Source organism: Excalfactoria chinensis, chromosome 3, assembly GCF_039878825.1.
Source record: "Excalfactoria chinensis isolate bCotChi1 chromosome 3, bCotChi1.hap2, whole genome shotgun sequence".
NCBI lineage: Eukaryota > Metazoa > Chordata > Aves > Galliformes > Phasianidae > Excalfactoria > Excalfactoria chinensis.
This window is the reverse complement of record NC_092827.1, coordinates 44900725-45022620: the sequence shown is the minus strand read 5'-3', so window position 1 is coordinate 45022620 and position 121896 is coordinate 44900725. Positions and strand designations below refer to the sequence as shown.

General features: G+C 39.6%; 2 protein-coding genes and 2 pseudogenes across 3 annotated transcripts; 1 reads left to right on the top strand and 3 right to left on the bottom strand.

Annotated features, from left to right (window-relative positions):
• The first annotated feature begins 361 nt into the window (after window positions 1-361).
• ROS1 (ROS proto-oncogene 1, receptor tyrosine kinase) lies at window positions 362-73252 on the top strand. The gene is made up of 44 exons (XM_072332666.1): window positions 362-475; window positions 2226-2279; window positions 3382-3441; window positions 4016-4042; window positions 7091-7151; window positions 7827-7975; window positions 9289-9427; window positions 11027-11228; window positions 11937-12013; window positions 14035-14157; window positions 15163-15347; window positions 16620-16717; window positions 17250-17761; window positions 18761-18973; window positions 19832-19942; window positions 20426-20607; window positions 21552-21743; window positions 26373-26473; window positions 28104-28318; window positions 28650-28813; window positions 29380-29542; window positions 31167-31429; window positions 32143-32206; window positions 33196-33398; window positions 34718-34929; window positions 35424-35710; window positions 36096-36272; window positions 38635-38852; window positions 39417-39558; window positions 42431-42663; window positions 43519-43695; window positions 44737-44911; window positions 45343-45460; window positions 48011-48198; window positions 48781-48870; window positions 49589-49724; window positions 50123-50285; window positions 50539-50603; window positions 52755-52884; window positions 53839-53936; window positions 54382-54585; window positions 56046-56180; window positions 61018-61181; window positions 73101-73252. The coding sequence occupies exons 1-44, from the start codon at window positions 362-364 to the stop codon at window positions 73250-73252; spliced, it is 6936 nt and encodes a 2311-aa protein (XP_072188767.1).
• Window positions 63476-64106, bottom strand: LOC140249400 (E3 ubiquitin-protein ligase TRIP12-like; annotated as a pseudogene).
• Window positions 64121-66360, bottom strand: LOC140249399 (E3 ubiquitin-protein ligase TRIP12-like; annotated as a pseudogene).
• Window positions 73253-84900: 11648 nt separating the features above from the next.
• VGLL2 (vestigial like family member 2) lies at window positions 84901-89429 on the bottom strand. 2 transcript variants are annotated; one of them, XM_072333165.1, is made up of 4 exons: window positions 89349-89429; window positions 87460-87751; window positions 85949-86446; window positions 84901-84941 (listed from the first exon to the last, which is right to left on the bottom strand). In XM_072333165.1, exons 1-4 carry the CDS (start codon window positions 89427-89429, stop codon window positions 84901-84903), a joined length of 912 nt encoding a protein of 303 aa, XP_072189266.1. The 2 variants fall into 2 exon arrangements, with proteins under 2 accessions (XP_072189266.1, XP_072189267.1); XM_072333166.1 differs by lacking the exon at window positions 85949-86446.
• Window positions 89430-121896: the final 32467 nt, after the last annotated feature.

The following is a 121896-nucleotide window of genomic DNA, read 5'->3' as shown; positions in this document are numbered from 1 at the left end:
TAAGATTTCTCCATCTTTCCATTTCCGTGTTGTTTGCAGCACCTGACTGAAAGCATTGTGCTTAGTTTCCTCTTGACGTTAATGATATTTATGTAAGGAGATACGCTGACTTTCATTGGTCACCCCTTTTGTTTCAGCGGTTTAATAAGAAACTATGAAATAGATGTTGTGCAATTTCAAGGCAGCTGCTCCAGGAAGCAGAAAGGTCGTACAAGGAATGGATTGTAAACAAAGAATTAAAGATATTTAATAAATTGTAAAGTAGAAATTTCACAGTGGTGTCTCTGCCACCTAGACGTGAAAGAGTTTGTATGGCCAAGTCAAGGAAGGAATCAGACTGCCAGATGAAATTGCTCACGTTATGAGGAACGTTTGCCTGCTGCTGAGCAGATTTGGTATTTTTTACTTCGTTTGGATTTCTGCTGCATATTGTTCTTTCTTAAAAAATTGTCCAGACCTATGTACGAGTAACCTGGTAAGTTCTGAAAAACTCTACTTAATCTTTTGAAACGCATCTGGTTTTTAGCACTGTAAGAATTTTCAGTTACCTATTAAGTTTTTAATTTTTAATAGTATATTTGAGTAAAAGCAGAGTTTGAGAACTATTTTACAAATGAACTTGTAAAACCTGGTAAAGAAAATATCCCATTAGCCAGATTGCATGAGTTTTCATTTTATGCTTTTGTTTCAGCAGATCCCAAGATTACTATAAATTCCAAAGGCCCTGAAGTGTGGAGGAGAGAAACATTTTTTGTTCAGTTTATTCACTTTACTTAATGGTTTCTGTCTAGTCTGTGATTTTTCTTATATAACAGTGGAAAAACTGTAAACACCCAGCTGCTTCCACAACTATCCTGAATTTGTTTCAGTTGCCTTTTTGAATCTCTTAAATTATAGGTATATCTTTAAGAAGTTAAGCAGGTGGCTAGGTCCTCTCTTAGTATTCCTTTGAGTCGAAGAGAATTTAGTATTTTTCCTTCTACTGATGCACAACAAAGATAAGCAGAAGCTCACAAATCCAAACAATAATTGTACCTCAGGCTCTCAGGAGTTACCTACTTGTTTCTATTTGCTTGAAACGTTGATGTGCTTAGAAGACCATGTACCTTTGCTCTGTAAAAAGTACATTTTGTGCCTCTGGGCTAATTGGCTGTGTAAACCCACTGCAGGAGGTTATTACCTGCTCCATTTTGTTTCATACATTTGCCTGATGGTTCCTTTAGAACTACTTCTTAACTCTAGCACCAATGAAAGAGTTAATTATTTTCCCTGATGGAAGCCTAGCATGCAATGATAACTTTAATGGAGATCCTTTGATTTAAGCTTAAATTAGCTCAGAATAAGAAATGAGTTGCTCTTCCTATCAGCTTTGAAAGACAGGAAAATCATATTCATGCTCATGTTCGGTGAATATATTGTGTTAGGGATTCAGATGAGTCTGCCAGCTGTAAATCTTATTTTTCTTCTTCGGTATACTTGTTGTGTTCACATTTACATTGTGACAGCTTTACGTGGGCCTGGGGTTCTACTTACTGTCATGTTACCTGTGTCCCAGTGTGCTGAGAATCTCTTTCTGAGGGCTGTTTTGTTAAGAATGATCTTACTTGCTGACAGGACCAAATCTAAGATCTAGCATTCAGCTTTACAAAGGCTCTTAGATATACCCCCACATCATTTGTACTTCACAACAGGTGACTGGTTTTGCACACTTGGAGTGACATGGAAATATAGGCTTTGGTTCTTCTGGCCAAAGAGGAAGGCTGGTCACCATTTGGCTACACAAAGTCTGTCAAAAGGAGGCCGGATAGAAGGCAATTAGCTTGAAGGAAGGTCTTTCTGCTCTCCAGAGGTCAAATACACTTGGCTTTGTCATTTATGCCCTATTTACTTATGAAGCAGTTGCTACTGACTCAGTGAACCAGAATGAGGGAATGAGGGCCAAATTCTTACCTGAGATAATAATTTTGTGCTATTTGATTCTGCCACATCTTCTTTCTTTCAGTGCCCTGAAATTGGTCTCAAATGGGAAGCTATCTGTGTGTCAGCAATAGATCTATTCATATGACTAAACATGAGTCAAATAAATTTTTTTTTACAAGAAACCAGTGTTTTATTTTAATAAAATAACTGGGAAGGGGGGGTGGGGGGCGGGTGAGAGGGGTAGGAAGGAAGGGGGGGAACACATCTTGACTCTGTAAAAATTTATGTATTTTTTCCTCTTGTAGGAAGGAGAACTTGGAATTGCTAACCTTTGTAATGTTAGTGACATCAATGTGGCAGTGAGTAATGGTTTGCTTTATTAATTACTGACAGTTTGCATTACTGATATTTGAATAACATGAGTACAATGACCATATTGTCAAAGACCAGATGAATAAGATATGTACTTACAGGGGCAACTATCAGTCTTTTTGCTTAAAGAAAACTCGGTGTATAGAGTCTGACTCAGTGTGTTTAGATTTTGTCTACAAAACTCATAATTACACTGATTCATAACAAGTAATTCTTTAGAAAATGGGGGAAAAACAGCATTATCCCCAGAATATAAATCATTATGAACTTTAGCTTTGTACAGTTCAATTTTGCTTATTTTGCTTTCTCAGTGGTTTAATGGGAGAAAACCTAAAACAATTGTTTAAGACTTAGAGTTAGGTATGAGTTCAAAGGTTTGTACAAGTATCAGGAGACTCTTTAGCTTGACATGTATTTTCTGTAGCAGCATTCTTGTAAGCCAACATTCTTCTACTTCCAACTTCAAACACAAGTCAAGTTGGTAGTTATATATATATTCTTAGAAGAACTATGGAGAATTCAGTCATCAATATTTTCTGCAGAGATTAGTGAGAAGCAGCCTCTCAGCACCTGGTATCTAGCAAGGCTGGATCTTTTATGATACTGGGACCATAAAAGGCTGGGTTGTCATGACAATACATAGCACAGTTGACTATTTGCTCGTTGTTATCAAGTCTTGCTATTTTTTTTTTTTTTTTTTTATGAGGCTTTGTAGTACATGATCTCAGAGGCTCCTGCTTCTAAAGTCATTCCCTTCCATCTTCCCTTTAAAAAGAAAAATGCACACAACTATTAAGAGGTGGATGGGACAGAATAAACGAGACAAGTCCAACGCCAAGTTCAGATCCCATGCTATTTATTACACCTTTGAAAACATATCAGTTTAAAACTATACTTTTCCTATTGGAGAGCGGAAGGCTTTATTGAGTGTCAGTCCACTGTGCTTGGCTTTGTTGCATAATGCTTATCTGTTACTTCTTCCCCGTGAGCAAGTTGCTCTGAGTAATTTTCCTCTTAGGCACTGGAGTTTTCCTTCTCTTTAAAAATGTGATTTCAAAGTCCTTTTTAAGCCACCATCTGTCTTTGCAGTGCATACAGGGATGTCAGTTTTGGAATGCAACAGTTCAAGTCAATTGCCCACTGAAATGTGTGAGTATTGCCTTAGTGTTGGTTCTATCTTATCTCCTGTTTATCAAATACAGATAATGGCAGATGTGAAAAACAACCTAATCAGAGAAGCATTTCTAAAAACGGATGTTGTCTATATTTTTTTCTGTGCATTTATAATTTCTCTGTTCAGAAACAAATCATAGAAAATTGCAAGTTGGAAGAGACCCAATAGGATCAATAACAATTCTTGGCATAGGAATTACCTGTAACATCATTCTGCTTGTCAAAAATTTGGAACACTTTATAATTCATCATGCTCAACCACTTACCCAGGTTTTCAAGCACTGAGGAAGAATTAGTGCTTTTAAGGATTTTACCTTACTGGGGCCTATCTCATTTTTAAATGCACGCATAAAAGTTTCTGGTGTTATTTTTTTTGTGTGTGTCTTTTCCTTTTTTTTCACTATTCACCAATACAAAGACTTGGTAGTGTACTTTCACTGTAAGAAATTTCTGATTAATTGATACCTGTTAAAATACTCTGTGATTATATTTATACTAATCTTATGTTTCACTTATTTGCTTCTCGTTTCACTTCTTTGTTTCTTGTCAGAACAAGACATACACCAGAGAATGTGAGGTAAGCTAAATGCTATCAAATTGACACAAACTTAAAATAATCATAATTTCAGCTCCTACAAAGTTCATAGAATTCTAAAAAATATAATGTAAATACACAAACATAGCTATCAATCCAGTTCTAATTGTTCCGTGTTCCCTAAAGCTGAAGAATGAGTTATATATTTGAATATACAATCCTTCTTTAGCAGCGTATTTGCTAATGCCACGTTTGCATTGAAGGCTTCTCTGTAACAAGGAATATTGCTTTAAAAAAAGCTGTCTGGTCCCACCAGCATGAGACACAGTACAGACCTACTTAAGCTATTTTCTAGGCTCTCCCAGGAGTTCTGTGCAGTTTTTCATTGATACTATCAAGGATGAACCCGTAAGAATGCTCACTAAAGCCTGAATGACACCAGCTTGGAGAGAAAGGGAGGCTAAACAAGAAAGAATGGGCACAATACATTCCTGACTGGATAGAGGACATGAATTAAATAAAATGTAATTCAAGAATGTGTCCTTTAGAGCATGGGATGTGACACCGATAATGGCAGGACTGCAGTTGGGACTGTTGAGGCCAGTGGCTGTATCCAGATGGTGGCAAGTAGGCAGCGTAGGAGTTGGAGAACAAACCTGCTGGAAGGCTGGAAATGTGATTGGAAGGACTGATTTTTTGGAGGGTAGTAGTGTGCTTTTCTAATCTGTGAAAATGAAAATTAAAAAATAAGCCAAATAGTTCACAAATAAGGTAGTAGGTAATTTTGGAACATAGGAACCATCCAGAAAGTAGACATCTTACTTCTGTAGAAAGACAGCATCAGTATGGGGTGTTTTTGGTTTGTTTATTTGTATGCTTTTGCTTGTCTGGCCACATAATATTCCAGTTAAATTCACAAACTGCAAGTGCTTTTGGGGGTTATCTTTCTGCTGGATCAGCTGGCTGATTTGACTCCTAATGTAGTGAGGCAAACACCATGTGCTGCATGCAGGGGATCAGACCACTGCAGTCGGTGGGAAAGGAGGAGGGATGAGTGGGACTTCTCCTTTGGTGTAGATTTGACTCTGTTAACTGATTACACCCTGAGACGGAAGTCCAATTGGCATTACTAATTGTAGTATTACTCCTGTTGAATATTACCTCTTGTCTAGGAACAGAGAAATGGCACTGAATTCAGTGGTAATATGCAAAGAAGGGGCAGTTGCTGTAGGTAGAGAATAAATTCTTGTTTTCAGAGAGAGCAGATGGCAAATTTCCCCTCAAAGTTTCTAAGAGCTGGAGCTTCAGTAATCCTCTTACATCAAGCAAAAATTGGATTTATGGCACTGACAAAGATCAGAAGAAGAAAGGAAAACAATACAAAATACAAATGGTTGAAAATATCTGTGACAAATAAAGTTGAAAGCACTATGAACTGACTTGTCAAACTGATGGCACGATCCCCTATAAACTGGGCAGTACTTGGTTGCAAAGTTACAACTTTCAGCTGATAACTAAAGTCTGCTATTACCCAGACCTTTGCCTGCTAGTAATCAAGACAGTTCTCTTGGAAATAATTTTTGTTTTCTGAACATGAAATCTTTGAGAATACTTTTAAAATGCTTGCATATGACACGTACTGCCTAGATGTGAGATAGTGTATGTAGGTATTATGCACTACTGAAAAACTTTTATATCCATCTCAGCTGCAATTGTGAGTTTTCTATAATGACATGCCTTATCAGTGCCTGTAGGGTGCCAGAAGTGGATATCCTGGAATAATAGGAATTGCCTCTCAATGATCTAACAGTTAAAAACAGCTGCTGTATGAAATAAACTTCAAGATTTATAGGCTATGTAAACTCGCAGAATCAAATTAGTCCAAATACAATGCCAGTCTAGAAAAATGGAACTCATCACTTCTCAAATGTTCTGAATTCTCCAGAGGCTCTGTCTTGTAAGTCATTTTTAATCTACTGAGGTGCATCTATAAATTGTTTCTATCTCTTCGTAAGTTCTCTACCTAGAAAGCTTGGTAATGTTACAACTAGATTCTCTACCATGTCATGTGAGTGTGATGAACTCACTGTTCCAGGATAATCCCATGATAATTTTTTGTGGACATGACTGTAGCAGGAGTTGTGATTAATCACTGGTTGTGATTAAATTCATCAGACAGCTCAGCACTATGCAGCTGTGTGCTGGAGAGAACTGGAAAAAGGATAAAACTTGAGGTGCAGGTAGTTTAATAAGACAGAACAAGGTGGGAAAATAGTATTAATAATGATGATAAAAGAACACACAAAACAAGTGATGCACAATGTAAATTGCTTGCCACACATTGACCAGTGCCCAGGCAGACCCTGAGAACTGGACTGCCACCGCAGCTGGCTCTCCCAGTTTTGTAGTTCTGCATGATGCCACATGATGTCCTGGTTCTGTCCCCTTCCAGCTCATTGTGCACTCCCAGCTCCTCACGAGCAGGGCACTGCCAGAAGCTTAGTGTAAACACTGCTCAGAAACAACTAAAACATCATGTGTTAACATTATTTCCATACCAAATCCAAAACACAGCACCATAACAGATACAAGGAAGAAAACTATCTCAATCACAGCCAAAACCAGGACATAAATACTATAAAGGAAGTGTAAATTGGCCAGGGCTGCTCGGACAAATTATTGATCAGAACCATTTTGAAAATTCCTTGTATGAAAGTGCTTCATTCATGAAAAATAAATAAAGCAGGAGTGAAATACAAAATGTAGAATATGTAACTAGCAAGTTAAAAAACCTTATTTCCTGACTTCACTGCATTCTGTTTCCAGCTTTAAAACAGCTCCATATTTGTGCTTTCTACAAAGGGACAGTGTGTAAGGATGAAAGCCCCAATTCAGTGCTCAGTGAAATTGACAGAATAGCTTTCAGAAAACCCTTTGGAATGAGATCGTGGTTCTGATGCTTTATTTTTTTAAACCATGTAATTATTTCCACAAGATTTTTATGTGTTCAAAATGCCCAGAGGATTTGTACATATTTGAAATGTATCTATTTCCACAAAACTAACCAGTAAGTTCTGTATTCCCACACAGGCAGTTTCCTGCAAGTTCGGCTGTAGTCGTGCAGAGGATGCATATGGTGTTGAAGCACAAAGTAAGACTGAGCATAGTCCTGTGTCTGATACACATTCCGATAAATGCAGTTTTTAGATTTACTACTTTGATTCAAAGTCTGAATTTCTTTGGAAAAAAAAATAATAGAGATATCCTGTGTTTTTGTTTCATCAGAAAACAAACATATTCTTCTATTTTTCTTATATAAAGTGAAATAACACCTTTACCCCCCTTCCTTTCATGTACCTGAGACTTTCTGAATCCAGTCTCAACTGTTTAAGATGATTCTTTGTAGAGTGCTCATCCTTAACTTGACTTCTATGCTGAAATGATTTCCAAAAGCTCCTGTGATTTACATAGTTACAGTAGGCTAATACTCTAGTTAGAGTAAGCACTGTTGAAATAGACCTCCTGAAAATCCTCTCTACAGAAGTCTCCTGTACCTTCTCTAGGTTTCTGTTCAGCAGACATTTACTGGGTACCTGTAACTACAAATGCACATACCTAAGTGCAGAATTGTACTTAACTTGGCATTCAGTGAGCTTGGCCCAGTTCAGACTTACTTATGCTATGTTTAAAATGTCTTGTGATTTATTCATCAGGATTCGAAATAAACTATTTTCTGTGCTTCACTGCAGTCAGGTATGTGAAATAATTTGCCCAGAGATTGCCATGAAGGGATTTTAACCACTCTTGGGCTGTATTTTCCCCTCAGACTATTTGGATAATCCTGGAGCACCATTTGCATCTACCATTGGAAGCCACAATATCACATTGGGTTGGAAGCCAGCTAATATCTCTGAGGTTAAGTACATTATCCAGTGGAAGTTCCATCAGCTCCCTGGAGACTGGAGATACACAGAGGTAAAGAAAGGCCGCTCCTTTTACTTTGCAAGGTTTCTTTAGATTTATAATCCAGTCCTACTTCACTGGGATAAACAAAGAAGATCATTTATTAATGGAGTGTAATCATGCCAAAAAACATATGAGGAAAGAAAGTAATAGCCAGATTTTTGAACAGATGTGGCTGTAATTTACTGGTGAATTAGGTGATTGCTTTATTGTTTTCTAGCAATTTGCTAAAACCAGTAGAGCATGTTAGGGTTCTTAGTGTACTTGTAGGGCACAAGTTATGTAAATAATTTGTTCTTTGCTTTATTTTAGAAACACATTTGATAATATATTAGGCACGTAGAAAAGGTTTCCAGAATCATGAATAGCGTGAGAAGCTGAGAAATGAACAATGATTCCTTTTCTTCCAACAAAGGAATCTTGATGGAAAATGCAGGTAGCAAGTTCAAAACAAGCACATGAAGGTATTGCATCACTGCATGTGTGATTAAGAAGTTCATCCACATGTGTGGATGCTAAATTACTAAATGTTAAAACTACAAGAATTCAAAAAAAATAAAAATGATTGGAATAATACCTGTAGGAAAAAAAGAACAGTGGAAAAAAATTAATTCTACTAAATACTGATATTGCCAATAAATAAATACTGATATAGCTTTAGAAATGTCAAGACTGAGAGTATTCTGGAGAAATATCATTAGGATCTTTCTACTTTTTTCCACTGAGGGGCAAAAATACTTGGCTATGTAGATAGATCTCAAACTGATTCAGTATGGCCTTTTTTGTATTACGTTATTTTGCGTCAACTGCACACTTGTTATCTTGCCATCATCTCTCTTGAAACAATGTACAGAGCTTGGCGAGCTAGTACAAGAAGGCATTACAACCATCTATTAAGCGGGAAGTCCTTTAGAATTAATCATAGGTTAAATAATAGGGAGCAATAACGTCAGACCATAAATATTTTAGAGTATCTAGGAGGCACTGGATCTTAAATCTATAGTGCATATTATGTCAGAATTTTAAAAAATAGTGCCTATAATGTCTTAGCATTTTAGGTTTTAAACTTTATTCAATTTTACTATTGCATCCATCCTTCCACACATTCCCTCATTGTTTAGATTTGGTTTTGTGCTCTGAATAACAGAGGAGCTAAAAAAAAAAAAGGAAGAAAGAACAAATCTTGTGCTCCTGGAATTTGCTCTCATTTAAACTTTTGGATACTGAAGTCCGGTATCCTGAAATATGTTTTGAGCAGATAGCAACCTATGTAGTAACTTAAGATGGAGGAACAATGAAAATTGTGTGTTTATGTGTCGATATAGGTAGTAGCTGAAACTTCATATACAGTCAAAGACCTTCAAGCCTTCACAGAGTATGAGTTTCGAGTAGTTTGGATCATAACCTCCCAGCTGCAGCTCCATTCACCTTCAAGTCCCACTTACCGGACCCATGCTTCTGGAGGTAACGTATTGTACTATCAGACTTTCAGGACTGCATTATAAATGCTTAGGTTTCCTTATTTCTTGCTTCTTTCACAGAAAAAGAAAAAAATACAAGATGCTTAACCCTAAGAATTGTGTGTATGTTTTATGCTAAGTAACTGCAGAAGACTGGACAAAAATACTGCAAAATCTTTTTATTTGAACAAGATTCAGGGCTGCTTCCTGCTTTCAGTATTAAAAATGTACATAGAAAAATGCAGGGTCAAAATTGTAAGGACACACTGGATAATTTTACACATGAGAACTTTTTGAACAAAATACACACATTTTCCCAGACTTTTTTTTTTTTTTTTTTTTTCAAAAATAAACTATTGCTGAAGTGTTGATTACAACATTAATTTCCTTATATTTAAAAGGTCTGTATATCCACAACAGAAATATGGAATCTCCCTGCACTCCACTATTTTGAGATAGAAATTACATTTAAAATGTTCCCAAGTTAAGACATCATTCATGTGAGAAGGCAGATAATATTGTAATATTTGATTATAACTTCCTGGTACATTATTGTCTTATTGACAGTACATGATGTCATGGTACATTATTAGTGTTTTATGGAACCGAGATAAAAAATCTTTGACTATCAGGAACCTTGCATAGATACCAGTTACTTTCCTTTTGTGATAGATGCACATTTTCATACTGAAAGCTATATGTACCCTTGAATATAGTACAGGAGAAGGTGCCATAGACACCTTAGTTTGCATCCCATGGTATAGTGCATATAACCTCAAAGAAAAAAGAAGATAGTTTTCATGATATCAAATTGCTTAGTTTTCCAGCATCTCTGAGCTTAATGTTGAAACAATGCTGCTTTAGGATCTAACTCTAAAGCACCTGTTCATGTCCCTGTATGACATATACTTTTTTTCTTCGCTTTCATCTTGCATCACTTGTTAAGAAAAATAAAACCAACAAGCTCTCAATATATAAAGTAGAAGGAAGTATAACTTCAAGATTTCTATTTTATGGATTGTGAAAAATTCATCTGAAAACAGAAGAGAGGACATGGAAAGGTCTATGAAAACTGAAATTTAGCTTTCAGCAGATTCCCAAGTATACTGTGGTGGAGATCACAACTATGCAAGATGTTAGAAGTCACCTTGTAAAGCTTGGTCTGCTTCCTATTTTTCTTTTTACAACAAGAGAACTGTATAGATAACAAATGACCTTCAGTGAAAGTGTGATATGGATACAACACTGAAGAGGCACAATTTAGAGAAAAACATCTCACAGGCCACACTGTCGCTTTTTGTCCACTGTCACATGGAGCAGGTTGAGATAAGGGAAAGGAAAGAAAAAAGGTTATACACACAAAATAAGAAATTGCTTGTCTTCAACAGTGTGCATTGAGGCCAGCATTTATTCATGATCCTTTTAGACCAGGTTGTAATATCTGATTTCTCAACTGCTTATGTAGTATGTATTAATTTATTTATACTAATAAATATGACTAAAGACAGCATTAACAGATATAAAATCTAAAAAAGTATGTGAAAAATGAAAAAAAAGTTATCTTAAATACCGTCTCAGAATAAATTACTTCTGTCTTATACAGTTCCTACTACAGCTCCTATCATTAAAGATATTCAGAGTTCAAGTCCAAACACTGTTGAAGTTAGTTGGGCTCCACCACTTTTTCCCAATGGATTGATTGTTGGATACAACTTGGTCCTGACCAGTGAGAATCATGAACTGCTGAGAGCATCAAGAGGGCACAGCTTTCAGTTCTACTCTACCTTCCCAAACAGCACTTACAGGTACAAAAAAAAAAGATAATCAGCATAGCCAAGAGCTCTATACCACATCTTGCTCAGGTATAATGGGGTGTGTCTAAATGCCATATCCGGATAGTAGTGCTGTTTACTTACTCTCTTGCCAAAAGCACAGGTATTTTTCTTCAGATAATAGAGTCATTCCAGATGGATAGGCTACTTATCTTTCCTATAGTTGTATGGAAACCAGGTGGGGAGGAAGGAAAAACAGTTTGATATAGAGCAATAGGCTGCATTTTCTTAGTTGTTTATTTTGTTGCTTTTGTTTGTTTGTTTGTTTTAGTCTGCATAGCACGTTTTCAGTGTATTCAGGAAATGGTAACACAGCCCTCTCCATTTCTTTAAAGATCTGGAAAATTTCCTCCATTTTTATTAAATACAAGAGCATGTGTTCTGCTTGCCCAGGTAAATACAGGACTTCCTTAGAAATAAAACTGAGTTACTCTTCTGAGCCTAATACCCCATCTGAAATTTACACTTTGAAAATACTATTGTTGCTCCACCCTTCAGATCTGGGGAAGTCAAGTTCTGAGTGGTTATATTTTTTAATAGATTTCCAAGAGTGTTTTATGTAAGCGGATCTTTCCCAAAAAAAGCACTTCTGTTACAGCTGCTCTGCTTGAGAAAATGTTTCTCAAGCAATCTCTGAAAAGAAACCCACAAACCAGTACCTGTTGCTTTGATTCACCACAGGTTCAGTATTGTAGCTGTTAATGAGGCTGGAGCTGGACCTCCTGCAGAAGCCAACATCACAACACCGGAATCCAAAGGTACAGGTTTAGCAGAGTCCTTATTGCTATCTATTCCTAGGGATAAAATCATAAAATCAATGTTTCCCGGGTTGTTGTGTCCCCAGTAGAAGAGAATGATACTTAGACTGTAAATAATGCATGACAAGGAATTGTATGCTGAGGAAGCAACAGTACATCAGAGACAGCCCTTTTCTTTGCCTGTAGGCATTACTATACAACACAGCCCAGTAACAACCTGAGATAATGGTAGGGCCATACAAATTCAACTTTACTTATATTACAGATGAAAAATATATCAGAGGTCTGAGGCAGAGACTGAGAAGACATATTTTCATTTTCTATATTAAATCTAAGTGCTCATCAAACAAATATTTATTTTAATAACATTTAATATATCACATTATACTCTCTTATCAAAATGTTTGTAGTTATCTCATGAAAAAATGTGAAAGCATACTATATTTTTATTGCTTTTATTGCTGTATTGCTGTATTTGTTTTTGCTACATTCACTCATTAGTAATAAAAGTAATGATACTCTGTAAGCATCAATCAAGGAAAAAAAAAAATGCTGCCAGAGGAAAGTTTGTGTTCAGATAAACCACAAGTAGGAAAAAATTCAGTGCTATGAAAATGCATCTACAAAAAAACACACAAACAAAAAAAAATGAAGCCCAAAGCAAGCAAACAAAACAACAACAGCAACAAAAATCCAACAACAACCTAAGACTCTTCACTTTCTGAAGAAATCCAGTTGCCAAATACTTGGAAATTCTAGCAAACATCACGTCTGTCAACATTCAGAGTGCATTTGGGCAATGCCCTCAGTAACAGGCCTCAGCTTTTGGTTAGCCCTGAGAGGATCAGGCAGTTGAAGCTGGTGGTCTTTGTAGGTCCCTTTCAGCTGAACTATTCTATTCTGCTAGTGAGACTATCACCAAAATGACCTAGATTGTCTGCATCATGTGAGACATACATACAACTCAATCTGTTCAGATTATCCAGGAGTAGATTAAGACAGCATTTGATGACAGTGTTGTGATAACCATATGAGGAAATGGTATCTGATAGCAGGAAGGTTTTTGAAACTGGAAGGAAAAAGATGAGTAAAGGTTTGCTGGGAAACTGAATTAACCAAATCCAGGTTTGAAATTATGTACTACTACTTCTTAAAATGAAGGCAACTACCTTTTAAATCAGTTTAGCAGGGGATGTGTTTACTTTCAGAGACCTGAGATTTAGAAGCAAGGCTAGCTGTCTTTTCCAGAGCTATATGTAGCCCAGACAGAACTTGCAGTTTTGCTACAGAGATATTTATCTCTCAAGTAGGATAATTCGACCTGTATAAGCAAGATTTATGTTTATCTGACCAAAACTCTGCTTCTTTACCATTATATATATATACACAAAATAATACATATGATATATTGTGTATGTATCATATATATGTGTAATCTCCTTTGAAAAAGACAATTTTGTCCCATTATAACTCTTTACTTGTGAAAATTATTTTTTCCTTGAAGAAAACCACTGATCAGCCTAACAAAGTACATGAAATAAACATACTTTCTTTGCTCTTTCCCAGTTAGGTGAGATGATATTATATAGTTTTCAAAGAAGTCTGGTGGTGGTGGTGTTGATTATATAATTATCCTATTTCCATTGGATTTCAGGGTGGTGTGGATGTCTTAATGCCTTCATTTCCTTGGAAATCATCAGAGTTCTTCCATTAGGAATACCACTGCTATTTCTTGTAGGTCCTTTATAACCTTGTGATTCTATGATTCTATGATGATGAGAAACCACTGTTGTGAAAGTCAGGTGTTACACTCACACCCTACAAAAGCAGTCAGAAAGTGTCGTTGTATTGGTGAATAACTCTATCCCCTTTCAACACTCAAAGTTTCAGACAGTCATTGCTAACATAAGAATATATATGTGTATATGTATTTGCAATGTCTGTTAATAATGTGTCAGAGTTAAAAACATTACTCTGTGTTGTAGTTTTCTGTCTTAATGCCAGATTTCTCCTTTTGTTAGTTAAGGAAAAAGCAAAGTGGCTCTTTCTATCCAGAAACCAGTCTTTAAGGAAAAGATACATGGAACATTTCCTTGAAGCAGCCCACTGTCTGCAAAATGGTATAATACACCACAACATTACAGGTAAAAAATATCATCAGGATCTCTCTTTCTCTCTCAAGTGTAACCTATACCTGTGTTCATCAAGGGGAGAATGAACCTAACCCAGCCTAGGAGAGTATTATCTTTCCTTTGTAGTCGGTGGTAAGAAATAGGAACTTTCAAGATGTGATTTGATCTATTTAAAGTGACACACTTTAGGATGAGATAAATTGTTTTCCCCAGTGCTACCTCTCCATTGAATCTAGGCAACGAGTTCAGAGCTGGACTTTTACAGTAAGTATACAAATTGAAGGAAGATAAGACCAAAGCAGATGTTTTCCTATGATTAATGTCTGTGTTCACTCAACAAGAATACGAGGAACTAAAGTGGTCCAAACTGAAGAATTAACACAAATTGGCAAAGGATACTGACTGAAACTAGAGCATCAATAATCCTGGGGCACAGAGATCTGTAACAAGGCATTTAAGTAGCCTAGGTCACCGGACTACCATGTTATCTCAAATTACTTGCCACTGTAATGTCTCTTATCTACACTGGTGTGTCTGTGGTCCTTGGAGACAGTGCAGAAATTTGAGTTCATTTTCTGCAGTTTGCAGAGTCACAAAGATGCCAGAGCATGAATGTTGCCCCAGACTAAATACTCTTTGATAGTACCGAGCTGGAATAGATAACATCTAACTTGCATTAGAGTGTATGGTGCTTTGTGAGCACATACAAACTGCATCTCTTTGCCTTATAGAGGGGGAATCAGTGCCAGTCAGTTTGCATTTTTTATGTTCTCTTCTTGTCTGAATTACCTTTCTGAAGGGCAATTTCTCACAGTACTGTCACTTACAAAGCAGAGGGGAAGGTTTCCTTGTCTGAACAAAGGCTAGGAGTGGAGGAGAGAAAAAGCTAACTTTTGTCCAGTGGCTGCAGTTTGAAAAGTACTTATTTTTAAAATACCGATTAAAAAAAACCAAAACACTGAAAAATTGAGACACATTTCTTACATTATTTGTATATGCATGTCTTTCTACTTTTAGGAATTTCTGTGAATGTGTATCAGCAAGTTGTCTATTTTTCTGAGGGGAGTTCCATCTGGGTGAAAGGAGTTGTGGATATGTCTGATATATCTGACCTAACACTCCTTTATACTGGCTGGGGCAACATTACATCAATCTCAGTAGACTGGCTTTACCGGAGGATATACTTTGTCATGAATGAAAAGGTAATGCTCTGGGGCATCATGTATTTCTTATTTCATTGAAATAAATCCTATAATTTATTTTAAATGAGAAATTCTGATTTATAAGTATCATGCACAAAATGTAATTATAGAAATAGATTCTAAACTTCAACCCACACATTCCACATGGTAGGAAAGGAATGGAAAGAAAAAAGAAAAGAAAAGAAAAGAAAAGAAAAGAAAAGAAAAGAAAAGAAAAGAAAAGAAAAGAAAAGAAAAGAAAAGAAAAGAAAAGAAAAGAAAAGAAAAGAAAAGAAAAGAAAAGAAAAGAGAAAAGAGAAAAGAAAAAAAAAAGAGAAAAGAAAAAGAGGAATCAGGTCATATTCAAAGCAAGCAGTCTACAGAGAACTCTGACTTCTTGTCAACTTTTTCTCTCCTCAGGACAGAAAAAGCTTTCATTTCGACTGTTTTATTTTTGAGATTGGCTCCATACCCAGCTTGTGCCCAAAATGAATGACTTTGCTCCTGTTACTTGTTTCTTCATCTACGTTGTTCAGTTCACACTCTCCCTCAAGAAGGCAGTGTGTGATAACTGCTCAGAGATTATAATACTCTTCACAGATAGCAAAAGAAGTTCAAGAGAGAAAGTATTTTATACTACTGATGACAGCTGAGGGTACAACTTTTTCAGTCTGAAGTATAAGCATAGATGGCAGCCCTGTGCTTGATTCCCTACTTGTAAAGCATCAGTTACGTAAACGGCCAGAATTTACATGTACCTTTGTGTTTGTCTAATGCACTGAGGACTAGAAAGCTGCCCTAGGTGGTCAGTGGATTGTTTTATTTATTTATTTGTCTAATCTTTCACTTGCTGTTCATGGAGAGGGGAGCTGGAAGAGCAATAGTGAGGCAATGTTACAAATGCAGCTGCAGACAAATAGACTGAAAGCAGAGCTTTCTGAAGTTGCTGCAGCTTAGGGAAGTCCTGCTCCTAGGATTGGAAAAACACTTTCTTTCCTGTTTTCCCTCTCCTACTAGATAATTTTCAAAGCATAGTTTTCTAGTACTCCAGACTCAGGCTTTTCCCTCTGGAAAGATGACTGACAGACAGCTTTCAGGGTAAGCTGTCGTGGGTGCTTTTGTGCTTGTTACACTGAGCAGTAAATATTCTAGGTGGCTGACAACACAGAAGCTCAGAAGAACCTAGGCTAGTGGTGTTTTGTTGTTGGGATCACCTGCAAGAATCTCAAGTCAGCTTGTCTGCTCAATGGTCAAATACCCTACACATCTCCAGTTTCTCTTCTCATTCCCTAGATACATGTTTGTCAGCTAGAGAACTGCACAGCAGCTGAGGACATCACACCTCTTTATGTGACATCTCCTAGGAAGATTGTAGCTGATCCCTATAATGGGTAAGTGTCCTCCTTTGAGAACTTTGGTGTCAATAGTGCCATAAAACTCCTCTGATTTTCTTCAGATCATTAGTCATCTGGTTTCTGTTTCAGATTCTTCCATTACCTAAACAAAAGTGCAGTTACAACAAATAGCAGACTAGAAAGCTTTTGGAACAAGAGTGACACTATTGTTTCTGCATTTTCTTCACTAGGTTGTTAGAAGAGATTAAGTGTGTCCCATGTAGAAATTTGGTTTTCATAAGCTTGATTCATTTACAAATACAAAGCTCTTTGTGTCTTAAATGTCTGTGATTAATACTTGAGTTATTAAGGAAGAACATTCTCTAGTAGTCTGCCAGCCAGATTCCCAGAAAGTAAAAAATGGTGTGTTTATTTCTCCCAGAATGTATATATGTATGTATATAGTACCAAAAGTATTTTCCTACTGTCTGTGTAAAGAGAGACACATCTCTGAGCTGTTTAAGTATGTGTAGCTCATCTTGGAACTCTTGCACTGTAGTTATTTGGGTCTGTTTTGCTCCATGGCCAGGTATATTTTCTGTCTTCTGGAGGATGGTATATACAGAGCAAATCTTCCACTCTTTCCTGGTACTGCCTCAGCAGCTTCACTAGTTGTGAAATCCCACACTTTGAGAGACTTCATGATCAACTTCCAGTCTAAGAGACTTATTTTCTTCAACAAAACAGAACAGGCCTTTGTGTCGGGTTTTCTTGATGGTTCAGAATTTCACACTCTGCGATCACACGTGCCACTTGATGACATGGAGAGCTTTGTTTATGAGGATAACATATTTACTGTCACAGATGGCCGGGCAGTTTTCCATGAGGAGATCTCACAAGTGGGAAGTTCTAGCTTCAACGAGTATGTTGTAGATTGCAGTTTGGAATATCCAGAGTATTTTGGCTTTGGCAATTTGCTTTTCTATGCAGCATCAACTCAGCCTTTTCCTTTACCAACTCTTCCTCGGCTTGTAACAGTGCTATTTGGTTTGGATCAAGCTGTGATCAGCTGGAGTCCACCTGAACACACTATTGGAACCAGTAAGTTCAGCTGTTATTTCCTCAAGCCCAATCCTTCTCTTTCTAGAGGAAAAAATTGCCTGTTTTTCCTGTTTTTCCTGTTTTTGATGCCGGGCTTTAGTGATTTCAAAAACCAGTAAGTGTGGATTTACCCCAGTTTGAAGAATTTAACTCAACACTTGCCAACAAAATAACTGAATTATCTGCATAAATTAATAAAATGTTATATTGGTGAATAACTGTCCTTTCACTTGCAAGGGATTTTAAGCAAGGTTCTATATTAAGTATGATACGGAGTGGCAGTAATGTTAGTTGATGATATCACACAGGAAATGCATGCCTGTGATGCAGAGGCTTTAATCAGTGCTATGGTCTCTATTCTCTGTTCATGTGTATTTAAACAGTGCTTTGGTTTAATCTGGTAGGCAGCTCAGCACTGCACAGCTGTTGCCTCGCTCTCCCACTCCCAGTGGGATGATGGAGAGAACTGGGAAATAAACAACAAAGTAGAACTCGTGGGTTGAGATAAAAAACAACTTATTAAGACAGAAAAAGCAAATAGATTAAAAAAATAGTAACAATAGTACATATGTTTACATTCACTCACAGAACAAGTGATGCACAATGAAGTTGCTCACTACTCACTGACCAATGCCCAGTCTACCAAGCAGAAACTCCCAGCCCTGGCCAACTCCCCACAGATTTTTCAGGGTTTTTTTTTTTGTGTGTGATGTATTATGGAATATTACTTTGACCACAGTAGATCAGCTGTCCTGGTTCCTGGTTAACACCAGAAAACTATGTGTTTGGGAAAATTTTGGTTCTTCCTGCTTCATTCTTCTTGGGGAATTGAGTCACTACTTTTCATCACAGTGTGGAGAATATAAATTTTCAGTTTATTTGTTTCCTAATTCCTCTGACAATGGCATTTTTGAAACGAGTCTCCAACTTACAGTTTTCTCAGAGAATGTGTACCTTCTCTGTGATGTAAATGTAAACACAATTGTTTGTATCTCACAGGTCAGTCTGCTTGGCAGAACTGGACCTATGATGTGAAAGTGTCATCTCAAAGTCATTCTGAGGAGGGATGGGTCGTCTCAAACATTACTGACACCAGGTTTACTGTGAAGAATCTGGTCAACTTCACAGAGTATGAGATGTCAGTCAGAGCCGTGTCTCCTGCTGGTGAAGGACCATGGTCAGAGCCATTTAGAGGCATGACATTTGAAGAAGGTGAGAATTTCATTGTTACTCAGAAGGAATGAAGAGTGAGTTATGTGTACATCTTTTCATCTTATGAAGCTCTGGCAAAGACTGAAAAATGAGGGGCACAAAAAGGGTCCATCTTGAAAACATTTAAAATTATAGGATAATTAAATTCACACTTAGTTAAAGAAACAAGATTCTCAAACTGCAACAGGACTATATAGCATGTATTTATGATTTACATTTATTTATATGTAAGTATGTATTTTCTGATGCAAATATACTGTTGAACACGCTACCTGATGCATAGAAGAAAGACAAAAACAGTTATACCAGAGGTGCTCTGTCCTCTGTAAAACACTTTTCATAATAAAGTAGTTAGAGTGGCTTTTTAGGTATTAGTGACAGCTTATGGGAAAGTGTGGGCTCACTAAAAGCTGAAAACTCTTGGGTTTAGTGCAGTTAAAAAGGGAAATGGATGTGTGTATAATGTCTGAGATTAGTATATTTCTGGAATGTATTTTGAAGCCTAGTTCACCCCCTAAAAACCTGTGTCTGACTGGAAAAAGATTTCAGCTTAAGGGAGTGGGCTGACACTTGAAATCTTGGATGATTTTTTCTTGCTTTCAGTCAGAAGTGCCCAGACTTGCAGGGTTTCAGATTATCTTGCTACTCTGGGTCTAAACGTTCCCTGAATTTCTGACTTTCTCAAATTATTGTGTTTTCATGCCTGACTTCTTTGTCCATTATTCCATAGAGCAAGACAATTTTAACAGTGTGCTTCTGTAACTTTCCAGAAATAGGAACCCCATCTAAAATGATTCAATTACAAATATACATAGCTGTTTATCTGTGTGTACAATTTCATTTTTCTTTCTTTACAAGCTGAAGAAGAACCATACATATTGGCAGTAGGTTTGGAAGGGCTCTGGAAGCAGAGGCTGGATAGCTACGGGCCAGGGGAACTCCTCTATCCTGATATTAGAAATATTTCAGGTAAATACTATCCAAACTGGGTGCTGCTGCATACCAGTGTTATAAAGTCTTCATAAATTTCATCAACAGAACTGAAAGGCAAGAGTTTTCATTGTGGCAGTCCAGACTTGAACATGCAGCGAAACAGCTTTACTAGAGCCAAGCCATTGAGTCCATCCTCTTTCTTCTGCTTTGTGGGTCAAATTAGTCCTCAGTGAAACCCTGCTGATGTCATCATGGTTACAGCAAAGCTGAAATCAACTCTCTGAACCAAATGGTTGTGCCTCCAGCATCCTGATGTCATACCTCTATAATCATCACCATGATATATGTAGAAATTGGTGATTTCTACAAGAAAGTACTTATCTTCAGGTTAACTAAGCCTAGCTGTTCATTTGTATTCATTTTTAAAATGTAGTGTGTCTGTTTTCTTTTTACCTATCTGTATGTATATATATTTAATGTGCTTGTGAAATACTAAACATCTTCCCTTTTTTCTTCAAGACCTCGACTGGTATAATGACACTCTGTATTGGAGTAATTCTATGGGGAAAGTTCAGACCTGGTCGATGAATAAGAAAGAGGGTACCACTGAGAATGTTTATGTACCTGACATCAAAAATGCAAGAATGTTGGCCTTTGATTGGCTGGGACAATGCTTGTATTGGGCTGGCAAAGCAAATACGGTAGGGTAGAGTTGCACTTTAAAACATACATATAAAAACTTGAAGTCAATATGAAAATCATAGAACAATATTTGGGTAGACAATATTTACTACTTGGAATCAGAGATGGATTTGCTATTGTGCTACACAGTAAAGACGCCTTTGTTATGTGATTTTCCAGAGTTAGAAAAAAGTTTGGGGTAAAATGTTCACAAATACTGACTAATGCAGGATACTGAATTGTTGGTGCAAAATTAGTAAATCAAATATGCTATCAACAGTTTTGTGGGATTCAGCATTGTAAAAGTGAGTGAAGACAGTGAAGAAGGAGGCTGCCAAGTCCATCCCATCTAGGAGAGATGGACTTTATTTTAAACTTTATATATGTAGCAAATTTGGCATGATTTGTTTACACAAAAATTTTCAAGTTAGGCTTCTGTACTGTGATATTTTGCAGAACACTGCAGTTAAAAAATAATTACAATTGCACTTTGTACACTCTCATATCAGGAACGTTGACATGTGAATTATTTAAAAGGTAACTGACTTCAAAATTGCAGTGCTAATTTATGCAGTGCTGTCAAATTATGCCTTTCATTTCTTGTAAGTGCAAAGTCAGAAGCTGTTTTAAAAACTGGAGCTGGGAGGCCAGATTTCACACTGTGTTGCACCCTCATTTACACTCGTGAATAGTGAATAAGAAGCGGGAGAGAAACTGTCAGACAGAAGGCTGATGAAACTCAGAAAGCCAAGGGGTATAAATATTTCAGCTTTTCCTTTTGTTAATTTCTGGCAAACATTAACTAATGATTTTGCCTTGCTCTTCTTGCACTTTGAACGCAAAAGCTTAAACTCTGAAGCCTTAGGCTTGCATAAACTTGTAATAAAAGGCTGTGGGAAAGTCACTGAATTGATCATGGCTGATAATATAGGTGTGATTATAAAAGCAATTCTTTTGTCCCTAGATCTACAGAAAATCACTGCTAGGAGGCCATATGGATGTTGTGGCTCATGTTGTATATACAGTGAAGGATCTGGTGGTGGATTCAGTGAATGGTTATTTGTATTGGGCCACATCATACACAGTGGAGAGTGCGAGGCTGAATGGAGAGGAGTACCTTATATTACAAGAGCATCTACAGTTTTCTGGCAAACAGGTGACTACTGGCTTTATTTCTTTCTTTTTATTTTTAATGTGTTTTAGTGATTACCCTTGAGTATAGTCAGAATTTGTGGTCGTTACAACCACCATGTTAAAATCAAAAGAAAAGCACACCTTTCTTGCAGTATTGTTTTGTCACTTTGAGAGTGGGGTAAGAATTACATCATGTAATACTCATACCATGATTCTGTTACTTCTACTACTGCTGTGCCAGTGAGGATGTCAAATCTCACACTGGCAATCCCCATCCTGACTGTTCCCACTCCTTGCATGACCGCAAGAACAAGACTTGTGTTTTGTGTACCCTGTATCCTCAATTTCTCTTCCTTTTCCCAGTCTTCCCTTTCTTTTGCCCCACTCAGCTGTAGGCTTTTCCCCAGCTTGGCACAACTCCCCTTGCTGCATCCTTTTGAGAAGCTCTAGGTGGCTGAGAAGAGGCTGCTGCACAGGAGGGTGTCACTTCTGGGAGGAGGGAAGGGGCTTTTTGTAAGAGTGAGAAAAGCTAGTATAGGATGAAGAAATGATGGGAGTTGTTTTGCTGTATTAGGGTGGATAATGCATTTGATGAAGGCATAAGCTGGTGGAGTGAAGAGACACAGAGCACATAAAAGACCCTGCAAATTGTGGGTGCCTATTAACTCACCCCTTTCCTGACTGGATACCTCCTGATGTGCTCTGAGAGAGCTCTCTGCTCTTCCCAGACAGCTTCTGTCTCCTTGCTGACTTCTTATTTTTCTTCTCCACTCACCCTTCTCAAGACATTTGAGGGCTCAATTCACTGCTGGCTCCTCACAGATCATCCTTGCTTTCTCTGGACCTATATTGATGCTTCCACCATGTGGGATTTGCCATGCCAGGGACTTGTCCTCATTCTTGAAAGGTGGGATTCAGAGTTGCCAGTACAGCCAAGGAACCCAGACTGAATGTTTACTTTATGAAAAGATCTGCCAGAGTCTTTGCAGTTGCATATATGTACTTCCTTCCTTTCATTAACTCCTTTCTCTTCCTTGTGTAGCTGAGATATGAGTGGTAGATGACCCAGTTTCCTGGCAGAAAGTACTTTTATTGCTGCAGTGGGGACAAGAGGAGTCTGGGAGTCAGTAAGATGGTAATTGCAGAATTGGTGAAGCATGTAAGGTTTTCTGAACATTTGAGCATCTCCCAGGAAGTCAGATCAAGTGACCATCCCCTCTATTGCAGTTCTGTTAATCTCTGGAGTCTCTCTCAAAGAAAAACTGAATGATCCCCTCTTCCAACCACAGGCTGTGTGGGGTTTCACTCTGCCCAAGGAACTGGGGTAAGGCGTAACTTGACCATTACAGAAGACATCTTCTCAGATCCATTATTGCTGCAACAGCTTTAAACACATCTTTTGCTAAAGAAGCCTTTTAAAAAAAATTCTATCTATCTGCCCAACCAGTTTTGTTCCTGTTTTTACCTAAAGACAGGTTCCCTATTAAAGAGCTTTCTGAAACTCTGGAGATCTGTGTCTTCTGACACAGTATCTTGTGTTAGTTCCCAGAACATTTCAACACCCTTCTTTAAGTGGAGAAGAGACTTGGTTTTCTAGATTAGAAACAAAAAACTCAGACCTATTTAAAATATATATATATATAAACCCACAGCACAGGTACAAAACAAAACAAACAAAAAAACCCACAACACCTTCTACCCAGGTCTGATTTAGTCTTTAAATGGTTATTAATGCTTGGGAAGGCCAGCTGATTTCATAAGTCTCTGATGCATTCAAGCTGAGAGGGAATTTGTTGAGGAGAGGGAACCTGGTTCTGGTATGGCACATGGCTACAGCATAAATCTGAACACACTTACAGAGTAAGATGCCTGTGCTGCAGAGGATCAAACTTCTCCACAGAGGCCGACTAGTATGGACTGTCTTCATGGGAAGATGTATGTCATACAACCTCAATAGCACACATACACTTCTCATGTATCTTCTGATGTGTTATGACAACTTGCATTTTAGCCTAAGTGACAGAAGTCACCTACCACTCCTTCTCTTTTGACCTATGACCTGTTTCTCTGAATCGTCTCGTTCTAACCTCAGATTTCTTGTTCTCATCTTCAGGGCCTTTGGCAGCAGTAAGACTGCCTGTCTGTTGCTGTCATTTTTTTCTGCACCTTTCTCTGTGTCAGTGATACCAGCCTTCAACCCTCCACTTATTCACACCTCCTACAAACAAATATCTCCTGCTTCTGTGCTGCCCCTACTCTGTGCACTGACTTCCTGAACTCAGCCTCCTGCTGTGATGCACACAGGAAAAACGCCAAGTAAAAATATCTAAAGGGAGCAGTGACCAATTGTAACTGATGGGTGATTATTTTTTAAAATGAAACCTGGAATAAGCTCATAAGAAAAGGCAGTACAATGTTGTTTAGTGGTGGAGTTACTAAGCTGCTTGTCACTGTCCCATATAAATACGAATATGTGTGTTTTTACAAGTAATGATGTATATCTTCCTGAGGCAGTGGAGCCCTTAATCATGAAAAGAGTAACTTCTTAACATTAAAACATGGGTGTACTAGATGATTGCTGTTATGCAACTGTTGGAGCATGCTTTCTACATAAGCGTTTCTTGCTGGAACATACTCATTGCTTTTCTGATGAAGAATTTCTGTTCAACTGGTCATTACAGGACTGTCAGCAGTATATAGATGCGTCTCTTTTAGCTTGAAATGTGAGTAATGGGACTAGAAGATCACTACTGTGGTGACAATAGGTGTCCTGAACAAGTTTGAAAGCAGAGTTTGAATGTTCTTTGGCAGGAACTAGATCTCTTCATGACAATTATTTTATTTTGCAATCAATTTTGCTGCTTAGCTGGTGTGCATTGCTATAGTTTGATGAGTCTTGGCAGAGCTACTCTGTCTTGTTACAATTTAGGATCTGGCCCAGAATATTCAAAGCACTTAAATAGTTTACACTGTACAATATGCCTGGGACAAAATAAATTTGTAGGGAGTAGCGAAGATCACTGCATGCATGAGGGGCCAGGACCCTCTAGATCTTGCCTTTTAATGTTGCTAGTCAAGGGGCATTTCAAGTAGCTTCACTTATTTTGCACCTTGTGGTGCGAAATTACTTTGCACAGTCACAGCTACATATCATGCCCAGTAACTCCCATGAAATGGAAAAGTCTGCCTGTTTTTGAAGCAGAGGGAAAGGGTGGTGTTAAATTACCACCTAACCCCTGAATATGAATAGTACATACAAATATTTATTTCCCTTTTATTAATGGTGATACAAGGACCAGAGGAAAGAGTATGGTATTGCCTGTGGGAAAATCTAATAGTTGTAGAAAGAAAAGACTGAGATGTTTCAAAAACTGTGGTAGATTCAGGAATATGTAATTCAGTGCTGCACACAGATGGAAGAATAGGTATATGTTATAAAATATAACGCTCTTGGTTAAATATGCACTAGGGCACATACATACTGTGAGATATTTTTAACAGCAACAGGAGCAATCATTCAAACCTTGATTTCTTGACATACAGTGTCAACAGAAATATGTCAAGAATGTGATTACATAAGGACAAACAGACAACTAAGTGATACAGCATTTGCTTTCCTGTCATCATCTTCTGCAGTTATTAATGAAGAGTTTAAAAAAAAAAAAGGTGCTCCATTTACATTCATAATGAAAATCTAACCTTATAAAAGAAGAGCTACAACTAGTTCTCGGTTGCGAAGTTTGTGTGCTGCAGGGAAACAAGTTCAGGAAGGCCTCTAACTGCTTGTAAGCTGTGCTAATGATGTGGCATGGACTGAACTTAATAACATTTAGCAGACGGACTTGTGGAAGCAAATTCTTTGTCACTGACAGAACAGATTACTAGATGACTGATTTCTATTATTTTTCACATAGTGCTGAGTCTATTTTTTTTTGTTGTTGCAAAAATCAGAAAGCTTTATTTTGAATATTAAATCCCATTTAAAATGGGTTTAAAAAATCCTGCACCTGATTTAAATGAAGGTGAAATATTGAAATAACAAACTGTGAGATCGCCTAATTTTTTGCCCCAAATCTCATTTAATAACACATTCTTTACTAAAATGTAAACATTTGAATTTCCTGTTTAGCTGAGTAGATCAATTAAAAAATGCATGCATTTTACAGAAGAAGTGCAATACATTAAATATTCAATGCCTAAAATCAAAGCTAGAAAACAAAGACAAGAACTGAAACACTTCTTTCAAAAAGCGGTTCTGATTTTCAGACTGAATATCAACCATCTGTTTCAGACAAAGAATATTAAAATACCAGAGGTGTTTTGGAAATGTTGATAGGTTGTTTCACTAATCACTTGATACACCACTGCCATAAATCTGAAGCACTCAAATGTTCTAGGAATGAATGCTGTGACAGATGCTCATAAAATGCAGTCTAGAAATCATCAGCTGCTATAAATGAATGCCCACCAAGGAGGTGATTGTTTTCTAGTGTTACCTCTCTTCATATTAAAATAAATGTTCATGTTAATAGTGCTATTTTTGTGAAGAAAGAGCTACACATAATGCTGTCTGAACAACACTGATGACCAAAGGCTTCTGTCAAGAAGTGAAAGTGTGTACAAATTGCTCTGCGAACTTTTTGTTTCTTAGGTGGTTGGTTTAGCTTTGGATCTCACCTCTGGTTTTCTTTACTGGCTTGTGCAAGATGGTCTGTGCCTAAACCTATACAGAATTTCTATTTGCAAAGAAAGGTAAGTGAACAGTACAGGTAAGAATCTATCTAGCTAGCTAGCTAGCTAGCTAACTATCTAATCTATCTGTTTATCTATCTATTTGTTTATTTTTAGTATTCTCTTTAAAAGAAGATTGTCTAGTGCTGAGTACTCTAGTTTCTAATTGCACTGTAAGAAGAGCTGATGATCACATGTAGATAATGGAAAACTATATGTTGAGATAGTTGTTAACAGAGTTTTACAGTAAGACAGACACAACAGGGATACTCAACAGAAGGGAAGTCATGTTTATTGATTTTTAGACTTACCTTTAGGAAATAAGCAGTATTATCTGTCAGATTTGCCTTGATATTTACAACACCTGATGGCGCAAGTGCCTAGAGCTGCAACTTGTACATCTTGCATGGAGTTTGAAGGTTTGAGTTAGCACTACTTTCTCGACTGAACAATCAGTGTGCAGTGGACTTTCCACTTGATCATCCTGAATGTGAAACAACTTCATTATTCCTGAAAGGCAGTTTAAAACAAAACAAAACAGAACAAAACAAAACAAAAAATAGAACAAAACTGTATTTATATGTGAACTAAAGTGTGTGCTGATAAGACCTTGAGAAAAATTATATTTTTTACCTATGTACCACGCACATCATAAAGAAACTATTTAGCAGGGTTGGTTAGTGGTAGCTCATGAAAACATATTTTTTGCTCCTTTTCATATGGAGAGTGTTACCTTTTAACAAGCATGAGGTTGTACCTCTTAGATTTAATTCAACGGTATCTGTATTTACATATGTTCGTCATGTTGCAAGCTGGCTTTGAGTGGAATCAGTTGAATTTTCTGACTGATTTTATGCTCACTGTGATTAATGGTAAACATTTAAGGAATCAAAATGTGTTGATTACTTTTAACTAGAACATGCAGCTCCATTGGGATCAAATTGGCAGTTTTGAATCATCATCTCCAGCATGCCTGAGCAGAGAGATTAGAAGTAACCCATCCTAATAGACCTGATGGTGTGTCAAAGATTTTCCAAATTTGCTTTGGATAGCATATGTTTAAGTCGAGAGACATTTCTAAGATGGTAAAATGACACCTCCTACAATATATTTAATCTCTTACTGAAAAGATATATTGGGATCAAAAAGGACCTATAAGTTTTGGCGCAGAAGTAACTAGACAGATTAAATCATCAGTGACATCAATGGAGGAAAATGTTAACAGACTTTAATAAATAGTGGAAAGTTATCAAGGAAACTAACAGGGTCAAACTCATGTAGGAACCTGCTCTGGTGTAATAGAATGAATCTCAGGCTGTGAAGTGGTTTTAGTGGGATGGCTGAGAGATGGTGGGCTGATTTTTGAAATAGTCCATTTTCTACTTCCATGTATCAGAATATTAAACCACTTTAAAATTGTTTTTTAATGAAATCAATGGAATGAAAGATTTGTTTTGTGGGTGATCCTGCAGTGTGATATTCTAGAAAGTGTTGTGCTGTAGAGAACTTGAAAAGTTTTTGATTTGTTTTCTTGCCTCCTACATGAGTATTAAAAATTTGAATGGTGAGAAATTCATTAATGTATCAAACACTGCATAAATGCTGTTCTCGTTATTCTGTGTGTTTGCTGATTTTGTATATGTTTTTGCAGTTGTGGTAATATTATAGTGACAGAATTATCAGAATGGAGTATTTCAGAAGTATCTCAGATTGCACTGCAGTACTACAGTGGTCGTCTGTTCTGGATTAATGGGCATAAATTCATTACAACTCAGGAAGTCAACCAGAGCATTAGCATTCCCTTTTCAGAACCAGCTGAGTTTGCAGCCTTTACTCTTGTTCACACTTCACTTAAACCTCTTCCAGGTAATTCATTTTCTTAATCTAAACCCCTCAATAAAAGTATTCCCTCTCATTCCCCACTCTTAAAATTCTTTGTCCTTTTAGCTAAAAATATAGAACAACAGCAACTTGATAATAAACATACCAGTCTACAGCTGGTTAATGAGCAACTAGAAAAGATGATAACTATGGATAAAAAGAATATGTAATGTTATTATTTGTAGACCATTGTTTCTATTTGGTGACAAATTATGGGTTTATTTGTCGTACCTTAAAGTTTTAAGTCAGGTTTAAAACTCTACTTATTGATAATATTTTTTACATTTCTTTTATTATTTCCTCTCTTTGTGGGCAGGAAATTTCTCTTACACACCAAAAGTTATTCCAGATTCAGTGCCAGAATCTTCTTTTAAGATTAAGGGAAATTCATCAAGTTTTCATGTCATTTGGAGTGCCTCCACAAACGTGCAGTGGGGAACTGTCTTTTACTGCGTGGGATCAAATGCTCTACAAGTGACGGTATTCAATCAATACCTCCTTATTATCTACGTGTATTACTTGCTCTAGCTGTGTCTACACTTTTAAACAGATCCACAATTTGTTTCTTCTCCAGAATTTAGAAACTGATCAAGCAACCAAACAAGGGACAATGCAAATACAAAGCAAGCTGTTCTGTTTTTCCACCACTGAGTCCAGCACTGGAGGAACAAGGGCTTATCAGTAGTTTTGGACTAGATACTAGAGTCTGAAGTGGCAGGCAAGAAGTTACCAGGGCCTAAAGATGTGTGAGAAAAGCTTTCACAATATCTGAAAGATAGAAGTGTCTTCTGAGATGCTAGTGGGAAAGCCTTTGACTGAATGTGAGATCTAGTCCATCCACACTGCATTTTAGCACATTTAGCAAGATTTAAATTCAAGGGCAGATGCTATCAGATTGCTGTGCATCATGACAAAAGTTAATAAAACAGTGATCACTCAGGAGGAGCAGTTCTGTCTTGGTTCATCTGACCAACCTGGAGAGAACAATTTAGAAAAAAGAAGGCTTCTTTTGTTTATTTATTTTATTATATTTTATTTGTTCACAGACTTTGGAGAGTGAACGATGCCTCCATCCACGTGACCTTACAGTTCCATCCTACAAAGTTGATTGGCTGGAACCATTTGCACTCTTTGATTTTAGTGTGACTCCGTACACATACTGGGGCAAGGCACCAACAACATCTGTGTACCTTCAAGCCCCTGAAGGAGGTACATGAATTTCAAATCCCAGTCGTAATCTGCAATGGGTACTGGGACCAGATCTGTGTCAGGATGTGGATCCCTGTTTAGAGAGGAATGAGCAGTTTCCAGGGCTAGTCAGCCATAGTCAGAGTTGCAAGGACATATTCCTAAATACCTTTGCTTGGAAAACAGAAGGCTCTGGGGAGACCTCATTGTGGCCTTCAAGTACTTGAAGGGAGTGTATAAACAGGAGGGGAATGACTTTTGGGTCCCTCACTGCAAGAAAGACACTGAGGCCCTGGAACGTGTTCAGAGGAGGGCAACAAAGCTGGTGAGGGGTCTGGAGCACAGGCCGTATGAGGAGAGGCTGAAGGAGCTGGCAGCACCATTACAAAACCATGACAGAATGTTCAGCCTGGAGAAGAGGAGGCTCAGGGGAGACCTCATTGCTCTCTGTAACTTCCTGAAGGGAGGTTGTGGTGAGATGGGGGTCGGCCTCTTCACTTGTGTCATTAGTGATAGGACCAGAGGGAATGGTTTCAAGCTACGGCAGGGGAGATTCAGGCTGGACATTAGGAAGTATTACTTCTCAGAAAGGGTGGTCAGGCACTGGAAGGGACTGTCCAGGGATGTGGTGGAGTCACCGACCATGGGGGTGTTCAAGAAATGTTTGGATGCTGTGTTGAGGGATATGATTTAGTGGGAGCTATTGGTAATAGGTGAATGGTTGGACTGGATGATCTTTTAGGTCTTTTCCAACCTTGGTGATTCTATGATTCGATGACTGTTTACAAGGGTGGATAGTGATAGGACAAGGTGGAATGGTTTTAAACTGAGACTGGGGAGGCTTAGGTTAGATATTAGGAGGAAGTTTTTCACTGAAAGGGTGGTGGCACACTGGAACAGGTTGCCCAAGGAGGTTGTGGATGCCCCATTCCTGGAGGCATTCAAGGCCAGGCTGGATGTGGCTCTGGGCAGCCTGGTCTGGTGGTTGGCAACCCTGCCTATGGCAGGAGGGTTGAAACTGGATGATCATTACGGTCCTTTTCAACCCAGGCCATTCTGTGATTCTGTGATCTTTGGCAGTTATCTGTTGCAAACATAAATGCATACTGTTGCAGTAAGGGCATTTTGGAAGAATAAGAGTGTGACCATACACCCACCATGCGCCCATGACTATGAATAATACAGAGAAATTGACATCCATTATGATGATCATCAAGGGCTGCATGTGGTATATCAACCACTTATTAAGATTTTAATAAATGTTATGCACTATTTAATTGTGTAACAGTTTGCTCTTATATAGGTTAAAGTTAAGACAGCTAACATATAATGCTGAATAGTTATTCTTGCTCCACAGTAACCCACAGGACTTTACTAAACAGATACTTCCCAATCGGAGAGCAGGACTGCATTTACCTGCATCTTTATCTGCATTTATGTGTATCTTTATCAGACACATAAATGTTGATGAAAGACAGAAAGGAGTTACTGTGAAGTTTCAGATACTCTTAACACCTCACCACTTGCTATCTGTATCTGTCAACATTAAGGTTGTCAAGCTCAGGTGCAAAACTAGAAGTGTTAATTACAAGGTACAGGCTGTGTTTTCATGTAAGTGCTTTGGTGTTTTTTATTTTTTATGCAGTTCCTTCAGCCCCTGCAAACCCTAGAATATATGTGTTGCATAACAACATGCATGAAGGTGAAGAGAGAGTCCTTGTGGAGTTCAGATGGGACAAACCTGGAAAGGACAATGGAGTATTAACACAATTCAGGGTTTATTATCAACTGTTGTATCAGAGTGGTGCTGATGACACTCTCATGGAGTGGAATGTGAGTGATGTCAAACCCACTGCATTCCACTTTTCAATCAGAGATGTTCTTCCTAGGCTCACAGTAAGGTTTCAGGTATGAAAAAATTACTAAGCTTATCTCAGATGTTATCGAATGCATCCTGGTGTATCTCTCTAGGAGGTGGTGTAAGTGTCATGGTTTGCTTGGTGCAAGAATCTGTGGCTTTTGCTTTTGAAGCTGCTGCTTCACTGACTCACCCCCGGACAACTGGCTTAGCCTTTCTTTATGTTGTACAGTTTGTTAAAAGACAGCAAAGGTGGAAAGCAATACTGCATTAAAAGTGCAAAGACTTATTTGATATCCATAGTGAAAGATTTTCATATTAAAACTTACTAGGAGGTCACATTTCTGTCGTGATAAAAGGCTTAAAACATAATGAAAGACAAATTAGAAACATGGAATTATGTAGCAGGCTGGCCATGGAGTGGGAAGAATGCAGTGTTGTTTGCGGTATCAACAGTATGAAAGTACTCCAGCCTGAGGAAGGAAACAAGACTGCCTGGCTTTCCTTGTATCCAGTTGACAAATGTAGTATGAATTGGAACTCTCTAGGCCATGTTTTAGAATTTTCCTCATAGCCATGGACAAAATCTCAGTGTAGACTTTGAACTAACCACAGCCTTTGTCAAGTAGAACACATACATACATTCCTAGCTGAGCAGTCAGGGGATATGATTGTCCTTTTGTCATTCATTGTGTCTCTGTAGGCTCTATACTGAAATACTTTATGCTGCTGTTTAACATACACAACATCTCCTGTCTCACAGGTACAAGCTTTTACATCTGTGGGTCCAGGACCTAGGTCTGATGTAGTGCAGAGGAATTCATCAGGTATGGATGACTTGGATGCCAGCCTATGGCTTATATGTTATAGCTGGTTGTAAATATACAGATGGTAGCAAAGATGGTAACAAATGTACAGAAGGAATAAGCAAAGGGAAACTCACCAGTGGAGATGCCATAGCCAAAGAAGCTGGGGCAGTCCTCACTGGAGAGTAGTCTCCAAGAGATGCTGCCTCAGTGAGGGTCAGCCCTTAAATGAGGTCTCAGAGGAGGTGGAGTCGAGCTCCACCCCTTCCGGGAGCACAGCTACATCACTCTCACCTGTGCTCCCACAGCTGACCCCATACTTGCCTCAGCTGATTAATCAGAGGTTCAGGCTGTGATTACCAATCTCCCATACACTGGTGTACTCAACAATGCAGGTATTTGATAATAAATAGTCCCTTAAACAGGGGTGACATTTGTTCCACACTGTGGTAGACACCACAGAGGAGGTTGTTGCAGCTTTTAATGGGAAATGATTAACATATATCTTATCATTAGCTTAAATTTTGGGAATTGCAAGTCTTTTCTCAGAAGTATGCTAGATCAGTCTTTCTAAGCAGTGTCAGGATAGCATGGAATGGTGGTCTTCAGTCTGTTATCTGTTTAATACTACAGCAATATAGGTCATTTATAACTGGGCTGTGGAAAGGTACCCGAGAAAGTTAAAGGTCTATAGGAATGTAGATTATTTCTAACTGGGCTGTGAAGGGTAATTAAGAGAGCAACTATACATTTTTACCTTGCTTAAAGTTCTTAGGAAAGCACTCACAATGCCACTTAAAAATATTTATGTTTGTATCTGATGACAAAAACACAACATCAATTTGGGCATCTGATAATTTAATTAATTCATTTATTTACTATGCCTCATGTTCAAATATAACTTGTACAGGGACATTTTTATTTTGTACTTGCTTTTTGTTACATGTTATGAATGACTGCTGTTGCCTAGAATGCTTGGTGTAAATTCTGCTCTGCTCTTTTCTTTCCAGATTTTTTCCCTGTCCCAACTCTTATAACTTTTTCTTTCAACAAGTTGTTTCTTACTGACATAGACAACGATCATACCATATGGGAAGTTTTGACAAATACAAATATAAAGGACATCTGTTATACTGCTGATGATGAGAAATTGTACTACATCCTAGAAGACTCTCTTTTTGTTCTGAATATACAGAGTACATCAGAGTCTCAGGTATTACTTTGTCCTTCCCTTGACTTAAGGAATCTAGGAAAATGTGGTCATTATTCTCATTATTTTGGGCCTAGTCATGTTTTTGAAGAAGTCAAAGCACAATACTGAAAACAGAAAGAAAAACTAGTGTGATAGCAAACTACATTTATTGGCAAAATCCTAGAATCGTAGAATCATGGAATGGTTTGTGTTGGAAGGGACTTTTAAGATCACTTAGTTGCAATCCCCCTGCTGTAGGCAGGGTCACCTCCCTTTAGATGAGGTTGCTCAAAGACCCATCCAGCCTGGCCTTGAATGCGTCCAGGGTAAGGGCATTCACACCTTCTCCAGGCAGCTTCTTCCAGTGTCTCACCACCCTCACAGTAAAGAAATTCTTCCTAATGTCTAGTCTACATCTACTCCCTCCCAGTTTAAAGCCACTTCTGCTCATCTTGTCAGTACATACCCTTATAAAAAGTCCATCCTTAGCTTTCCTGTAGGACCCCTTCAGCCCCCAGATCCTTCTCTTCTCCAGGATGAAGTGCACCAATTCTCTCAGCCTGCCCTTGTAGGAGCTCTGATCTCTGATCATCTTCATGGCCTTTCTCTGGACATGTTCCAACAGTTCAATGTCCTTCTTGTGTTTGAAGCCCCATAACTGGATGCAGTTCTTCGGGTGGGGTCTCATGAGAGCAGAGTAGAGGGGCAGAATCACCTTCCTTGACCTGCTGGTCACACTTCTATTGATGCAGCCCAGGACACAGTTGGCCTGCTGGGCTGCAAATGCAGTAGGGAAAGCTGAAGTGGAAAGATACAACTTTCTTAATAACTCAGTTCGTATGAGACACTCCTATGGACAAGATACAGCTGGACCTTTCTAACTATAAAATGTGAATATGTATAATATAATAAAATTGGGACTTCCTTTTTTGTCATCTGAAGCAATTGAAACAGGCCTGGATATGCCATTGGTAAATTTTTCTTATTAAACATGTATAATTTTACTGGCGCCTACTTTGTTCACAAGAGATTTCAACAAGTATTTAATTTAAAATTCACACTATTACATAAAATACATTTTTTTTTGTATCAAACAATTTCATTTCATTTTATTCCTTTCTAATTTTAAGTAAACTGAAGCAGCATATAAGCAATGATTAATGTTAGTGAGACAACAGTTTTTGTTTGTACAAAGGCATTGGAAACTTCATCCCTTCTCTTTATGTTTTGACTTCTACTTTCCAAGTAGAAATAACTTGGGAAGGCAATCCGATTTCATAGTATCCTAGCATTGAGTGGGAAAATTCTGCTCTTAAGATTTTACTTTATTTTTTCTTAAGCTTTTCAAAGACGTATTTCTTCACAATGTCACAGCCATCACAGTAGATTGGATTGCAAGGCATCTTTTTGTTGCCCTGAAAACATCGTGGAATGAAACTCAACTATTCTTTATTGATCTGGAGCTCAAGACAAAGTCCTTAAAAGCTTTGAACATACAGTTGGGTAAACGTAATTCAACTATATCATCTCTGCAGTCATATCCTTTTTTAAGGTAAGGTACATATTGCTAAAAATTTATTTGAAGCATACTTTGTAATGAGATTTAAGTGTAGAATTAACTTGCAAGGACCCAAAGGGACTTCTTATATGAGATTTTTGCACTGTGTACGTCTCATACATTTCTGGATGCCATTTTACTTGTATGCGACTTGAACTTGGACACATCTAATTTTACAAAAGATGACTATGTTTAATTAAAAGTTTCAAATGATATTTACATCCTGATAGGCTCTTCTGTTCAAGTGATGCAAATGGAAGTTAGCACCACATAACCATTACCATAACATCACTGCAACCATTTTATCCAGAGTATTTCTTTATTGTGACCTTCCTTTCAGAAAATTTCACTCTGGAAATATGCTGCTTTACTTACCTTGTTTGAAATGACTGGGAAGTTTCTGACTGCAGTCACTTTAAAAACTGTATTTAGGGCACTCTGTTTGGATTGAAGTTTTTCTGTTGAAAGCAATGCGTTTTATTTGATAGCCGCTTGTATTGGATTGAAGAGCTTGATTACGGCAGCCACATGTTTTACTATGATATACTGAATAACACCATGTACCACATTTTGGGATACGAATCAGTAGAAGAAAAGATGAGGAACTACTGCAACTGCAACGTGGCAGAAGCAGAGCTAGGAAGACCCATGAGTATAGATCTATCTGACATCAAAAAATCCCAGCTGCTCTTTATCAGAGGAAGAGATGAAATATGGGCCTCAGATGTGGATGGTTGCCACTGCTGGAGGATTATCAAGATACCAAGTTTTCAAGGTCTGATTGCTATGTTATATTTCTAGGTAGTTTGTGATTAGTTCTGTCTCTACCACCAACAATGCGCATTTCAGCAAAATAGCATTTGTGAAGTACTTTGTTTATAAAACTGATTCATCTTTAGGCAAGATGGACAAAAAACTTACATGTTACATGCTCCCGGTAGTGTAGTCTGTTGAAACAAACCAGGAGAAAGAGCATGTGAGTATGTAAGTATGTATTCTAGTGAGATATTAGAAATCTCTTTCCCAGGGAAAGTCTTTGTAGATATGATGTGGCTGAGATACTGACCCATTCCGACTCACTGTGAGGAAGCACTCATCTGTCCTCATAAAACTGTTCACTCAGGGTTATGCTGAAGCTTAACTACAGTATTTTCCTACAGGTACGAAAATTGGAAGCTTGACTGTAGACAACCAATTTATATATTGGACAGTTGAAACGAAGGAATGCACAGAAATTTATCTAGCAAATAAAGGAAGCGCAAGACACTCTCTTCATAAGAAAGCAAATCATGAGCTGAAAGTCTTAGCCTACAGCTCAGCAGTGCAATCATATCCAGGTAGTGGAAACTTGGGTTGTTCTGCAAATGCAATAAGCTTATTTCAGATCATGTATTTGACTCATAGATCACACTATATGTATTTATATTTATAAAAGATGGAAATAAGGATTAACTAAGTGTTGCATGGAAGGACATAATAGTGATTATTGCCTGTGGTTTAATGGCTCAGGATAGTAATTAAAGGAATATACCTATTTTCAAAGTTGTGTTGAACCTGGTGAGTTGAGAATGGTGGTGAACCTTGAAGTACTGAAAAAGAGCAACCATTGTGTCCTGAAGACGATCAGTTGTCATGAGGTACTGCAAGAGTTTAGTAATGATCTTTGTCATGATACAGAATTCTGCTGTTGTTCACAAGTATGGAAAGCTGAAAAAAAAATGTGTATATTCTTCCAAAGATGAACAGATAAGAGCTCTGCTTATTAAAGTGATTTATAAAATAATGCCAGAGAGGCGATTCCAGCTTACATGTTAGTAGACTCAGGCTTCACTTACTACTCCTTTTTTGTTTTGTTCTAAAGAAATGATGATAGAATAGTAATGAATGAAGGAAAAATTATTTTTAATGCAATTCCAGGATTCATGGTACCTACAGGGATTATATTTGTAAGTACAGAGGTTTAGAACAGCTAGTAGCATGTTTAATATATTAAAAATAATTCCTTAATTTTTACATAAAAAAACTGGCAAACATACAAGAGGGTATTTTAATAGGATGGATCTCTATGGAATGAAACATTTTATGCTGGTTTGAGGTAGCTGGCAGAATTTCATCTGCCCACAGCTTCTCTGACCAAAACCCAGGCTATTCTTATCAGTACTTCAGGCAAATTTAATCCCATGAAGTCTCTGTGGGCTTGGGATTGGTGCAGGATCCTGGCTTGGCCCTGGTACAGACTGAGCCAGAGATACAGCTCATTTGAAGAAATCCAGGCTTGGCTGGTGCAGAAAGGGAACAGCTGGTATTTGGTCCAATGGGTCTGTTTCTACCCAGAGATCTCCACAGAGCTCTTCCCACTAACGATGGCTTCTGAAAATAAATATATAGTGGGATAAAAATATTTTGCATTTAATGAAGAAAACAAACAGACAAAGCAACAAAACAAGAGAAAAACATTGGTCAGAATTATTTGCACAAGTTTAAGAGCAAAGGAAATAAAAATTTTAAAGTAAGAAAAAAAAATTTCTACTTGGTACTGAAAAAGTGATGTTTGCAAAGACCATCTGGGTTGACTGACAAGCTTTTTATTGCCTTAGTGATGTGTGCAGGTAGTGCAGCTAGTTTCCTTTCATCCTAACCTATTTAATTGCCATCCAGAGACATGATGTCAGTTGATCATTTAACACATCAGAAGCACTCAGTGAAAATTATTGTCCTGTCACAGGCTCTGTGAGAGAATGATTTCTCTTCAGGGTTAGAAGGAAGGGGACTGAATATGTAGCAAAGGATTTTCTTTTCCCCCAGTGTAAGCATGTTTCTATGGGATTGCCTGACAGAAACTTCAGTTACGAAAATGACTCCGTTCTTTATTCCACCTTGGATTTTTCCCATGAGAGTTTTACCACTCTAAACAACTATACACCATCAAAGAGTGAACCTTACATTTATTTCTACCAAATAGCCTTTCTTATTCTTTTTCCCTTATAAGCATGAACCTGCTTTTGGTAGGAGTGACAGGGTTGCTCATTTAGGGAGAAAAGATCTTGACAATGAGGCCAATTGTTCTTGCCTAAGGGCAAACAATTGTTCTTGCACCATTATTTCTTTCCAAGTAGCAAGTCAATTGAGTAAATTTTTAGGTTGTTTTTTAAAAGTACATCAAGTGACAAGGGTTTTTATTTTGTTACTTCTTTTATGCTATTATGTGATAAACTCCTTTCCAAATCTTGTCCCCCCATTCCCTGTTGTTACCATGAACTTTACAAGTGAAAAACTGTTTGGAAGTAAATGAAATAACCTTTAATTGCTAGGGAAAGCTAGTCTCTATTCTACGTATTTGCCTTTCCTATGACAAGCAAGTTTGGACTCACCAATGCGCACTACTTTCAGTAACACAGCAACTAAGGTCTGAATTTCCAAAGTATTTAGGTACCTAAAGAAGCATCAAAATATTTTAGCAATTCTGATCTTACTTTGAATTACTTACTTGAAAAAGCCTTTACTTTGTTTATTACTATTATTTTAATCTATGAAACTAACCAAATATACTATATCCAAGTGATATTTTATTATGTTTCTATTTGTGGAAGAGGTTTTGTGGTTATTATTTTGTCATATGAACAGCAATAGTATCCCATGCACATTTAGATTGGTCCAACAGTAATTGCTTTTTTTTTCATTTGTTAATGTCTTTCCTAGATAAGAGATGCCTGACTCCATTACTAGACACTGAGAAACCTACTATCCTTGATACAACAAACACTAGTTTTACATTAAGCTTACCATCTGTCACAACACAGCAGCTCTGCCCCAGCATATCCCAGCCTACACCAACATATCTGGTATTTTTCAGAGAAATGACTAGCAACGATGAGAACTCGACCTACTATTTCTCTACTCTACAGCAAAAAACTTTGGTATGTCTATTTTGGAACAAAGAACGCATGTACTACCATATAAAACAGTGAATGTGAAATTGTAATTATTTTATAAACCATTCTGTAACTTTCTTTTTAACTTTTATTTTTTCTGAAAATCCCATACTAATTATTGTTTGTGATTGGTGTTTTGCTAAGTGGGGGATTACTTCACTTTTCCTTGGGCAAGTACTCATCTATATTTCAACACGTCCTTACTAACATCTGGTTGCACTGGATCTCTGGTTTCTACTTGAAAAAAGAGATGTTGAAGTTGTTATTAAATAAACACATTTTTAAGTGTTTAAATAAATCTTCAGCATGTTCAGCAACAGTAAGTCTTGATTTTATGTACTTTGATGTAGTTCTACTTGCCTTAGTAAAGTTTTTTTCCATAACTTTTTTTTAAACTTTGCCATTTCCTATTCAAACACCAGTCACTGAACAGAACATTACTGTAGCCATGCTAATTGCACATAATTACTAATGTAACAGGCAGATGATTAGTGTTACATGTGAGTACTTTCTAAGAATACAAGTTTATTATCTGATTTCAAATTACAGGAAATTCAGGAACCCATTGCTGTCATAAACAACCTAAAACCATTTTCAAGCTATGCCATACGAGTTGCTGTGAAAAATTACTATTCAGATCAAAACCACCTGGCTATAGGAAGGGAGACAATCAGCACAACTCTATATGGAGGTTTGTTTCACATTTTATTCTGGCTTTAACCATAATTCTCATCTCAGTTAAAGAAATACTTGAGTAGCAAGTCAGAAAGTAGTGAAATTTTCTGCTCAAATTGGAATCAGCATAGATGTTCACAAGAACTACACAACTACAAGTTTATTCTTGTGACATGCAGCTAGACCTGTGCATAACATAGCAAGATTCCAAAGATCTCCCTTTCTCTCTCTTTGCCTCTATTTGGGTTCTGTCTGCCCTGCTATTTTTCTTTCTTTTTTTTTTTTTTTTTTTACCACTTAATCAGATTTCTCACTGTCTGAAGCACTGAGCAAATAGGCTCTCATCCCATGCAGATCTATGAATATTTTGAGCATATTCCTAAAGAATCTGTTGCAGAAGGTAAGAAATGATGACCTAATGTCATGTTTTTATGATTTTTGGTTACTGGTATTCCACATCATGTAGTGCACTGGGAGTTAAAGTGTTAATGCTCCAGTTCCGGGTACCTGTCTGGAAGAGAAGAACTACATTCCCCAGGGGGCTTTGAGGTCAGAGAGGAGATAGAACTCCTGGCAAGGTCACCTGATTGGATTTTTTCTTTGTGGCTCTTCTCCTTCATCTCTCTCTTGCTGCTGCCCATCCCGACTACGTGCATCACTTCAGTATTACTGTAAGGCCTACATTCTTGGTGGTCAGTTTCAATTCTTTGCATGGGAATCCATGTCTGTACTGCAAAGTTCATACAACTTGCTGATTGAGTAAGATCAGATACTATTGAGATATGGCAGGAATTCACACTTTTGCTTCTTTGTGTGGTAAACTGAGCCAACCTGCAGCAATGTACACCCTTTCTGTGGAGGAACTTGAACGCTGAATGTGAAATGAGAGACTGGGTCGCTCCACTGAAATGGAATTTTTCAGGCTCAAGTCAAGTGAAACCTGAAACTCAAAACAAACATCTTTAGTTGGGCAAAACAAAACAGCGTGACCAAAACAAATGAAGTCTGAAAACAAAATAGAAAAAAGAAAATAAATGATAATAATTAAAAAGAAAAAAAAAAAAAAGAAAAAAAAAAAAAGATCCCAAACCCCGAGCTGTTTCACAGGTATTTTGATCAACACTCAGAGCTTTTCACAATTTGTTGAAAATTTTCCAACCAGCTGTGACTAGAATGTGTTTGTGTCCCAGCACTTGTGTTCTCAATTTCATGAATGTAACTACTGGTTTAAATTGTAATCAGATGCTACTAGAGCCTCTTGAAGTGTGTATGCTATTTCACACCTCAGAAGCTATGTACATTCCCTCACCTTCCCTCAATTCTGTATTGAAATGAAAGAAGCTTGGATTAGTCTATACTTTCTAACAAATAGGAAAATAGAAGGAATGAAAAAAGTACAACTTGGAAAAATTAATGCATTGCTCTTGCCACAGAGTGTCACTCTTCCTCCACATATCTTTTAGCTAGTGAAACAAATCATTTTCCTTCTTTGCTAGCTTAGCTTCTGCACATTTCACTGAAATGACCTGCAATCTTTGCTGCTAAGGCATACATTAGAGAATATGTTCTCTTCATTTTGAAATGTTGGGAATCTATTTAGTGTAACAACTTTTAACTTTTTATGTATCTAGACAGTTCTGTAAGAAAGAAAGAATGTTTAATACAGAGTTGGGGCATTCCATTTACCAGTTCAAGCCGTGATCAAAAAGATCCAAAGGAAGAGTTTATTTTGTCAAAAGTGCTAGTAAGAAGTCTACTGGCATGGGAAACAGACCAACAGTCAAGTTTCTTGCTTGCATAACTCAGACAGAGAATGTATTTCTGAACAAAATTGTAAATGATAGCAAGAAATGCTTAGGAGTTCTCAGCTGGCTTCCTCTTCTGCAGAGCCTATGTAACAAGCTATCTTGAATACATCTAAATTTGTTCTTGGAGTCTAGAAACACCTCTCAAAGTGAACAAAATAAGTCTCTTAAATTGTGAGATTCTGAACTGCACAAAACAAAGAACTGAAGAATATATGAAATTATGGAAAAATGAACTTGAGGGGGTTGTGTTTTATCTAACAACCCTTTCAATTCAATCCTGCTTACGTGACGAGTTTGCAAATATTTTTTTCTTTTGTAAATCACTTACTAGTCCATTTGACTGATAATCCAATATTTTTATTCACCACCAAATTTGAGTGTAGCACATCTCCAAAGTTTAGAAAGCTGAATACATTAGGTGAGTTTGTGATGTTTTACTGTCTTGTTAGCTGCCTTCTCTTTGCTCACCAGTAACAGACGGGTATCTTAGGTGTATTTAGGTCAAAGGCCAACCTCGTGTATTATATGAGAAATCCTCAGTTTAATGATTTCTTTTAAAGAAAGGAGAATACATGGAAGTTATGCAGAAACTTATTTTTTTTCCAGAGGTTTAATTCTTTATAAAAGAAATTTATCTCTTAGATCAGATAAAAATAAATCAGTTTTACACTGCATTGGAACTGTTCAATTTATAGAGCCCAACCTGAATGATTTAATTAATCTCTGAATGTATATTTTAAAGAATATTGCAATACATGATCAAGTTTGAGGGTTCCTTCTTTCCAATTGGAATAGAGGACATGAATTTTTTTTAGTGCATATCCAAGTTAGTGTCTTACTACACTCAAATCTGAAACTGATGAGAGAGCAGGAGTTCAGTGATATGACTGTAAAGTTATAGGACACCAGATATGTTTTTGCCTGCTTGCATTGTACAATAGCCAAGAATACTACCGTATTCGTAACTTGTTTTTCCTTCCTCTATGATATTTTTTTATTTTCCTAAAAATCAATCAAACAAAAAAGAACAAAACAGTGAGGTCCATACCAAAATTAGATTCATTTTAATTTCTCTTCCAGTACCAGAGGGAGTTGATTCCATTAAGGTGGTGGTTTTGTCCGATACTACTATCAACATATCTTGGAGTGAGCCTCTGGAACCAAATGGACCTCTGGAATCCATCCGCTATCAAATCTCTGTCAATTTATTGTCTTTGATCCCAGAAGCTCCCTTGAGAAAAAGTGAATTTCCAAATGGGACACTTTCATGGTCTGTCAGTGGTCTCCAGTCTGGAACAAACAATTTGTTCAAGGTATGATTATAAGCAGTATAACCACTACCTGTTGTTCACTAACCTGTAAGTTTTCAGACTATACCCCTCTAAATCTGTATGTCTATTTTGAAAATATAAGTTCAAAACTTGACATATTTCTGTCAGTTTTCTAGTATTCTGGTTAAGGAAAATCAAACGTCGCAATTTATTCCCATACGAGTTTTTCAGATGAAATCCTTTAACTTAGGTATTTTCTATTGTGGGAGCATTTCACTAACATCAAGACTAAATATGATCTTCTGCTACAGTCTTGCTGTGGTTGCCTTCATACATGCTGAAGGAGGATCAACAGATGGGAAACCTCCATTCTCCATGGAGGCCACATACCTCTGAAGCACTGGCTGTGTGAGTGAAATGAGTGACAGCCAATTGATTAAGTTTTATCTTTGTGGGCTTAATCATTTTACCAATTGCTGTTTTTCCTTTAATAACTATATTTTCCTTTAGTAAAAAAAGAAAAAAAAAAAGAAAAAGTCCAATAAAACAAAACAAAAGTATCTGATATGGTGTTTTTGTGATTTGGAAACACAATCCAGCATATGATGTAATGTCTGCATGCTGGTGTAAGAATCTGTGGCATTTAGGAAGGGTCTAAAAAGAGAAGAGTTTTAGTAAGAAAGACGAAACTGAAAAGATTCTTTCAGTAGGGGACTGCAGAAACCATTGACATCCATCCTAAAGATATGTAACATTGAAGCTGCACAAAATATTTCATCCTAGATTGCCTGAATAGTATATTGTTTTATGTAAGTTATCCTTCCAAACACTCTGAGTGTCTAAAGCCACCTTTTCTACCTGGTCTTGTACTGTACAGTTCATCTGTTTCCTTCCTAGGTTTTTGCTTTTCATCCCAATGAGAACTGGTTTTCTGAAAGTGTGCCTGTTATTGCAAAAACTTTTGAGACTCCACTTTCACCTTCCAATATAATCCCCAGAAATACCAGTTTCCAGCTAGAATGGAGAGCTCCTCTGCACATCAATGGAACCAGCTTTTGGTTTGAGCTGCGCAAGGTAAAAATACTTTTTTTTTTTTGTTGTTTTTTCCATACCAGATTAAACTTAACCCAGTTCTGTCCTCATGCAAGACAGCATGGCAGGGCATACATGAAGAATCTCAGTGGTTAATTTGGGCACAGTGATGTCAGTCTTAGTGACTCAGAAGGAACAGGATGGAGGCAGCATTTGCCAGGAACAAGGAGGAGTGCAGCTGCAGCATTTAATACTCCACAGTGCCAAAGGACATCCTGGATGACCCCACCAGAATTCCTTCTGTGTCTCCTGTTTCAGTATAGTTCCCTCCCTCTTTCCTCACTGCCCTCCCCCAGTCTGCCTGTTAGCTGTGAACTGTATGTCCACTCTGCAAAAGAAAATAAAGAAAAGGACGTTTGGCATTGAATGTCAGCTACAAGCTGGTATTTGATTTTTATTTTCCTATGATAGTAGTTAGGAGAAAATGCTGGACAGAAAAACAGGTCCAGTAGCGCAGACTGCAGAGATAAGTGCTGCAGTGACAGCAGTATGGATGGAAGCTTCAGGTTTTAATGTTTAGACCACCAGACACAGAAAATGTCCTGCGCTAACCTGGATCACTTAGATTCTTTGATATAGATAATCAGATCCATGAAGCCTACACCAGATGTTTCCCACTTGCCATGTAACAAGTGTCATAGCGCAAACTCCACTTACCCATCTCCTTTCAACTGCATAATGACAAACTGAACTCATGGTCATGTCACAGTGATCTAGAAATACAAGCTGCACAGAGCTAAGCAAGGGGAAGGCTCCTTTTGGTTGTGCAAATAGGTCACTTAATCTATTGTCCTTTGTGGTTGCCAAGACTTGCAAGTCTCCTGAAAACAAAGAAAAAAACACACCTGGTTTTTGTGTCCTTGGTCTCTAACAAGGTAAAGTCCTGTGACTGAAACAACACATGCATAACCTCTCCCTTACAATATTAAAACGTAACAAGGTGGTTATATATCCACAAATAGATCTGTGACATTTTTTCAATAGAGTAAGAAATCTGACCGTGATGACATTTTATTTTTCTAGTGGCAAACAAGAAGTGACTGGTTTTCTCCTGCAAGCACTACATGCACTACCGGCCCTATTTACACATGCAATCTCACAGGAACATTTCCTTCTGCCAATTATCTTGTAAGAGCAACAGTAATATATATTACAGGAATGAAAAGCACTTCCTCTCCAACAAGCTTTAAAACTACAGGTAAGCACATAGCATAGGATAACAAGATTTTAGGACTATTTTCAGAACATGAATAGTCAAAATATATTTTGTAAAAATTAACCATTAATTTTCTTATACCAGGACCTAATAGTTTTGGAAAATAAGTAGCAAAATACCAAGAAATTAAAATTCACTTCAAGTGGAACATGGGGAAAAGAGTGAGGGAAATTGAGATGAGATGCCTATATTCATATTAACTCATAACTACTCATGAAAAGTTGCATGTGAGTGAAAATTTTGAAATTTTCTCATCACAAAGAGAAGGCCAAAGACTCATTTTTCATGGGGGATTATTGATGCTGATCCTTGCTTCTTTTGTATGTTCACTCTTGTACACGTCTAACTTTTGCTCCTTACTGTTAGCCTTTTGTTTTGTGCTAACGTGTGCTATCTTCCCCATTTGGCCAAAGCTGGTGTTCCCAGTAAGCCAGGAACACCCAAAAGAGCAGAAGGCTCTAAAAACTCTGTACAGTGGGAAAAGGCTGAAGACAATGGAAGCAACCTCACCTACTACATCTTAGAAAGCAGGTAAGCAATGTGTGAAAGGACTTGTTACCTAGGGAGCAGCCCAGAATAAAACTGGGTGAGGAGTGACAGGCTTTCCTAGAGGCTTTTGTTGTTAGGATATGTGGACAGGTGGACTAACCTGGTGCCAAGTGTGTTGTAGTCAACCACTTCCCTCTGAGGAAGCACTGCCCTTTGAGTCCAAAACAGTGTGGAAGTTTTGGAAATTGCCAAGAATTAGCTATTTTTCCCTGAAGTTGTCACTGCTTGGGCTTTTGTACAAACCAGAAGGGTAAATCAGCCTTGTGTCTTGCTATCACAAGAGGAATTCCTATGAACAACTTTCCACTTATTCTGTAATTGCTTTTGCAATTGTAATTAAGAGACAAGAGAGCTCATGATTTGTTGAGGAAGTTTAAGGACATAAAGTGTGAAATTTCTGAACTGACAAGCAATTTTTGTTTTCCCTGTTTTGAATATGCGGATTGACACATTTTCATTTGTTCTGATTTTCTGTAGATTATTGGGGTTGTATTTAGATTCTGGACAATCTGAAGTACATCTGATAGAGCTAATCATTTTTGGAAATACAGATATGAGATCTCAAGGGATTTCAATATATCTTCAATGGGAATACTGAAATGTCAATAATGTAAATGGCCTCTCTTGAAGGATCTCATACGTCTGTAAAATAAGTAGCCATTTTTTGTCATTAATTCCCAGAAAGCACAGAGGAAAATATACACTAACAACATTTCCAGACCAATCCTTGAAATATGGGAATCTATTTGGATAAATATTGTTCATTCAAAGATTTGGAAATCTTTCAAATCTGAATTTTTAAATATTTAGCTAATATTCTCAGCTAAAATATATGTAGAAATATCATAGCATTCGGTAGACATAAGGAAAGTTCATATAATGTTACCAAAAAGAGTCATAAGGTAGTCTCACCAATAGGAGAAAATTTGATAATATTTGTAGTAATTTGTCAAATACAAATCACTTGGACTTATTAGGCCCCACTGAGTGCTAATTCACACTTACTCCTGCACAAGGAATACTAGGGCTGAATGGACAGGTTAGAGTACATTGTTGATGGCTGTGACTTAGAAAGTTCTCATTGTTTTGACCAGTATTTGACCAAGTGTGTTTAATGCAGTCAGTGAAAGGTTTAATTAATGCATTATTTAAAACTGAAGGAGGTTCAATTTCCTGAGATATTCCTATCACATTTTAAATGAGCAGTGATAGAGGGAAGCTAATATTTCCTTCCTTTTCCTCAATTAACTTAATGCTCATGAAAGTTACAGACTCACAATACTGTGGTGTTGAGCATACTCTACTTATGTAAGTTTTCACTCAGAAATATTTTCTTGGTTCTGTAAGGTTCTATACATTTCTATGAGTGTACAGCAGCACTGACTTTCATGCTATGAGTCCACAATAATTCTGACACAGCCACATTGTGCCTGATTTTCTGTGGCCTGGGTCAGGGCTGTCTTTTAGTTGCTGTGTTCTCCAGGCTGCAGCTTCATATTCATCTCTGGAATCATACTACATCACTGAGGCTTTTTTTAGTTGAAGGAAATATATCTTTTTCTCTTGCAGCTTCAGTGCACAAATGCAGAGGTTTTTGAACTGCACTTCAAGCCTCAAGGTATTTCTATGCCCTTCAGAGAAGTGTAAAGTCAGACCCATAGTATTTGAGAAAATGTTTGTATAGCCTTCTGAAGTAACTCATTTTTCATGCAGCCACAGTAGGGATGTGAACATGAAAATATAGGTTTTACTTGTCTTTTTGTTTAGAAGTGTTTGGCTTCTTTTCTGAATCAAAGCATATTGGGAGAGTGATTGACATACCCATGAAGGTCATATCACATGAAATATTACAGTCCTGTGTGACATGAAATGATATTTCACATATTGCCTTTCAAGTTTAATGTGTGGTCTTCTCTTGGTTGATGAATAATCAGCTCTGGATTTATTGTGAGCAATCAATCTCAGTCCAATGGGGAATGGAAGAAATATACGCAGCAGTCAGCAGATACTATGGGAACCTGGCTAGCTAAAGAATTGTGTCTTCCCTGCCAATGACTTGCTTCCTGTTTAGCTTGTGAAACCTGATGCACAAGAGCCACTGAATTACCCTGGGCCCAGGAAAGCAAGAACTTCTAACAGTACACAAAATAAACACTGCTTTGTTGTTTTTGTTTGATTTTTTGTTTGTTTGTTTGTTTGTTTGTTTTTTCCTGAAAGTTAAATAAGAAGTTCTGAAACCTTGGCTGTAAGGTGTGCACTGAAATGGATGAAAGTGTGCCAGCAGCTTTGTACATCTAAAATGTTCTAGCATTTCATTTCCAATGCCAAACTGAGGATGTGTGATTCCTGACATTGCTGAAATGGCATGATACAACTTTCTGCTCCAGAGCCAAAACCCTATGAATAGGTTGAGCTTTCATGCAGGCAGAGAGATTTTGAGAAATCTGAGGAAGTGAAGAATGGAGGAGAAGCAGAGAACAACATTTACTGCATTAATGATGTACCTGGGTTGTTTCATTGTCCCCCTTGTAGGGAGCAGTCTGGGAATACCAACAAAGTGAAGTCCTTGTGGGTTGTGGTTTACAATGGTTCTTGTGACAGTATTTGCACATGGAAGGCCGAGAACTTAGAAGGAACTTTTCAGTTCAGAGCAGCAGCTGCAAATATGCTGGGGCTTGGTGAATACAGTGACACAAGCAAAGATATTGTGTTGACTAAAGGTATGTCCTACACTTTTATGTTTTATTAATCAAGACTTCTTTCAGAATAAATATACTCATTTCAGAAGAGAGACCTATTTTGTGATGAAGTTGTTGCACAAAGAATGTGTGTGCAGGGTAATCACTGGTAGCATTCACGTGGTAACCCCAGCTGCGACTGATTTGCACAGAACAGCAGGCCTGAACTTTGATTCTGCTTGTTTATACTGATTTACCTCCATGGTTCCGCACTTTGCATCATGATGTGATTCTTAAAATAAATGTAAGCTTCCATGCTGGATAGAGATGTGAGAATTACTACTTGATGTCAGTCAAAATGCTAGGTCTGTACATTGCCATCATTTTTGAAAATCCCATCTTGCATGATCAAGCAGTTGGCACATTCTCTTTACATACATACTGTAGGTCATCAGGGCGTAAATAGTAGAAACCTAGAGGAAGAGAATTAATTTGACCAAATATAGATGTGTCTGCATAGCCTACAAGACAGCTTTGTGCAGAGAAAGACGCTCAACCAACTCTGTTAGGTTGATACAGTTCGTATATAGAGTCGTTTACCAAATTTCCCCTTCTATTTAACAGATACTGTGACCTCTCCAGATATCACTGCTATTGTTGCTGTGATTGGAGCAGTTGTACTCTGCTTGACTATGATCATACTGTTTGCTTTTGGTATGTGGTTGATTTTTTTTTTCTTGCATAACCTTGGTTTGCCAGGCATTTCAGATAGCAGAAGATGCTGGGCCTCCGGGTTTAGAGAAATGCTGAACAATCTGCGGTGTGGAAACTGGAGGGAATTTCTGAGTTCTCGTCCTTTGAGGTCCTAAAGATGTATGGTTACATTTTCAGCATCTAGGAAAGGATAACAGTTCACTCTATCTTAAGGCATTTATTGCTGCAGATTCCTTGCAGAAAAAGCATAGAAATGCTGAAGGTGCTCTGACATTCTCATGTACCCTTATGAAAACTTGTAATTCCCAAGTCAGGTATTGTGTTTATTCACCAAAAAAATTCATTTTGTCACTTTCAACTTTCTTCCTGAAGGAAGGATGCAGAAATATGTATATACAGTATATATATCTAGATAAGATGGTCCTCTCCTCTCATTCCTCATCTTTGCCAAGAGATACTGCACCAGCCCTTAGGGTTTTAGTCTTGTCACATACAGAAGTGGATGCTTGCTTAATTTCTCAGTTTTCTGTCTTCTGTGGGGAAAGGTAGTAGCAAAGGGAAATGTCTTGTTCACACAATCTGCCAAAGGGTCATGCTTTACAGAATGACAAAAACAACAACAAACAAGCAACAAAAAAACTTGCAGCCTTTCAGTGTCTACTCACATTCTGGGATGCTTTCAGAGTAAAATATCTTATGGTCTTCTTTTCAATTTCAGTATGGCACCAAAGATGGAAATCCAGAAAACCAGCCTTAACTGGGCAGATAGTGCTTGTCAAGGAAGATAAAGAATTAGCTCAACTCAGGGGGATGGCTGAGACAGTGGGATTAGCCAATGCTTGTTATGCTGTCAGGTATGTCTTTGGAGGAAATGCATTTTCAGGACAAAAACATGGAAGAGGGCTTCCCTGAATCAGTTTTTATCAGCATTGTAATCCCTGACAACCTGATGTGATTCTGGGGGCCACATCTGCTCAGCAGGGCAGCTCTGCTCTGAAATACGCCATGCCAAGCTGGTTCCTTGGTATACAGCCTGGCCTGGATTTCCTCTAGCCCACCCTGAGTGCTCACTTTGGCAAGAAACACAAGTGAAGGGGGAGGGAAGGTATTTTCTAAGAGATTCTGAAACAGTCAGGTTTCACCCGAACTCATCTTAAATGTAGTTCACAAGACAAATATTATTAGATTTGATTATTAGATAGTTTCAAGCATTTTTAAATACTAACAAGTGACTAATATTGCTGTTATGCAGCACTCTTCCTTCTCAAGAAGAGATTGAGTCATTGCCAGCATTTCCTCGGGACAAATTGAACTTACACAAGTTGTTAGGAAGTGGAGCATTTGGAGAGGTGTATGAAGGGACTGCGCTAGACATCCTGTCAGATGGCAGTGGAGAATCAAAAGTAGCAGTCAAGGTAATTACATCTGTACAGTATTCTGGAAACAAAATGGAATGGGCAGAGATTCAGCTCAGAGGTTATACTGCTGAAACAAGGATTGAGAAATTTGGCTATTTCCTTGCTGGATTCCTTGCAAGTCACTTAAAGCTGAGCCTATCACTTCGTAACAACTTCTGGAAAATACCATATATTTCAGGCTGTGTCTATGTCACCAGTATGTGTTAAAAGTGATAGTGACGTAAGTGTTCTTCTGCTTTCTGTTGAGTAGACTTTGAAGAGGGGTGCAACAGACCAAGAGAAGAGTGAATTCTTGAAAGAGGCACACTTAATGAGGTAGGAAAAGCTTTGCCATTGGGTATCCTTCAAAGCTGCTCTCATATGAGTGTGGTGGGCTTTGATAGGAATGAGAACATCTCTTTTCTCAACTGTGGCATTTAGGGGTAGTTTCCTGTTTCTTCTAAGAAACTCAGATTGCTACTGATTGATCACATGAAACTAAGGCTATAAAACTCTTGCAAAATTTAAGATTTGGGCTGCAAATTTGATATATTGATAGATTTGTTAGGTTTTGGACTGAGATATTTCAGTATCTTTGTTCCCCTAGAACTAAGTAGTTAAAGGTTAATAGCAACATTTGGCTGACACTATTTTGTCAAAATAATTGTATCGAAACAAGCTTATGCCTCACAGTTTCAATTTAGTATGGAAACTACTTTTTAAAACTGTGCATATTTACCACTAGAGGCTGCCACATACCTATCCTACTGAGGTGCACCCAGAAAAAATAATACATGTCCACAGTGTGAGGACTTCACGTGGAAAGGTCTGTGTGTCATCTTGAAGTCTTCCTCTCCAGAGTCTCCACAGAGACCAGTACAGACTGAAATTAAGTTTTGTTTGATTTTGAAGTACAATGTGGTTTTCAGGTGTGCTGATCCACACTTCCTTGATTTCCATTTCATAAATGCAGGGTTAGTATCATATTTTGAAAAATGAGCAGAAAACGTGATAGTGCTAAATTTGAGACTGATTTTTACTGTGCTTTTTTGTTATTGTTGCTTACAATTAGAATGTATCTATGTCTTTCATTATCTTACTTGACTTCTACCAAGCACTGTACACTAAAAAAGGTTAAAGGTTTATGAAATTCTGTTCATCAGTGAAGTCTCAAAGTAAGCCAAAAGCAAAAAGGCTACATACGTGGCTCTGGTTGCTTAAAAAACCTGTTATTCTTTGTTTAAATGTTGCTTGCTGTTTGAGAGCACACCCAGTAGTAGTGTATTGCTGTCTATACGGACTATAAGTTTCTTCTACTATTGCTATACAGCAGTGGGAAAAGTTTTGAGCTACCCGTATAACAAACAGTAATTTGATACTGGTTATTGGTGGGTCATTTGTGTATAAATACATGTAGCAAATTTCAGGGAGCATCCCATCACTTTGGAAATAAGAAATGACAGCTCAGTAGAGGAAGGACTGCAGGAACTGTAAGGAAAGGATCAAGTGCTCCTTCCTTCCTCTGTTTTTATTCTGGAGGGTGACAACATTGTCTGATGGAGTGGTATGTGCTGCAGGGGAATTGCCAAATTCAAAATCACACTTTTTTGCTGAAGAGCTTTTGCCCACACCTAAGATTAAGTGAATTGAAAGAGATTAGAAGGAAAATCTTACCCTGTTGTACTTGTTTGTTTATTCTGGTGCATCTGACAGCACTTTAGACACCACCCAACAGTGATGTCTTCAGTTTTCCCAACAGTGTCAGGTTTCTCTGGCTGATGGTGCAAGTCCTTTCACACAGCAGTGCAAAGAGAAAACTATTTTCAAACACAGTACATGTGGTTGTAAAAACATGGCCACTGAAAGAGTCAGTGAATATTTTGCATTGTTTATAAAGTGCAAGATCACAGAGGGCTGATTGCTCTGTCATAATCCCAAGACTTTGGACACACACAAGCAATTACTCTCATATGTGCTAGTTTTTCTCATGCGTATTTTGTTTCTCTTGAACAAAACAAAAACAGTTGAACAAAACAATTATCTAGATTGTAAGATGAAGATATTGTACCTTATGCTTCTATTTCTCTTTGTGCATTTCTCCAAATCAGTAGTTCTAATGTGACTACTGTAGTAGGAATACTCTATTAAAATAATAGAGATACTTCCAGTGTACAGGTGGAAAATCATGTTATTCCAGGATGAGATTACCTTTGGGTATCTTGTCATGTAAACATTATCAAGTGCGCCTTTCACGTGTGTGTATGTTTTAGAGTGCCTGTCAAAGCACAGTGTAAACTCGTGCTTTGAAAGGATGTCACAGAATCGCCCCATGACTGAGCAAATCAAGGCAAGCTACTAAATCATGATGTTGGTGGAGGTGGGATTGTAAAAGATAAACCTATTCATTACTTGCAGCTATATGCAAATTATTGTTGACCAATTGATTTTTTTTCATATATAATCTTACAGTCATTTATTTCTCTTTAGTAAATTTGATCATCCCCACATTCTGAAGCTACTCGGAGTGTGCCTGTTAAATGAACCTCAGTACCTTATACTGGAGCTGATGGAAGGAGGAGATCTGCTTAGCTATTTACGAGGAGCCAGAAAGCAAAAGGTAGGATGACCTCAAGAAATCTATTTTTAAAATGTATCTGCCCACAGTTTCTCAGTTTTAATCTTCCTTAAAGGCCATGCTGATGTCCAGTTCCTTCTACATGTACAGACTCTGACCTGGCTAATGCCCTGGGATCTCAGCACTGATTGCTGACCAGGCATTTAGAGTTGCTGTGAAGAAGACTGAATGTCATGTTGAATGCCATTAAATCACTGACTAAAAGCAGGATCTTTTTCAGTCATGATATGTCTGTTGAGTCCTTCTCTATGAACTCTGTGGACAGCCCTTCAAAAAGTTATACATAATAGTGGTCAAGTATCTAGTCCACTAGGCCTCTCAGTTGTTGTTGTTGTCCTTGTGGCTATATCCCAAAAGTCTTCAGAGGAAAGAAGAGAAAAGAATAAAGGAATAAACCTCTTTTATTAAGAAGTTAATTAATTATCATAGTTAGCATGAAGATTAAGAGTATTAATGGTACGAGTTTATGTTAAAGGAACTTGACACTGGAATTTCAGAGCGCTATAGCAGTTGTTTACTTCATTTACATGACCACAGCAAGCCCACAGTAAGTGTTGAAGCCTACTGAAAAGTATGTATATATATTCTAAGAAATAATATATTCTACTAATACAGCAGCAAGCAAACTTGATACAATAGCAGGAGGAAATATTTGGTGTCCTGCATTACAACAAAGAAGTAATTCTGAAGGTCCCAGGATATTCTTAGCCCCAAATCAAAGAACAGGATGTGTTACCCTGCCTTGCAGTGTAGTGATTTAGCAGTTTACCCTGCGACTAATTAGCATTTACTCTATTGGCACACAGATACTTTGCACCTGTTTTGCAAAAATCCTATAAGTTTCAGATGAGAAAACAATACCATCTTTGCATGGGGAGGCTGTCATTCTGAGTTAGTAAAGCCGGGAGATGTGGCTAACATCTTTGTTTCTTGTAGTTTCAGAGTCCCTTACTGACACTGACTGACCTCTTGGATATATGCTTGGATATTTGCAAAGGTTGTGTCTATTTAGAGAAAATGCATTTCATACACAGGTACAGAATTTATTTCCTTCATTTTTAAAGCTTTACCCACAGTATCAAGGCTAATTATCTTACCTGGGACAGATGTCACAATATAACAGGAAAGGTAAGAACAGGATTAAAACATAAAGTTATGCTTTTCTGTTAAAATAACTTACAATTGTCTCAAAAAATGGTAGGCTGCTCTAATATTTTATACCAGGGAAGCAAGGGTAACTGGAATATATTGTTCACAATGGGTAGGATCAGTCACTGGAGCAGGTTGCCCAAGGAAGCTGTGGCATCACCAGCCACGGAGATACCCAAAATTTAACTAGATGAGGCCACTAGTCACCTGATCTAACCTGATGAGTGGCACTGCTCTGAGGGTTGAACTATCTGGCCTCTGGAGGTCTCTTCTGACCTATGTTGCTTGGCAAAGCTGACTCCATCCTCTTGTTTCTACCATAAAATTCAGGGACCTGGCTGCTCGCAACTGCCTTGTGTCTGAGAAGCAATATGGGAGCTGCTCCCGAGTGGTAAAGATTGGTGATTTTGGACTTGCCAGAGATATCTATAAAAATGATTACTACAGGAAAAGAGGAGAAGGCCTACTCCCTGTCAGATGGATGGCTCCTGAAAGCCTCATTGATGGCGTCTTTACAAATCACTCTGATGTTTGGTGAGCTATAGCAGTCGCACAACAGCGTAAAAAGAATAGTAAATCCCGCAGCAAGAAAATATTGATTTACAGCAGCAATGATAAGCTTGAATATTTCCATCTCTAATAATTTACAAGCTAAGGTAGACTTTTTCCTATGTGGTGCTTTCATGAACTAGTAAAAAATTTGGCACAACAGCTGTATCTGCTTTTAACTATTTATTTACTTAATGCTTTGGGCTCTAGCTTGGGATCCTGGATGGGAAAAATTAGTGTTGCTCAATAAAACAGTTTTATACTAGGCCTACTTCTCTTCTTTTCTTTTCTTTTCTTTTCTTTTCTTTTCTTTTCTTTTCTTTTCTTTTCTTTTCTTTTCTTTTCTTTTCTTTTCTTTTCTTTTCTTTTCTTTTCTTTTCTTTTCTTTTCTTTTCTTTTCTTTTCTTTTCTCTCCTCTCCTCTCCTCTCCTCTCCTCTCCTCTCCTCTCCTCTCCTCTCCTCTCCTCTCCTCTCCTCTCCTCTCCTCTCCTCTCCTCTCCTCTCCTCTCCTCTCCTCTCCTCTCCTCTCCTCTCCTCTCCTCTCCTCTCCTCTCCTCTCCTCTCCTCTCCTCTCCTCTCCTCTCCTCTCCTCTCCTCTCCTCTCCTCTCCTCTCCTCTCCTCTTTTTCCCGTTTGAGCGGTGAATTGACTGCCTACTTCCTGTTCTTACCGTTTTGTTTTCCATTAGGTTAATTGACATTTCCTTCCTACAAGCAAATACTTTCCCCTTACCATTTCACCCTGTTGTGGTGACTTCATTATTTTGAAGCCCAAATTTCTCAGCATCACTATGGGAAAGTCATATCACTTTGCTGCAGTGGTTCACTTGCAATGTATATTTGTGCAGGCTTGGGTTTATGGTGAAGAGGCAGAGACCTTGTCAGGACTCTTGGAAAAAAGCAAACCAATACAATTCCAGTAAACCCGAGATTCACAGTTTTATATTGGATAGCTATTGGTGATAATGGCCAGGCTATAGCCCACAATCTTGGTCAAATCTTCAGGCCCTACAGCATATCCACTTAACTGCCACTCTTAACTTTATCTAAAAAAACCTGCTTAGTTCTCTGTGCCAGATCCGATGAGGTGCTGATTGCTTTATGAGTGGTACTTAGGAGAACTTGTAACTCTCTCCATTTCCAGTGACACCTCCAGCGATTTCTAAATGCTTGTTTAAGTGAGGAAATACTCAAATGGAGACTGGTGCCTAGGGATGCTGTGCTGCATCTCACCGTGTCTGGGAAAGTGTGTCTGTCCTACATATTTATTTTAGCAATTCTAGAGCCAGGATTAAGGATGTGTCCAGTGTTTTACATAAAGTTAAAACAACTTACTCCTAATTTTTCTGAGACTTGTTCTTAGACTGGAGCCATTTTAATTAACTGATGATAGGGAGATTGCTCATCATCACCATGGTAATCAGAATTTATTGTTGGTGTTTCTTAGGGCTTTTGGAGTCTTAGTGTGGGAAACATTAACTTTGGGCCAACAGCCATATCCAGGACTCTCCAATATAGAAGTTTTACACCATGTACGATCAGGAGGAAGGCTGGAATCTCCCAACAACTGTCCTGATGACATGTAAGTTAATTTTGTTTCCATATTATTTATAGTATTTATAATACAGCAATAGCTTTATTGTAAGGTGACTATCATTTTGAATGGCTACTGCAAAATCTAACATCCTTCCATTTGTTGTTGTTGTGGTTTAGATAAAACAGCTTGCACTTGTAGCTACCCCCTTGCTCCTAACTCATCCGGTAGTGCAGCCTGTGAGCATGAACTTCAGTGAGAACTGAAAATTAAATCTTACAGTTTAATGACTGATACACAGATGTCTTTTAAACAGGGCTGTAGAGATAATGTAAATTAAGCCTTAGGCATGAATTCAGTAGTAATGTTATGACAGGTTGGGAATGCCTGATCAACCAGCTCAAAATTGGTTAGAAGCTATAATGACTATAATGAAGAATTTACCTGGTCCTGTATACCATGTGCCACTGATGGAGGACATAACATGCTGATAGCATACTGTCTTAGTAGGCCTCTCTGTAAAAAAGGCAATAAGAGGAGCTGAAGCAGAGCAAAAATTAAGTCTGCACTTCTGGTTAGACTTTAACTGAGATGGACTTTAACAAAGCTTTCAATTCTAAACTGTATCTTAAGTACAAAATTCATCTGCAATTAAAAGAAAAAAAGTGAATGCGTATAGTGGATCCAACCCATTGCAGACAGAGGTGTATGAATGAGGAAACTGAATCTGAGCCCAGTGATTGCTCAGTATAGCCTAATTTCATGTCTCAGTTCCTATGCAACCATCCTGTGTAAGCAGCTGCAGAAATGTGTTTGACAGCTGGTCCTACAAATGGAACAAGAGGGTACTTAAGGTACACAACTCTTACTCCTCCAGCTGAGGAAATGGTTGGAAACTGATTCTATGACTGGCGAGACTGGATCTCCATGATAGGTCCCACATCAATTACAACACTCTCAGTTCCAGATGGTGATTACTTATCATTATCTGGATGAAGATATTAGAATTTTAAGAACAGAGTACAAGCTGGAAGTGAAACGATAGCACTAATGGGAGACTGACAGCAACTTCAGTTTCAATATTTTCTATTGAAAAATGTTTCCTTAAAAAATTCCCGGCAGATGACCCATGAATTAAAAAGCACAGGAGATGATGTATAACCATATAATAGTTCAATGTTCAAGCTCACACAAAGGTTTATAGACTGCTTTTAAAGTGAACGACAAGATCTTCGGAAGAAACAAAAGTTGACCAACGTATTTATTTATTTATTTATTTTAAGTCCTAGGTCTCACAAATTAGCATATCAGGTAGAGCTTAAACTCTCATCCACAGGCTGTGACTTGCAGGATCAGGAACTAATAGCAGCAGCCTGGTTTTTGAAAGCCAAGGGGCTGAATGGGCTCTTAGTTGCTTGTATCGTATTTTATCTCATTTGGTGAACGCTCAGCACCTGTGTGCAGCTTCTGTCAGTAGCCTAAATAGCTTTTTTGCTACTTTGTTCGGTCATTAATGGCATGCTGAGATTCTTTACATTCCTGCTACTCTCCGTGTGGTTTTGAACCTGCAACCGGACATCAGCAGTCGGTGATTGTCGTCCTGAAACTTTGGCTTGCTCATTGTCATTTGACAAAACAAACCATCATTGATAGGAAGAGAGTTCAAAGGCCAAACTACTTCATCTGAGAAGTGTTTAGGAATCTGTGGTAGGCTTGCACTGCAAGGGCAAGGAGACCTGACACGGAAACCTTGAGTGTGAAAGCATTAGGAAGTGGAATTGTTTTCATTTTTTAGGGGCAGGGGAAGAGAAGTTCTGCCCCTGGCCTCCTTAAGATGTTGTTCCAGAGGGTAATCATCTGCTTACCTCAAGAGAAGTGCAGATACATAAAGCTTGGTAATGAACTGAAAAAGAGACATGGGAATCTGTAGATCAGCTGTGTTTATTGAAGTATGAATAATATATATTAATGACACTAGTTGTGCAGTCAGAGACCCACATCTGATACAGCCACCAGCGTGTTAATTTTGCATGCAAGAGCATGCCAAGGTTCAGGTAGAACATCTTTTAATGCCCATCCTGAAAGGCTACGGATTGCAAACAGAAGAACTTGTACGAGGGCAATGCTGCTTGCTGACCTGAAGCTGCTGTTTCACTAAATAGTTGTGCCCATACAAAGTTACACAACTGAGTTTGCTGAAGGAATTTTGGTAACTAAAAGCTCTTGCAATTTGATTCTAGGAAAATCCCCCTGGGGGGATTCGAGGTTGGGTGGTAAAAAAGGCTTGCTCGAAATAAGAACAAGGACTCTATTCCAACAATTTTTCTCCTTTTCTAAGGAAATCCCCACACCAATGGTACCTTTCATTTTGTGTGTGAGAAAATTACTTCACACAAGCTACAGGACGTTACCAATGAAATAGCTGGGAGCGGTTCACCTTCAACCTCCAAAATTAGCTACTCAGTAGTAGTTCTTTGATACTTTAGGCTCAAGATCTACACATCTGCAGTTCTGTTGGACAGTTGGTTACATGTTGTTCAGCCCACATAAGATACCGTTGTGAAATGTAGGTGTGTAGATGTACATCTAGGAGCCAGTTCTTAAATCTAATGTTAAAGTGTTTAGATTGGTTATTTTTAATTTCCTTTTGGAAGGCTTTCCCCATGAAGTATGTTACCCATGTTTGTCATCCAAGAAATTGTAGGAACACACTCAAGCTCACAAATGACAATTCACATACGTCTTAGTATATTAGACTCACTTTCAACCTCTTGATTGATGTCATGATGGTGCATTTCTTGGTCTGCCATGTGACTCAAAATTTTGGATGCCACAAGGTTCTTTGAAAGATAGATATCTATAATATATGCACCCATAAGTAGCTGTTCCTGCAAAAATTCCATATATTTTCAGAGACAGCATGAAAGCTTCAGTCATTAGAAACCAAAACCCTATCCAAATTACATACTTTATAGACAATATATATTCTATCCTGTACTAATATTTTACACCAACCAGCATATAAATTGATTAAAGAAGTAAGAATTGGGAACATACTGCCAGTTCTGATTTTTTTTTTTTTTCTTTTCGACAGTGAATATTCCCACTCAGTAACAAAACTGAATGGCTTTGTGAAGCAAATAGTCTATTAAAAAGTAGTTGTTTCAAAAGACTCTCTTAAGAATGCAAAAATGTTCTGAATCTGTGTTTGTCAAGTTCTTGATTCATAAATGACTTTATGGACCATTTCTTTCTCCCTTTGTTGGTTTGTGGCTGTTTATCTGTCCCTTCTGTCACAACAGCAGTGCATTCATTAAGTTCTGCACACCTCCGTGCACATGGCTCTGCCCATCAGAGTCAAAACTAACCTGCAGTGCAGGTCCTCTTCTTGAATATCCTACAAATCAGCATTACCAGAAAGTAGGTGTTTTGGTTGCCAGCATCCAAGGCTGGCTTTTGGATTGAATGTGACCGACACTGTTGCCAACAGATGGAAAACCAGAGTTATTTCTCTTCATTTTCAGTCCAATCCAGTACATTTCTGTTTATATTTCTTGTGTCATCCATAAGCAGTACACATGAAAATAAGTAAGGAGAGGAAGTGTTTCAATGTCAGGAAGTTGCAATCACTTTCTAGATCCTTAAGATTTCATTAAATTCTTTTGAGAAGCTGGTATCACTCTAACAGCTCGGCAACTGTGTGATATGGATTGATGGAAAGTGGTTCTGAAAAAAATGTACTGATGTTTTTCACCCAAATACAATATTTTAAAGAAAAATATCATGGAAAAATCAGAAGTAGAGAGATGTTCCTCAGCTGTCATCAGGAGTTCTGTAAAATACTGAGTTGTGGTGAAGAACAGCAGCCTCCTTTTTAACATGGACCTTCTGAGCAAGCCAGTTCATTTCACATAGCTCAGATCTCACAGCAAGGTTGTTTTTCAGGGGAGGATTTGAACTTATGGCTTAGAGGTGAATACTCTGCATTCCTCTAAGAGCTTTCTGAATTGTCCTTTCACTGACTGCTCAAATGCTGCGCTCTGGTTTTGAAGCCCTAAGACCCCTCTCCCAACACTTAACATATCCAGGTGTTGGCTGCGATTTGGTTTTCAGCCTGGCTCCCCCTGGCTTTTGAAGGATTTGTTTTTGTGTGTCTGGGTCTTGCCACAATCCATGCCCTCGAGTAGGCAGTGTAAATCAGCCCTATCCCTTAGACAAACAGGAAAGGCAGTTTTTCCACTGAGTGATACGAATAGGTTTGTGCAGGGCAGGCTAGGATCCCTGCACCCAGGGGAAACTGATACCATTTTTGCCTTTGATGGGAAAATGTACTCCTATTTGTTTTGGTCTGGGAGCAGAAGTCTAAATTAACCTTCTCTGTCCTGGAGGGTTTGCTTTGAACATCTCTGAAGTTGAATGGCATGAATTGAAGGAGAATAAAACAAGCTGAGAGCTTCAAGTTCATTTTTTTCTCTTTAGTGAAATTTTACTGTCAGAGAACTATTTTCTTGTCTGCTTCCTCAGAAAATATTGGCCACATTTTAGGAGAGAGTGGTGAGAGTTGTGAGCAGGTACTGGTGGGGTTTTGGGGGCCAACATTATAGTTGGCCCCCAGCTAATATACAACATTATAGCTGCTCCCCGTCTCAAAAAATATCCATCTTTGGCAAAATTGAATACATTCATGGTAAATGGGTCAACTGATAATCTACTTTTCTTCCCTCAGCAACTAGTGGTAGTCTTTGCACCATATATGAAGGCTTCAGAAGTTGAAAATCTACACTGAACTTGCTTGTCAGATGATGTCAGATGATTAAATGATGAGATGGATGATTGCATCGTCTTTAATACTTACCTTTTAAATTTTATTTTTTTTTTTTTCCAGACGTGATTTAATGACACGATGCTGGGCCCAAGATCCTCACAACAGACCTACTTTCTTTCAAATTCAGCACAAACTGCAAGAGATAAGACACTCCCCACTGTGCTTCAGCTGCTTCCTTGAAGACAAAGAGTCAGTGGCTGGATTCATCAACCAAGCTTTTGAGGGTAAGCCTGGGCAGCACTGTCCCCACAGCTTCTGCCCAAAGCTGCAACAGTGTAAACACAGAATCACAGAATGTCTTGGGATGGAAGGGACCTTAAAGCCACTGAGTTCCAGCTCCTGCCATGGACAGGGCTGCCACCCACCAGATCAGACTGGCCTTGAACACCTCTAGGGATAGATGGGGTATCCATAGCTTTTCTGGGCAGCACGTGCCAGTGTCTCACACCGTCTAAACAAATAATTTTTCCCATAGCATCTAATTTAAATTTCTCTTCTTTTGGTTTAATGCCATTCCCTCTTGTCCTGTCACTATCTGCCCATGTAAAAGGTTGAACTCTCATGAGGTGATCTTAGGGAAGAAATATTCAAGACAATGGATATAACAAAGCCCAATTAAAAAAGAATACTGTTAAAACTGAGTAGACAGAAATCTGAAAAGTCAAATCTGCTGTCAAATCTGAGCAAGTGAGACTCAGAGCAACTAAGCATGGAAATGAACATCCCAACTGAGCCAGAACAAGATTTTTCAATCCTGCAGTAATTCCCAAATGGCTAAACCTAGGAAAAAAAAAAAAGGTGGGGGGGGAGTCTTAGTAAATGGTGTGATTTGAAAGTCTTCAAAAAGAAGGTTTTTATCTCTTGAAATATCTCACTTTTATTTCACAGTTAATTTTAATTTAACCCATTTCCTTATTGTTCTTTTCTAGTGGAAAAAAAAATGATCTCTGCTAAAGAAGTGCTTCCCAATCGAAAAAAAGCAAAACCCAGTCACTGCTAACATTTCTAAAAGCTTTTTTTATTTCCCACAAAATATTTTCTGAACTGGGAACTTAGACTGTCTCATAAACAGTTTTAATACATCAGTATTTTGAGATTTTCCCCACCCTCAAACAAACTGTGATCAATTCCAGGAATGATAAAGCATTCACTTACGCGATTACATAGCCATTTTTCAACATATTCTACCTGCATTCAATTGACTGACACTGTCAAATTCTCAATTGAAGATATTTTATTCAATATTTTGCTAGTCTTTGTCATTAAATGATGTTTTGCAGATGTCAGCCTCCCCTTCCCCATCATAATTTCTCTCTGTATCAATTCCACTCAGTATGACATGCTCATATGCCTTTATAATGCCAAAGATTATATCACTGATGAACTGGGACAAAAGTAAGCTAGCACTGATAACTTATCATTTCCTGATTTTTAAACAGCTGATTTTGCACCCTTACCTAATAACGAAATGCTTAGTGCATGTGCATGTAATATAATTTGCTAGTTTCTTTGTGGGCATCTTTGCTTTGAATAGTGGTGTTCAGGAAAAAAAAAAAAAAAAAAAAAGATATTTAATCTGGCACAAATCTAAGCCTGGAATTAGCTCAGGAAATGAGTACTGCCAATTAATTAGGCACCTTGCCCATGCTAATAGGCCTTATATTTTGTACGGACTTTATCTCACCTAAACACAGCTGTCTAGAAGCTAGCAATCTCATCTCATATACTCTACCAGGTATCTCTGTAGAGAGGATTTTAGGCATGCTTCAGTTCTCAAAATTCCTCCTTGGCTTCTTCTTAGGCCTTTTAATGATTTTCACACAGGGATCCCCATCAGAAGACAGTATAACTTGAAACTAATTCATCTACATATCATTCTTTCATGTAAGTGTATTTTACACTACTGAAGACTTGATAGGATCTTTACATGTCTCTATAACACACATATTTCCCCTCCATATATTCATAGTTTATCTATTGGTTACCTTCTTTCCCCATGGGAGTCTTTACAAGTCTACTTAAACTGTATGCTGCATACTCAACAGAAGGCCTAGAGTCCTGGTGATGTTTTAATGTTACCATATTATCTGATCAGGGAACCATGCATGTAGGTTTTCTGCAGATATCCAGCTTAAACTCATTCAAATATTTTTTTTGCCTGAAATGTAAACATTTTGTAATGGAGTTCAGAGTAATGCTGGCTCCAGAAGCATGGCTGTTTTATGCAAGACCTGGCAATTCATGTGCTAATCAAACCTCAAGAATAAAATGCACACTCCTTCACGATCCTGCCATACACAGTCTGGGGCATGGAATTTCAGTCTGTGATTTATAAAATGCTGTATAAGTAAGTGATTTTTAAAGTAGCTTTAAGTTTGCATTCATTTTTAGCTAGAGCCAAATGGAGAACTTATTGTGTTTGCAGTAGTAGTAGGAAGATGACAGCCAGAACAAATAATCCAAAATACCATTCCATGATGGATTGTCCTGGGTAAGATCTTCCCCAAATGTTACATGGTCATTGGCCTTTGTGTGTAATGAAACTCCTGTCATTACCCTGCTGCCAAGAAATGCCTGCTCTCACCAGGAGATGTGGTTTCAAAAGAAAGAGCCAAATGTCAAGCAAAGTGTAATAACAGAACTCAAAGAAATACTTCAGTGCTCAACTGTCATGTGTATAACCATGATCTGGACTGCAACATTCCTTTAAGGTCTTGGCATCCCATGTACCTGTTTTGCTGCCACATGAGAGTTGCTCCAACTCCTCAGGACAGAAGTACTAATGATGACTCAGGGGGAAGACTGATTCAAATCTGTCTCTGAAAGAATGAAACTGTCTGGCAACACCTTCATTAGGTGCCCAGAATATAATCAATCTGAGGTGGATGGTGACTGGTGTATCTTTTCCCCTTTTTTTTCAGCTCTGTATTAGGGAATCCAAGAAGTGTGAAATCCAGCCCTAGATCCTCCACTGAGCAACCATTCATAGTCAAAGTTTCCAATGCATGCTGTAGAGTTTCTTTGGTCTGTGTTCTGTTCTGCTTAATTCTCTTCTTTTGTCTTACAATATCTTCAAGGTGATATGTTGATTTGGTTACTACTGGATCAATACTGAACAAGTCATGAGACATCAAAGAAACTTCTTGGTGTAACAGTGCATTTTTTCCTGAGAATCTGATTGATTGATTTCTGGATTAGTATCCAGTAGTCTTTGCATGGCTCGATCACTATCGAAAGCAGTTATACAAAACAACATTTGTAGGGTATCAAATGGAAAGACAAATCACAGTATCACAGTATCATGCAAGTTGGAAGGGACCTTAGAGATCATTGAGTCCAACTCCTGGGATTCGAGCCTTCTGTGTAGCAGAGCAGCACTTCTACCACTTGTGCCACAGGGGGGATTCGAACCCCGGGCCTCTGGCGTTGCAAGCGGCACTTCTACCACGTGCACCACCGGGGCACACAAATAGGCTTGTTCTTCCAAGTTCTGTCAGCCAAGTTGGTATGTTTCCTGTCATAATTACCAGTGGATCTTGAATCTGTTTGCTTTTGCTGTCAGTTTACTGTTGATAAATTCTGAAGTTGGAATAATCTCCTTGCATATTGTATTATCATACAAATAATACCGGTATCAACTGATAGCATGTAAAATTCTCAAAAGAAGAATAAGATCTGATGAAGGATCTTCAAATGTTATGTTTTCAGGAGGAGTAGATATGAGGTAAACTTCTAAAGGATTCAGTATTGAAGGGCATACACCATCATGCCACAATTTGTCATGCTTTTTAGAATTTCTAGGTGAGGTTTTTGTGGGAGCAGTTTCAGCTCTTCCTCTTTTGTCACCAGCACAGTCTTTGCTACCATCTTCATCCTCTTGTACAGGTTTGTACCAAATGGTATATAGTTTTGTCCAAATCCCAGGTCTTCCTAATGGGTTGCTTTCATCATCAGTCAATTCCCTCTCTTCCTCAGCTTGAAAACTGTACAGATTTGCTGCTTGATACACAGGCATATTATATGGTAGCAAGTGACCCCCAATGTAAAACTGCAATCTATGTCTCAGATTTCCTGAATTTAAGAATTGAGCAGCCAAAGACTCATCTGTTTCTTCACCTGACCCATCATCATCACTGTCCTTATCATCTTCTCTAGCTCTTCCATAACCTCTAGCAACGAGATATCTATCACTGGCTTGAACTAAAGCCAGAGGATAAGTTTTCACAGGTCCACTCTTCCACTGTTTCACATTAGCACAGTCTGGATGTCTTTGCAGCTGGTATTGTAACTGACATGTATTGAAGAATTTTAAAGCTTGGCATCCTCTGCTCCCTGTTCCATTTCCACTGGGGGAGTCATGCACTTTCACTGGAAACTTCTCCATTAGACTGAGGCAACTGTTCATTTTATGGATTAATGCCAACAAAGGTGCATTTTCCTATGGCTCTAATCTTCTAAGGGGTTCTTCTCCAGGAAGTGGGGAGGAGAAGAATACATGAAGAAATCTTTTCAATCTGATATCCCTACTTACAGCTTCTTTCTCACTTTTAGATGTCAAATAAAGCAGCAATTGTTTCACAAATCCACTGTGCTGGATTTCAAATGAGGAGACATCAGACTCTGAGACAATGCTATGGATTTCTACAAGGCACTCTGTTCCACCATTCACCTGGAGGTTAAGTTGTTCAGTTGCAGTGCAAAGTCTCTGTAATACATTTAGTGCAGGGTTGCTCCCATCCATGTTTTCTGGACTAAAACTGATTGGCTGCAACTCGAGTACTCTGTCCAGTTTTGAGCGCCTCACTGCAAGAAAGACATCAAGGCCCTGGAACATGTTCAGAGAAGGGCAGCAAAGCTGGTGAGGAGTCTGGAGAACAGGCCGTATGAGGAGCAGATGAAGGAGCTGGGAATGCTCAGTCTGGAGAAGAAGCTCAGGGGAGATCTTATTGCTCTCTATAACTACCTGAAAGGAGGTTGTAGTGAGTTGGGGGTTGGCCTCTTCTCTCATGTAACTGGTGGTAGGACTACAGGGAATGGCTTCAAGCTGCACCAGGGGAGGTTCAGACTGGACTTTAGGAAATACTGCTTCTCTGAAAGAGTAGTCAGGCAGTGGAATGGGTTGCCCGGGGAGGAGGTAGAGTCACTGACCCTGGAGGTGTTCAAAGAACATTTGGATGTTGTGTTGAGGGACATGGTTTAGTGAGGACTATTGGTGATGGGTAGATGGTTGGACTGGGTGATCCTGTGGGTCTTTTCTAAGCTTGGTGATTCTATGATTAACTCAAAATAACTACAATATTTAGCTTTTCATGGGAAAGTACTTTACATGGGAAAGTACTTATTCCAAATTCTGTTAAACCTTACCTGCTTGTAGTTATCTAGGCCATTAGCAGGTTTGTACATGCTATTATCATTTTTTAATAGGTAGAAGTGCTGGAAAAATGTTAGACTTCCTTATCAACATTATTACTGATGCACTGTGTCAAGCAGATTGCAAATAAGGGTGAGCTAATATAAAAAGCATGACAGTGGTCTGAAGAGCACACTAACAGGATAGTGAGGGGACGATAGAAGAGACACCAGCTTTGCTGCTGCAAGTTACCCATATCAAGGAGGCAATAAATAGCAATAAATATGTCCAAGCAACACCAGCAGATCCTGGCATCACTGTTTAGAAAGAGAGTAAAAGAATATCAGCAGAGAATGATTTTGCTTCCTTGACCCTTTGGCAAGTATGACCAGCTATAAGCAATTGTATTTCTTCCAGCACTAAATGGCTAGGCAGCAGCCCACTGGGATGTGCAGATTAGTTCTCAGGCTATGTCAGCAATGGCTCAAAGCCAATAACATTTTTACAGAAAAGAAACGTCACAGGCAGGAGAACATGAGTTTGTTCCTTTGGGATAGTAGTCTGCAGAATAAGTATTGCAGTAAATACATATAAAGTATCATAAAGTTTCACTAAATATTTTCTGCATATCTGTGGGATCTCTATGGGTATTTCCTTGCCTACCTCTCATTCATTTCAACTGAAAGTAGAATTAATGAGGGTTATGTACCCAGATCTGCTTTTGCCTCATTCCTGCTGTATTTCAGCAGATGAGCACAATACCAGCCACAGCACTCATTGCAAGTCTCTCTGTATCAAGTGAGTTTAAAGGCTCTTGATATCTACCAGTTGAGCTTGCTCTTACAGGCTTTCCCAGGGCATTGATTGTGGGCAGGCAAGAAGTATTAACATTTTCAGTGAGGGAAGTGCTTTCCATCTGAAGCACTGAGATGTCTGTGGGCTTACTGGTTTTGAATCAAATTGGAATCGATTCAAGAGCCCCACTCATGTCTGAAATACAGGCTGTTCTTCCCTCCTTTTCAAAAAGCGCAAAAGAAATATCATGCTAAAAGGATGGTCCTGCATTGCTGTAAAAATTACTAGTCCATCTATTCTCAGAAACAACTTTTTACATTTGTGCATTCAAGACAGTGTTATGTTTTTTCAAGTCCCAAGCATTCCCCTTTATGGGTATGGAAACACCTGTCTGTTTTGGCAAACATCTTTGCCGGCATCAGACAACTGGGCATTAAGCAGCTGGAGCAGCTCCTTGCCTTTTTGACACAGGAGGACTATTCTTATTGGTGCTGCTCCCAGTAATGCATTCTGGACCTATAAGGAAGAAACATAGAACTGCTCAAAAACTGTCAGAGCATGACACCGTTACTGCTGGAAGAGGCTGCCCTGATGAGAGCAGATAGTAGGCTGTTTGAGGGAGCCTGAGGAAATCCATAGTTGTGACAATTGCCACCGTTACCTTGCAGTTATTTTGTAGATAGGAGGCAAATTTTGCCATCAAAGCTACCAGCTGACAACATTTATTCTGAGATGATTGAAAAAAAAAATCACATTCAAAAAGGCTGAAACTATGCGGATCATAGTTGATATATTGGTTTTTTTTGAGTACAATAATGTGGGGAGCAGAGTTCTGCCACGACTAGACAAAAACAGCAACTACAGCAAAAAACTCCTCAAAAGTTGGTCACATTTGCCCTCAGTATTTCGTTTTGTTCAAGAGCTGTAAGTGTTTTTGTTTAAAAAAGGGCTGAATGGAAACACATTCAGCCTTAAAAGAAAAGATAATGTTTTAATCCCTAAACTGGAGATGCCTCTTGGTAAATGTGGGAAGCTAAAACACTCGGTGTATTTAGGTTTTTTTTTCAGCAATAAAGGAACCTGCTAAAAATGTCACTTTTTTTTTTTTTTTTTTTTTTTTTTTTTTTTTAACTAAGTGCAAAACTTTTCATTGAGGGGATTTGCTATTAAAATCTGGGATCTGGGCTCTCATTGTTAATGATATGTCTGCTGACTGAGTAGTACTGGATTGCTATGTAAGTCACTAGCTTATTTTCCTAAAACTAGCTGCCTTTTAGAAACTATTTTGCACAGCTTTCCAGTCTTAAAGTAATCACTTGGACAAACGGAAGCTTCTCTGAAGCAGATGTGTTGATAAGAGACATTTTTAAACCTTGTATCTAGCCTCCTTTGTATTTTTCTGAAATTCAGTAATCCTCTTCCCCACTTAGTTTAGTGAGTGCCTGACCCAAAGCCAGGAGGGTCAACAAAAAGGCTTCTTCCAAAACAGCGAGTGCTTACAACACTGCAGGAAAAGGCAGACTTGATGGGGTGATCATTTTCTTTGTGTTTCCTAGACAAATGCTTTTTGATTCCAGAGAGTGCACGTGAGCTGTATGACACTGCATGGAAAGTAATACTAAAACTTCGCTTTGCAATGAGTGGGAAAAAATGTATTATAACATCAGATCATCTGATTTTATAAATTACATTCATGTTGTATGAGTGTGTAGATATAACCAACTAAAATTTAGGTTCTGTTCTTACACTGTCCGTGTAGGCCATTTGATAGTCACCAGAGAGTTGTACACATGTTCAGAGGATGTCACTGTGTAAAGGTCAGTATGAGAAATGAGTATCTCCACAAAAACACATCTCTCTCTTCCCTCTCAATTGACTGTAAAGTGAGCCTGGGCAAAAAGCCTAAACTAGATATGTAACATCTGAGTAATTAAAACTTGGTAAAATTAATCCTACTTTGTGACCTGGAGAATGGAGGTGCTTCCCTGCTTATGTATCAAGGCACACTGTATTGAAACAGGTGTGGAGCTGGCTGGTTTTGGTCCTCTTTTATTAAGTGTGATGATAAATGATAAACTAGTTAATAAAAAAGTTTATATCTGTGTTTCCCAAGACAGCATCTTGTTTACATGCATTTTAGTCCATGAATCTCTAAAAAAATCTATGAAAATGTGGAGGAAAAATAAGCAGTCAGTTCTTCAAGCAATTTAGTGCAGTAAAAATGCAAGATGGACAGAATCCTTGCTTTTAGCATCTTCAGTGTCTGACAGAATAGCAAAGTCGGTGAGTCACCCTCAAGCCATTCGAGATCATACACTTCGTTAGACAGGAAACACAGATATATCTCCACTGATATGTAATACAGAGCAGAGTATTAAAACGGATATATATTTCTTCTATTTATATTCTTACTGGCAATGTGCAGAAACTGAAACACAGCACCTCCAGCTCCAGGTGGACAACAGGTATTGGTCAAACGCTCCAAGCACAGAAACTACCTCCTGGAGCTGACTGACTCAGTTGAGATGAAGCAGTCACTGTTAGGTAACTACCTTTTTCTTCATGAACAAAGATACACCAGGCTCTTCCTCTGCAGGTATTCCCATTGTGGGAACCTTTCTGTTATGCCATCCAGTCTCTTGTTCACTCCCATACAAACTGTGCAGAAGGGGCAAGGGGCAGAGTATGTAAGAGAAAAAAAAATAAGATACAAATGGTAAGAAGTAAATGTGATTGTAGTTCTAAACGTGGTCACTAACCTGTTGAAGGTGCTAAGCATCATATGCCACTGTGTTACCCAGATTTGGTATGTTTCAGGCTGGATCCTTAGCTATTGTAAATCGCTGATGTCCCACTTGTTCCTATGGAGCTTTGCTAATTTGTGCTAGCTGAGGATCTGGCCTTGAAATAGCTATAACAGAAGATCAACGTCTCTAGATCAGTTTGTACTGAATCTACCAATCAGTTTTTCTATGGACTTTTTTCCTTTTATACACTGTCACCTACTGAAATTAAACACCTCAAAGCCATCTGCTTATCAAGACATCACAACAATTTGCGCCCTTCCAGGCAGGATTTCAAAACATGCTTTGAGACCGCACAGCTTGCAGTGAAGGCAGGGGAAGGGAGACTCTGTGATGGAAAGGCAGGATACATGACCCCACTCATACGGCTGCTGCAGGAAACGGCGGGCTGGGATGCTGGGATTTAGAGGGGGAAGCACAGATTTTATCAGTTTGGGACTGGCCTTCTCAGTAGAGCCTAAGCAATCAAACTGAATCTGTCATGATTATGAGTCAGGCAATCACAGTGTCTTGTGTCACTTAATGTGGGGTTCTTTAGACCAAAGTTCTGCCTACCCATAGAGAGCTGAATTGTAATTAGTTTACCTGCAGTTTAGCTCAGATGCTGTAATTACAACTAGTACTGGGGAAAACATCTCAAGAGGTCATGCATTTAGGAACTGACACAGGTATCTACACAGCTGAAGTGCAGAGCTTTCAACATTTTAATTACTGGAAGTGGTCTATCTGAGGGAGCATGGAGCACTGTGGGGATCTACCTCTCAAAGGAGTTCTCATACTGATCACTGTGCTGCCAGAGCCAGCCTACCTCATGCCCTGATGTAGATTGTTTGGAGTGGATGTGGGTAACTCTACACTGTGCGGCGGCCCACAGTATGGACAAGCCAGTAGGATTTAAGTGTTTGGAGTTGACTTCCCAGCACGACTCCAGATTCTATTAAGGTGTACCTTGGATGCCTCCTCTCGGTACGTTTGTTGGCTCAGCCTGGCTCTGCTTGTGAAATCTGAGGGGATCACATCACATGGTTTATCCTGCATTTACTCACGTATAACCCAGCGTGACTATACATCAATCAACTAATTTTAGAAAAGTTAAAATTGAAAAGAAAAGAGAGATATCTCATGAATATACTGACCTGTCTCCCATCTCCAGCCTTTATCTTTCTCCAAATTCTTGATGTTGTTTGGAAGGGGCTTCTTAACATTATTCAAACTTCTCCACATTGTTGTATGGCTTCCCAGGTTGTTGGTGGTGCCTCTAGGTCTCTTCGGGGGAAATTTCTGGGGGAAATTTCACAAGATACAATGATTTTTTTCTTAACTGTTAATTTTCAGTATCTTCCGTCTCTGTCTGTCATACAGCTCAGTGAAAAAAATATTTGCTTGTTTGCTGACTTATTTGCATTATACTGCATAACCTGACATCTTTGCACAGAGTTTTTGGCTCAGGCAACAGAATAGTGCTAAGCTTTCATGGGCATTGAACACTATGCTAAGAGAAGACAACACAGTGGTAAAGAAAAGGACTGTTGTAGTCAAAAATCTCATTATGGCAATGGCTGTGCAGCTTATGTGGGTCATGTTATAGAAGAAATGATATCAACGTTATCTTCTTCCTCTTTCTTGTTATGGGGTATGAGCATTCCACACACATGCACACAAAAAAATGTCTTTTTTGCTTGTTTTGTCTCAAAAACTCAAAAAGTAAAACTAAGCTAAAGGTGTTGATTTTTCAGCTCTTTTTCTCTGCAACGGGAAATACAGTGGCATATGGGCTAAAGAAGGATTATAATATTTTATATATTCCGTAGATCTTCAGACCTGTTGGGGAAAGAATTAGTAATGTATCTATATATCTGGTAAAAATATCTCAGTGACCTCATACTCACATTTGTGTAAACATCACCTCATCAGTTCCAGATACTTATACAGGAAACAAATCTGAATGCTCCTCCAGTGTTCTATACTTAGGCAGGTCAGCCGGCATATGTCTGGTCTGTAAATACCGAGTTTTACTTGGGTCCTTATTTTAAGGTTTCTCTCTTAAGAGTTTGCTACAAACATGCTCTCAGCATTTGCCAGCCTGCCTTTTCCAAGGCAACTTGTGCCTGAGGGTTTCCATTAAAATATTTATTAAACAAAAACCACATACAAAAAAGAGCTGTACTGGTTGGTGAACACTTGGTTGGGATTGAATTACTAAATATTGCCATAATAGTCCTGAAGTGACAAAGTGAGTATCAAATGATTTTTGTAGCTGTCAGTCAGTATGGTATATGAAGGCAGTTAGTTCTGTCCCAGTCTGCATTTTGCTAGCAGGTTTCTAAATTCAAAACCCTTGTTCACGTTTTTTCCTCATAATATTTACTAGTGGTCTCTACTATGTGGAGAAGACTTTTGAGTTTGTAGTTGATGTGTGTGTGTGTCTTTATAGTGACATAATAGTTTGTTGTCCAACTGCAGCAGCACAACACATGATTCTTATGAGTCGGTAACAGTGAATGTCACATTTCATTTTCCAGTTGTGAAGTAAAATAAGAGGGGAGCAGAATGAATATGTGTTATTAAGGAACAAATGCACAGAATAGCAACAATTATAACATGAGCTTTTAGTTAATCACTTGAAAAAAAAAACAAGTTATAGTACCTGCAATAGCTTTCAGACAATGATGTACATGCAAACAGCATCAAATTAAGAAAAAAATCTAAAGTTTTTAGTAACGGATAAAAGACATTGTACTGCTGAGTTCATGTTTCCTGGAAGACAGAATATTACAATTCTTCTAGAGAGGGGGTATGTTACAACTTAGCAGGTAGAAAACTGCCCATGTTACAGGACACTATTACTGTATTACTAGCCAGGTTACAAAAAGCTAGAGATTAAAACCATTTTAGCTTTATGCAGGCTATCTTTCCTACCAAAAGAGTTAATGTATTCATAAATATATTTCCACCTGCAAAAGTATTAATGGCGATGACCAAACATCCTCAAGTGATTTGGTGGAAGATATAATCCATGCAAGCAATAGCAGAAAATAGGTTTGACTCATCAGTCACTCTTCATACAGTCACTAGACAGACATTCTCTACCAGCTGACTTTGTGGTTTTTCTCATACTATTTGTATACTACTGGGTTGTTAACTTTTTTTTTTTTTTTTTTTTTTTTTTTTTTTTTTTTTTTTTTAAATTGCAGATATTGATGTTCCACCTGCAGATTCGGACAGCATTCTTTCAACCACTCTAATGGAAGCAAAGGATCAAGAAGGCCTAAATTATTTGGTAGTAGTCAAAGAAAGCAACCAAGATCAAGGTAGCATCAGCTCTGCAGAACTTACTTCGATATAATACCATCTGTCTAATCCTCTGTTTGAGGATGGGAGACAGAACTCTACCAAAGAAGATGTAAGACGGAGAAAATATTATGCATCTTATTATACATTTAAAGATTTCTTAAAAAAAAACACTATCACTCTAAAACACCAGAACTTCCAGAGAATGTCATAAGGTACTAAAACTTATCTACAAGACAAGAGTCACATATTTTTGACTTTCTAAGTGCTAAGGTTCATGTGTTTCACAAGAAATAGTTTAATGAAATAAAACTTGCCATCAGAGAGAAAATGATTTTACTATGATCCCCATTAACTTTATACAGAGACACAAACTTTGGACACAAGCAGTCCATCCAAAAGAGAAGTACTGGCATGCTATCTCATGGAAGGGAACAACCTGATCATGAAAAGAAAAACAGTTCAAGTATAGCTCCATTAAGCACACATGAAATTATACAAATTGAAAAGCTAACAAATACTAGTTGTATTTTTCTGATCTCCAAATCTGTAAGCAATTGAAGAAAGGCGGCTGGGTTGTTCACTGCGGGGATGGCCTATTTTATCATTTAATTTAAACATACGCTTGCAATCATCTGAAATTTTAAGTTGCACAGTGATTGATCTGTGAATCTAGTATCCACATTCCTTTTCCCTTTAATGTTGATCACCTTTCATTTCTTAATTGATTAGATAAAGGTAAATGTTTTTTCCTTGATGTCCTTAGAGTTCAAATCAAAATATACAATAAAACAATATATGAATAATTCCTGAGTATAAGGAAGCAATAATCTTTTTGGAATGCCTCATCATGAAGAGCAATTTGCAAAATTTGCAGAGATATTCACTGACATCTGTCTGGAAGCTAGAATCATATCCTGCTTTTATGCAAACTCTTGATAGTGGGAAATGCTGGAGAGTAGTAATTGTTTAATGCTAAAATGTAGATATTTTTAAGGAACATTGCCACTGAAGTCAAGCTCCAAAAGTTTCTTAAATGGAAATTCAATACAGATAAAAAAAGATGTTTGGCACTTGACTATTTGAAGGTCTTGCTTCAAATTTAATAAAAATTGAGGTATGTTGAAATTAGTATTCTTTAAAAACCATTTGCAAAAACAAACAAACAAACAACAACAACAACAAAACAAAAAACAACAAAAAAAAAAACAACCCAATCAGTTCAAATTGGCTGTTATCATGTCATTTTTTCCTTTTACCATTTAGCCACACTTGTACATGTACAAGCCACAATTGCCAATACCAGTAGTTGAAACACTCCTATCTTTTCTTCTCTTAACTTACACTCACCAGGTCATTAGTGATGGCTAAAGAAATAGTGTATAATGTTTCCTACCTCTTCAATTTCTGTTTGATTAATTGTACAGCTATTACTTTCATTTCAGTAACTTATACATGAGTAACATTTACTAACCAGCAACACGTGCTAACTGGAAATAAGGAAGATCTCTGTTCCGTGGTCACTGTACTAGGATGACTTCACTTGCACATGTAATTCCACTTAACTCAAGAAGACTGCTCAGTCAGCAAGCTGCAAACAAAAGTTTGCGAATGAACATGACTTCATATGATATCTTTTTCACATGATATTCAGATAGAAGCCTTCAATCCTGCCAAGAAGCTTATATAGGCAGCAACGTTCACAGGCCCCATGACTGTGTCTGTGATATAACCCACATCAGTTTAGTCTTTCATAGGTCTGAGTTGGAAAATGATCATGCAAAAGCCTATCCAGCATAAGTAAATTGAGTTTGTGGAAGGTGAGTAACAGTGAAATCAGTAGTAATATCTTTGACACCTCAAACTAGTCATGAATACCCAAGGATACAACAAGAATAGACAGGAAGGTAAGTGTTGCTTTGTTTATAACAAAACATAGTTGGAAACTAGTTGGAAAACTAGTTTTGATGGAGGGTTTATCAGAGGAAGACGAAGACCAAAGTGTTGAGTTTAATGCATTGCCAACAAGGCTCAAAATATTGACCACTGTTGGACCCAACAGTATGAAAAACTGATTAAGACACAAGTCTCTAAATACATATCTAAGAATCCTCCTATATAATTTGCAGGAGTCAGTGGGAAGACATGCTATTTGACCTTCCCCATGCACACAGCGTGGTCCAAAGCATGCTTGGTGATGCCATTTTTCAGATCTAAGTCTGACCTTGCCCATCATTGCTTTATCCTGCTTCCTGTCTTAGAGAAGTACGTATACAAGGTTTGTACTGACTGGGAGTTCAAATTTACCCTATCTGAATCCACTCATAACACTAGTTGCAAAAAGCTTCTTAATCTTCACACTTCCATTTCACTTTCCTCTAGAAATTATCATTTCACATTCTTTATCCGACTGAAATTACTCCTCACCTCTTCATGATAATCCTCATTTTACTCATCCATTTTCCTTACACTCTGAAGGACACCTCTCACTTTCAAGCAGCTAGCATCTGATAATATTTCTCATAGCTACCTTTGGAGACAGTAGGAGGGATGAGCAGGCATGAAAGACTCTTTTAACACACTCTCTCTTAGGAAAGAAAAAGGGCATCACCTGGCCTGTGTTTATTTCTCTCTGTTGCTGACTCCACCTGTGGCAGACAAAGTGAAAGATTCAAGACAGCTTTGAATTTAAGAGTCTTGACTTTCAAGTCTATAGTTTTTTTTTTTTTTAAGTTAATGTAGATGGATTTAAGGATGAGAATATCTTTTTTAAAAAGTATATATTTAGCAGAGAAAAGAATCCTGATATATCAGAAAGATTAAATGTGAGATACAAATGAAGCAGTCATTATGACCACAGTTGTGTGACATCCTGATGACTCACCCTCAAGTGTACAGCCAATATTTTATATCTTTACCTTCTTTGTTTAAGGCATACATTGATAATGAGTATGGGGTGTGGTATCTGGTGTAGTAAGAGCATTTCTTCCTGAATCCACTCATAAGCCAGCAGAAGCTACCCAAGTAAGAGGAGAAGTCACTCCTGTGAAGATTATTTCTGCAAGATCTGTAGAAAGTAGGAAGTGGTTTTTGGAATCTGAAGTGAAAATTTATAGAGATTCTTGCTGGCAATTCTGACAGCTTCTTAAGAAAAGCATAGTTCTCAGGCTAGTATAAAAGCAGATGGGCTCACTTTTCAATCACTGTACATCAGTTTAAATATGTTACAATGAGCTGATGTACATTAGTGAGGAAACTGTCTCAATCATCAGGTTCTCAAGATTTGTTGTGACTTGGGCAAGTACTACTTTAGTTGTTATAATTAAAAATTTAGTTGTTTCAATGCAGTGTATAGTCTTGCCTCAGCATCACCAGCCTTCTAGAAAGTATTGCCTGAATGGTCTTGAAAAGTATCTGCTCAGATAAGAACTGGAAATAAAGGGGAGTAGGAAAAACTGCTACTTAATACCAAAATCAACTAGTGCTTGCACCCAGCAGTTAGAAATGTTCATGTTAACACCTCTGATTACTTGCATGTGAAGCAGTGCAAAAGTAACAACCTAAGAAACTGAGAAGTAAAGGTCCAAGAATGGGTTCTGTCAAAATTCAATGTCAAGAGATGTTTTATGTTGCTGTTACAATTCTAGAAAAGAACATGCAGAAGAAAAGCTAATTCTTCCTGTCCAGTAAAGAAAAAATCTGACACCCACCCCATTTATCAGGTTTAGGTTTATTGAAGTTTTGCAGAGTATTAAATACTCCTTCTTCCTTCACCGTTCATGTGGCAGCATATGCTTTTGCATAGTTGCACAGTTCTGTCCTTTCCTGTTCCATGAGGATCCAGACTACTTTCTCTTCAATACTTATTTCTTCTGGCACACAGCATTTTGTGGGTAGGTGGCATTTTTTTTAAGGGTTCTTTGCACATTTCCTTCATTATTCAAAATTGACATTGGAGGGCTTGGTGAAGCAGATTCTTATCTAATGTACAACCTTTTTCACCCACTCTATGGCTCATCACATCTTACAGATGGCTGCTGGTTCTGAAGAACTGTTTGGACTCTGGAGGAGCAAGGTCTGGGCAAATGCCACCCCTTGTAGGCAATTATCTCATGGATCACACAAAGAGTCCAGAAAATTGATTTGGTTTAGACTACCTTGTTCTTATAGAGAGGAAAGAAAAGAATGGTTTCTCCCTCTCCTCCTATATCTTGGTACTGCAACTCTGCAGAGCTCTGTCACTCCCACACTCACCCACAGGCAATGACTGTTCCCCACAATGAGGGCTTCTAACCTGTTGAGTCATTTCTCCAAAAAGATCTATTCTTTTGTCCACCCTCGCATTTTTCCCCAGACTGTTCTCAGTTCTACAAGCTCCTTTCTGAAAGCAGGAGATCAGAAACACAGTGTATTCAAAGCTTGTGAAAATATTTCCTGCTCTCTGTTATTTTCTTAATTACTCCTACTACTTTATTTGCTTGTTTGTTTGTTTGCTTGCTTTTTTGTCTAAGTACTGAGGTGACATTTTTATGGGATTATCTTTCACAGTCTGCATATGTTGGTTTTAAGCAATAATGGCCATCTTGGAGTCCATCTGCTTATTTGTGAAGTTATTATTAAAACTTTGTTATGTATTTAACTTCACCTTTTATTCACTTCATATTTCAATTTCAGCTGGTGTTTTATTGTCAGGTCTTTGAGCTGCATGAAATCCTCTGCAACTCCTCAGAGATGGGATTCTTTCCTCATAGTCCTGATTTAATTGCTCACGCCTTCCCACAGCATTCCTTCTAATTATGCTAAATGATACATACCCCAGAAAAATTACTTCATTGGTGAGCTCTTTACCCTCCAGGAACTGACCATTTATTCCTATTCTTTTTCTCTAAGATTTTAACAAGATACATGTCAAGTTGAGGATCCTTCATTCTTTGGAAAGCTTTCTTCTCTCCTTAGTTTGTCTACTGACATAGTCTTTGCCATCTTAACAACGACAGCGCTCCATAATTTTTAAGTCTGTTGCTTAAGACAATAAGAGAATTATCCTCTGCCTAAATCGACTAAAACCAAACTAGTGACATGATCTTTGTATGCAAACTCTGCACGCATGCAAATACCATACACTGAATATGCTAAGCTTTCTTTCATTTAAACTACTCTGCGCTTGCAGACAGAAGGGTTTTGCTGTTTTTGAGAAAGCTTAGAGAAGATTCTCTGTATTAGCAGTGCAAATCTTGAAGAATAGTATGTTTACCCTCAGGGTGAGCTCCTGACAGAAATAGCCAACATAAGGAAATTCTGTTGGAAACTGTAGGAGTGAAGGTGAATAAGAACATGATGTGTAGGGACTGCTGTGTCAGAAGAGGTGCAGCTCTCAAAGCCACATGTAAAGGAGCTGTTAAAAATGTCTTTCCACTAAAAACAGCACTGAGAGACATGGTTAGTGGGCATGGTATGGTGATGATGGGTTGATGGTTGGACTAGATGATCTTAGTGGTCTTTCTTTTTCAATATTAATGATTCTTTGATTCTGTGAAGATGGAGAGGAGAGCAGCAACATCTGTACAAGTATTGTTGTACCCACTGATTTCATTTAGAAAATTAAAAAACCCATTTCTGTACATTTAAGGTTGAGCATAGTTTTTTGCTTCTAATTTATAAACAAAATTTTCTAAAACATAAATGTGAAGTTTCTGATGTGATGTCAGCATGACATGCTGTGTTTCCACTGACCGGGTAGGAAACAGATAAGATTTTGCAGGTGACTGTGGACTAGTTTCATAAAGATGAAGTGTTCTTTTCACGCTGCCATTCTTCAGGGATTTCTATTGCAACCACATGATGAGCTAATGCAGGCAGCTTTGCTGTCTTGCTTTGCACAGGGAGGGAATGACCATGATGAACCCCAGCCAGGGTAAAACACATTCCCTCACCTGCCCCACCCAGAGTTGGCTGCTGGCTTCAGGCTAGAGGCTGTACTTTCACAGCAGAAATGGAGAAGAAACACTGTTTCTGCTGCTTATCACCTTTCAGGGTTACCATAAAGTAATTCAATTAAGTATCACAAATGGTGGGAAAAACGGCATGTTTAGAAAAACCTTTTAGAGTCTTTGTGCACTTAATCGCGTGTCCTTGCAGCAGTAAGCCTAGGCAATCACTGAGGTGTCACCAGGGAGGAACAGGGTTTGACCTCACTGTTGCTCAGTTTTCAGGTGTGTGCGTAGCAGTCATGCTGCCACTAAAACAAGGCTTCCCACTTTTGGGTTGTCCCTGATCTTTTTCAAGACACTTTCTCCACAGAAGCCTTTCTGAAATGCCTCTTGTCTTAATACAGGCGTGATATTTTTTCAACAGCCTTTGATTCAATTTTATGCTGTATGTTGAGTAAAATGCAAATATCTTGATGGAAACAATGCAAGAAAACAAGTGACAAAATAAATGCAGGTGCTCTATAGCTATGATGTTTGCACAGTTGTCTTTTGACCCAGATCATGGACCCCTGCAGCGTCCCAGAAGTATATATGCTTCTAGAACCTGAGAAGCAGGAAGAAGAAACACGGGCAATAAAATAACTATTAGAAGACAGGCTCATATGCAGTGGGGCTGGGCCATGAATAAGTTTGTGCCTGTTACTCTAAGGGCTATGCAAATATAAGCGTTGTGAATTCTTTTCATATACGTTTGTTTTTTTAAATCATGAGAGCGGTAAGTTAGGTGGCAAAGCAAAATAACGAAGTGCCCTGGGAAATGCACAACCAGAGAAGGTAAACAAAACACATACAAGTGCCCTCATGAGGGTAGGATTTGCATTTTCTTAGCAGAACAAACTCTCTGCATTGGCTCCCTGTGCTCTCACTGAAGTGGAGGTCATGGCTAGTGACAACTGGGAGCTGTTCCCGGAGCCTCTCTTGCCTTTTTAGGTTATGAGGGTCTCTGTGTGTTTAAGATAATATGATTGACAGCTCCACTCCGGCCCCAATTAGCACCCTATAATTTATTAGCTTCTGCTTTCAGATTATGCGCTAACTTCACAAATATTTCAACCACGGAAACAGCAGATATCAAGTGTCCCTTTCCTGATCCAGCTCACTGTGACCGCAGTTAAATACACAGAGGGAGCTGTGCAGGTCTGTCAAGAGAAAATAATCATTTGTGCCTGTGTGCAACTGGGGCTGTCACAGCCCCTTAGGCTTCTTCTTGTGAAAAACTTTTATTTTGCTGGGCCGGGGATTCAGACCCAGCTCCTACCAGTAGGGTCCAGGACTGGAAACCAGTATGCTGGCTCTTCTTCAGTTCTGCTTCTTGTACAAGTACTGAAGCTTCAGCCACAGATAAGAGGTGCTGATGACAAAGCTCACATCCCTCACTGTGGCACTCCTTTGCTCCTTGTGGCTGCAGCATGGGACTGGTAGTGGATGCAGGAGGGAAGGGGATCAGTGAGCAGGGAGGGTAAGGAGTGAGGGTCAGCAGATGGAGCAAGAGAAGGAGAAATGAGGAAGCTGAACGGGAAGACACCTTGCAGTCTGACCATGCCAGGCGAAATAGGAGGGAAGATGCCTGCAGTGGTCAGGTGGGACTACACCCAGGAAGCTCAGGCAGGAGAGGGCATAGGACTCCTCACTGCAGGTAGCGCCTGCCTGTAGGTCTGCTGTACAGCATTCATGCATTGTCCCTGGTCATGGAAGCAGTAGGAAGTAGGACGCAAAGTTAATTCCTTAGGTATAATTAGAGATGGACACTAACAGTGGGACTCATCTGGTCTGAGCTGCTTGTCAGGGTGGCCAGTTCAGAAAGCAGTCTGACTGTAGAGGGAGGTAAACAATAGCTCAGTTCCCAGGATTTCAGCCCCAGATCTTAATGAAAGGTTTTTTATTTTCCTTTCCTTTCTTATTCTTCCTCCTTTTCTTTCTCCTTCCTTTTCCTTTCCCTTTTCCTTTTTCTTTTCCTTTTTATCCCTTTTCTCTTCTTTCCCCATCTCTCATTCTTACTTCCCTACACAGCATTGCTTAGCCTTCCAAATAATCTCACCTCTTCTCTCACCTTCCCTTCTGCAACTGCTCCTCTGGGTGGCAGGCCAGGGAAGCCAGCCAGGACACCACAACCCCCCAAGGAGCTGACTCGCCTTTCTGTAATCAAAAGGGCATCTTAATTACATCCCTTACCCAGAAAAAGATGCACGAGAACTGCCAGTCAGAGGCCTTAGTGAATCTTAAGCCATCCACAGCACTTGCCTTCCTTTTAGAAAGGGACCAACCTTTAAGCCCTCGGTAGAGCTTGTTGTGAACCTTAATAGGACATCAAAGGCAAAGTGAGGACGGACTGCTTCTGACCCAAGACAGGCAGATCCATTTCCCTGAGGACGGTCAGGGCAAGAGCCAAGGGAGGTGCAGAGATTTCAGGCACTCTCCTTCTTTCCCCTCCTCCTTTCCCCTCCCTTAGGGGTTCTGATGCAAAACCCACTGGGAGAGATGGTAGGAAGAAATATTCACCCTAAGGCTAGCTGACAGGAGACTGCAAATGCAGAGGTACATATTTATCTGCCTTTAAGGAGCCCTGAACTGCATCCTTGCAACTGCAGTCATATCAGAAGGAAATATCTGTTAAAATGAATCAGACTCTGTGCCCGACTGCCCCTGCACCTGCTTCAGCATCACTCTGCAACATCACTCTGCCCTTTACCTCCTGCCCCAGAGCCTATATGGACTGTCACAAATTATGTCTGTTTGTAAGTCACCACTGAAACAATCTCTTTGCTTGACTATGGCAGGAGAGCAGTAGCCAGTACAAAACTGCATGCCAATGGGAGACCCTAGGGGTCTCCGAATGACATGTAAGATGCGTGTAACACAGAGAAAGCATACCTTTTGCATTTACAGATCTTTTTTTGTGCACATTCCTGATTAGGCAGTTACTAGTCTATGATGCAAAGAGAAACAAAGCAGATTTATGAAATAGCACCGAGGTTTTATTTACACTGCTACTGCATTGGGAAACTCACGCACCCTGTACCGGGCAGCCTAACGCTTGGGGTGAAGTTTCTGCTCTGGCAATACAAACTGTAGCCCTAGACCTGCACAGCTTCACTCCTGAAACTCAGAGGCAGTGCTGTGGGCAGCCTCCCACAGTCAGGACAACCCAGTGATTTGCACTGTTTCATCAAAACACCCTCTGACTGCAGCGCATCCAAAGTGGGAGCCTTTTTAAAAGTGGTTTGCATAGCACCTAACACCATAAGCCAAAGACTTGACTTTGGTGTTTGGGTACTTCCACAGTACAACAATGAAAATTATCTGGAGAGCAAGTATCAACAGTAATAGTCATAACATTAGTCGTGTATTCATTGCATAAATCCTCATGGTTGAAAATGCTCCCAGTCAAAATGAATGGTAAATGTCAGCACAGTAAATGTCTGCTTACATGAATGTATCCAAACATACCTGGGCTCTACTGCCCAGTGCTCCTCATTAGAAGAAGAGGGGGGAAAAAAATGAAAGAAAAAGGAAACAATTGCATAGTCTACACAACAGCCAAATTTAACTTTAAAAAGAAAAAAGAAAAAAAAAAAACAACAAAAAAACCCAAGAAAAATAACTTAAAAAAAAACCTAAAACTTTAAAAAAACAACCTAAAGAAAATGCAGGTGACTGTTCACAGGATGACCTTGCCATCTTCAAGCCTCTGCAGCAATAAATGCCATTTTTAGGTTGTTTTTTTTTTCTCCTGCTAAGTGCTGCTGTCTTCCTTCATGATAGAAGACTTAGAACATTTGTGGCTTAACCAGCGCTATAAAATCCGGAACCGTTTGTTTGCCCTTTCCAGCCTGCCAGCTAGCCGAGGGCTGTGACGACATGCCTGTGGGTTTGTCTGGCTGAAGCACCACCACAAGCCTTATCCTGACCTTTGCCCAGCTCTGGCCATGGATGTTCTGCCCTCTTTTTATTTCAAAGCAGCTCCTCACAATATTTACTCTCACTGCTTTGTTGTTTTCTTGCTGTGAATGTTCCTGTTATTCCCCATAAATATACTTCTAGTTGAGATGGAACTTAGGAGCAACAAGTTCTCCGTTTCCAACACAGTGAACATTTTGCCCAAGTCTCAGAATGTAAAATCTCCTATCACATCACAAAAGTCTGTTTTCTACTGCTTCTCCCAGTTTTAGAGGGATGACATCAGGACTCTCCTCTCACATGTACTGAACTTTGTCAGCCTTAAAAGATGTTGCATTAGGAAAAGACGGAACAAAATGAGACACTGTAGTGTTAGGATCTGATGCTTTGCCTGTAAAAATGTCAGCTTGCAAGCATAGGGTGAACTTGCTATTTCTGCACTGTTTAATTAGTCATTCAACCCTTTATAATAACATTTTAATGTACCACTCCAGAATAGCAAAATATAGTCCACTCTTTTATCAGGTGTATGAAGAAGCACCTCTTACTATGGGGTGCCACCCTTTCTGCAGCCTATCCTACAGAGACACCCTATGCTAAATAGCAAGCATTGCCATAACATTGCATTTTCTTGTCTTTTGTATTTATCACCATATTTTCTGCACATCAGGAATATATTTTCAACTGCTGGGATTTCTAGTTAGTGTTAATGCAGACTAGTAAAATAACTCACGCCATCCACACTACAGGTATTTATTTTCTCCTTTTTCATCCTGGAGTTTCTAACCCGTCTCATTTCTCTTTTTCAGTTTTAATTCCCTATAAAAGCACTCAGGGTGAAAGAAGGAATACCTTTAATGCAGCTTTCCTACCCTTAAATAGATATCTTATTCCCCCTTTCAAACCAAAACAAGACAATTATTAAAGTGACAAAATGACAGCAACAAATAGACAAAGGGAAGCGTTAGAGGCAACCCAGACCTATTATCCCACATGTGCCTTTCCTTCTGGTGTTCCCCTTGAAGGCTGTCAGTTTGAGGGCAGGCAGTTTTTCCTGGGTTTCCTTTGTCCCTCTTCTTTAAGAGGGTTTTGTTTTCACCATAAAAAGTTTCTTGTAAAAAAAAAAGAAAAAGAAAAAAAAAAAAAGAAAGAAAGAAAGAAAAAGAAAACAAACAACCATTACACATTCAATGCAAATGTTATGTCAAATCCTGACAAGTGCCACCTTGGTTTTCATATTTCTGGAGTTTGAACAGTTGTCCGTGGAACAGCTGCACTTCTGTAAGCCCAAGGCAGGTGGCCCAAGCTAGGCGCTTGCCATTCATAACCACAATGCTTAAAAATCTGACTAGCTCCTCAGTAGTCCAAAAAATGTTAGTGAGTTCCAGTTTCTTCTCCTTTTCCTTTTCTGCAATGTAAAGTAAGATTCCAGTTCAAAACTGCTACATAGTTTTTCCCATGTTGAAATCAAGAAATAATTTTCACCTCCATAAAAAAAAAATATATTCACACCACCGAAATAACCACAATTTCCTCTGTCCCTTGTAAGAAGGCCAGTGGTTTTGCATCACCGTTCGTGACGTCATTTGACTCTTTTAAAATAGTCCAACTGCAGTTCTGACTGTGGAGTTTGTTTAAATAGTTCATGGTCTTTGGCTCTCCTCTCTCAACAGAGGGGTTTTCATCTCCAAAATAAGTCTAAAGATCATCCTTGCAAAGCCAGGTTGTTTTAAGTCCCGTTGTCTGTCCCCAAGCTGCAGGGCCATGGTAGGCTTGGAAAAGGGCAAAGGGGTCTGGGAGGCTCTGAGTCAGCTCGTCAGCTCAGAAGGGGTCCACCACAGAAGGAGTAACGCCGAGCTGCAAACCAAGACCAGAAGCTGTTACAAACTGACCCGACTTCAGCTCTGAATGCCACCATGCCTAGAGGCAGAGATCTACAGGGGAGAGCCAGGGGAGGAAGAGTGAAGGACAGCTCTAAAACCAGTACAGATCCTTGCTTTTGTCCTGAGGCTGCAAACCTGAGAATGGAGAGAAGAAAAAAAAGGGAAGAAGAAAAAATAGGTACAGGCATTTAAGGAAAGAGAAAGACAAACTCCATTTCTGCCACATGAGATCAGAGGCTCAGTTGAAGCCTGGGCTCCCCAGGGCTAGAAGAAAGCAGTGAAGCGAGAAGAGCCCCCCGGCTGCAGTGAGGAGAGGCACATGTCTCTTTTTAACCTGAAGTGAGGCTGCACGGAGCAACCAGTGATTGTGGTCACTGGGCTTTATCATGAGGAAGCCAAGCAGCTGAGCAGGCTTTCCTTGCTGCTGCAGACAAGGAGCTGCAGCCCGAGGAGCTGGCACTGCTGGCCATGACTCTGTCCTCTCTGCAGCACCATTATGAGCATGCAGCCCTACAGCTGGCCAGGGGCAGACCACTAGCACTAGCCTCCCTGGTCACAGGGATAGATGTTGCCTTTACATGCTCAGCAGATACAATAGCATTTTCTTTTGAAAACTGGGAGAAAAAAAGAAGCAAGCAGAGGAAACCGTTTAGAAAGCTGCAGAAATTCACAGAGCTGTGCGACTGCCCTATGGGAGGATTGAGCCACAGCCCTCAGGGCTCCATCAGGCTTCCAGCACAGAACAAGGCCCAAAGCAAGCAGTACCTCAGAGTGTGTCTTGGGAGCCAGATATGTGGAGCGGGTGACACATTGCCCTTGCTTGCCTGGCCAAGGAATGCAAAGAAGGACACGCAGGATGGGTTGGGAGCTCACACACCCATATGTTTCCTCTAGCTGTCCTCTACACAGAGCCCTCCCCTCCCACCACAAGGGTTAGCCCTGAGTTGGGGGGACCCCAAAGGGCCAGGGACCTCTCTTCACCTGCATCCACGTTGAGGCCAAGGCTTTGTGCCACATCTCCCGCTGCATTGGGGAAGGGTCCCGATGTCGTCCAGGCAGCAGTAGGGCCTGCCTCGCCCTTGCTCAGCTCACAGGGCGGGCTGACCGGTGTGGGCACGGCGGCAGGGGTGAGGCGGTGGGGGCGGACAGAGGCAGTGGGCACCAGCAGGGAACCATAGCGAGGGTCAAAGTGAGGGCCGTAGACCTCGTGCATGGCCGTGGGGCGGGGGTAGGCCGTGCTCTGTGTCCCGAGGTAGGGATGGTGGTGGTGGTGGTGGTGGGCGTGATGCCAGGCCTCAGGACCACCCTGATGTAGGTGGCCATGCAGGGAGGCTGGGGCATAGGGGTCCGTGGTGGTGAAGGGCAGCTCGCTGTGGGTGGCCAGGGGGCTGCTAAGGGTGACAGGGACCGAGGAGGGCTGGTAGGCGCTGTTCCAGAAGGATGGGGGGAAGCTGCGCTGGCTCATCGGGAAGGAGCCATCTAGAAGCAGAGAGAAAGGAAAAGCGGATGAGCACTCTCAGTCCTGGCATCTGACACCCTAGGGCTCCTCTTCACTCTCATGCTGCAGTTATCTTACAAACAACCACCAAACATGCAAAACTGCCCACCAGCAGCCCTCCCCAGCCCAGTCATCCAGCACAATTAGCCCAGGGCTGGAACAATTTGCTCCAGGCTTCTTTTAGTACTTCTTTAAGGGAAAAGATTGTTATCTAAGGTGAGAGAAACTCCTTTTTCTCTCAGTCTGGAAACTGAGTCAGAATCATTATGAATCACAGCAATTGTCAAGGTTGGGTTTCTCCTTTTGTTTATTTATTTATTTATTTTGTACTAATCTCCCTCTTGAAGCATTTATGCTCATCACCTTAGAGGATGCCCAATGCTGCCAGGAAAGCATCTGTTTCCTCAGTGTGGTTTCAAAGCAGTCAGGAACAGCATGAGATGCGCAATCAGCTTAAATGTGCTTAATCTATTTTGGGGTAATTTCTGTTTCTTGGGGCTCTTGTTAGCATGTTTGGGAAGCATTTTGTAGCTCTTTGAGAATTGACAGGGAAAAGGACAAGGACCCCGTGGTACAGAGATAACTGGAAGTGCAGAAGTAGATGCTATGCATTACTGATTGTGAACTGACAGTGTTGCTGATTATTTCATTATTAGAAAACTGATGGGAATTCATGGGGAGGGTGAGCAATCAGCTCTCAGTCGCGCACTGGCAGATGAGGGATGGTCCCTGAAGCTGCTCTATAGCAATTGTTCAGGTCAGGTGTTCCCTGCCACCCCAGATACCCCATGAGCCTATAAGGTGTAAAATTGGGTATAGGCACAAAAGACCTCTGCCTGCATCCACTTCTCATATTGCTCCCACCCTTGCTCATCACAGCCCCAAACTCAAAGCCAAGGGACACGGGGGATTCCTGTCGTGGCTCCTATACCTGCACCCCCGCATCCCCTGCACTTGCAGAACCTCAGCACCCGCACCCCTCCTCGGTGCTCACCTCGCCAGGAGCCGGCGTTCCGCGCCGCCTTGGCGCTGCCAAGCGAGAAGCTGCTGGGCTGGCTGAGAGCCCGGCTGAAGTGCTCGTCCACCACGGCGCTGATGTCCCCCTGGAAGTAGGTAAAGAGGACGCACCGGGAGCTGATGTACTCAGCCTCGGGGGGCCTCTCCTTCTCGGGGCTGCACTCCTCCTCCTTGATGCTGGCGGCGGCGTGGCTGGAGAAGGAGCTGCTGGCGCCGGCGCTGCTGCCGCTCTCCGGGGCTTCTTGCATTTTGGAGTACAAAGCGAGTTTCTGGAGGGAGAGAGAGGAAAGGGAGAACGGGAAACGAAGCAACGAGGCGTGCTGGCCCTCGTCCCGGCCCTCCGTTCCCGGGCCAGGCGGGATGCAGTGCCCTGACCCGCTCCGAGTTCCATGCGGGAGCTGCGGTCCTGCCGCACCCCCGGGTCGCCCGAGCCTGGAAGTGCCGTGCGGGACGGGCACTGCCGGGAGCGGGGTGACGCGCGGGACTCAGCTCCCGGCACGAAGTTCCGCACGCAGAGGCTCTTTGCGGGCCGGATCCCGACACCGGGGGAAAGGTAAAAGAATGACCTACAAAACAAAGCGGAAAACGGGAGGAAGGGGGAAAAAATCAAAGTTTTCCTCTTCAAACACGTCTCAGAGCAGAAGGCATTTCTCTGGCCAGCGGGAAGCCTCAGGTATTTCCTACAGGATTGCACAATTTTTACTGGATCCCGCCGGGAGAAAAAAAGAGCGGGCACTCAGAAGTTCGTCGGATTTTTCCCGAGGTCTCTCTGCCCGCAGCAGCCGGGAGTTCCTTAAGATGAGCCGGGAAAGCAGAGCCGGAACGGACCGGAGGAAGAACGAGAGCAGGGCGGACGGGAGCCCTGAACCGAGCGGCGCGGGATATTTAATAACGTCTCTCCGTGACTGCCGCCTTTCCACTTGGCTGCCGGCTCAGCCATTGAGCTAATAATTAGCCCCCTAAATAATGTCACCCGCGTGCGGACGGGCGGGGGGGCAAGGTGGGGGAAGACATCATCTGCTATTTGTAACAGGTATGCCGGCCTCGCTGCCAGGGCTGGAGGTGTCCCGCGAGCCGCCACGCCGGGGCTTCGCTAAGAGGGAGCGGAGAGGAGCGTGACCGTTCGCCCCCAATCCCGCAAGTCCGGGGCTGCAGCCCGCCCGCGGCCCGGGGCGCTTTCGCCTCTACCTCTCCTTTTTTTCGTTTGCTAGGGAATGCCGCTTTCCTATTCCGTTGAGATGAGGGGAGAAAATAAATAAATAAATTTTTAAAAGATAAAAAAAAAAAAAAAGAAGAAGAAAAACACGGGGAGCTGAGAGGTGCAGCAGGTGCTGCCGAGGGAAAAGGAACGCCGGGTTCAACATACAGCCCGGGCTGCACACGCACAGGCATCCCCTTAACGATCTCACCACGCGGCACACGCGTGTCCCTAGGGCAGCCCGCGGGGTCCCGCCGCCGAGCAGGGCTGGAGCGGGATCATCCCCGGTAATGGATGTTTCTCCCACGGCGGCGGCCGGGGGGCACCCCGAGCAGCCCTCCCTCGCCCTTCCCCGGTAGCCCTCTGCAACCCGGTTGCATCGCTGCCTGCAGCTGCCGAGCTCGGGATGGAGCCCGGCCCAGGAAAGGAAAAAAGAGGGGGAAAAATCCCTTAAATGTCATATCGGATCTGATGTCCCATTCTCTCCCGCAGTCCCGGCGGTACGTACCGTGCCGAGCCCCGCACCAGGGTGGGATGCAGCCTCGCTTCTCTCACCATCGCAGACTCCGGCTCTTCTCCCCCACCCCCTCCCCTTCTCCTTTTCCCTTTTTCCTTTTGGTGAGGCCCGGGGGCCACCCTCCCGACGCCACCCCTCCCACCCCACGTACCTGCGGGTAGGGGCTGTAGGCTGCGGCGAAGTACGGCTGGGGGGGACCATACACTTGGTACATAACATCCAGACAGCTCATGGCTGTCCGAGGCCACTAATTCGTTTTTCGGACATCAACTCGCGTTCTGCAAAGCGGAGCAGTGCTCGGCGGGAGGGAGGATCCCGGGGGTTAAGAGGCACGGCTCACTGTGGGAGGAGTGATTGAGGGGTGAGACCGCGCCGCGCTGAGGTCCCCCCCGGCTCTGCCTCCCCCCCAGGCAGCGCGGCTCCCTCCCGTCGCCCTCAACCGCGCTGCGGCTCCGCGGGACGGAAGGACTCAACCCAGGGCAGGGAGAGCCCCCTTCAGCCGCCGCTCGCTCCTGCCCTTTCCCTTCCGCCCACCGTGCCGGGGAGGGTTTTCCCGCACGAAGCGGTGACCGTCCTGCGGGTAAGGTAATGCCCCCAGACTCAGCGTGCGCCTGGGAGCGCCGCCACCAGAGCTCCGGGATCAGCCAAAGCTAGAGAAAAGTTATCTCACCTGGAGGAACCTTCCTGGGAACTTAGGATGGGAAATGCAGGGAATGAATGAGGATGCTCGTACACGGTTCCTGCGTTAAAGACAACCTGTCGGGAAGGTAAAGCGGCTTACTCCACGGCTTCCCGGTGAGCACACGGACACGGACAGCTGAACGCATCCCAGCGCAGCTTCGACGGCGGTGTACAGGAGAGCTCGATGTCTAACACGGGGATGGAAGCTCTCATGTCGATGCCAGCCGCTGAAGCATCCGTAGCACGGCTTACAGCGACTGAGGAAAGGGACCCTATTGAACTTAGTTGCAAAGCTTTTGAAATGAACACAAAAATACGGGGGAGGGAAATGAAAGAATATCATTAGTTTTCAAAAAATCTGGAGGAAACTGAAAAGAATGAACACTCTGAATTTTGAAGGCCCAGAATTCTTCCATTACATTTCAAAAGAAAATAATTAAAAAGACTTGTACCTGCCTCTGCTTTGTTTAACAAAAACACATTTTTTATGTCCTGGAGTCTGGGAACTGTTGTGAATGTTCATCCTTTGCTGAAATATAAAAAATAAAAGATTAAAGGTATTTCAGTGCCCAGTGAGTTTTTGTTCTGTTCTGTTTTGTTTTCTTTCAACACCAGGTGTAGAAAAGTCATAACTTAAACATCTTTTCCTCCCTCTTCTAATTCAGTAAATTTGTTTTCTGTACTGCAATGCAACTCAGAGCCCTGGCTGCACAGCTCAGCCCCAGCACTGCTCCCCACACTGCTAACCTAAATCAATTGTGTGCTCGTGGCTGGGATGGGGACAAAGGCAAGGACTGTAGGTACCAGGCCTTAAAAAAGAAATGTATCTAACACTCTATGGCTTCATTTCTCCTGTTCAGGAAGCAAATAACCACGCTAGTGGGAAGGACTCACCCCATGGCTGGGATTCAAAAGGCTGCTCTCAGTGGAGGAATGCACCAGCAAGAGCCTGAGGGACCTCACTGGGACTGAAGGGCCCCTCTTCCAGCCTGGTGTCCGCACCAGGCAGCGTCCCCGTCCGGAAGATGTCGGGGCCTGTCTCAAAGGTATCAGTCTGCTGGGTGACACATTTACAAGTGAGTACACTTGGAACGCGTGCTCTGAAAGCACAGCACAGCACATTTCCCTGCTGGTTGCACAAGCTCTTCTCCAGTGACTTTGTGCAATAGCAAAAGTAACACCTGACTCTCACCGCAGCTTAGCATGTGCTTCGAGCAAGGAGAAAAAGCAAAGTGCAGCAGCAACGTGGGACTGTGTGCAACAGTGTGGCAGAGTCCAGGCTGCTTCCTCTGGACAGTCTCTCCCTGAGGGCTGAATTGAGTGGGTTTACCTCACCCCCAAGTAGATGTTACTGGAAGTGACGCTGATGTGGCTTGCTGTATCCACAGCTTCTTTTGTAACAGCTATTTGACTGTAAAACTGTCTAATATAAGACACGAGCAAATTGTTGTATTTCAAGGCAGAGCAGTCCAAGCATTCATGAAAAAGTGTCGGCAGCATTTTAGCACTCTGAAATCAGTCTCCATTACCCTGGAATTCTTGGGTCAGCATTATACTCAATAATGATCTCACTGCTTTAGTATAATTATATATAAATGGTTTTTCTTGGTCCTATCTAAAGGACTTTAGGTGAATTAACTCACATAAAGAACAACAAAGGCTTGAAATAAATCCATCTGAGTTATCCTAGGGAGAAAATAATGATAACAGCGAGGGAAAGAACACTTTTAGAAAGGATATGGGTTAGAGCTGACTGTACCATTAAAGCACTGGCATGGGCCACTGCCTGTGTTCACAGACAGGTAACGTTTCATTGTAGTAATGTGAAAAGGAAATCTTGTTTTGTAGCTTCTTGCTATGGCTGAAGAATGGTGGGCTCTGATGAACAGCAAGCTGCAGAACCTTGCAACATGCCTTGGGCGCATTCCTATAACACAATTCAAAGTTATCTTCTAATTGAGCTGTAATCTTTCACAAAAGAATGGGGCATTACTGTGAACAGTTCTCTGGACAAGCAAATTCCCCATCAAACAAAGCATTAACATTCAGAAAGACAGGGACAAAAAGGCAAGGGAAATGTAACAGGACTGGCAGCATGTGCTGCTCACCATCCCTGTGAATGCTGCATCCAGCACCAGCACTACATCCTATGCATAGCAGTTTGCCTAGCCAACATACGATTCAGGAATTAAACATTTATTGGCCTGTAGAGATCCTTCTGGTTTTGAATCAGCCCAAATGGATATCTTATGCTGTTGATAATAAAGTTTTTCAGAAGGTCAGGGAAACTAATGTTGACTCCAGCAAGGCACACTCTGCCAACTGGGAGAGACCGTGAGCTGCATGGGGAATTCTGCCCCTGCCTTAGCAGTTTGTCACTGTGCTGAAGCAGCCTTCAGTGCTTCCCACTTCCACTTGGAGTAGATCTGACTCGAGCTTCCAGCTGTTGCTTCATGTAATGCCTTACTGCACGTAGCTGGAGTGTCCTTTCAGATGCAGTATTTTGTGAAACCTTTTTTATTCCACACATTTATTTATTTATTTATTTTCCTGAGAGAAGACACAGATACAGCTCCTTAATTTTCTGCAGACTTTTTATACCTTTTTTTTTCCCTTGTACTCTGCACAATTTTTCAATGATTTTAACATTTTAAAACAAGAACTCATTACTACTTTTAACACCTCTTTTGCCAGAGGTGTGTATGAAGTACTTCTTAGCAACTTCTGTTTATGCATGAGGATTGTGTCTATTTATTTGTTTGTTTGTTTACCTGCTTTTTTGTTTGCTTATTGCCACAACAGAATTTTAAAGACAGGGATTGCACACTGCTTTTCCACTGGGAGCTCTACATGTTTTCACTATTAGGAGTCCAAACCATGGACTACATTGTGATGAGGACAGATGGTAGGGGGCTATTTCTGATGTTTCTTCTGAGCTGTCATGTAGTTGACTGAGAATGCACACAACCAACTCAATGCTTTGGCGGTGCCACGCAATCATATGACACCTGCTCATGCTGCCCATAGTGTCATTCTTTCCAGGACCCTTTCCACTGCCCACCTGCTGTGTTCCTAGATGTGAAGCACTGCTACTAGCTCCATTCACATGCTGCTTGCTTGAAAGTGCCCACAGGCTTACCAGCAGGCTCATGTCTTTCCATATATCCCATTTCTTACCTTACTGACCAGCCTTCTTGCCAGTACATTACCTACAAAATTTATTGGTGAGATTTTATATCAGTTTTCAAATTGTCCACAACCATCTTGAACAGTTCACAAACTATCTAATGCAAATGCTCCCATATAATAAATATTTTCTGTTGCTCCAGTTTTATGCATTTTCATCCATTTCCTATGTGTTTCATTTTTGTGTGTAATACCTCCTCTTATGAGATGTTAACTTTGGTTTCAATGGGCTTCCCTTTTCTATGCTCTTTATTCTCAGATGTGTGAAGGAATCAGTGCATACCTAACCTTAAGTTGCACATATGATTGGTGGGTTTTCAGTGGTGAAATTTGGCTGAGATGAATGAAGATCAACACATCCACTTTGTTTCTTATCCTTGTAGTATCCCTGCGCTCAGTCTGCCTAAAAAGCTCTTTGTTTCTTCTTAGGACATGGCAACTGTTACCATGGTTTTCCCAGAGATGTTTCTGAGGTGCAGTCCCTGGGTCCATGTGTGTGAAGATTTCAGGCTCAGAAATTGCTGGTTTGATTGCAGTCATGGGCACTGAATTCATGACGCTTACAGATAAAAGTCAGCGTGGTAAGGGCACGTATCATTATCTTTTCTTCTTCACTGTCTTGAGGAACTCAGTTTTGTTTTGCATTTAATTTTCAATCACAAAACATTTTGTAATTAATGTTAATCTTCCTTTGAAGGAGTGCTTTTCTCTCTCTCTCTCTCTCTCTCTTTTTTCCTTCATTTTTTCCCCCTCTCTCCCTGTTGCTCTCCAAACTGACTGCTGGCTGTTTTTTCATTACATGCACAGCTACTACTGGGTGATGGTTTGTGTAATGCATCTGCTCCAGCAATGGGTTCTGCAGCAGCTGGAGTGCATGCGGTGATTTCCCCACACTGATGCATTTCAAGGAGCTGCAGTGGGGCTGGTTCTGCATCTGGTGTATGTCACTCACTCCTCTGGCCCGATCCTCTCTGCCCATCAGCCCATGGCATCACCTGTCTCTGCTCTGCTGATTGTGGCAGATGAAGAGATCATTGTGCAGGGCTGGAAGGAAAGCCTAGAGCTGTCATGAGGGAATAGATTAACATGTGTGAGAAGACACTGGGTACATTGAACATGGGGCATTGCTTTCACAATGTTAAGGCTCATGGAAGCTTATTAATGAACTGGTATGAGAATAGGCTATGTCTGGTCCTTAGAAGCTGAGATAGCAGTTTTTGCGATGCATGTACCTCATTACATTGGGAGCTGAATCACTGCATGCTTCTGCTTCATGGGCACAGAGCCACTCAAGTCACCCCACCACCAAATTGGGCTTGTTCCAAGATGCATTCACCAAGATATTCTAGAAGTATTTTTTGTTTTTATATAATATATAGAATGCACATTTCCTTATCTGCATTCATGACAAAGAGTATCAGGCAAAATGTTCCCTAACAATGATCCCCAATCATAAACCAGCATTTTTTTCTGGTTTGTTATGCATATTTTCATTACTAAGTGGTGAAAGTGGGAACAGGTAGTGTTCAAGTCCCATTGGCATTGCTTAAGCACAGACTTACTAACATAATATATTTATTTAACTCCTTTACAATAACCATACCCTGTGATTTTGATGGCACACTCATACATTTGCAGGATTTGCTTTGGAAAAAAAAAAAAAAGAAAAAAAAGAAAGAAGTGTTATAATGAGAAGACCTTACTTTCAATGAACATTTTCATTTTAGGAATGTTTTCCTTTTCAACTTTGTAGATAACGTTTCAGAAAGAAGGAGGTAGGTGGCAGAGAAAGACTGCAGCTTGAGAAAGTGAGTGGCTAGATGCAAGGAAACAAGACTGTCAGATTCTTAGCTGAGCATAAACAGGTAAAGTATATGCTTTTATTTTTGTTTGCTCTGACTTTTGTGCAATAAAGACAACACAAAGCTAGGATGGGAAAAAGAAAGATTCCCATTTGCTTCCATGATTAAGTCTATCATGAATAGGACCATCTATTGTTCAACATTCTATCATACTGGGGGGTCTCACTGGTACATTTCAGTTTTCTTCAGTGTGTATTTGGCTAAGCCTCGAGAAAATTTCACTGGGAAAATGCCAAGAATATTTTTTTAAACAAAAGAAGTGTAAAAGAGTAAAAAAGAAAATTCACAGCAAAATACTGGAGGTGGAGCCATGGTACAGGGAATTGTGTTCTCATCTCCTGGAATTGCCCCAAATAATGCAACTCCTGGGCCGAGTGCAGATAGGTGTGATTTCAGAAGCTGGAAAATATCCTGACTTTCTTAAACTGAACAAACCCCTCATTTTTATGGCCATACATACATAATTTCTTAATCCCAATAGTAGCAAAAGAAAATTCCATCTTTAGAAGTAAACTTGGAACAGGAAAGAGAGAGGAAGACAATAAGAAAGGAAGGTATTGCCACAGCAGATTTGCACCCAGCCCACATGAGGGAGAGTGGGATGAGACAGAAGAAAACATCATTTGATTTTCTTAATAATGTCTACTACTGAATCCCAACCCACTGGAAGCAAGAATATTGTAGCCTAGCTGGAGGCTGTGCCATAATTTCCTGTTTGTACCAATGCAGATTTATTTCACTTAATATGGAAAGATAAGACAACGATATGCAAGGAATTATTTATAACAAGTAACGATGTACCGGGTATGTAGCTTATGCCCCATGCCCCTGCTTGTACAAAAAAATAGTAAATAATTCTATAACAAGGACAAAATTATAAACCCCAAATTATTATTGCACATCAGCAAAGGGAAATGTGCATACCAGGTTTCATGTGCTGGGATGATCACACAGGGTGGCTATACATTTTCAAAAAGGATCTTTTCTCATGTTGAGGCAGACGCTTTCCTGAATTATGAGGTGTTTTACATGTAAACATAATTCAAACACTGGGCTGGCAGAGTAGGTAAGAGCCAGCAATTTATAGACACTATGTTGTTTCATACTTCTCCCACGATTATACTTCCTTTTGAAATCATCCAAAGGTGACTTGCATGTATTGAAGTACTTCTGGTCTATAGAGCAAAACTTACAGAGATGGCATTCTATCAAACCGAGTTTTTGAAATGTAGATTCAGTTTATAAACCAAGATTTAAAAATATATGTATTTTTAGACCACATGACAGAAATTGAAAACACAATTCAGAGAGTTATTCCAGTTTGGAAAATCTTTTAAAACTCCTTGGCTGGTAAGAGCCAAATGCACAGGATAACATACCTTGAGTTTCTGCTTCACAAGAAGTGAATAGACATGGCTTTGTTTCCGCTCAGAATTTGGCATTACTTTTTGACTAGTGTTTGAAGAAATTTTTTGTAGCTCACAAATAGTTCACTGACTGGATAGAAGGATGGCGTGCTGTAGGGGAGAGCACAAATTCTGAATTATCTATGTGTTCATTGTTGTTGAGATAATACAACTGCTGCATTAGATAAACTGGCTTGCCCTCCATTGTGGCATTACCTTTTGTAACACTCTTGGTTATGAGGAGCAATTTCAAAATTGACATGGCTCTTATTCTGATTTGTCCCTATATCCCCAAAGAAGACATTACTGTGGAAGGTGCTGCTCCACAGCACAGGGGTGCCCTGCAGGGTAGCTAATAGCAGAAGAAGCAGGGAGTGGTTTCCAGAGAAATCAGAAATGCACAAGAAAAAGCTGTTGGGAAATGTCTGCCATCAGCTCCACACTTGAGAGGAAGAACAGGAGCCCCAGGAATCTCCTTCCTTTCCCGCATGCCCTGTGCTGCGTTCCAGCCTCCTGCACACCCGAGGACAGAAGCATGTCTTTCAGTATGCTGTGTCTTTCCAACATGTGCGTGCCAAGCCATACTTCAGTCTCTCGCCTTCCAGCACCATGCAAACTCCACAGTCCTCACATTCCCGCAGCACTGGACACCCCGCTCTTACCTCTTACAGTCAGGAGCACAGCTTGCTGACATGCTCCAGGGAAAACCTAGATCAGATTAAGAGGTTCTGTTCTCCTTTATAAATGAACATCTCCTCATGCTCTTCACCAGAGATTCAGAAGTTGGCAGCATATCTTTTTTCATGCTACATTTATGTGTTACCCTGACAGTGTGTCACCCCATAAAAATAGGGCAGCGAACACATGTTCAGCACTATTCAGTTTGCCCTATCCTCGGATGTCTCCTGAAGCTCTGAAAAATGCACACTTTTCCTTCATTCTCAGCAGCATCCTAAGAGACTGCCACATGACACCATTCCGTGCTTCTGTTATTTGAGAAAAGCAAGATGACTCCCACTCCATGAATTGTATCAGTGTTAATCTCCTAAATCAGTGATGCTGCCTCACGGCTTTTACATAGATGAGAGAAACCTGGCACAAGGGTAAAATAAACTTTACAAAGGGTATTCAGGGCATCCTGAGACTGCATGTTTTCGTCCAAATAGTTACATGTGCTTTAGTCAGAACCGTGTTTTCTTCTGCATTTAGGCAATTGCATGGTGCTGAATTGACTCTAGATCAAAAAAGCAGTGAGGAGAAAAAAAGTATGTTATCATTAATTTAGTGGAAAGGCAGCTATTTCTAAGACAATCCACCTTTTTCTTCAGCAGTGCTTCTTTGTATTCACCAACCATTTTTCTGTACTCAAGATATAAATCAGTTCTAAATTTCTCAGCCAATACAGAGTGAATCCTTTGGCTTTTCAGAGAGAATAAAAAAATATTCATAATGTACCTGAAAACATACACAAAAGATAGCATTGTCTTTCACACTGAAGAGCACCAAATGTACTGGAAGTTGTAGGTTGAATGTCTGCTAAACTGTTCCCACCAAGATTATTTATCTGGTTACTCATCTACCTTTCTAAAGATCTGCCTGTCTGTTTACCTTCATATCTATCTGCCTAACTTCTTATCTACCTAACAGCCTATTGTATTAATAGTCTTAAAATGATCAAATAATTAAGAAAAGACAATTTGAATGGAATTTCATGTAAATTCAATGTCTCTTAATGCCTCAAAGTCCAGCTTTCAGATCAAAAATGTCTGACAGGAGAACTCCTAAACCAATGGTTGTAAAGAGCCCTTTGGCTTCCCAGAGTTTAGTAGATTCATCAGTAAGATTCACCTCTTGTTTATTGTCTGTTTCCTGTTTGCTGTTGTATTCTGTAGAAACAGTTGACCCAACACACAACCATTGATTTCCCACAGCCCTACAGGCTTTACGTTTTTCTGTTTCCCCCTCTCTTTCCTTTTTTTTTTTTTTTTTTTTTTTTTTTTTTTTTTTTTTTTCCAATAACTGCAAAATTATATCCTTTGGGAACATCACCATCTTTAAAAATCCTGGTACAGACCAAGTAGTGTTCAGCTATATAATATGCACTACGGATGATGACAATTTAATTCTCCAGTGTTTGATTATTTTGAGATGGCATTCTTTGATGTTATTGCTGTCTGGTTCTTGTTCTGTTGTCATGGGGGAACGTTCACCTTACACCATACTCTGTCAGAGTCCTCCTGTCAACCCATTTCGCTAAAGTCAGCTGAAGTCTCAGCTCCAGGAGATCCCAGTACAGTTCCATCAGTTCTTATGGTGAGATCTTACCTTCTGCACTGGGGTTTCCCACTCCACTTGCTTGCTAACCTACTGAGAACAACAGCTGGATAAACAAGAAAATGGATTGCTATAAGTGAGGCCTTTAGGAAGGGGAAAAGAAGGTGTGGAGGAAGAATGGAAATTTTCTGAAACATGCTAACTGAGTATTGCCACTATGGGCAACAGCAAGTGCAGTGAGACTGAGTTTGCAGAAATATTTGTTACAAATACATCTCTTTCCAAACCTGGTTAAGTTACATGCACAGTCTGCTTTCTACTGATCAGTTTACATAAATGCATGTACTTTTGGCTTTACTTATTAAATGGGGTTTGTGATTTCTCAGAATAGAGCACCACTGGTCACTTGGGATGTGCTCCCAGATAAATACATTCTAGCATAATGTGACAAATGTACAGTGAGTGGAATTGTGAAGAAGATAGTAAAACTGGTTAAAAAATCTATGCATATATACATTTACAAATAGACATGCATGCATATGTACATACATTTAATGTATATATACACACATTATTTTTCACTCTCTGGTAATCATAATGAAAGTTTGGAGATTAAAATTATCAGCAATAAATTGTTCACTAGAAATGACTGAAAACTGGAAGAAGGACCCTTCTCTTGGAAAAAAAATGCAAAATCTAATTGAAGAACTGGCTCAACAGAAGCATGCAACCAGGCAAGTGATTGATGCTTCTCAGACCAGAAACAGATCTGTCTTAGAGGTCGTGGAAAGAACATTTTCCCATAGATCCTCTATAAAAGGCTGCTTCCTCCTTCACTGTAGGAGCTCCTTTACCATGTACCCCAGGTTAATAAATGGTTGCTGGAGACATTGACCAAACATATGGGAAAAAATAACAGTAACACATAAAAAAAGAAACACAGAAAAAAAACCCAAACCAACTTGCATATATCCACATTTGGTATAACAACTGCCCATACTTTGGAGGAGTACTGTTTTCTGTAGATCAAATGCTCACATCACCAAAAATGCACTCTCAAACCCCCAGTGAAAATCTGCAGGAACTGGGGCTCAGAATATTTCCAGTTCTGTAGATATTCTGGACTTCAAAATCTTATTAAATTATATGAATTCTTATTTCTTTTCCCCCAGAATTTGCTTACTTTTTTAGCTGGTTAGAATGTTCCATTTTTTTCCTGGGCACAATTTGTGAACATTGTTGTGGCAGGCATTAACAAGGGCTCAGGACATGAAGTGGTAGGACCTCCCCTGCTCTGTGATTGATATGTGACTCATGCTTAAGGGGGAGTAGATGAAGTAGGATGTGTATTTAAGTAGCTGCCATGTTGCAATAAATGCCATTTTGCTCTCCACCACATTGGTGTCTGTGTAGCTGATGGCCCTGGTGAAGTGACAGCACCAGTAGGGAGCAGGGGGTGGTTGAACCGTAGGAGAACAGGGTAACAGAACATATAGGGAAATATTGAGTGAACAGGGAAATATTTTGGAAAAAAATATTCTATCTTCATTTATCTCTGGAAAACTCTTTAACTGGTAAAACTGACCTGTACTAAATTGCCTGTGTTAGTGAGTGAAGTTCTCAGAAAAAATGTGCATATAGGACAACTTATAGACATCAGAATATATTCTAAAAGTGAATTGAGGCGAGGACAATGAATAGTTAGGAAAAATGGGTGTAATTGGAAAGAGATAATTTAGAGTGAATATAATGGATGCTCCTCAGTTTATAAAGATAGTTCCAAACCATTTCCCCTTTCCATGCTCTTCTGTTTCTGCCAGTTTATATCTCCCTGTATCAACAGATCCCCACTTCAAAATAGGGTAGATGGGGAGTGGTGCATCCTGTAGGATGACCCTTAGAGAAAGGTCCCAGTGGCTAAGCTTGCTAGAGAGAGCATCTTTGTGTTATAATCTCATGATTTGCAGTAGCATTTTTTATTTGTTCTCAAGCATTTCTTATGGAAGGAAAATCACCTCCTCCATTTTGGCAAATGTTCCAGGCACAAAGGAGTCTTTAGTTGAAAAATTATGTGACCCAACAAACTATCATGGCAAGTACTTGCATGTCAGCTGCAGAAGACAATCCCATTAGATTTGGGTGTGCAGTGGAGAGAGACCTATCTTTGATAAGTCAAAGTCAGGAGGTACATTATGTAGGCCATAATCAGGTATTGTAATATGCTTTAAAGAACCTGTGGATGAGAGGATTTCTTGTTTGTTACCCGTGATGTCAAATGACAAGTGTGAAATAAATTTTATCTAAGAAGCTTGATGTTCAAGTTTTGGAGGTGTTGAGAACCAAACACTTTATCTCTACACTCTGTTTTTGCTACTGAGATGTTAATTTAATTCCAGATACTATCCAGTGGTTCAAAAACACCTGGTTCTAGCAGTCTGAATCCAGACATCGAGAAAAAAACCTGTGGTGCTGAATTTATCCTGAGTGATCAGAATCTCATCCACTGACCCCCAGAAGACTTAGAGAGGCTTTAAAAAGAAATTCTTAAAGCAAGATATACAAATAGGGATTCTGTAAAATCTTCTTTTAAAAGTGATCTTGTATACATTGGTTTCATGTTATATAATGGCATGTCAGACATGCTCTGGCTCCATCTGAGGGCTGAGCGCTTTTCACTCAACACAGTACAGAGCACACACAATCCTCAACTGGTAACAACTCCATTCTTCTCATGGACAACATATTTTGGAAGGTATTGAGAGACTGGATTCAAAACAAATACAGAGAAAATACGAAAGACGTAATGTGTAAAGAAGTATTTCACGCACGTTCAAATTATGCCTGGACAAATTATTTTGTGAGAAAAATAGCATAGTGCAGGGAAAAGGGAAAGCACGACTGAGTGGAGTGGACAAAGAGACAGCTCAGATGAGCTTGGCTGAACAGCAGTTACTAGGCTGTAAGATATGGACACGGCAAATATACTGCATTTGCTTAAGACTCCATGAAACTCCAGGGAAAACAAAGTATTCATAGAGTGGCTCCACTGACAGTGAAAAAGTTTCATTATTATTAGTCATATGCTGAGGATGTCAAGGAATTTTAAGGCCGCACTCTTTGCATTTTTAGAGGTTATTAATGAAATAGCATAGCAAGGTGAATTACATTAAAATATTTTTCTAACCATTCCAGAAATCTGGGTCCAAGTTGGCATAGGGCTGGCAAGTGGTGAACTTTTGACCGAAGCTCAGATTGCCGGGAGACACATCCTCCTTGTTAGTTTCGGGTGACAGTTCACTGTACTAGAGACATCCACTTGTGTGTAAAGAGGCGAGTGGGGGAGGAAGATTTAGCACTGCATTTTCACAGGGGCAAGAAATTCCATCCATCTCAAATGTGTTTTGGCCTGATGCCCGGCTCCTTGTCAAACACATGACCATCACTCGGCTTCCTATTTCTGGCCCAAATCTGGATCCTGGGGATAAACGAGCCCCATTAGTGGTTAAAATTAGGCAGCCAAGCTCTGACTACACATGCTGACTCTCCAACAGAGGGTAGACATATTTAAAACCAAAAAAAGAGCAAGATGCACCAAGATTTAGTGTCAGCACCATGTATAATTCAAGTTTGTACTGCTATAATGCAAATAGCAGCTGATCCACTACATGGAAAGGACTTTGTAGACTTTTCTGGATAACTTCTGACCAAAGATTTCCTATAATGATTGCTAAAGATAAGAACATGTCATTAGGTTTTTCATGGTAGAAATCCATCATGTTGGTTTCTTACCCTGTCACAATTTAGTCATATGCTGGGCAAATTCTCCTGACCTGAGTACGAAGAACCAGGACATCTGGTTTCTACATGGCTGTACTTTAACTGGGGAAATTTATTTCAAATTGAAACAACAGCCAACTAACTGGTTGGAAAGTAGGCATTTTGGTTTGCTTAGTAATCAGAAAACTCCATTTGCCAAAACCAAATAAGTCAAACTGAGAACATACAGACTATTTTATTAGATGCAGCATTTTGGCTATTGCACTTGTACCAGTTCTCTTGTATCACATCTACCTCCATTTGCTTGGCCAGTGACATTAGCCATGGCAGCCTGTTGGGCAAGGTCCCACACAGCTCTCTGGGCTTTATCATACTTCTATAGCTTAAACTTCCCTCCTTGAATCCAGTCATGAAAAACAGTTGTCTGTCCTTGAAACGCTTTTCTAAACCATTTCCATACATTGAGATGTTTCTGAGAAATCAGCTAGGGAATATCAGGTTGGGTAAGCTGGCTCTTGTATTTGTAGACATGTTGTTTAATTACAACAACTTTAAGAAGTGAGCATGCATCTTTGTGTAGGCTCTGCACCCTTTATCGTCACTACTTATCTGTGTGTTATAACTTATGACTCTCAACTGAGAAGTGATGTGAAGATCAAACTGATCACTTATCATGAGCCATTGCATTGCACAAACACCTGTTCCAGTCAGTCTTTAAACCTTATGACAGTTTAAAGCCTTTTAAAAATGAGTATGAATTTAGTACATCTTCTTGTCTCCTCTCCGTGTAAGCTTTTAGGTCTTATAATTGTCTTGACACACTGAGAGTTGCAGTGTGGTTTCTGTCAGCTGTGCTGGTGTGGAGGAGCACATAAAACACTCCAAACACAACTGGCCGACTGCTTTCCTGGCCTCCTGCATCAGGGGAGATAAGTACAGGGAATGCCCCACCTGATGTCTGCTGATCACATAATGAAACAACTCACTGGTCCACAAGATGCCTAAATGTGCATGGTAAAAACCAGACTTAAGTTTTATACAGAAAAAAATGTGGTAAGTAACATAGACTGGAAAAGCATATTCATTGCAGAAAAGTCTGCTAAGGAGACATCCTGAGAAATGTTGTTCTAACACAAATTTCCAGGAGGTTCTCAGTGACAACACAAAGCAATGTTCTTGAAGTTAGTAAGAAATACATATACTAAACAAAAGAGTAATGAGAAATGTGCGTGATATGTTTTAGTAAATGACTGCCAGCACTAACAGTCTGGTATTTTAAATGCTTCCAGTCTAATGAAAGCTTTGAAGCCAAAGGAAATACATCTGATACTTGTGGGCTGATAAATCTTTGTGGGTGTGAGCGATGCTGCAGAAGCAGAGAAGCATCAAGTGCCAACTCAGGTGTGACAAGTATGGTATATGCCCCTTGGATCAGAAGAAGCTGAAGCAGATCTGTATCAAATGCTTCAGCACCACATTCTGAGCACTACCAAGCAGTGCTGGGGTATGTGTGTATGTCTGCATGTGTGAGTGTTTTAACAGTGCCACTGCAGTTAGGTCAGTCAACATGATGCGGGCAAAATATGGCACACAGTGTTGGTAGTTGTTTGGATAGAAACAAACAAAATCACTAGTGGTTCAGATCTGGTTCAACGAACTCCTCCCTTTCCTTTCTCCCTTCAGTACTTCTTGCCCTCTGCTAGCAGGATCTCTGTTGGTTTTTCTGCTGCATTCAGTCATATGCTATGCCTGCCCTGCAATATGCCAGCACATTCCCCATAGTTGCAGAGTGCCAGCAGCTGCCACTCAAGAGAGAAGATCAAGAAAATTCCAGGCAAGACAGAGACGACCCGTCCAACTGGCAAGATGGCTGTGACCAAGGGTATTGGGGTGAGAGAAGCTGCTCATTTTAGATCTGGTTAACGATTATATGTACATCCTCATTAGTGAGATATTAACTTTTCAGATTTAAATCTTCTGTTTGATATCTTTCAGTAAAGTTTTACTAAATTTTTTAATAGCAGAATCTGGGGTTTCAAAAACTGTGTAAAATTCATCATTATTATTAATACCTTTATTTAAAAGATACAAGGACTAAAATGTTCTTTGAGTATCTTGAAATATGTATTATCATTTATTTTCTCTGAACACTGAACTTCCCCACTTGCTCCTACCAACTGAGCAGTGTTGGTCCAACTGCCATTTCCAAATTGTTTATGCTTCCTTTGCTATAAAAAGAGCATTAAACTCATCTTTGATGTTAGTGAATGGAACAGTACGCTGGTTGTGACTCTCTGAAAAAGTTTAAAAATACATATTAGTGTAGATGGCTGAATTGTCATTAAGGAGATCTTTTTCAGACACGAAGAGCCTGTGATCAGTGCTTGGTCACACACAGCTATTCATCTCAGTCTCCACAGTAGTAACAAATGTCATCTATATACAGAAGCTACTCACGTATCTCTTTTGGCTGACATTATTGATGCTTGTTTTTCTGAACACGTATATCAACTAATTGCTACTGCCAAAGATTTAAGAGTCAGGTCAAATAATGATGGTTAAGTGACACTTTGAACTCCCAGGGCTCTTGGAAATATGAAAGAACTATTTCTGTTGGTTTGATAGAGCTACCCTTTCATTTATCAGGGAGACAATGTTCCTGTGGCTCTCCCTGAAAACAACATTTCCCTACACTCTTTCTAACAGAAGGAGACGGTGGAAGGGAGAAAATAAAAGCAAGAGGCCTGATTTTGCATCTTTTAGACTGTTGTGAGTTACAATCACAGTTCACATCCTGTCTACATTTTTTGGAGGCTGGATCTTCCTAATATATCCTTGACCTTGCCTACTCAACCCAAAACTGTTTCCAGTTCAGTTTTACCAGAAGAGTTTCCTCTCTGTGATCAGATCTGTTGGTAAACCCTCCTCTGGTGCTTTTTCCAATCTCTTTCCAACATCGCTTGTTTTTGATTCTTAAGCTCTTCCAAAACCAACTTCAGAGATCAGTAGCTAGAAAGTATTTCTGAACTGAAGAAAAAAATGTGACCAGCAGGCTTCCCCTTCAAAATATATATATATTTTTGTTAAATAATAATTAACTTGTAGAGTAATAAGTGTGAAATATCCAGAAACTTAGCAGGGTTACACAGACTTCCTCAAGGAATAGTAGAACAATGCATGCTAGAGAGAAAATAAGGATGAATGAAGAATGAGTAAGCTCCATATTCTGGTGAGTAGGTAGGTTAGCGTTGAAGGGTATCATGCCCTTGGCTATATTTTCTATTGGGGTTTACAGTGTTTCTTTACCTCTTGTGCCTTAGGTTACTCACTGCCCATGAAACCACATACACTCCATTTCACGTAAGGTTTAATTTTTGATTCATTTTCCTCTGCTATAGAATTCATACAAGTCAATATTCTGACCTATTCTGCAATTCCAATTATAGTCTCCATGTTTTTCCTTGTTTGTCATTTATAAGGAATGAATGTGCCTCACAATGGCATGACAACCACTACATCAGGCAAACCTCATCTCTTATCCTCAAAGTTCCCACGATAGAGATATGCTTTTTTAGAGAAACTCTAAGTGCTTACTCATTTTGCTGACACAGACATAATTAATTAGCACTCACCTGATGCAGGTTACATCACACTTTCATTCATTTGATATTTTATAACTAATTTGTGTCCTCCTTGGCATTCTGTCCATTCTGTGTATTCTATATAACTAAGACCATGCACATGTCACATTTATGTAGTCCTGACTTCTAATGTGTTCTCCATCAGACCTATGTAGCATTCTCATTCTTGCTCCCCTCCTCTGTACTAATTGCTTACACTGACAATGACTTCTGAATCATGGCATTTGTATCCCCAGGCCTGCAACATTGTGTGTCTGATGAGAAGCTTGGGAGGCTTGTACAACACTTGAATTTCTGCATTCCCCAGACAACAATGAATACAATACAGATTTATGTTAGTTAGAAACTGAAATAGGTCCACTGTCATTGTGATGTGACTGTCCGTGCCTCTACAACACTTCTAGTCTGTAGAACTTCTTCACTTGCTGGAAGAACATAATTGGTCATTGCTTATCAATACAGTATTAGACAAAAATGGGAGGAAGGAGTTCTCTTTCTCCCTTGGAGCTAACAGTACCTTCTCATCAGAAATGCTTGTAAATTTTGGAGAAGTAGATAAGAAGAGACTTTGTCTGCTGGTTAAACTTCACTTCCTTTTCTTTCACAATGAAACCAGCAGCACTTCAGTTGTTATCCCAGGAGGCTGAATGGGTCAGGAAAAAGGAGAAAATAGGAGTGTGATGGGGAGAGGTGAAATGTCTTTAAACAGCTATGTTTGGAGCCTTTCTTGGTCTACTATGTCTGCACCTCCAGGCAATACTGTCCTTTCTTACCTGCTGTCCAGGGTGCCCATCCTATCTTCCCACCTGAACCTGCAAAGTTGGGGACCTCCATCTCCCCATTTGCAGAGAATCATAGAATCACAAGGCTGGAAAGGACCTATAAGATCATCTAGTCCAACTGTCCTCCCTTTACCATACCTACAGAAAAACCCCTAAACCATATCTCCTAGCTCCTTATCTAGATGCTTCTTGAACACTGCCAGGGATGGGGACTCCACCACCTCTCTGGGCAGGCTATTCCAGTGCCTGACCACTCTCTGAGAAAAAATGTTCCTTCTTATGTCTGGTCTAGACCTCATCTGATACAACTTGTGGCTATTTCCTCGGGTCCTGTTTGTTGCCTGGCAGAAGAGGCTAAGCCCCTCCTCATCCCAACCTCCCTTCAGGAAGTTGTAAAGTGCAATGAGATCTCCCCTGAGCCTCCTCTTCTCCAGGCTAAACAATCCCAGCTCCCTGAGCCGTTCCTCATAAGACTTGTACTCCAGTTCCCTCACAAGTTTCATTGCCCTTCTCTGGACACGTTCCAGGGCTTCAATGTCTTTCTTGTAGTGAGGAGCCCAAAACTGAACACAGAACTTGAGATGCGGCCTTACCAGAGCTGAGTACAGAGGGATGATCACCTCTCTGCTCCTGCTGGCCACACTATTTCTTATACAGGCCAGGACTTTGCCCATTCATAAAAGTCTTGCTAATTTTCTGCATGTATCTATTGAGGAGTTACTATGACAATTCCATCTAGTGATATAGCCTCATCTTCAAAATTTGAGACCCTTTCTGAAAAAATGTTATTTCTTCATCCATCTGGTAAATGCAATAACTAAACTCTCAAGTACTGTGATTTCAACCCTGTTTCTTCACTGGGCCTCATGGAGACTTTTGAAAGCACCAAGGTTTATTGCCAAGGAGAGGAATTGCAGTCCAAGTTGCGCACATAACTCCAAGCTTACTCTAACAACATCTTTGTTTTTCAAACATATGCTCTAAGCTGGCAAATGTTATTTAGTTACCCTCCATTAAGCACCTGACTCAGGCTTGCAGCCTGGAAAAAGTAACCTCATGTTAGGCTTTGTGGATTGCCTAAGAACCTGATATTCCTAAACTCCCTCTGCAACCTTCCTAGGGAGATCTTATGGCGGTGACATATGCCTAGAGCCATATAAAGAGGGGACACGGAACAAGAGCTGGACATAGCCAAGGGGGATGTACGGCTGTGCCCCTGTGATATGACAGAAAAGTGAAGGAGTGGTGCAAAACCTGTCCTTATGTGGAGATTATGGGGAACACTTCCTTTCCATTTATCATGACACAACTTTCCTGTGGGGATTATAGCATTTGTTGACAATGAAATGTAATAGTAGGAAATTATCTGATGCATTTTGATATGTCTAAGTGATATCGAGCAGGTGGAAACATGAACAAAATCTTCCATCTGCAAAAACAGAGGTCCTTTACTTGTCTTCTATTGACAACCCTTTATTATTTATATTCTGCAAGGACAACAAGTAGAAATGTCACATCTAGGTCAGTGCTGAGAAAGCCAAGTCTTCCTGCTGGGCAAAGAACAGAATACTCGATCAGTTTAACGGGAGTGGTAAGTGTAATGTGTTAGGGAGAGTTTCAACACAGATTAAAAGGGAGAGGAATGGAGATCATGAGGCAAAAATATCAGGAAAGGAAGGCTAATATTCATGGTTCGTCTTGGAAAATGTAAAGAAAGTGACCTTGATTGAAGAGGGGGACAATCACCTCACCCTCCCTGCTGGCCACTCCTCTTTTAGTGTGGCCCAGAACACATTTGGCCTTCCTGGCTGCAAGCGCACACTGCTGGCTCATGTCCAGTTTTTGGTCCACCAGGAGCCCCAGGTCCTTCTCTGCAGGGCTGCTCTCAAGGGGTTCTTCTTCCACTTTGTATAAATACCTGAGATTTCCCATGCCCAAGAGCAGCATCTCTCACTTGCTGAACCTCATTAGGTTCTCATGGCCCCACCACTCAGCATTACATTAACAAACTGCTACAAATATCACAGCCTTTGCAAACATGATTTTTCTTTCTTAACTACAAACTTGCTTGTGCAGTCTGAGATGTATGCAAAGTAGAACTTCTCCTATGATTACAACTGTATGGATGAAACTACAAAACTAGAGATTATAGTGCTACTTCTGAGGACAGGGAATTAAACTTTCTCTCTGTAGACTCTGGTTGCAGTTAAGTGCCTTAATGAAGTTCATCGTGTTTTAAACGCCTAAAACCCTAATAATATCTTTACATGAGTATGAACATAAAGTGAGCCACAGTTTGTCTGGCACTGCTCGCCCAAGGAGACACATCTCTTCAGGCTTCCGATGCACACACAGTGTATTAAGGGTGCATATTTCCCTGTGAAAGTGAAACTAGACAGAATGCTGTTCAAAGAATAAAGAGAGGTGACATCATTCTGTTCGCCTACTAAATTAGAAGTTTACTCATTCCCCTTCATGTCTCAGCTGACTTGATCTGGATTTTAACCAGCAAGTAAACAAGTCCCATTAACAACACTATTCAACACTGCTTCTAGCAAGATTCCAATACGCCTGCAGTTAAGCAGCATTTCAGACAACTAGCGTCCAGACACTGACTGAAAAACTGACTTTTTGCATTTGCCACTTGGATAAGCAGAAGGACAAATAAAAACCTCATGAAAAAATAAGAAAGACAGCTGCAAAGGGTGCAATTGGATCAACTTCAGAATAAGTCCGTGGAACAGAGTGGCATTTGCGAAGGCAGTGAAGCTCTCTCATGGCATCAGGATGGTGGTGGTGACAGAGCCATCTGTCCTGTCTTTTTTGCCCTTTCCTGTCTGCCATTAATTTTCCACGAAGCCTCCAAGTGACAGTCTCCTCATAGTGACCATACTTGGAAACAAGGTGTATGACAAGCAGGGGGAGAATGGCAACAATCCCCACGAGCCCCCTTGTTACAGCTTGGGAAAAAAATAGCTGAGAGTTTGTAAAGTAGTGAAGAAGAGGTGAAAACTGAGGAGGTCTGCTGACAGGAGGATTCAGCAGGCACTCACTCCCTTGTTACGTGTGCCTTTGAATTGCAGCGCGGGAATGGAGGCATGTTTCTTTTGCATGCTGTGCCGACAGTAAACAAGGGAGTATTTCTGCAGCAGCTGTTTGCGTAAGGGGAGAGCTGCCTGTTGCTATCCTGCAAGACTGCAGTTTTATAGAAATGTCTGTCTTGTGCTTCTGAAACACTCTCATTTCATGCACCAGCCATGCCAAGCCTCGATTCATCAAACTCAGAGGTGTATAAAGATGCTTTGCTAAGCTGCATCTACAATGAAGAAATCTTCCTTTAAGAAAGCCAACAGTGAGAATGATCTCAACTACCGTACACACAAAAATCAAGATGGTTTACGTTCAGATTGGTGCTATTCTTAGCATCAAGCAAGTCTAGACATGGTTTACATAGTTTGATTACACAAATTCCAGTTCACAGATACTATGCAAAATTTGTTTCTGCTCCCCACTTATCTAGTTACCATGCTCATCATTAGACTGCCCAAATATCTTGCAGTACTGCATTGTGTGATGTAATTGATACTTAACACACAGTATTTTTCTGATATCTTCCCCCAGAAGCACATGTGCAGTAGATACCTTTTGACGTCTTTTGTTTCTATAACTCAGAAATATGTGTGCATGCACAGAGGGGCATACTGCTGAATGGCCAAGTATGTATGAAATGGGCTGTGTATGTGTAGCAGTGACTATTTCACTTGGTATTGGTTGATGGCTTCTGAGGGAAGTTGCTCTGCAGTTGCACAAGTAGGCTCCTGTGGAAGACTTAGCTCCTCTTATTGCTGCAAATCTTACTGTATTTAAAGGCTGAGTATTGAAGCCTCTAGCAACAGACTTTCTCCAAATATTTCAAATCTTATGTTTTTTAAAGCAATAGGCTGATTTTAAGAAAGAACTGTCTTATTGACTCTAGAAGATTCTGGTTGTCTGCCTCATTTCAACTTATGCATAGATAAGATAAGAACAGGACATGTAATTAGATCCTGTTTTAGTTTAAAAGCTGTGAGTTTGTTGCTTCAGCAACCTGTGTTTTAGACATGCTTGAGAACCTAACATGGACAGTATAATCAGTGGGTCCTCAGAGGCTTAAGGTTATGGCTACAAGTAGGATTGCTATTGTAGATGAGCAGGCAGAAATATTTGAGTTCTTGGCTAGATCTGTAGAAATGAAACTAAAACTCAACTAGTTGACACAAAAATATAAAAAACCATCTTTGAAAACTGTCAGTGCCCTCACCAGGCAGGGTGATAAGGCAAATGAGTTCTTTCTGTGTGACTGAACAACATTCCTCCTAATACCCTTAGCACAGAGCTCTGAGGTGTACCTACCTGTAACTTGTGCCACCTCATCAGTATCCATTACTGTGCTGCTGCAAAGAGTGGGACACAAATATTATACAGACCATTTAGACATACAACAAATTCAACATGCTAGGTAAACTTCTACATACAGGTTGTCCTAGAGAAGGACAGTGATGGACAACTTAGTCAAAGGATATTGCCTAAGTGTTTTGGAAGCTTAACAAAATGCTGCTCATGATGAACTTATTCAGTCTTCACTCAATTCTAACATCTGCAAGTTAAAAATGAAATGAACTCAGACAACCAGCTCATGACTATTCATTTTAAGCAGTAATCAGTGGTGGATATTTCCCAGTCTTTGCTTACATTCTGTGCTACTTTCTTAGGGCCTGGTAGGATAAATGAGCCCATGATGACAATCTCACATTTTCATTTAATGCAATTTCCATTTTATAAGATGTATACTAGAGGTCTGTCAGGAACACAGAGACCTTCAGACATATGCCTTGAGATGACTCGTACAGAGAATCATGAGAGCAGCTAGGAGCTAATATTTCTCAGCATCAGTGATTCTGCTCATGTGTTCTTCCTTTCGATTAGGAAAAAGAGTGAGATATGTAAATTCTATCATCATGATAGTGCCCTATTTTGTTCCATGCTAGGATCAATATTCGATTCCCCTTTCCTTTCATCTTCTGAGAGCTTCTGCTTAATAACAGACTTATCAGGCATATGTCTCTCCTGTGTGAATGAAATATGTCCTAATATTATGAGACTGAACCATGACATGATTCAACCAAATGCTCAAAAGAATTTATTTGTTAAGAACATTATTTTGTGCATTTTTTATTCAAAAAGTAAGTTCTTCTGGCTTCTAGTCAGAGCTAGAAATGTAGAATTTCTGGAAGGTTTGGAGCCCTAGGAAGATGCAATACTTCCCAGAGTTTCTCAGGTTTTCCTTTATTTTCTAGTAACCGAGCTTTGAAAATTCAGTGTGAAAAATGTACTTGTTATTAAAACTAAATTTTGTTAACTTTAAAAATGTGAGTTTTACAGTTTAGTTAGAAAAAACATATGCGTATATGTACTGGGAATAGTCCTACTACTGGTGCTCAGTTTTGGTTTATTTGCAGAGAGAAGAGATAAAAATCTTGTGAGAAAAGTTATCTCTTTTATCTGATTACCTATTAGAATACACTGCACATTACTAAGAACTGTGCATATATATTTATCGGGTTTGAATAGTGAAGATAGAGCTAGTAGCTAATACTTTTTTTTAGTCCATGAAGATGTATTTGGAGATAATTTTGTATTGCTAACACTGCACAATATTTAGTCATTTGACCTACAGAATAGAGGAATTTTAATAACACAAAGCTGCATTCTTTTCAGTGTAGTAACATTCTATGAAAGTCTTAGTGTTTATGGAAGGAAAACTGACTGCTTGATGTTCAACACTCTGGAAATATTCCCTTTAAATTTTCCTGATTTATTTTTTTTTTTAAATTTCATTATTATTATTATTTTAAACAGACACTTGCAGAAAAAGAAGTGTTGAAGAAAACAACTTAATACTCTGAACTTTCTAGATTTTCTCCCAGATCCTCACACCAAGCAGAAGAGCTGTAACTCCCATGTAGTAACTGTCACGGAGGACATTTATGGTTTGTGCGTGTGGCAGCTGAATAAGAGGGCAAAGACTGATGGTGTTACCTCGCCTCATCTCTTTCTCTACTCTGGAAGATGCTGTGAAAATACTTGTATTTCCCTCAAGAAAGCATGGCCGTGCTTGACTCACACTCAGGATTCATTCAGATGAGATACTTAAAAACCCACAGAAAACTCAGATCTGAATTCACGAATTGGGAGTGATGAGAGTGAATTTGTATTCACAACTAATGTCTGGAGATGCCAGTGGTTAAGTAGCATTGTAGAAGTTGTTAAAACAGAAAATTAAACTATGGCTGACTGTTCTGCCTGTGTTAAGGTAGACTGCCCTTTGAACTCTCTTTCTACTTTTTACTGATATATCAGAGGTTCCGGCTGAATCTGAGTAATCTGGGTTATTCATGACACTCTCTTGCAAAGAGCTGACTACTGAAATATTGCTTGACTACTGATAGTTGAGGTGTTTTAATTTTCCTCTACTTATTTTATTAACGATTGTAGTTAGTAGTAGCATCTTTCTGTTAAAATCGAAAAACCCACGTTCAGAAAGGACATATGCAAATATCCTACCCATGAATGAATGACTGAGATAAAGGGTGTGGGGCCACCAGCAAAAGCTTTGCTGTTATTGGATGATCCGTGACCACTGATCTTATGTGGTCACAAAGGCTCAGGCTGTTCCTTGAGCTTTGAAGCAGTCTGTCTGGCAGATAAGTGAATGAGTGATTGCCACATGTCCTTGGGGACTCCCATCCTCTTCCTTGGGCTGAAATTCACCTCCAGCAACTCAAATCTAGGTGAGGACTTCCCATATCTCCTTTTCCTGGCTTACTGCCTGGAAAACTTCCAGAGTCCAGCTCCTGCTTGGTGATGTGGGTCTGCAGGGTCTGGAAACATCCCTGGGTGGAAACTGTGTCAGAGGGTAGCTTACTCTGGGGTTGCCGGCAGAATTTATATCCAACTGTTAGCCAGAGCCAAAGGAGGAACCCATGTTATCTCACTAGGAATGGGAGAGGGCTGGAAATGGAGAAGTTCTGCTGGGGAGCTTCCTTGTGACTGTCTTGCATCTGCTCACCCTGTGAGCACTTCCTGGGGTCTAGGAGCACTGGTAAACATGCAGTAGGGCATCTTGGAACATTATATTTGCTGGAGAAAGTTACACTGAATTTGACCTTTCTGTCTGTGCAAGGGTAGGCTTCCCTTTGAACTGTCTTTCAGCTTCTTTAAGAATGTCATGGCAGTGGTTAGTTCTGTGAGGCTGAGCATTATTTAATTTCAAGAAAAGGCCTTCCAAATATTTTAAGTAGACTTGCAACGGAAAATTGCATATTTCTTCCTGATGCAGTGACTTTTCAAGTCAACAGCTATTTTGCTCATACCCAACCAAACTAGTGTACAGGTAAACTCCAACTTTATATACCTGTGTGTATACACATATATATGTATATATTTGTATATGTATGTGTGTGTGTGTGTGTGAATATATATATATATATACACACACACAGAGTTATTTATTTTAAATCAAGGCAAGGAGAGGATTAGCAGTTTTCATCATACCGACTGGTTTCAGTTGTGATACAGTTGATTTACTTCATGTTGTCTGGTGTGGTGCTGTTTTGGCTTTGGGAGGAAAACAGTGTTGACAGCACACCAATGTTTTAGCTGTTGCAGAGCAGTGTTATACAGAACCAAGGACATTTCAGCCTTTCATCTTCTTGTACTGTCCTGCCAGGAAGGGAACTGGGGAGCACAAGGAACTGGTAGGGGACAGAACCAGGATTGCTGACCTAAACTGGCCAAAGGGATATTCCATACCATATTACATCATGTGAAAGAAATATAAAACTGAGGGGAGTTGGCTGGGGCGGGCAGCTGTTGTTGAGAACTGGTTGGTTGGTGGGTGGTGAGCAATTGCTTTGTGTATCCCTTGTTTTGTATATAAATACATATCTATATATCATTATTATTACTGTTCTTTTTCTCTTCCTTCACTGTCTTAGTAAATATATATTTTTTAATCTCAACCTATGCATTCTGCCTTTCTTTCCCCTCTGATTCTCTCCCCGTCTTACTGGGAAGTAGGGGGTGTGAGCAAAAAACTGTCTGGTGTTTAGATGCTTGTTGGGTTAAACTGCAGCACACAGGGAAAAAAAATTAGTGGATGATAATATCTTACAGAACAGCACATGTTTGAGCTTGAGGGAACCCCTTTCCTTGACCATAAGCTATAGCTCTCCACTATAGAGAGTAGATTGAAGCAGATGAGCAGAGGGAGAGTAAAATCTTCAATGAAAATGAAAGTACACAGTTAGAGGATGAAGTGGCATTTACATAAATGAGTGGAAACCTCTGGCCCAGGCCATCTACAATTGTTCTATGTTTGGTGCATGATCAGAATAAAGCCTGAAACACCTACACGGTTCAAGGCATAGACATATTGTACTACATAGCATGGGTAACATGCTGGTTTAGAGGCAGAGAATCAGGCTACATCTGAAAGAGTAGGGATAGATTTGACAAGTGGACTGCAGAGAGATTTAGAGATCCTGGACGGATACAGTGATGCACAAATAGAAGTTCATGAGGACATTGCTTCATGATTATGTAATGGAATTGGTAGCTGTCTATAATTGTCCAACTGAACTACTTAAATGAACTGAATAGCTAATTGAACCTGTCTCATGTTATAAACTTTTTTCATCTGGGCGTTTTTTTAAGTGATGCCTGTAATATCATCATGGCTAATTTTAGTTGCCATTTTCCCCTTGAAACTATTTACCAACACGGTGCTCTCAGTCTGTTGTAATAGGAAGTTGGGGCTGCAGAAAGTCTTTCCAAGATGAATGCAATTTCTGTCAATGAGATTGAATTATAAGTAGACACACTAATCTGCCTATCATCAGAAATAGCCAAAGAAAAATGCACAAATGTAAACATAAAAGGGAACTCTCATAATCTGCATACTTGTCATAGTTCACTGTAAATCAGCCTAAATGCCAGCAGGCTTCTTCTTTCTGACACAAGCTGGAGCTTTGCTTATTGAGATCTTATCATCTCACAAGATACTGTATATTAGTGAAGTTAATTGACTAATCGTTTTCAGCACTGTGAGCGTAAGTAAATAATTCCATCTATTTCTACCTAGGCTTCTGTTTACTGTCCAAGTGTGCCAAGTATTCAGACTAAATGAAAATATACACTCTCGTAACCATGTGAGGCATCCCCCATAACAAGCTGCAGAAACTCTCTGAAGCATTGCTGTTATGTTGTGGGGAATCCTGAGAATCTTAGGCTTAACTCATCATGCCGCCCAGCTTCTCGCAGGGTTGGCCAGGCAGAGGCTGGGTCAGTGGTGGGACTCATCTGGACAGATCCCTGTTATAGCACCAGCATCTGTCAGTTTTATGGAAAAGGAGCAAGTAATGAATTAGTGGTGCCTGAGAATGTGCAGAAGACAGTGTGAGTCAATGTGCTTCAGCTAGATCAGGGAAGCTGAAGTGCTATCTAACAGCTGATGTTTTGCATTTTTGACTGTCCCTGCCTTATCAGCCATAAATATTTTGTGACCAGCTTTTCCTTAAATGATGGGGAAGGGAAAACTGATGCTTTCTCTACCTTCCTTATCTTTGCTTTCCAGTGATTTTTTTAAAATCACTTTTACTGTACTTTTCATTTCAGTGCCATGACTGCAGAAAAGTGGGATGGGGTACAAAGTAAGTATTCCTGGATTTTACTTCAAATTGTGATGAAAACTTACAAGCTGACTTACTTAGGCAGACTTAGGCAAGTCAAATCACTAGCAAATGAGGATTTGTCCCATGGGAATACAAGATGATCTTTTTCCTTTCCTTTCCTTTCCTTTCCTTTCCTTTCCTTTCCTTTCCTTTCCTTTCCTTTCCTTTCCTTTCCTTTCCTTTCCTTTCCTTTCCTTTCCTTTCCTTTCCTTTCCTTTCCTTTCCTTTCCTTTCCTTTCCTTTCCTTTCCTTTCCTTTCCTTTCCTTTCCTTTCCTTTCCTTTCCTTTCCTTTCCTTTCCTTTCCTTTCCTTTCCTTTCCTTTCCTTTCCTTTCCTTTCCTTTCCTTTCCTTTCCTTTCCCTTTCTTTTCCCTTTCCTTTCCCTTTCTTTTCCCTTTCTTTTCCCCCTTTTCTTTTTTTTTTTTTTTTAGCTAACATCTCCAAATTAGTTGGGCATTTTTTGATACCTCTAGTCTGCCTGTACAATACATGTCATTCTGCTTCTTTCTTATTTGTGCAAAATCCTACCTTATCTGAAAAGGCTTTGTATGTGAAGTTGACTCCTCTACCTGTCCAAGTGTTACAGCCTGGGCACCATCACCAGTTCCTACCATTGACTCAGCTGTATAACCTGCTCCAGAAATCTTCCCCTTCATACCTCTCATTCAGAGGAAAGAGGGGTCCTGTGCTCGCTGATGTACTTTTCAGCTTATTTTGATCCTGGTTCTTTTTGTCATGACTTATACCATCAAGGGTGTTACTTAGTACCAAGGATTTTTGCCTTGCACAAGTACCTGGTTTGAGACCACCAACTCATTTTCAGTATTGGGCTGCAGCCATGGGCGGCAGCAACAGCTGTCTGCTGTGGAGACTGACCTTGCTTATATCAAGCACTTACAGATAAAATGTTTGTTGTGAATTGCTGAGAAAGAGCACTGAATTACCTACCAGATCTTGCCAACTTGGCCATTGCCAATTGATTTTCACTTTTTTGTTTGTTTATTTGTTTTTGTTTTGTTTTGTTTATCCAAACTGAACTCTGCCTTCTCTACTTTTTAAGTCATGAGAAGTGATGACTGCTAATCATTTCGGCACAAAAAGTACTGATTTTTAGGTTTAAAACATTAAATTGGAATTGAGAGTAGGACCTTATCACATCCTTAAGTGTCCCTGTATTCTTCTGCACCTAAGGAAGGACTTTCTTGAATAAATAGGGATTTAAATAATTAAATGCTTTTAGTAATGGAGATTGTGGTGCACACAGCCAAGAAACTTGTAACGTTGTGCTCTCAATGTTTAAAATTCATTTTGACAAATAAAAAGGCCAACTATTCTGTCATTAACAGAAATAAGTAATTCCAATAAATGCTATTTTGCTTCATATATCAAAAAATATATTATATATATAATATATTCTTGTTTCAAAAAATATCATATTAATTATCCAAATGAAGTTCTATTGACATATTTGTTTATTTATTTACGGATGGTCTTACTTTGTGGAATCTTTACTTGTTCTCATCTTAGCACTCAAAAAAAAATCTTTCATGTGGACACACCAAATCATGTTCATCTATGCAATTCATATTTGCTTCAGTTCAACTTATCCTTAATGGAGCAGGTTTGGGTGAAAGGTATTGGGGAGGGAGCTAAATGTAACATTTAATGGGAAATACATTCAAACCCTCTTGTAACTGGAACTAATGAGGACAGATAGGATTGTGAAATGTGAATCTACAAGATTTCTGCTGAGAGATATCCATTCCACTTTGTCCTCCCAGACCTTACTTCCCAGACAAATTGGGCTCTTTCTTTAAATCAGTTTGAATATTTACGAATATGAACAGTACCACAGTGATTTTTTTTTTTTTTTTTTTTTTTTTTTCTAAAGATGTTTTCTGGAACACAAGAAATCTTCCTCCCAAACAGAGTGTTTCTATCAGCATTTTAGGCTGCTTGCTTTCTGAAGTAGCCTGTTGCCTCCTGCAAGCATGTTGTACTCAACATACAACAACAGGCCTTGGAATGTGATTTGATTTGCACAGAAAACAAAACCACATTTTTATGTTTTGTTAATGAAATGAGCTTAAAAAAAAGAAATTTGTTGTAGCAGTTTACCCTTACACAGCTCTTAGAGATACAGCAAGTTTTAGCAGAATGGTGGTAATGTCGGCAGAGGTTTCTATAGAAGAACAGAATAGGTGATAGTTAATAAGAGTATTCTAATGAAGCAATGAATCTGGTAATCCAACACCTGAACACTTTATGCATTGTAGAAAATAAGTAGAGCCCTTCAGCATATTCTTCCTAGTCAAAACTAAAATTTTAAGCCAGATGTAATCACCCATTTTTTATAATTAGAAACACACTTCATTACCTGGCTAGAACCAGAGCAACTTTCCCTCAAGCACAGTATGAGTGCCCACCGCAACAGTGGCAGACTAATTCAGGTTGCTGAGTACTCTGCAGACCTGGACAATAAGGACTGTGAGTATGCTGAAAGGGGAAACTTCTGCAAAGGAATCCAGAATGGAGACGGGATGAAAGAATTCCCCTGGCTGTCATAAAGAAGACATATTCATGTTGGAATGGTGGAGAGAAAGAAGAAAGAGTAGGGAGTAGTCAGTTCATTGATGCAGTCATGATGTGCAGACATTGCTGAATGGAGATGAAGGCTAAGTGTGGTCTTCTGGAACGCCAGGAAGATTTAGTCAATTGGATCCAATGTCCAAATCTGGATAATGAGGCATGCCAAGCCAACTGCTGTACATGGACCAAATTTATTATTTTCTTGGCCACCCAGCTGGCTGGAAGACAGCTCACGTGGTAGTGAAAAAACATCCTAGGTCTAGTTTGATGTACAGCACCTTCAATATTTATGTTGTATTATTTCTCTAATGATAGCAGAGCTGAAAATAATTTCAATTGCAAGGATTAGGGAAAAAGAAAAGGCAGGAAAGAACTATTATTTCCTGTCAGAGAAATTTTCTTGATGAAAAACACTTCCACAGGATTATTCCCTAGTGGCTAAGCTGTGTCAGTGATTACAAGAGCAAGCAGAGGACTAGCTACATTTGGAATTTATAAGGGTAAACTGATGGCACTATGGGCTTTTCTGGGTAAGATGGACATTTGTAGCTATCACACCAAGAACACTTGCAAAAATATATTTGGATGAAAAGTATCTTTAGCAATTCAGTGGCTAAATTTATAGCAAGAAAAGGTTTTGAAATAAATAAGAAGAGAGTTTTCTTGAGATCAGAAGCAGAATTGTTCCTGGCCCTCCATGAACGCACTCAGCAAATGTGAAATGAAGCAGAGGAATAAGTATCAAATACTGTATATTTTTGTTCTTGTACAACAAGCATTAATCAATATTCCCACAGTACACAAACATTATACCAGTATATAGTTAGAAAATGGCATGCAGCCACAAAATAATTCAGATGTTCTTCTGCCTGACATAGTCATTAAATTATGCTAGTGTTTCCAATGAATAATATCTTATTTCCTCAAGCATGCTAGCTAGAAAACATGGTGCCCTTGCAAAATTAAAGCTCTTGCTCTTTGAGTGGAGAATGCATGTTATTTCTAAAAATACAAAGAGGTGGAATCCCTTCTTTCATGCAAAATTTAGTGCAATCTTAACAAGGGTGTCAGGATGATAAGAAAATCTTTTATGGGTTGCCAATAATACACATGCTGCATAGAATTAGTTACCAAGAAATGAAATGTGATGTCAGCCTGAAAATATCTAATCAAGATATCTGCTGTTACCTTCAAACACATAACCTACTTAACCTGTAACATAATGAGAATATCTGTAAAGCTTCATGTGGCGTCCCAGCAACTCTGGCTATTGATTGGATACTATTTATGTTTAGCTACTCTGATGGAAAACTCCAAAATGTGGTACTTTAACCTGCTAGATGGTTTACTGTTGATACACAGTTGTGTTAAGGTTAAACGAAAATGAGCTATCATTTGTATGTTTTCTTGAAGTGAATTTAAAGAGAACTTTTTTTCTACTTAAGAAAGTAATTCAAGTCAAACCTCACTCCTCTGCTATCTCACTCTCCAGACACGCAATAACCAAATGCTCAGATGCAGTATAGAGCACTGGAAGCACTGAGTTCAGTTCTGCTCTATTTAATGACTCAACTGGTAAAGTAAAGGGTTGTGCTTGGAGAGACTCAAGAGGTATCTGCAGATAGTTTTCCAGGGTATGGATCAGTTTGGTGAGAACTAGTTAAATGATTCTTCTTTTGTAATTTTCAAACAAGATGATCTTGTTAAATATTCCATATTTACAAGATTTTGAATAGTGAGTTTCATATTTTGCTGCATGACTTAGCAGCACAAGTATAGAGAAGGTCAAGGAGACTCGTGCTTCCATCTTACCAGTTGTGAGCCCAACAATCGGATTTCAAAATAACCATTCACGACTTTGCTTTCATGTAATATTTTTAAGTGTAATGCTTGACAAGGTAGATATTCAACAGGTAGTTGAATATTATCTTGGGGGAGTAATTTATAACTGGTAAAAGATTGTCACGGAGCATCAGACTGCTAGGAAGTATGTACGATCCTCAAGTGTCTAGACTCTCATCATCATCAAGCATGTCAATAATTTGGAGACAGAGGTGAGACTGTATTTGTACTATTCTTTGTATGTCTTGTTTAATTACCCCATGGTCAAGACCACCAGGACTTATTTCAAATGAGCAATCAAAATCCAGTTTAGTTTCAATTCTTTAAATGTAACATACACAGAACAGGAAACTAAAACAATGGACAAAGATTATTTAAAAGAAAAGTCTTTTGAGGAAAGTTATTTGCAAAACTACTAATGTCCGGGCTAAGCTGATAAATTGCAGGTATTTTACAGCTGATATGGTTACCATGTTGAAGAATTATTTTATATTGTTCATGGCAGCCAACAGTAAATCTTTGGCAAATCGAAGAATTACATTTTACCAGGGCCTTTTTTTTTTTTTTTTTCTTTTTTTTTTTCCCCTAGATATCTATCTAAAAAATAGATTCATTAGGTTGGTCACTATAATTCTGAGTTAAGTTGGTAGCAAGGAAAACAGCTACAGGCATTGCACCAACTTAGGACAACTGCACAACTGTAAAGACACCTCCACAAATGGCTTCCACAAATGTAGTTCGTAGTACACTGATTAAGAAAGGATCTATTTATTGTCTTGGAAAGGTGCTCACAGTCAAAATGAATGAAATAGGATATGGATAACTAGGACAGCCGTATTACTAGAAAAGAAAGAGGCAGCAAGCTCCTAATTCCATTTGAAGCTAATTAG

Coding starts and splice junctions, on each gene's coding strand:
- ROS1 (XM_072332666.1), top strand. CDS start 362: ATGAGGAACGTTTGCCTGCTGCTGAGCAGATTTGGTATTTTTTACTTC. Junction 32,207..33,195: donor AGTGCAGAGGAATTCATCAG/GTATGGATGACT, acceptor TTTTCTTTCCAG/ATTTTTTCCCTGTCCCAACT. Junction 39,559..42,430: donor CAGCACAACTCTATATGGAG/GTTTGTTTCACA, acceptor TTTCTCTTCCAG/TACCAGAGGGAGTTGATTCC.
- VGLL2 (XM_072333165.1), bottom strand. CDS start 89,429: ATGAGCTGTCTGGATGTTATGTACCAAGTGTATGGTCCCCCCCAGCCG. Junction 87,752..89,348: donor CCTACAGCCCCTACCCGCAG/GTACGTGGGGTG, acceptor CTCTCCCTCCAG/AAACTCGCTTTGTACTCCAA. Junction 86,447..87,459: donor GAACGCCGGCTCCTGGCGAG/GTGAGCACCGAG, acceptor CTCTGCTTCTAG/ATGGCTCCTTCCCGATGAGC.